The sequence below is a fragment of the Mesoplodon mirus genome, assembly GCF_964341445.2.
Source record: "Mesoplodon mirus genome assembly, chromosome: 6".
NCBI lineage: Eukaryota > Metazoa > Chordata > Mammalia > Artiodactyla > Ziphiidae > Mesoplodon > Mesoplodon mirus.
Window position 1 is genome coordinate 136,296,122 of NC_138982.1, and position 144,179 is coordinate 136,440,300.

General features: G+C 42.0%; 2 protein-coding genes across 7 annotated transcripts; both read left to right on the forward strand.

Annotated features, from left to right (window-relative positions):
* The first annotated feature begins 858 nt into the window (after positions 1-858).
* Positions 859-67,399, forward strand: MRPS6 (mitochondrial ribosomal protein S6). Of its 3 annotated transcripts, XM_082625727.1 has the most exons (4): positions 1,428-1,514; positions 13,298-13,394; positions 50,424-50,563; positions 66,841-67,399. In XM_082625727.1, exons 2-4 carry the CDS (start codon positions 13,323-13,325, stop codon positions 67,028-67,030), a joined length of 402 nt encoding a protein of 133 aa, XP_082481853.1. In that variant the 5' UTR covers positions 1,428-1,514; positions 13,298-13,322; the 3' UTR covers positions 67,031-67,399. The 3 variants fall into 3 exon arrangements, with proteins under 3 accessions (XP_082481854.1, XP_082481852.1, XP_082481853.1); XM_082625728.1 differs by lacking the exons at positions 1,428-1,514; positions 13,298-13,394 and adding an exon at positions 859-1,056; XM_082625726.1 differs by lacking the exon at positions 13,298-13,394 and having other exon boundaries at positions 1,381-1,514.
* SLC5A3 (solute carrier family 5 member 3) lies at positions 1,401-35,182 on the forward strand. Of its 4 annotated transcripts, XM_082625723.1 has the most exons (3): positions 1,426-1,514; positions 22,396-22,478; positions 23,569-35,182. In XM_082625723.1, exon 3 carries the CDS (start codon positions 23,908-23,910, stop codon positions 26,062-26,064), a length of 2,157 nt encoding a protein of 718 aa, XP_082481849.1. In that variant the 5' UTR covers positions 1,426-1,514; positions 22,396-22,478; positions 23,569-23,907; the 3' UTR covers positions 26,065-35,182. The 4 variants fall into 4 exon arrangements, with proteins under 4 accessions (XP_082481848.1, XP_082481849.1, XP_082481851.1 ...); XM_082625722.1 differs by lacking the exon at positions 22,396-22,478 and having other exon boundaries at positions 1,401-1,514; XM_082625725.1 differs by lacking the exons at positions 1,426-1,514; positions 22,396-22,478 and adding an exon at positions 1,716-2,365.
* Positions 67,400-144,179: the final 76,780 nt, after the last annotated feature.

The following is a 144,179-nucleotide window of genomic DNA, read 5'->3' on the forward strand; positions in this document are numbered from 1 at the left end:
TGCCTGTATTCTAAATCCCTAAAGTGGGGTTAATAATAGTTCTTGCCTCATTGCAATGTAAAAATCATAGCGTGGTGCCTGATCCATAGTTAGTGCTCAGTAAGTTTTACCTATTATTAAAGCACTTAAAAGTTGACAACCATTTCGCCTACAGACCATTTTAATGGGGCAAGCATGGGCAGAGGCTACAGTTGCAGGGGACTCCAACTCTAAAGAGTGCAGCTGGAGAAAAATGCATTTAGTCCAACTCCTGCCAGATAGAGTACAGCCAAAGGCTGGAGGGAGGTGAGCTCTGCGTTCGTGCTTGCGCGGGTAAGGGGTACGCAGGATGAGGCTCCACTCCTTCCAGGGCACGCACGATCCCGGACAGTTACTAAGTGGCTTTCCAAGCATTCAGCGGGTTCTCTAAATGAACGCCCAGTAAACATTTGAGCCAAAGTCTTAGCTTATCCTTAGCAACAACACGTGGGTCAGGCCGTTCTCATAGAACAACAAATGCCGGTCTGTGCAGGCATCGTTCTCAGCGGTTTACGAGCATCAACTCACTCACAGGCATCACAGCCCTGGGAAGTAGGTGCCCTTCACATCCCCTTTTTGTAGGAGCCTGCCCAAGGTCAGGCAGCCAGCGAGGGATGGGCACGATCCGAACCCGGCGGCCCACTGCCTGCGCCTGGCGCCCAATTCGCCGCGGAAGGGGCCCCGGGAAGCCGCGCCAGCAGCCGCACTGGAACGGAGAGCTGTGGGCAAGGGCGCGAGGGGTAGCCGGCCCCCCCGCCCCGGTATCCCCCGCGCAGTGCGGGTGGGGGACGCAGACCGAAGCGGGAACGTTCCGAAACCCGGGTGCGCGGCCGGGGGCGGAGAGAGGCCCTGGTCCGGCCGAGATCCCGCACGGAGCAGCGTAGCCACGGAGCAGGCCCCTCACCCCGAGAAGTCGCGGGGTAGGGGCGCGCGCACGGGCTAGACCGCACCGCAGCGCACGCGCACACGGGGGCGCAGGCTCGCCCGCCGCCCAGGATGAGACGGAAGGCATGGAAAGTTCCAGCTGGTTCGAGAACTGTACGTAGCAAGCGCGGCGGCAGCGGCGGCGGCAGGGTCGGAGGGGGCGTGCGGCTGCAGCTGGAGGTTTCCGCCGAACCCGCGGTGCCTCCCCCCGCGCAGCACCTGCGGGGCCAGGGTGGGGGTCCCGGCGGGGACCGCGGGTGGCGGGGAGAGCGGCTGTGCAGGGGGGGGCGGCGCAGCCGCCTTACAGAGGGGGCGTGGCTTGGCCTACGGGGGCGTGCCTCTCTGAGGGGGCGTGGCGGCCCGTCTGCGCAGCTGCCAGAGCCTTTAAGCCCGGGCTCGCTCGGCCGGAGCGTGCTTTCGCCGCCTGGGAGCCTTCCGGCCCAGCTGCCTGTCCGGTCCCCGCGGTCCCCGCCCTCCTGCGATCCGGGAGCCGGCTCGGTTCGGAGCCGAAAGCTGTGCGTTCGGGCATGCCCCGCTACGAGCTGGCTTTGATCCTGAAAGCCATGCAGCGGGTAAGTGACCTTCCCCTCAGAGCCCGCCTTCCCGCGCGGGCGCCCTCGCAGCCGCTAGGCCGCCGCCCCCCGCCCTCCCCGCCCTCCCCGCGCGGCCGGAGGGGGCCGGGGCCGCGGGCGGCGGGCGGCGGGCGTCCGCGCTGAGGGGGCGCGTGGGGCCGGCCGGCCCGGCGAGGCCGCGTGCGCGCGGCCGCGGGAGGGTGTGCCTCGCACGCGGCCGCCGGGCGGTCTGGCGGGCGGGCGGGGGACGGGGGGCGGGGCGGCCCGCGGGAGTCCAGTGGAAGGTCCGCGGGAGGACACGCGCCAGCGCCCGGCCCCGGCCCGGGTCCCGCGCCCGCCGTCGCGAAGCTGCCTCGTCGCCGGCCCCGCCGCTGCCGCCCGCTCCGGCCCAGCTCCGCCGCCCACCCGCCTCCGCCTCGCCTCCGCCGGCCGCCCCGGAACCGTCCGCGCTCAATAAAACCTTCTCCAAAGCGTGTTTGTGCGATTGTCTGGACCACGGTCGCGTAGAACCGGCTCTCACGTCAAAAAAAAAAAAAAAAAAATCTTTGACTTCTCGTTTTCTGACTTCAGCGACAATCCTGCTCCGGGTGCCCTTAGCCCAGTTTCATTCATCCAAGTTGTGGCCTTTTTTGCGCCTTCCGGAAGAAATTTGGCTCCCTCTGCTTTTGATTGCTCTTGAGGTAGAGGATTTCAGGTTTGGAGGGATGTTAAGCGATCCTGCAGTCCGTTCACTCCAGGTAACGCTGTGGCCGAGGACAGGGACCCGCGGCCCGGAGGCAGCTCTTCGTTCTCTGTTCTGGGTCAGGTACTCCTCAAGCCGTCGCCGAAATCCCTATTCTTCCGTGAATTCGGTAACGTAGAGTGTGGTGTGTGCTTTTTTTCCTCCCCCCCTTCCCTTCCAGGTATAATAATAAAAATGATAATAATTCGATGTTCGAACTTTGGGAAGATAGCTTCCTACAGCGCCAGAGGCTTGGGCACATTCCATGTTTTGGGCCAGTTTTGAAACGGAGCTGTTAGGAAGTTAAGCCTGGGGTCTTGGTCCAAGCGCTGTTGAAACGCTGCCAATCACAGAGCATTAGAAAATCGTTCCGTTCTTTGCACACTATAAAGTGGAAAAGACACCAGTGTCTCTCGATCAGGTCTGGAGAGTCTGGTCAGGCATGCCATTGTGTCCCCAAGCTTGTTCTCCCTGAATTTGGGGGAGGGTAAGATTGCATTGTTTAGCCTCCTGAGTATTGCCCCTTTCTTGGACCTCTTCCCTCTATACTGAGATACACTGCTTAAAAAGAATGGGAACAATGAAGAAAAGAAAAGCACGGTATTGAAAAGGAAACATTTAAAATTTTGTGGCAGTTTAAGTCCTCCCTTTAAGTTACGCGTTTTAGGAGCTATCAGAACCTGGGAAATGGAGATACTGACATTTCTTTTGTTTCACCTTGTTTTAGGGAGAAAACAAGTATCATTAAACAGTCAATGTATTTGAGTCAACGTATAGACATAGTATTTGTTCATTCCATAAACCTTTGGAATGAAAATTCAGAACTCTTCTTTGTCTTTAGCATAGCTGCCAAGTACTGTACATTTGTTAACAGAGCTTCAAGTATGTTAGTTAAATGTATTTACTCTGTGTTCCTTTTTTTTTTTTTGGTATCCTGTAACAACCAGGATTCACAGTCTTTGGTGTGGATCGTACATTTTTTACTCCAGTTCAGATAAGCCACGTAGTACAGTTTGGTTAAAATAATAATTCAATTAACCTTCCTTGAAATCCTGGTGAGGTTGGGCAGGGGCCCTTTGCAAATAATCAAGGTGAACTCCTCCCTGGAGGCGGAGGCCTCCATGGCTACAGATAAGGACATTGTAACAATGATGAAGTTGTGTTGAAGAGATCCTTGACCTAAATAAAGTAAGATTAAACGACAAAAAATTTCTCTTTTTCTATTGTTCATAAAACCTGTTTTTGAGTAGGTTGTCAATGGGTAACAAACACAAAGACTTACTGGTTTTGAACAGTTTTGCTTGCTTTCCATTTGGGGAAATAGGATCCTAAAATAAGATCCATACTTCGGGGGAAATGAATGGAAAATGCCACCATGAGCTTGTATATCTCTGACAGGCTTTGGGGAAGCCTTCCTTCTAATATGCAGTGGTTTGCAGTTCCGCTTGCAGGTAGGCTATTCTATGTAACTCCTCAACTTTAAGATGCATATCTTTTATATTTTTAGATTCTGAAAAGTATACCTCTTATGGTGTACCCCTTGATGACTTATTTTCCTTTCCCACCTTCCTCAGATCATTTATGTATCTTGGAATTGAGGAAATATTCTATGTTAGACAACTCTTGTAAGAGATGTGGAAGTTGCAGTCTTTTCTTGGATTCCCAGAGAGGTTTTCCTGTTTCTTTTTTGTGGTACTCTGTAGGCTTGAAGAGCATTCCTCTCTTTAGGGTGAAAACTGAGCATAGAAGAGAGTTAAAATTTTAGATGCAGGTACTGTGTTGAAGCTCTCACAACATTTCTTGTGTTAAAGACCCACTGCATTGTAGCACAGACTCTTGTGGGAGTCCCCATTGGAAGATTTCAGGGTGTAGTATATAGAATGAATCTTTATTGAACTATATACAGTTGTGTGTTAGTCATTTAGAAGTTTCAGTGCTATCTTTCTCTCAGTCTGCAATTGGTAGTCCATTATAATGAATCGCTGCTTGTGTTGCGCTTTCAAGTTTGTGTACTAACGAATGTAGATACCAGCCCTCCCAAGAAGAAATTTATTTGCAGGTACCATTTAGCTTCAATTTTATTAAAACGCGTGTATGTAAAGTTGTCTTTCTGTATTCTCCCTATTTTTAATTTAGCGTGAAAAGTAGATAAATGTGGTTAATTCTGAAAGTTGATGCGGTAAAGTAATGGATGTTGTGAAACCAGACTTTTAAAGGTGATGACTAAAGCCATTTGAAAAGGTGGTTGCTTAGACCAGTTGTAGATCATTAGGTAGAAGTGTCTCCAGAAGAAAAAGGTATTGAAAAGTCTTGTCATAGGTCAGCATCGTAAGAGTTTTATTCCTTTCTGGCAAACACGGTTTTCAAGGCTGCAGTATGGAAGGACATAGCTGTAGAAGAAAGATCACAAGCTGCAGGGTTCCAGGCAGTCTCAATTCAGCATATGGAAAACCTTTTCTAACAACTGAAAAAGTAACGAATTGCCTGTGAGATGGTGAGTTTTCTCTCCCCCTCTACCCTGACCTCTTGCAGTGGGAATGTTTAGGTAGGTAGTGGAGGAGGGGGCATGCATTTGGTAGGTGAGGTATGACACTGACTTTTGAGTTCCCCTGAGAGTTTGAGAAATGGCTTGTCCTTTGATTTCACTTTGAAATTTGATTTCACACATTGGTATTTCATTTCAGCTAGGTAAAAGATAGATTGAATAGACAATTTTTGAATTTTAAAGCCACACACTGTGTTGAAAAGCTGTGTGAACTTTGTAGAAAATTTTTACGTTTGGGATAGGCTCAGGAAGAGGAATTTTGAGGTTCAAAAAAGATGTATGCAGGACATTTATATATTTTGGTTACTTAGTTTAGGAACCCTTTATCATGTCTTAGCACGTTTACCCAGAGGATGATCAAAATTGGCATATTTAGAGTTGTGAAGGCCCTGGGAAAATAGTTTTTCCTGAAGCCTTCTCATTGCTGCTAAGGAATTTTTACATGAAGAATTAAAGGTTAATGGTTTAAATAATAATTAGTTTAATTCTAAGTGAATATAGGTGTGTACCAATAAAATAGCATTTATATATCCTCTTGCATAATTTTTCAAATAGGAATAAAAGTAGATAGCTACTTTGGAAATCAAATTCTTTTTCATTGAAAGAGATTTCACAAGTGATTTTATGTTTAATATCCTTCATTTTTAATTTCATTGAAAATCAGATTATATTTTAAATTTTACGATAACACTGAAATAGTTCTCTGTAAGTAAAGAGTTTTACGATGTACTGAGTTTAATTTATGCCTTGGGTTTTATAAGTTTAGAAATAGGAGTGTAGTGATATTCCTAAAACTGTGCAAAGCAGTAGGTTTTCTGATAATGCAGTGAAGGGTCCCTTCTGTTTCTCCTCAGTCAAGACTTCTTGGTTAGAAAACCTGGCAAAAGTTGTGTACTCTAGAGTTGTATCCCAAGTTTAGGATCTTGTGAAAGTAATTGCTACAAAATGTTTGCATTTTAGATACTTTTTGTAGGCGTAGGGTCTAATAATGAACTCAAGTATGGAACTGGCCAACCTTAGGTCATTGCAGCTTGGCTTGCTTGGCAACATTTGATAACTGGGAGCTAGTGATACTTCTGTTGTCAGTTGGTGGCAGACAGAAGTTCAAATGGAAACATATTTGTTCTAGTTGTCAGATGGCTAAGTTAGTCTCTTTTTCCTTCTGTGAGCCCTCCCTTAACAGCTTAGCTTGTAGCTTGTATCTTTAATAATCACCCTTTGTGTTCTGTCTACTTGAAATCAGACAACTTAAAATAGTTATCCAGTAATGAAAGACTTGAGCCTTGTGGGCAATGTTGTACTTTCACTTGGTACTAAAGTTTTCTTGGGTTACAGCTTATTGCCGCAGCAAGTGATTGAAGAAGGAGTCCTGTTCCTGCCCCTGAGCTTACAGCTAAGGTACAAGGAGTGGCTTGGGGGTAAGGAATCCTTCCTCACCAGACATGGTTTGTATATATGAAGACTGCTTCTCAGAAGTTTGACATTCTGCACTAAATTCTTTTGTTATTTGTGACTCACACATTCAGTACAGCTGTTTGTTGCTTTTTAGAATCTACATGTTTCATATGCAGACTGCTATTGAATCTTCTCACCTTTAGATTATAAACTCACTTTAAAGAAAACTAAGTGTGAAAGCATTGAGGAAATTCTGAAGTAGTGTTTTTCATCAAGTACCTTCACTGTATTTGTAGTTCAGATAGAATTTATCTGTTCAAGATGAGGAATACATCTTTTTAGTGGAAGGCAGTTCTAAACCAACAAGGAGGGTTACCAACACATGTAGTTAATCTCTTAGGGGAATCGAATTTAAGGAATTAGTCAGATTTAAAGAAATCATTCAAATTTAATGAATGTTTGGTAAGTTCTCAACTTATCTAAAGGAAAAACTACCCTCAGAAGTTCGGGAAAAGACAGTTAATCCAGTCCTGTTATCCTTCTTGTACTTAGAGCAGGAGCTGGCAAACTGTATGGTTCACAGGCCAAATCCAGCCTGTCACCTGCATTTGTATGGCCTGTGAGCTTAAGGAAGGATTTTACATTTTTAAATAGTTGGGGAAAAATTAAGAGTATTTTATGAAAGTTATATGAAGTTCAGATATCAGAGTCCGTAAATGTAGGTGTCTTGGAACATAACCCTATTCATTTGCTTATATTTATTATTTGGTACTTTACAAAAAAAAGTTTGTTGACCCCTTATTTACAGACACATAATTTCCTAGGTTCACCATTTCTCTTAGCTTCTTATGGTGCTGTTTTCTGAGATTTCTGCTTTGATTCCTTCCTTTCCCTCCTCTTTATATACTGTACCTTTGCCTTCATGTGGTTTGACCTTCATATGGTTTGCCTTTTTTTTCGTAACAAGTCAAGAACTCTGGCATTTTGTACTCTTCTGTGCTGGTTATAGCCTCCTGGATGTAACCTTGGCTCTGCAAACTCAGTGTGGTTGAAACTTAATGAGTTACCTACCCCAAAACTTGTCTAACTTATTTCTGTTTGTGGCTTCTGTTTTCTGTCACATGTGGCTGAACCAATCCAGCTCTTTGTTCCTTCAGTCTCAATCACATATAGTCTCTTCTCTGCCCTAGCTGAACTACTTATGTTTCTTGCTTGGATTCTTGCAGTTTCTTAGGTGGTCTCTCTAACATATTGCTGGGGGGAGGATAATCAATGCCTGTAAATATGTTTTTTGGAGTGCAAGAATATAGAAAGAATTAAATTGGGATGCATTTTTAAGGAAATAACACAAATCATTGTTACAAAGCATTGTATAATGATGCCTTTTTGATTACATCATTACCATCCCATATCAGTTGATTGTGTCAGCACCATTGCCAAATGACAGCATATTCAGAAATGTGCTCTTTTTCAAAGATATTCCTAATGAAGTCTGGCATCCAAGGCCACCTGTGATATGACTCCAATCTTTTTTTTTAACCTCATCTCTCAATTTCTTCTCCATTTCGTATAGTACTGAGTAAAGAGAACTGCTGTAGATCCCTGTAAATACCATTCCCTTTTATTTCCTTCGGTGCCTGTGTCACACTGCTTTTCTTGGAATGCCCTCCTGTATTACCCCATCATCTCCATGAAAACATGCTTCAAGTTCATTTTAACTCATTTGGTAATGAAACAAATATTGAGGACCTGCACTGTTACGAGTATAATATTGCCTTTGGACTTGCATGGTGTGTTTCCATGTCTTATCACATGGACCACTTTCTATTTAGTATTACAATTAATTGGTGAATGTTGCATACCTCCTTTGGTAGGTTACATGTTGTTGAGGGTCAGGTCTGTTTCATTACTGTCCTCTGCTTTGCACACAAGGTGGATGTTCACTTAGCTGCCTTATGGGGATTCCTCTTCTATGTGTCTAAAACAGTTCTTGAACGTGAGATAGCATGCTGACCTCTTGTGCTAGTAAAGTTGCTTTCAAGGCAGTGCACTTTGCACTGAGAGAGTTGTATGCTTATCAGAAGTTGTGTTGGTTTCCAAGACTATTTCATGGCAGGTAATCTTGCTTTTATAATAATTTAAATATGTAAACTGACGAAATGAGTGCAAACTTTTTTTTTTTTCCTGAAAACCAAATTGGATTCTTTGGAAAAACTTGATAAAGGTGAGTCACTAAAATAACGGCTGTAGAATTAGATATGGCTGTCATAACAAAGTTTTGGAGGAAGAATAACAATAATCCAGGATGATTCTGTATGTAGACTGCTTTACAAGATTTCTTAAAGCTTTCCACTTTAATGAAACTGGAACGGAGATTGTAGATGATGCATTTATAGATACAGTTTAGATCAAGCAGCAGGAACTTCGGTCAGCAAGAAGCTCCACATCATCAATCCCATTCTCCAAGTGTTTGACCCCATGTTAAGATTGGCAAATACATTTATGTGTTAAATGTAGATAAAATGTTGGTTATGTATGTATGATTTTTTGATTTCCTATTTTAGCTTTAATCCCTTTTTTACTTACTACTTTTGTATATGATTGTTTTGGATACAAAGGCTTTTGCTTCAATAAGTGCTCCGATTTTTGTTTTCTAAATGAATGGAAGAAATTAAGATCCGAAATGAAGACCCTGGTTGTGTTATGTTGGAGTAAACAAAGAACTGACACTGGGACAGCAGAAAGAGCTTTAGAAACAATGAACCTGGTTTTGGTTCCTGGCACCTACATCCTAGGAGTCTTAACCCTCTTGGATCCTCATTTCTGTCTGTAAGATGGGAGTGATCCCTCAGTTGGAGAGTCTTTGAAGATAAAGTGGTAACACGACCTTAGAGGTAGTAGGTGTTCAGTATGTCATTAAAGTAGCCTTGTGATCTCAGGCAAGTTATCAAACTTTATTGGGTAGTTTTCCATTATTCCCACTTTTCTTAATGAAGAGACTCCAAAAGATAAATTTTCTTATATGTGTAAGCTACCAGAATCCAAGACTGAATCAAACCTGGGATATAGTACTTGCTTAGAAATTTTTGTATTAGTGAACATGAACCATACTGCATAATAACTTGCATGCTAATTAAGCAAGGTCTAGCTTCTGCATCCGTGAAACGTAGAATGTGTGTGTGAGGGAGCCCATGAAGGAACGCCACTGCTTGGAACAGCCTCTCTGTCAGACAGATGTGCAGCGTTTATTCATCAGCTACTGGCCTTTCCCAGGCTGAGTGCAGTGGGATTCCTCAAGAACTAAACTGTTTGCAACTGGGCTTTATGTTCATCTCTCTCATCTGACCTTGTATAACTAGTACTTAGGTTTAATGTGTTTTTTAAGTGAGAAGGTTGGGAAAAGTGAAGAACAGGGAGAAATCTAAAGAAAAGAATTACTTTAGATAGGCTAAGTGTCAAGGTGATTTGAGGCAGGTGGAGGGAAAACTTAGTATTTTAATCTTCAGTAAATGTTTGATTGCTAATTGCCAATTGCTAAATCTTTAGGGATGACCAGTAAAATCAACACATGGAGCAGATAGATCATAGCCTAATTAATTTCTGCTGCTACGTGATGTCTTCAGTTAGTATTTTACTTTTCATTTTTGATGGAGCAATGTATTATAAAACTACATCTTTCCTTTTAATTGTTGATTTTGAGAGATTTTTTTCCACTCCTATTGGTACAGATTTTTTTCTTATAAAGGAATTAAAATACAACAGTATTATTTTATTTTTTAAACATCATAGCATATGTTGCTGGAATGTATATGTTTCATTAACATTAACATGTTAACATTCATTAACACGCTTGATTGATTTTTAAATAATTGTCTTGTAAGCCAGGGGTACCTCTGATCCAAGTCAAAAACAAGACCATTTACAAGAGAATGCACATTTTGTATTGATGTATACTTAACTGTCAGTTTTTTAAGTTCAACTTCGTTTCAGACTTAATTTATGACTTTTTTTCTACCTGATTATTTTACTCTGAAGCTGCATAATGAAATATTGGGTGATGTAGGGTATTGGGTGCTGTATGAAGCGGGGTTGAGAAATATGTGTGTGTGTGTGAGTGTATAATAGTGGATGAAGAAACAAGAATGTGACCAAGAAGATCGAATAGTAATGCTGCTAACTTTGAAGTCATTTTCATTGTGTTTGGAGATGGCAATGTGAAGTGTAAATATATTCATGAGTTAATGAAAGCTGTTTAACAAAATCGCCTAAGAAATAGAAAGGTTATATGTTGAATTCTTTTGACTACGGTGTTTTAAAAACTGGGTAAGTATGAATCAGCCTTATTTTGTCATAGTTTGGAGTGTTGTAATTCAAGACTGAAAGGGGTTAGGTGGGCCCGTGGTAAAATGGTAGAGCTGCTAGGGGTGGGGGGAAGGTAGGGGTGTGTGTGTGTGTGTGTGTGTGTGTGTGTGTCTGTGTGTGTGTGTGTGCGCGCGCACACGTGCTGGTGCTTACCACTACAGTCTATTATTGCCATGGGGAGTGTGGGCCAGGTTTTGCCAGCTTGTCCTTTTCTATCCTATTCTTAGCTGGAAATCCAGATTTTACAGGAAGTCTGATTTTTAAGGTGTCGCGACTAAAAATATTTAAGCACCATGGACCTAAGGAAATGTATCTGTTGGTCAGGTATGGCTACCATCTTGTAATTTCTGCTTTAGATGATGGGCTTTAGATGTTCTTTAAAGACATCCTTAATTGCCTTTAGAACTCTTAGCATTTAGGTTACAAAAATTGCTGCTCACACATTGACAGAACCCCTCTTGTTAATTGGTCATTGATTTACAGTAGGACTAATACTTAGTAAATGGCAAACATGTTCATGTCTTAAAAGTAGTATCAGTTTCTAGTTCTGGACTCATGGATTATGTACGCCCATTTAGGCTAAGTGTACATACAGACTTCAGAGAGTTGCACAAAGACTGAGGTATTGACTTAGTGTGAACTGTCAGAAATTGGTATTCATAGTCCACTTTTTCTTTAGGTGTCTGGGTGATTGCTTATTTTAAGCATACCTTAGTACAGTTTGGTTTACACCCACTGTACTAAAGCCTTACAGGTTTGAAATACTGCTTCCTGGAAAAGACTGCTTTATCTAGAAAATGACATTTTTTTGCTCAGGATATATCTGTGAAATTCATATTAGCTTATATGACACATGATCCTTGGAATATAGTATTACTATGAAAAAAATCAGGTGCTCTTCTAGTCAGAGGATAGAACAAGAGGATGATACAATATTATAATTTTTGTCCAGGCTTCATGTTTCCATGGAATGGAAGCCAAGTCATTACCTTGACTGACTTGCCCTTTTTGTCTTTGTTACTTCCCCACTCCCACTCCAGATACATAACAGCAAATTGCAAATAAACTCAGGTCCAGTTTGTTCCTCCCTACCTCTCAAGTCCAGGATACACTTGATTTGTTCCCATCCCTCTCCCTCATCATTTTTATTATGATTACAGTGCCCTAGTTAAGGGAATCCTTACCCACTTTGGGAACGTTTCAGTAGAGGCTGATGTGGATGAGAGCTTAAAAATGGAATTGCAAGTGAAGGTAGGGACCTAAAACCTCGACCTGGAGCTCTCAGTGCTCATAAAGTGGCATTTCCCTGCTTCTGTCCTAGCATCAGGAATTCCCGGTTTTGGATTCCCTGGCGGTCCAGTGGTTAGGACTCCGTGCTTTCACTGCTGAGGGCGAGGGTTCGATCCCTGGTCGGGGAACTAAGTAAGATCCCACAAGCCACGTGGCATGGCCAAAAAAAAAAAAAAAAAATTCCTGGTTTTGTCTTTGTTTAGACTTCAGTGTCTCTTTGACACCTACCTTGCCTATTATAATGCTTTAATTTTGTCAGGTGTAGAAACCCAAGTGCAGCTATAACAGCCAGATTGCTGTGGATGTACTTCAGTATGACAACACATTGACTGTGTGGTGGTCAGGTCATAGCTGAGCTTGGATTTCAGGTGCTGGGAAGGTCCTCGTGTGGGAACCCATGTGTAGTCTTTGCTTATATTAGAAGGATGGAAGACCAAAGTCCCAGATACCCGTCCTGTTTTCAGTTGTTCAGGTGTCCTGTGTGCAAATTATGAATATAAGACATTGTTCAGTACTGGTTTTGATTCGGATTCAAGGTGAGTTTCTGCTGCTGAATAAAAAGCGAAATTTTGGGGTAAGATCTTTGCCAGGCGTTTGTTGCAGGGAAGGTGTACTTAAGTGTCCTTTTAAAAAAATTGCTTCAACCATTATTAAGTAAATATATGACCCAGTAGTAGGTTGTTTTGATTGTCATTCTTTTGTGCTGGTATACTGCTTGCCTTCTGTTTTGTTGGCAGTTATATGAGAAAGCAGTTTTGTGAAGTATACTACCTTGAAAACCTTAGACACCGAGTTTCCATCAGGGATGATCTTTAGTCCAGCAGACTCTAGTAGCATGATTGGTCTCAGGAATGCCATTCTTATGTATAGACTGAGGGCCAGGAGTTTGTGCAAATTCAGTTTAAGGAGATTAAAGTGAAGAAAAGAAATTCCTTCTAATATCATTTCTTTTATTAAATATTTCATCTGATTAGGATGAAATAATTGGAAGCTACTTATAATTTCAAGATCTCCTACCTTCTGACATCCAAGGAAAGCACTTCTGATCTTATTTATCTGGATTTTTATACCAGTCTACTAGTTCTACCTTTGAAATGTAAGAGAAACATCCAGCTGCATTTGTAATCTACAAAACCATGCCTCAGTTTTATGTTCACTTCTTAGGTTCAGTTCAGGGCATAATTTCTTCCAGTCCTTCCAAATTCTGTTAAAGTTATCCTGTTTATGGTCCTATTGTTTACTTCTTGAAAATCCTGTATTCCCCAAACCTTGGAGAAGATTAGAAGGTTTTAAAATTTTCTAACCAAAAGTATCTGCCTGAGGAAACATCACAATTTCAGGATCTTCTATTTTATGACTTGGCCTCCTGGGAGAATTAGAATCTGGTCTACTAGGAAGACTCTTGTGTTTACATTTTCTGGCCTCAGTCTCATGGAAAAATGAGAAACTTCTTGGCCTCTGTTCTTCTAGGAACATAAAATTGGAACCAAGTAGGATGAGAACAGAAAACCTGACGGTAAACCACCAAGTTGACCTGGTTGGATGTCCGAGATCTGTATATATTATGGTTTGTAATACCTAATGCTTAGTGGCTGGTTTAAGCAGGGGGGTGGGGTGGGGTGTGTGTGTGTGTGTGTGTGTGTTACATATATGTGTGTGTGTGTATTCCCTCCACCCCTTGAATATTCAGCCATCTTAAGGGTTAGATAGTGTGATCTCCGTTTTACACATGAAAAAGCTGAAGCAGAAAGGTACCCGGGACCACACAGCTCAGTAAGGGGCCAAGTCAGGATCCTAAAGGCAGTCTCAAACTAGAAGCTATACTTTTGATCACTGCATTGGTAGAAAACAGTGTACACTGTACTGGTATTAGAGGTATAAAGTCCCTTTAGACTGAAGGATACCTGTTTTGAGTGCCTAGTAGGTGCCAGCACTACCATGTGTTTGGGGAATAGAGTGGTAAACTGTAGGGCAAAGTTCCAGCTTTCATGGGGCTTACATTCTAATGAGGGAGACAAACCAGCAAATGCTGTGAAGAGAAACAGCAGGATAAGGGGACAAACGTGGCCTTATATTTTCGTTAGTGCTCAGGCAAGGCTGAGACCAGTGAGGGAGTGAGCCATGGCCGTTAACTGGGGGCAGAAGAGCAGGGATGAGTGCAGAGGTCTTGGAGTGGTTGTATTAACATGGCATTCAGTTCAGCAGGCTTTTATTTTATAGGTGGTCCTCAAGCCTTTCCTGAAAGAATTGACAGCATGCGACAGTTTAATGCTTACTTTTTTTCCACAGGACTTTTATCTAGTAATCTATCTTGATGAAGTTGGCTTGAGGTACATGTTTTTCCCATTTTATAGAAGTGAGAATTAAGATGTGGACTCGAGCATACATAAAGGTGACTCGTTTAACGAATCTCCGTATTGTACCCATCACCCAGTTTCAGCAGTTATCACCATTTACCACTCTTGCTTTATCTCCACCACCCCTTCCCGTTATTTATTTTTTTTGCTGGAGTATTTTATATTTTCTTAACTTTATCTTAAAATTTTAAACCTTTAGAAGAGTTACCAGTATAAGAACCATTCAGTTAAAACCTGTATGCTTTTCACCTAGATCACTAATTTGCCATACTGGCTCTTTTTTTTATCATTTGAGAAGAGTTGCAGGCATTGTTGACATGCCTTTCTTAGGAATAAGGACTTTCTTCCTAACCATAGCATGACCATTACACTCAGATTTGACATCAATACAATACAATTATAGAATGTTCAATTTGTGTTCTAATTTACCGTGTTATTCCAGTGTTATCCTTTAGTTCTTCAGTCCGTTATTCAGTCAAGGCTCATGTATTTGGTTGTTGTTTAGTCTTTTTGATCTAGAGCAGTTCTCAAGCCTTTGTCATTAAGGACAGTGTCACTTTGAAGAGTCCAGGCCCTCTGGTCTGGAGAATCCCTCAATTTGAATTTGTCTGGCTGCTTTCTCTTGATTAGAGAGAGGTTAGACATTGTCGGCAGGGATGTTACAAAGGGTTGTCAGTTTGTCCCACTGTTGGGGATGTCAAACAATTATTTGGTTTAGGTGATATCCACCAGATTGCTCCATTATAAATGTACCTTTTTTCCTTTAGTAATTATTAAGTGATTTATGGAGCGACAAACTTGGTTGAGACTCAATATTCTTTTCTCCAGCAGTCTTCCACTGGATTTAGCATTTATTGATGATTCAGAATCAGTTATTGCTGGAGTACTTTAAAGCAAATGCAGATATAAAATTTCTCCTGTAAATATTTATCATGTATCTAAAAGGTAAGAGCTTAAAAAACAAAAACAAAAAACCACAGTGCCTTTATGCCACCTCACTACAATTCCTTAACATGTAATATCCATATTCAAATGCCCTGAATTGTCTCAGTTGTTTCTCTGCAGTTGATTTGCTTGACTCTGAATCCAAGCATCCACAGGTTGTATTTACTTGATGTTTTTGCAAGTGTTCCTGGGTATAGCATTCATGTCTGCCTTTAGAGATAAGATTAATTCTTGATGGGTGTAAATGTTGACAGCTTCATGCATCCATTCTGTAGTTCCCATCAAACTTTCTTTCACCTAAGGGTTCTAGCATCCATTGTAATCATTGCCTAGGGACCTTATTTCATTAGGGATTACGAAAGGTGATTCTCAGATTGCATCATTCCTTCTGTATTGATGAGCAGATTTTTTTCTGACCTGTGTTTATTTCTACTTTTTTATGTATACCTTCCTGGGGAGAGTTGTAAAAGGATACATTCTGCATCTTTACAGAGGATGGTTCTGGACTTCCTTAGTAATTCTGTAATGTGTCCTCAATTTTCTCATATGTAAATTTGGGGGTAATTATGCCTACCTATTGGGGATTTTGTGAGGATTAAATGGTCCGGTACATGTAGCTTAAAAATGGTGCCTGGCACTCACGTTGGGGTAAGCGCTAGTTATTAAAGTAACTTTTTCATTTAATTCTTCAAGTGTAATGGAGAGGCAGAGATGGGAGAGGTGCTTCATGCGTTGACATCAGCAGGATGCTTGAATTTGTATAGAGCGAGCTGAGGGAAGTGCTGCTTGCCCACGCCAGGCTGTCCTTTTTGACTGCATGGAAACAACCATAATACACGAAGCATATGTCACTGCACACTGTGAACTGGATATTGACAATTGAAGAGGTAAAATCTGGAACACATTCTGAAATGGAGTTAGTACAATGAAGGGAAGTAGGTAGGTAGGTAGGTAGGATGAGGTGGTGGCTCCAGGTACAGGTTTTTACTATGTCATGGCCCTTTGGGATTTTTATCTGAACAAAGGGCAGCATGCTTGCCTAGTCTGATTTGTCTTGTTGTCATTCTACACTCAACTAGAGCTGTTTGAGATTGCAAATCACTTTGGTAGGGGAGGAAATGCTTTACTTCTTCTTGGCCTTTTAATCTGCCTTCTCTTTCTGCTTTTAAAAGACCCCACTGTTGATAATTATGTAGAGTGTTGGAAGTTTAACACTCTTTTTTTTTTTTTTTTTTTTTTTTTGCGGTACACGGGCCTCTCACTATTGTGGCCTTTCCCGTTGCGGAGCACAGGCTCCGGACGCACAGGCTCAGCGGCCATGGCTCACAGGCCCAGCCGCTCCGCGGCATGTGGGATCCTCCCGGACCGGGGCACGAATCCGTGTCCCCTGCATCGGCAGGCGGACTCTCAACCACTGCACCACCAGGGAAGCCCAGTTTAACACTCTTGATCAGGTGTTTAGTCATTAATATTTGATTCATTTATTTAAACACTTGAGCACCTGCCGTGTGCAAGATAGTGTTCTAGACACAGACCACATCAGTGAGCATCAGAGACTAGAGTCTCTGCCCTCGTGGAATTCACATTTTAGTAGTGAGGTGACGGTAAGTATGAGGAGGTTGTAGAGTATGTTAGAAGGTCTTGAGTCCTGTGGGAAAAAATAAAGCAGGGTAAGGAGAGATTGAGACGGTTAGGAAGTTACTTTTGAGCAAAGACAATGAGAGGAGAGCAAGTCTTGTGAAAATCTGGGGGTGCAGAGTGTGTCCTGCATAGGGAACAGCCAGTGTCAAGGTCCCGAGGCATGTCTGGTACATTTTGCATTGTGAGTGAAGAGGTGACTGCTTGCTGTGTTCATGCCCTGTAGTGGGCCAAGGACCAGAGCTTGGAGACAGGTTAAGAGGCTAGGGCAGTTAACCGGATGAGATGGAATGGTGATTTGGATCAGGGTGCTAGTGGTTGAGATTCTGAGTGGTCTGATTCTGGATATATTTTTTGAGAGAAAGCTAACAGATTTTGCTAATGGATTGATTATGAGTGGGTTGAGAAAGTGAGCAAGCCTTCAGAGATGACTGATAATTTTGGGCTTGAGCAATAGTAAGGATGGAGTCACCATTTTCTGAGGTGAGGAAGATTGAGGGTGGAACAGCTTTAAGGGGGTGAGCCAAATTATTCATACTCCCAAGGGAAAAGATAGGTGGTTACAGACACTTCATTCAGTAAGGACGGTGGTCCATAGATTTTGCTATGAGAACTCATATCTATAGATCATATAGCCCGTTCTTTTAACCTAATGTCTTAAGGATGTAAGAGTTAGCAGATGAAGGAAGGCTGAGATTCATATAGCCTGTGCTAACAAGGTAAGATGTAGAACAGACTTTGAGACTTAATTTTTTAATTCTAACACTGAAAAAGAGAATGGAGGCAAAAGCCTTGGACTTGGAGAGTGAGAGGCTGGTTGAGCCTTGATCTTCTAGCCGAATTTCCTGCTCTGTGTGTTTTTACTTACCTAAGAAGCCTGTGCCTGGGACTACTTTTTGTTTTGAATCTCTTCGTTTTCTTCATACATATATTCATCACAAATGACCATACGTAAATACTTCAGTTGGATTTTATCCTGTACACTCTTTGCAGTCTCTTTCGTTGACATTTGTTGTATATACATCGCAGTTGTTTTCTCTGCAAACTCAAAATTTTTAAACATGGGTGATATTGAGTGATCTGTTATTAATATTGTTTGTTTCTATTAATAAATGTCCTTTTCATTAAAGATAGTATTGCATAGTGATTAAGGGAAGAAGCAATTTAAACCTAGATGGGAGTGCAAGTCCAGATGTAAACACAAACAGCTGTATCCTGGGGTGTTATACTACCTCATTGGTTTCAGTTTTCTTGTGTGTAAACTGATCATAATAATTGTATTTATCCCATAATTGTTGTGAGCATTAAAGTAATGCATACAGCGCTCTAGGCACACTACCTACAAGGTGTTAGGACTGAGTGCCAGGTATCTATTTTTTATCTCTGTTATTTATAACTCATTTATGATAACTAGTTGTTTGCAAGCAGCTAGTGCTGAGCCTCTTGAATTCTTCCCATTAAAAGTTAACACAAAATGCTTAGTCATTGGAATTACATGATACGGTATCATAGGCGCTTCTACTCTGTTACTTTACACTTTCATTTCTCTAAAAATATATAGGTTATTGGAGTTTGCTCCATACACATGTTCTGGTATCATCCACATAAGGATTGAAACCAGTGGTAGTTTCGAATTTACCCGCATATCCAAAAGGTCTTCATTGCTGAGACTTTCAAAAAATAAAACCAAAAAGACCCCTGGTGAGCCACACTTCTACATTTGTAGAAGCAAATTAAAATGACTATCTCGGGGGATGTGTGTTTATGGATGAAATGATAAATCTGGTGATTTATGAACATTTCTAGGTGAATAAGATTTTATTTGAAGAAATGGATTACTTACATGGGAAACCATCCCTCCTAACCCCCCACCCCCAATAATTTGCTAAAAATAGGGCCATTCTGGTTGGTAGAGGGTTGCTGGAGGGGGGTTTAAATCCCTCTTCACTCTACCTCACCTCCCACCCCTGTGATGGGACACCCCCACGTCCCATCTAGGAACCCTCAGAATACAGTTTGAATGCCATTTTGAGTTCATTCACGGGTTTCATACATTTCTTACATACTTCCAAAAACTTGAATAGCAGGATTGTAGGTATAGTAGAAAAGTTTTGCCAAAGAAATTTAAGGGCAAGCTCCTTAAATGTTTTAGGGACTATTATATGATTACATGTCTTCAGCTCCACTTGTAATTTAAAATTGGCTGGAATTCATATCTGTTGTGTTAGAAACACTCATTTTCCTTTTGGTGTCACTGATAAACTGCTATCATAGCCAAGTTCTACATTTTTAAAGTTAAGCAAGGGTTGAGGAAGGCCCTGTTATGAGTATGTATATACCAAGCGCCAGTAACCTATTCTACTAGAGGAGTTTGCTTTGCTGGACTTTGAATCAAGATAACAAAAGTGAAAATGTGTCTGAAAAGTCCATAAGTAGAATTTTATATAAATTTAGTGAGTTTTTTTGTATTTAACTTGAATGAAGTGATGTAGATAGGAGCTCATAGTTGAGGTGGTTGGGAGCCTGTTTAAAATGTTTGTGAGAGAACTGCATATTTAATACATTATTTAGTTCTTTTTATCTATAAACTTTTATGAGGCTCCTAAAACACCTGGGGTATCGTTGACAGTAATTTGAAAGGCACCGATATCACCACTTCCAGTCTATGCAAGTTGTAGACAGTGAAGTGACGTTTACTGAGCACCTGCCTGTTGCACTGGGCAACACACTTTCTAGGTGTTACTTATTCCTTATTAAACCATTAGGAGCTGCGTGGTGCTTTCATTTTACAGATGAGCCAGTTGAGGCTCATAGAGATTGTTACTTGCCTAAGATCCTGCAGTTAGGAAGTGACAGAGCTTGGACCCCCAGCCCTCCAAAGCTCGTCTGCTTGCTTGCCCATGCCACCTACACATGTAAGTTTTCAGATGTGTCGGTGTATTCTGTACCCCTTAAATTACTAGTTAGTAAAGGGAATATTTTCCATTGGATCAGAAAATGAGCAGGACTTGGCAAGCCTACTGTTGACAGTAGTGGGCTCTGCCGACTCAGATTGTCCTTTTGAATGTGAGGTTTTTAAATCGACCCCAAAGCTAAAAAGGTTGTGGTTGGGTCACTTTGAGGGTCACTTTGTTCTACTCTTTGGTAGTTCACGAGCCTCATTGAGTTTATTATGACTTGCAACTGTGATGGCTTGAAGGTTTGTTTTTCTTGTTCTCTGTTTGGTTTTCATGGCAGATGACTTTCTTTTAAGAGTGACCATACATCCTGGATTTTACAGAATGTCCCAGAATAGCTTCCTAGTTTGGAAGATAAACTATATGTTCTCCCTAGATAATAGAAGAGAGATGTTAGATTTGGTCATAACTAATTATGTTTTGATTATATTACCTGAAGGGGTTTAATAGCTGATTTAAATTTGGTCTTACCTATTTTACTCTTTCTAGTTCAAACACAGCAACTATTTGTGTACACTTGTTTATTTGGATTAATTCTTTAACTGTAATTTAATTCATCCAAGTAAATGAAATAGTACTTTCATGTACCAAGATTTTATTTTAATTTTGTGTGGAACTATCAACAAAACACTGCTTTCTGAGACAGAAGCCCCCTCCTGTTGGGGAGAGTCTCTCTGTTTCACAACACCCTTGTGTTTGATTGACATCAGCTAAATTTCTTACATTGGCCATCATAACTAGGAGACCATTTCTTTATACATTCTACGTGTATTACTCTCATTATAGAAATAATCGTTTTCTTAAAAATGCACTACCAAGGAGCCAACCCACATACTTATCATTACTATACCTACTTTATTACTTGTCCCACATTTCTCACTTACAGGATTTATCTGAACCGTGAACCAGTTTAGTCCTAGAAATATAAAAACATAAATTAAAAAATTGCGTTTTAGCTGGAGAAAAAATTTTTCCATGTATATTCTTTCTAACAATAAAGGAACTCTGGATAGTGTTCGTTATATTTTTGTTGTAGAAATGTTTACTTCTTTAAAAGAGTGAGAAAAAATATGCAAAACTTGTATATTTTATTTGGAACCATTTTTTAAAGATTGCACAGTTTATCTCCTAAAAGGCTGTGACAGTCTCTCTTAATGACTAGAATGTGAAATTTGGCTGCATTGTATTATAGTATTTTATATCTTTCTGTAAACTAATTTGATCTGTTTTTGTTTTTGTTTCCTTTTCCAGTCTTTACTAGGTGCTGGTCTCTGGATGTTTTTTGTTTAAATTGGAAAAATCTTAAAATCTGTCCACAGACTGATATGGTATCCAGTGAGATGGGGACTGTTGGCAGTGGCTTTTGAAGGATCTGAGGGGGCAGAAAGAGTTGAGAACTCAGCCTTGAGCTAGTGTTTGGCGTCATCCTGCTTCCTCTCCTGTGGGCCCAACATCTTTTCTCTCTAGCTTACCTGCCAGCTGTTCTAGGGAAGTTAGGGGTTAGACCAGTCTAAGCATTCATCAGGGAGCAGAATATGGCTTAGATATCTTACTTGCATCATATTTGACAATGGGAAACAGTGTTGTTTATTTTAGCAGTGCTTCCTAGTGCTCGGAGAAGGAAGGGCTTGTTTTGTTTCTGAGCGTTCTGTTTTTTGAACAAATAGGTTGCTGCAGCAGCCACTACAACACATACCCCCTTCCACCTTCCCTCCAAACAAAAAAATAAAAACACTCTGGGTGTTTGTCCCTTCTTGAGGAGACAGATAGTCAAGTATTGCCATTGAGAAGAGAGACACTTGAAATGGGCCTTCTGACCAGTGAGCTAGGCTTATCTGTGTGTAAGTTGGAACAAAATGGCAAGGGTATGGCTTGGATGTTGGATGGCAGTGGGAGCTCTGTTGGAGGCAGGGATCTCCTAATTGCCAACTACAGTTTTCTTTGTAATTGAGGACCTAACCCTTATACTGAAATGTTACAGGTACCCTTTTAAATAATTAATATTTATTAGTCACCTGATTAGATTTTATTAAAAATTTAGGTAATTCTTCCTAAATAATGTCCAAGTATTTTTTTTAATAACTTGAACATTTTGGGGGTCAGAGAAAGTAGTCATAGAAATACAAGCAGCTTCAGGTTTGGGCAAGTATGAAGTGATACAAATACCAACTTTTAGTGTATTTTATGTTTTTGTGTGTGGCAGTTTTACTCATGCCAGTCATTATTGACACTGGCTTTTAGGAGGAAGGATTTTAGTCAGTTTTTTTTTTTGGTGTAATTGTTGTAGTGCTTTATGCTTAAAAAGGCATAAAGATGGGTTTAAGACATTTCTACTCGGCAGCATTATTAATTAGACCTAATAACCTAATTCGGTAGCGTGTTTATCTTTAAGCGTTATTTCCAGCTCTTTTCCTTACCAGTAAGAGGTGTGTTGTTAAGTGTTTAGTACTGTGATCCGTTTGGAAAAGAGGTGGCTTTTAGTATCATTTATAGGACTTAATGATTTTTAAAGGAAAATATCTAGATTCATCAAAAAGCATCTGCTTTGTCAAGCATAAAAAAACATTTCACTCTGAGGTTGCCTTATCTCAAGAGGAGAAATCACTTTAGGAGTTAACATGTGGAAGGCATTAGGTTGAATAACAAAATGTTTTTCATATTGGTCTTTCAGCTCCAATTATAATAACTTTGAAGATTCAGAATTTGTCTCTTTTTCCAGGAGAAAACCCGTCATATTCATAAACTCAATTTTAGGTAAATTTAAATGTCTGTTTTTCAATGATTTTCTTAATCCAGGACTGAAAAAATCTGATTGACTTATTGAAGATAATTTATTAATCTAATGGTTTATAGATGTCTGTTTTGTTTAGGTTTGGAAGATATAATAATAATGATGTTATTTTTCAGTCTTCCAGAAAAATTTTCTCTTTCTTCCTCCTCTCCTTGCTCTGTATACCCTTCAACAAGAAAGCATTAAAAGGAAAATTTATTCAGCAAAATCAAACCTTGAGTCAGTGCCTTTATCATCTCAGAGGTTCTCTTGGAAATAATGCCTGATGAAATGGAAGGGAAGGAAATTTCTTTAACATTAAAAAAATCTTTTTTTCAATGTCTCCCTTCTAGCTAGCAGAGTAAAATTTTTAGGGTTGTTTATAAGTTGTATGTTCCTAGTTTTTTTTGTGTGGAACATCTTGTTTCCCCTTAGGGCAGGAGTCATGTCACAATTTCTAGGTTAATGTATGATGACTAGCACAGATGTACATTTGTAGTAGGAATTTAGGAAAATTTTGTAACAGTAGTCTCCACAGACTAAGCAGTACTTGGTATTGTGTTTGGGGGTAGATGATAATACTTAGTAAATACCTGTTCTGTCCAGGACCCTAACTGGCTATAAAATACATTACTCTTAGGATTCACAGTATTTGAAGATTCATTTTGGTGCCCTTATTTATTATGAATAATTAGTGTCATCCCCCCGCCCCCCCGTCCCCAAGGTGCTTTAAGACCTTGGTGCCTTTCCAATCTGAGACGACCACACTAAGACAAGAAAGGGCAGTGTCATGGTGGGCAGTTCTTAGTTGCCAGAGAAGTTAAGCCACTTAGTTAGGAGGTCAATGAATTTTTGTTCTTAGTTCAAAATGATAAATATTCTCCCTGACTTTAAGTATCAGATGTAATAGTATGGATCGCTCTTTCCTGTGGAACTAAAGTACATATATTTTAAAAGTTTTTTTTCTTTTTATAATGTCTTGTTGCGCCGTTTTGCTAGACTGAAAGTTTCCTCATCGCTTGGTGAGCCCCTCCTCTAATTCAATCTTTGTCTTTTGTCTTTGCTGCCTTGCAGGGTTGGTACAGTAGGCTTCACTAGACTTAGCTGCAACTCAGAATTTCTCCTCCAGCACCTGAGTAAATGCTGATGGTCTTGTGGAGAGTGGATTAAGAGTACGAGCTAAGTTCTCAATCCCAATTAAGAAGCGGAGGAAAATTTAAACTGTCTCCTTCAAAGTTTATCACAACCGCCACCATCAAGACAGCAAACCAAAGGACAAAGACTTTGACCTGCTGTGTTGCTCTGTGTAGTCCAGTTCACGTATGGTTTACAGACTTGGCTGGGGTTACTAATGAGTAAATAAAAAGTTGGACACTTCTGTCATTGGACACTTTTATTCACAAAGTTACCAAAATGAGGGCTGTACTGGAGACAGCAGACATTGCCATAGTGGCCCTGTATTTTATCCTGGTCATGGGCATTGGTTTTTTTGCCATGTGGAAATCTAATAGAAGCACTGTAAGTGGATACTTCCTGGCGGGGCGCTCTATGACCTGGGTAGCAATTGGTGCCTCTCTGTTTGTGAGCAATATTGGGAGTGAGCACTTCATTGGGCTGGCAGGATCTGGAGCTGCAAGTGGATTTGCAGTGGGCGCATGGGAATTCAATGCCTTACTGCTTTTGCAACTTCTGGGATGGGTTTTCATCCCGATTTACATCCGGTCAGGGGTATACACCATGCCTGAATACTTGTCCAAGCGATTTGGTGGCCATAGGATTCAGGTCTATTTCGCAGCGTTGTCTCTGATTCTCTATATCTTCACCAAGCTCTCAGTGGATCTGTATTCGGGTGCCCTCTTTATCCAGGAGTCTTTGGGTTGGAACCTTTATGTGTCTGTCATCCTGCTCATTGGCATGACTGCTTTGCTGACTGTCACCGGAGGCCTTGTTGCAGTGATCTACACAGACACTCTGCAGGCTCTGCTCATGATCGTTGGGGCGCTCACACTCATGATTATTAGCATGATGGAGATTGGCGGGTTTGAGGAAGTTAAGAGAAGGTACATGTTGGCCTCACCCAATGTCACTTCCATCTTGTTGACATACAACCTTTCCAACACAAATTCTTGTAATGTCCACCCTAAGAAAGATGCACTGAAAATGTTGCGGAATCCAACAGATGAAGATGTTCCTTGGCCTGGATTCATTCTTGGGCAGACCCCAGCTTCGGTGTGGTACTGGTGTGCTGACCAAGTCATCGTGCAGAGGGTCCTAGCGGCTAAAAACATTGCTCATGCCAAAGGCTCTACTCTGATGGCTGGCTTCTTGAAGCTTCTGCCAATGTTTATCATAGTTGTTCCAGGAATGATTTCCAGGATACTGTTTGCTGATGATATAGCTTGCATCAACCCAGAGCACTGCATGCAAGTGTGTGGAAGCAGAGCTGGGTGCTCTAATATTGCTTACCCACGCCTGGTGATGAAGCTGGTTCCTGTGGGCCTCCGGGGCTTAATGATGGCAGTGATGATTGCAGCTCTGATGAGTGACTTGGACTCTATCTTTAACAGTGCCAGTACCATATTCACCCTCGATGTGTACAAGCTCATCCGCAAGAGCGCAAGCTCCCGGGAGCTAATGATTGTGGGGAGGATATTTGTGGCCTTTATGGTAGTGATCAGCATTGCATGGGTGCCCATCATCGTGGAGATGCAAGGAGGCCAGATGTACCTTTACATTCAGGAGGTAGCAGATTACCTGACGCCCCCAGTTGCAGCCCTGTTCCTTCTGGCGATTTTCTGGAAGCGCTGCAATGAACAAGGGGCTTTCTATGGTGGAATGGCTGGCTTTGTTCTCGGAGCAGTCCGTTTGACACTGGCCTTTGCCTACCGTGCCCCAGAATGTGACCAACCTGATAACAGGCCAGGCTTCATCAAAGACATCCATTACATGTACGTGGCCACAGCGTTGTTTTGGGTCACAGGACTCATTACTGTAATTGTTAGCCTTCTCACGCCACCTCCTACGAAGGAACAGATTCGTACCACCACCTTTTGGTCTAAGAAGAGCCTGGTGGTAAAGGAGAGCTGCTCCCCAAAAGAAGAACCGTACAAAATGCAAGAGAAGAGCATCCTGAGATGCAGTGAGAATAGTGAGGCCATCAACCACGTCATTCCCAATGGGAAATCTGAAGATAGCATTAAGGGCCTGCAGCCTGAAGATATTAATCTGTTGGTGACCTGCAGAGAGGAGGGCAACCCAGTGGCTTCTTTAGGTCATTCAGAGGCAGAAACACCTGTAGATGCTTATTCCAATGGGCAAGCAGCTCTCATGGGTGAGAAAGAGAGAAAGAAAGAAACAGAGGATGGAGGCCGGTACTGGAAGTTCATAGATTGGTTCTGTGGCTTTAAAAGTAAGAGCCTCAGCAAGAGGAGTCTCAGAGACCTGATGGAGGAGGAGGCTGTTTGTTTACAAATGTTGGAAGAAACTCCACAAGTAAAACTAATACTAAATATTGGACTTTTTGCTGTGTGTTCACTTGGAATTTTCATGTTTGTTTATTTCTCCTTATGAACTTTTAAGGATATGATGAGACACTAACTTAAGAAAATACTGGTCTTTGAAAAAAAAAACAAAAAAACAAAAAACAAAACACTTATGTAACTGTTGCATCTCTCAGGCATTGTTTACGCTGTAGGTTTTAGCCAAATTTTACTTAGCAGAAAAATCATCTATTTGCAAGGCTTTATTTTCCCAGAGATGGATGAAAGTAAAATTTCAATCTAAATGAAGTAAAACTTGTTTAACAGACTGAATTGTGCAAATGTGGTTTAAAATTTTCCATACCAAAGTAAGGAGAGACCAATTATTCTCATAGAGCACTTAGAGCAGAATATATCCTAAGATATCACGAGTAAGATATACTGTCTGCACTGCCAAATCTTGGTAGGCCTTCTTACCCTCAAGTAGAAGACTTGCTCATTTTAAAGTTTTTTCTCTCTGTAATCCCTACTTCCATTTTAAAAAACTGAATTTATAGACATTGTATAATCAATTATGTACTAAAAATCGCTAACATGTGCTTGTTTCAGGGCAAGTTCGTTTGCCAGGTTGGTTTTGTTAGCATGAGCCTATGGATTCTGAATGCTGAAAGAAAGGAAGAAGAATGTTTTCCTATAGCTATTCTTGTACCACCAGTATATGGAATGGGGAAAAAGTTTATTCCAGTTGTTTTTTTCTTTTTTTCCTACTTTGAAGTTTAAGTGAACCGTACTCAAATGACCACCAAGTCTGTCTTTATAAAGTTGTACGTCATGATTGTATTGTAAATGATTATGGGGGAGAAAATGAAGTAGACATTGCTGATGATCCCCAGATTTACTGACCAAATTAAGATCATTTATATAGTTTGGAAATTAACATCCCCTAAGCAGCATTTGATCGACAAAGCTGAACAGGTGATAGTCTAATACTAAATATTGGACTTTTTGCCGTGTGTTCACTTGGAATTTTCATGTTCTCATACCTCATTAATTCTCTAGCTTTGTTCTTGTCATTTGGTAACATTCTTTATTAGCCAGGTACCTTCCCAAGTGGATCCATTTGGAAGATATGTCCGGAAATTTGAAGAAGAATTAACCCTGCCTTTGTGCTGGGTTGCCCTACTTGATTAGATCATGAGATATTGCAGTTGAGTTTTTAGAGTGAAAATTTAATTCTCAGATCATATTGTATCCTTGATAAGTCTTTTTTCCCCGATTTACTTTTTTTTCAGAAGACTTGCCATGTGTACACAGCCTCTACATTTTTGTTTAAAAAGTTGACAGTGACTTAGAGTGTGATGATATTTCGATGCAAACTGACCATCAGTAACAGAAAACTCAAGAGTGCATGCTTTGCCATTGGTGGATTGTCAGTATAGTTTTTCTGTAGAATGGATAGCAGGTTCAAGAGGTGCCATGAACAAGAACTTCTACGGGTTTTGTAGCGTGTCTTGTAGAGGAGATTACAGGACTTCCATTAATTGTAGGACCCTCTATCTTGACATGGCTTCGTACCCAGTTACAGCCTTCCTGGAAGGGAATCCATTTTTCACAGGGTGATTCCCTTCATGAGGACAGGGTACAAAAGACGTTTGAGAAGAGCTCTACAGATTAGGTAGTTCTTTGTGTGTCCTGTCCTTTTTCCTCCATGACAGATGAAGGAAACTAATTGTGTATCTACTTTGACTTTTCTGTAATCTCTGATATTTTTTAAATTGCATGATTTTATTAACCTTTATTCTTCAGGGGAAAATTATTACTTTTTTAGATATTTTTGTAGATTTTGAATCAAAACTCTGTCCTAATGACTTTAAATTTTTTTTGTATTTATAAACTAGTTTCATTATGATGGATTTGATTAGTTCAAAGTTGATTTTAGAAATTGTCAGGTAGCATAATGTCTTCCCATCTCCAGGGGGCTTTCTGAAGGACTGAGTCTGTAGATGAAAAAATAATTCATGTATGAATAGTATGATTTCTGAGAGCTTATTAGAGTGCCTTGTGGAATTTTGTTCTCAATTTCATTCTTAAGGTTTATGAGCTGGGGGCCAAATAAAAATAAGGACCATCCTTTTCTTGTGTGGAGGCTGAGGCTGTGACATGTCCAAGGTTACAAAGTCTGTTGGGAAGAACAGAAAACCAGGTGTCCAAATCTGGATTCATGGTTAGTCCTCTTGTTTTTTCAGAGGAACTGTTCTTCCTTTGAGACAGCCTTTTGATATTTGGGGAAATAGTAGGATCTTAGATTTTTCAAATTGACATTAAGTTGTAGGAACTAAAATTTTTCTTTGACTCTGAACACCTTGCTGTGTAACTCAGCAGTGAGGATTGACATATTGGCTGAGCAGCCTTCTTACCCCTTCTATTAAAAGCATAAATGAATAGGTGGTATTTAAGTGGATTCTTCCCCCCTTTATTTAATGTTGACTCCTAATAGTTTGGGATATTAGCATCCCCCTACCTTCTCTCTGCTGTTGTCTTAGTATGATACATAAAATACATCATCTTGTGTCTATTCATGTGTATATAGCAGTAGGTCAAGTTTAGAGTACTAATGTTTGTAAATAAGGAATTATTATTAGCATATCCATTAGGGTTGTTTACTCTTGCCAGTATAAACATTTTATTTAGACTGAAGTCCCTGAAGCTTGCCCTTCTTATTGCTTCCCAGTAATAGATAATGTGCTTGAGTAAGTATGTGAATTCCTGATTGCAACTTCATTTCAGGGGACCATTCTTCAGTCTGTATTTCATTAGAATGATTGTTCATGGAATGATACATGGTCTGTCTTAAAGCTAGCAACATAGTCATACTTTACACTAACTAAATGGGTCCTAAATGATGACATTGATACCTAGACATTAACATGTATATGTTTTCATATTGGCTCAAGCTGAGGTTCAGAATTGGCTAAGAGTGATTGACTACAGTAGTTAGCTACGAGTCAGAATGAAGCGAGGACACTGGTGTTCAAAGGTGGAGAAAAACGTTGTCTTATCTGCTGTTAATGGTATCCCCAGTTCTTAGATTTTTGTCCTCTCAGGCAGTCTTAGTCTCCAGATCTGATGAGAAGAGCTTATTACCCTGACATGCAGAATGATTATTGGCTCCTTTGTGGTACCTCTAATTTCCCTGTTCATCTAAGAATATTTTGTCCTCCCACCCAAGACAGTAAGCAGCTTTTGAAACAGCTGAGCCAGTCTTTTTCCCCAGCCTTTCTTTCCTGGTGAGGTTATCACTCTTATCTTTTGGTTAGAGAAGCATCAAGCAGTAGCAATGGTGCTGTGTCCTTTGGCCTAAATCCAGCAGATCTGATCTCCCAAGTCTTCTTTTTCACTTGGCTCAAAGGATCCATTGTCTGTTTGCACAAAGAGGCTGGCCTGGGTCACAAAGCCCTAGCTCTTGGGGATGGCAAGTCAAGTAATTAGTGGGGACCCATCACTTCCTGAAACTTCACATTTTAAGAATTGAGTGGGAAGGTTGTTACTCAGTTCTCTAGCCTGAGGCTAAGTGGGGGCTTGAAAGTCTTGTCCAGGGTGATTAGAACCTTTAAGTCTCTGCATTTCTCAGTCCATTGCTGTCTTCCCTATATTGGGTGTATGGGTCTTCCCCCTCTCTTTAGATATCATTCAATGTAGCTATGGGTTATTCTCATTCTTTACCACCCTATAGAGCTGCTATATTATTAGCTATTAAAAGGTTAGACCCATCAATGTTCCCACTTGGCAGTATTCGGCTTACTTGCTTTTCTTATACTTTACTCCCATGTGTCATTTTCATCTGAGGTATGATGGCTGAATATGACCACATGGGTATCTAGTAGTGACACCTCAGCATTTCCTGAGTTTGGGTTGAGAGATGTATAAAGACCATTGTTTTTAAATTACACGAGTACGGAGACTTGCCAGGACAAAATTTTCTTAAGAAGTCAGAAACACTATTAAGTGAGATGCTGAGAAGTACCTGGGTGATGCAGACTTGACAAAAATTAGCTTAAAATGTGTTAGATGTAGAATCATATTCATTGAACTCTAGAACTTGAGGTATCTTTGCTATCAGCTAGTTTAAACCCCTCCGCATGTAGATTAGGGTGCAGTGACTAAGATCAAGCTTGTTAAACCCTGGTTTGATGTTAAATATCGTAAAGTATGAGTTTATTAACATATTTGAGGTTAAAATGACTGATATTTCCTAATGATACTAGTAGAAAAAATGCTTTTAGGTTTCAGTATTCATAAGATTTATCATTAGCTAGGTGTTAAATTGTTTAAGTCATTTTAATGTTGACCTTAGCCTGAGCAGACTTTTACAAATGGGATATATTCCTATTTGTGTGTATGCCTACCTACCATTCAGAGAGACTGGTTTCCCCCTTTGTCTTCCCTCACATTGCTTTAATTATTCACCTATTCTTTCAACACTTAACAGATTCCTATTTTGATCTTTTGTCAGCTTAATTCACTTTCTTTCAGGCTTATTGTCATGGTGTGCAGAAGTGCTGCTTTGCCCGATATTTGAAGGTCTGGATCCAAATAGTGATTCACTAAATATAGTTGTGTTTAAATATACTCAATTTCTATTAGCTTAAGCTGTTCTCAAGAATTATTTTCTTAGACTTCGTGTTCACTAATAATAAAAGCCCTTAGTAATTCATCAGTGTTTTATTCTCGAAACTCATTTTTCAAAAATTAGGAGGCAGGAATAGTTAAATTCACACCAGTCCCTTTGAAATGATGGTATCACAATGTAGAGAGGAATGGAGTTTGTTTTGATGCCGAAAAGCCTTGTTCTTGCAGTAATTAAAGGTAAAAAGTTGGAACTAGTCAGTTGGCATATAGAGAAGCCCTTTTGTACTAGTTAGGTATGAAGCTGGATTACATAAGAAGTAATCTTTTGATCACTACATTTGGTTTTCTTGGTTGACTTAACTCAGGCCCGCAAACCCCGTTTCCTCCATTAAGCTAACTTCTCTTAATTTGGTATGCTTTTTGTCAAACTCTCACCTCTGTTGGAAGAGTAGATACTCAACTACTTTGACTCCACAACAGAATTTAGCTAAGGTTCAAAATAATTGATGGGCTTTGCCAGCACTGAGTCCCACACCATTATTCACGTTGTCCTATAAATGTTTTTATTTAAACTTCTCTCTCCAGGGCTGGGAATAAGGCTTTAAACTACTGATTCACCTTTAAAGGAATGTTAAGAGAATTGATATAATTTATGTTTGTTTCCATCTCAAATCCTTTATAAAAGATAGGATTTAGCTTATTGTTTCGGGTTAAGCACCCCATTTATCTGATAACTAACAGGCTTAATTAACCATTGGCATATAGTCTTTCACTCAGAAGTAAACAAAAAAGGTTTGATGTATCTGTATCATTACTCATCTCGTGCACTTTACTTTTTCGGGGAGGACCATAATCTGAGACTTGACTTAAACCAATAACCTTAATTTATGTAGTGACTTTTAAAAGTTTGATTTGGTTACCTGGATGTATAGCGTGTTTGAAGAGAGGGATGCTAGAATAAATAAGTCAAGACAAAGCACAGTGGTCTCAGATTCTTGTTAGTGTAGGAGCAGTGCTTTGCTCTCCTCAGAGAAGCACTGTATTATAATTGTTGCCCAGGATAATGGAGCCCCCCACCCCAGTTCAAGACAGTTTACAGTAAGTGAACTCTGTCATTGAGGGAAATACATTTTCCAGTGATTTCGGCAACAGCACAAGTTGACAGTAGATAACCACACCTTTGTTGGAGACTTATATTGGAAATTCACCTTGTACCCTAGTGCTGCTGGATAAAGGAGTGTTTACTTTTTTTATTGCCTCTGGACAAACTACTCTGGATAACTTTCCAATATATCAGTGTAGCCTATACCTCTATAAGTGGAACGTTCCTTAATAACTCACTTTTTTGTTACACTAGTTGGAAACTGAAATTAAGCTCATTGCTATCTATATTATTGAAACCCCCAATTGGCAAAGGCCTTTCTGTAGGGTATTCCGTAATATAATCATCTTCTGAAATTTATGTTTTGATTAGTGCCTTCTGGTTGCCAATATTGAATCTGCTAGTTCACACCTTTCCCTTTCTTGATAACTCTTATTTGTTACAATTCCTCTTTTTAAATATTGTTATAGCTAGTGAAGGAAATACATTTATATTTACATACTTTATATGCAGCCTCTGTTTAAGTTCAAGGAACCAGGTAAGTCTGGTTTGTGTTGCAGCTTAAATGTTATTTATTCATCTGTATTTGTTTCTTTTATATCCTTAATTAAAAATGTAAGGTTACTTATTCTGTGAGTATATCTTAACTTTATCATTTACCAGTGTAGGTTGGATAGGCATATCCGAGAACATACATGTAACAACAGTTTCACATTCCATGATAAGGAAAAAGCTGAAAGTGAGTGTCCATAGAAAGCACAAAACCATGTTCCCTCATATTTGTAACTCCACATGTAGAAAGCACAAGACTAACAGTATTCTCATTACCCCACAAGTGCCAGGCATAAAAAGCCCACCATGGGTTTGTCTCGAGTTGTCAGGATGAGGACCGTGGTACTGAAAGCCCTAGACAGTGAGGTACCTAAGATAGGGGTCCTAAATCATAAGGGATTCAGCGTTCTAATCTGAGTGCGTTTGTACTGCTTTGGTGGAGGAGAGAATACCAATGTCAAGAATGCTGCAATTGTATTGGGGGTTACTAGCTAAAATGGGGTCTGTGGGCTCTTTCCTACAATCTGGAACTTGAGAAACAGGGACAGACTTCTAGGTTTTTGGTGGGTGGAACATTTTGACAAACTTCTGCTTTAAGCTGTAGAGCCATTGGATTTTTTTTTTTTAATCATAAATCTTTAGGAAATTTTACCTCCCGTCATTAGTACCCTGAAAACATGGAGAACTCTCACATTTTAATAGGGCAAATACTCATCTTTAATCTTTGCGTAAATTTAATCTAAACTTAATGAAGTTATTTTTTCATATGCTTCACTGCACTTCATTTTAATAGAGCAGAATTTGATCCAAGTGTTACGAGCATCAAACTAACTGAGACAGATCTGCCAAATGAACTGCATTGCTTTTCACAATGGTTGTAAGAGTCTAAAGGATTCTTTTGCCTGTCTCATTACCCGCTTCAAGACTAGATTAGATGAAATCTGTGAATATGCATGCAAAAGAAGAAAGTAATGTGTTTTCTTGAACTCGACATTATCCTTATTTTACTCCTCACTGTCTACACCTGAATAGTCCCTGTTTGTAAACAATGAATAAATACATTTGTGTCTTGGATTTTGCCTGTATGTCAAAAGATGGAAGGACTCTAAGGATGGAGAGAAGTGACTAGCTTTGTTCCCACTCTCCTCTATTTTGTATGTTTATCTTCTTAGGGATAATCGTCTTTAATACTATATGGAATGAAGATTAAAGCTGGGATGGACTAATGGAACATGTTTTAGAAGAATTAACCTGAGCACTTTGAGGGAGAGACTTACCCCCTCTAGCCAAAAGTTGCCAGGTTGTGGACCTACAGCATTTTTTAAGAATGTAAAACCTCAGACTTTGGTGGGGTTACTGGAGAGGGGTACCAGAAATGCAGGAGAAAGGAGAGGTTTGAGGAACATCTTTGGCTTAGCAATATGTGATAAGGCAAAGCAGTAATAACCCGTTAGTCCTGTGTAGAATGTGTTCTGTAACTTTAAGTTTTGTTTTTAAATTTAAAATAGTTTTTAAGAACTTAAAGGATGCTTTTGAAGATTCCTTTGGCAGAATATCTTTCATCTGTAATTCCATGGAAAATTGCTTTAATTAGTCTAGGTGAAAGTAGTCCTAGCGGTGTAAATATGTATAAATAGAATTTTCTAATTTCACTGTGAGATCTCTAACTTTTGAGTGGCAAACAGATCAACAAGTCTTTTGCTCATGGACTTTTCTGTGGGGTTGTTAAAATGCAAAAGCTTTATTTTTTAAATAATGACATATTACATTAGTGTCAGATGATGGTATGGAATCTGTTGCCCTGCTTTCCCCCACCAATATTGCTTCAGTTTATAGATTGCCAACAGAGTTCCAAAATAAAGCGAGGATTTACCCATTCTTTGCTTGGACATCCCATCTTCTGTTGCCTGGACCTATGTTGGCAATCACATATGAACTATGTTATGCTTCTCAGTGCTTCTTCTTCTCCTTTTTTTTTTTTTGATAAGGTGGATATCAAAAATAGTTGCTGTGCAAAAGTTAGTAGTCTTCTTCAAGAAGAAAACCAATTCCTTTTCTAATATCCTGTGAAATTGCTTCATTCATTCCTTTATTTTTAAGCCAAATGTCAGCAGAGTACTGCTGCTTTTATCTAGTAATTTTGATATGTAAGTATTAATGCATTTTTAAAAGATGTCTGCATTGAAAAATGTTTTTCCCAGTGTCCTGCCTCTTAAGCTTTGTTCAAATGTTCTGTGAGAGACCAGTCTGTGCACTGGGGTTGTGTATTGTATACATGGATTGTTTTGTCAGTTATGCATTGTAGACCAAATGTGATTTTAAATGAAGTTGTTGGGTTATTGGTGAGTTTTTTGAATTGTAAACTGATTTCCAGGGTACCTTCATTGTCCACAGCATTTTTTTTTTTAAGGCTTGACTGATCAGGTCCATTTCACTGTACAATGTTTTAGTTGCAAGCAGAAAGTAGAATTTGATATAAACCAGGTTACTTCCATATTGAAAGGAATACAATTAAAATTGTAGATTTAGGATTGTTAACCATACATGACAATTCTAACTTGACTTATTCTAACCTATTGTATACAATCTTATTTTTTAAATTGTAGACATGTATGATCTTGGTTTAATGTGTTTTTAAAAGTGTTAACTGTTTAAAAATGAAAAAAATGAAGCGAATCTGCTAAAGAGCTGTCAGTTTTCATTACTGACTCTGTAAAATACACTGTTCTTTGTGTACTCTGTGTTATTTTGCCAGCTGCTGCATTAGCCTTTAAAAGTATTTGGAAACTTAAGATGAACTGCATTTCTTGCAAAGTATATTCCTTTCTGTGGTATTTTGTCCTGTAACTGAAGTATAGTAATTATTTTATGGAAATGTTAGCACTTCTGTACCAACTTTGAATAAAATGAAAAATTTACACTTCTGTGACTAAGTATTTTCAATATGAACACGTCTACCCTCAAAAGGTTGTATCTCAGTTCCTTTTCTCTTGGCTCATGAAGAGTTCCAGTGGGTTTCCCCCACCAGTTATTGCCATTCTTTACCTTGGTAAACATGGACTTGCAAATACTGACTGAGAATTGAGTTGTATATATAAAACATTGAATAAATAAAAATATTCTTAGTTTTTTCATTTCGCATTTTGAGATAATTCCAAATTATAGGAAAGTTGCAAGAATAGGTTGAAGAACCCAGGAATCATTTTCATCCAGATTCATAGTAGTTAACATTTTGCCACAGTTGCTTTGTCATTCTCTCATCAGACACTTTCCTGAACGGTTTGAAAACATAAGTCGCAGACATCATTCCCCTTTACCTTCTAAGTACTTAGGGATATATTTCTTAAGACAAGGATAATCACAATATAATTATCAAAATCTGGAAAGTAACTGGTACGATATTTTAATCTAAAGTCTTTATTCAAATGTTGCTGTTTCAATAATGTTCTTTTGTAGCAACTTTTTTTTTTTTAAGTTTGGAAACCAGATAATTGCATTTAGCTCTTATGTCTATCTCCTTTAGTCTGAAATAGTTCCTCAGCTGTTCTTTTTGTCTTTTGTGGTATTGATATTTTTGAAGTGTAGAGGCCAGTCATTTTGTGAATGCCACCCCTATTTAGGGTTGTTTCCTCATGATTTGATTCACACTATGCATTTTTGGCAGGACTACAACGTAAGCAATAATATGTCCTCAAAGCCTCACACTGAGAGGCATGTGTTGTGTTGTCTCGTTATTATTAACTTTGATGCTTGATTGGGGTGGTACCTACCAGGTCTCTCCACTGTCTAGTTAATGTTTTCCCCTTTGGTAATAAGTAAATTGTGGGGAGATAATTAGAGTTTATGTAAATAACTTATTCCTCATCAAACTTGAATCGCTAGTTTTAGCATCCATTGATAATTCTTTTTTAAAAAAATAAATTTATTTGTTTATTTTTGGCTATGTTGGGTCTTCGTTGCTGTGCGTGGGCTTTCTCTAGTTGTGGTGAGCAGGGGCTACTCTTCGTTGAGGTGCTCAGGCTTCTCATTGCGGTGGCTTCTCTTGTTGTGGAGCACGGGCTCTAGGCACGTGGGCTTCAGTAGTTGTGGCTCACGGGCTCTAGAGCGCAGGCTCAGTAGTTGTGGTGCACGGGCTTAGTTGCTCTGTGGCATGTGGGATCTTCCCAGACCAGGGCTCGAACCTGTGTCCCCTGCATTGGCAGGAGGATTCTTAACCACTGCGCCACCAGGGAAGCCCCATTGATAATTCTTGCCTGAATAAGTTATTACTGTGGTGGTGTGAAACAGTGATTTTTCTAACTTTTTTTTTTTTTTTACTATACTGAAATCAAGAGTTTCCCCTTTTCCCCATTTATTTATCAGTTTGAACTCATGTATTATTTAGTGGGTTATAATTCATTACTGTCATTATTTTGCTCAGATGTTTCCAGATTTAGCTAGCAGGTCTCCCTTCAGGCTCGTTTGTGTCCTGTGGCACGTTCCATCATTTTTTGAGTTCTTCCTTATTTTCCAGCACAACAAAGTGTTCCAGGCTCATCTTGTACTTTCCCTGACCCATTCAGGATCAGGCATTTAGTAGGGTATGGTATTTAGAAACTAAGATCTGGGTGTGCTCATTCTTACAGAGGTAAACATGGTCAGTGTACAGAACTAGGAAGTTCGCGTACACATCTCCTGATGTCTCCAGTTGTAAACCAGCACCAGAGGTTTCTTTTTAGCCTTCCCTTTCTATGTTTGTATCTCCCTTCTCCAACAGCAAGAAATCTGATAATACTGACACATTTACTTATTTTTTTTCAATTTTACAGTGCCTTAGAATTAAAGTTTTTGCATGTCTAAAAGTGTTTTTATTCTATTCATTTGTCTGAAAGTTTGGCTGAATATAGAATTCTGGATTGGGAAGTAGTTTCCTTCAGAAATGTGTAAACATAAGACCATTCTTTTCTAGCTTCTAATCCCTGTGTTTTAAAATTTCATGATCATGTGCCTTGAAGAAAGCTTTTCTTTCACTTGTACTGGCCCTCAGTGGCCTCTTTCAATTTGTCAACCCCGTGTCCTTCAGTCTGGGGGTAATTTTTCTCCTCTTTTGGAACTTTTGTTCATGTCTTGGATCTTCTGGACGGGTCCACTTGGTTTCATACAGTCTTTTAATTTTCATCTTTGTCTTTTTGGTCTTTCTAGAGGCGTATCTAAACTTTATCTACCAACCCTTATGTTAAAAAATTTCTTTTAAATTTCTGTCAGGTTTTTAATTTTTAAGAGATCCTTTGTTCCCCACATCTTTCTTTTTTATAGCCTTGTTCTTTTTTCACGTATGCTGTATTTTCTCATCTTTGAAGATGCTAAAGTTTTCTCCTTCTGCATTGTTTCCTCCAGTTTTTATTTTGTTTGTGTTGGTCTCACATGTTAAAGGCTTTTCACAAAAGTGTTCTGATCTTTGGTGGTTTGCTTATGTTCAATGGGGTGGACTAAAAAATGCTCTGAGTGTGTGGGTGGAGTTTGTCGGCCTCATTGTTGGGCCTTCAGGGCCTGGCTGTTGGTTGGATGACCCCTGCAGTCTCTTTAGAACAGGTCAGATTCCCCACAGAAGGTTCTTTGAAGGATAAAAGGCCTTGGGCCATCATTCTCGAAGCCAGTCGGGAGGAAGAGCACAGGGGTCTTCAGCATGCAGTGTGCCTTTTTTTCTTAATTCCTTTTTGGTATAATATCTCCTCTTGCAGCTGTGCCTGTGTTCTGCAGTCCATGTACTTCTCTGTTTTACCCACTCCAGAGAATCAACCTCCAAACATGCATCTAGGGGTCCAACCAACTTTCATAAACTTTCAACCAACTTTATTTTAGTCCCCCACTCACCCCCATTTTCAGAGGTGTACTCAGTGTTGCCAATTCCCAGATCTTTTGGGGAACTTACAGTGTAAATATGGTTGACTCTTGGTTTTCCCCATTGCTGCTTTTCTCCACCTGCTTTCTTTTTTTCTAAAATTGAATTGCTGTTTTCCCCTCCTTTCTCCCTCATTCTTGCAGAGTTGTACGTTTAAAAAAACACACACACACAAAAACCACTCCTTTACAGTAGTTCTAGTAGGTTTTCAGGAGGGAGCATAACATGCTTATGTTGAATACTCCAACTTACTGGGAAACCCTGGTATCCACTCTTCACTTAGCATTTGAAGCTTAAAATTTCAGAGCCTGTTGCCAGTTTCTGCCTTATCCTAAAAGAACATGTTGTCAACCAGAAGCACAGTGGGAGTTTAAAAATTCTGCTTATCTTAGGAGTTAGACAACTTTTATATGTGACCTCCAAGTTTGAATGCAGTACTCCAGGGTAGATGCTGCTGATTTTAGACTGGAAGGAGAAATAAACACAACAAAATGACGGCTATCGTTACTTTGGGTTTTACTCTCCTTGCAATTCTAATTTGAAATTTTATTGTCATGCCCTATGGCAGATTCTCTGTAAAATATTATTGTCTCTACATGAGGCTTGCTGACTCAAGTTACCAGAAGTTTTCTTAGGTTTTTGGAGGCTGAGTTTTTTTGTAATATTCTCTGGTATGCTCTAGGAGTCAAATGTCCATAGAAGTTTGGAGGCACCTTTACGTGTCTCCCACTATGTTTTTTTTTTTTTTTAATTTATTTATTTTTGGCTGCATTGGGTCTTCGTTACTGCGTGCGGGCTTTTCTCTAGTTGCGTCGAGCGGGGGCTACTCTTCGTTGCGGTGCGTGGGCTTCTCATTGTGGTGGCTTCTCTTGTTGCAGAGCATGGGCTCTGGGTGCGTGGGCTTCAGCAGCTGTGGCTCATGGGCTCTAGAGTGCAGGCTCAGTAGTTGTGACGCATGGGCTTAGTTGCTCCGCGGCATGTGGGATCTTCCCGGACCAGGGTTCGAACCCGGGTCCCCTGCATTGGCAGGCGGATTCTTAACTACTGCGCCACCAGGGAAGTCCCTCCCACTGTGTCTTTATTTCCACCTTCCACCTGTTTGTTCCTAGTTCCTTGACCATGTACATCTCTGTTTTTGACTAACAGGATATGCTTAACTTTATTATGTATCTCTGCCTTTATATATATATATATATATATATATATATATATATATATATATACATACACACACACACACTATATATACCCATTTTATATATATATGATGTTTTCCTTTTTGCAGTGAAGATCTTATTTCTCCTTGAATTTTATTTCATTTTTTGGTTTAATCCTTTCTTCCTTTCTAGTTGAATTAAGTACAGTTAGTAACTTCCATCTCTCATCTATCTTTCCATTTATTCTTTGATGTACGTATTCATCAAACTTTCATTGAATGCATCCTGTGTGCCAGGTTCTTTGCATCTCCAGCATCTAGTAAAGATGAATAGGAAGCAACCTTGAAGAGGCTTTGTTAGGGAAGGACATGTACTTCTAAATAATTACACTTGCAAGATAGGATTAGGGGAGGAAAGGCACACTTTTCCTAGGAAGTAGCTGAATCTCGAAGGGTGTTTTGATCCCTTCAGATCCTCTGTGCTTTTATGCCCTTTCTCCTCCCTGCTCTTTGGAGCCGTGTAGTCCCGTAAGCACCTTCCTCCCACCACTTGAGTTAATACGCACCACTGCAGTGGCTTAGTTGGTGATGACACTTTTGGTGTGTTGTTCAGCAAGGTATGCAAATCTGACTGTCTTGCCAAAGCCCAAGTTTCTGATTCTTTCGAGGCATATTTTTAAAAAATTTCTCTTAACCCAGTCAGACTGATATTTTTGCTAAACCCATACACTGATGCTTAGAAGATTCACAGAATCTGAATCGGCTTTTCTCATAACCCTTTTGTCTCTACTATCAACATCCTTTGCTGATTCTTACCTCCTTGGTCTCCCTGTCACTCCAGTTCTGTCCCCCTTCTACTCTCTGAACAGGATGAAATATAAGGCGGAGGCAGTGAACTGAATTGTGCATGAAGGCGAGCAATCAACAAGACAGGTACAGCTCCATGATGTCTACCTGATGCCTGCTCTCACTATCAGTTTCATGAGCTGTGGCATTTCATTTACTTGCTGCCATAGGAACCAGGACTCCTGCCAATCTTCTTGTTTCCCATCTTTTATTCATCTGTAAGTGCATCTGGAGGGGAATGAGGAGGAAAGAAATGGAAATCTCCCAGTAAAAGGATTGTGGATTTTGGAATGTTCTCAGAATAGCAAACATGGGTACCTTAATTTTGGCATTTTCCCAGCTGTTCAGGCAGTATTAACCACAAGGAGTCACCTGTTGTGATTGTCCTTTCATATTCAGGGAGAAGAAGAAAAGAGACCATTATTACTGTGAGAAAAGTGGAGCATTTATGTTCCTTAAATTAGAGTTGAAGGAGATCATTGCTGAAAATCCTTTATAAACTACAGTTCAGCCAGAATCGTTCATCGTTGGAGTGGTGAGAAGCTAGCCAGCTTCCTACTAGAATGTGGTTTTCACCTTTGTCCACACCTGGGAAGCTTTGAAAAATCCTAGTGCCCAAGATTTTTGAATCCCCAATAGAATCAAAATATCTGAGGATGAGACATAGGCATCTCATTTTAAAAGCTCCCCAGATGATTCTAATGTGCTCTAGAGGAATGCCTTGGTAATTCTGCCCTTTCCCTTGACTTATGCGAATCACAAAGGGAATGGTTGGTTATATGCAAATGAGCCCCCACTTTTGGCCTTAAATGGCCTCTGAATGACATTGAGTTGAGACCTTGGAAAGAAGTGGGTTTATTAAGGAACAGAACTGCATTATGGTTGAACTACTCATGTTTACTGATAACCTAGGCACATAAGTAATTGACAACTAGTAAATTCACGTGAAGTCGGATCTCATGTAATCATGACTTCCTTCTTGCTCTCTGTGTTAGTTCTTTACATTTATTCATTTATAGCCTTTTGATACCAATGCTGGTATTTATGTCTCTGTGTGGACTAGCTGCAGGGGTCCCTTGGATGCCCATTGCATTTAAGGTAAGTCCAGTTTATGATTTAAAGACATTCTGCCTACCTTGCAGCTGAAGTTACTTTACCGATCATCCTATCATTATTATTACTATTTTTCTGCGGTACGCGGACCTCTCACTGTTGTGGCCTCTCCCGTTGCGTAGCACAGGCTCCGGATGCGCAGTCTCAGCGGCCATGGCTCACGGGCCCAGCCGCTCCGCGGCATGTGGGATCTTCCCGGACCGGGGCACGAACCCGTGTCCCCTGCATCGGCAGGCGGACTCTCAACCACTGCGCCACCAGGGAAGCCCCATCCTATTATTTTTATATTTGCAAATTCAGCCACGCTATGAACTGTGACTCTACTTCGTTTGCACTTTGCTGTTGGCATGGCATTAATCTATGCTGAATCTGGCAGTCGTTGGACCTTTATTCCTCTGATTTTTTTCTTCCATTCTTCCCTGGGTTCTTTTTATTTTCATCATATCGTCCAAAGAATACATTTTTGTGTCAGATTTCCCAGATCTCAAGAATCTGAGTCTTGGCTGCATGGCAATAGAATGGGCAGGCTCCTCTTATTTTTCACATCATCTTGCTTTCATTGGCTGTTGTGTTTTCAGGGCCACAGTTGGCCTTTTCCCATCACATCTCTTTGGTCTGCTCTGATTCTAGAATCAGAGATCAGAGATCTCTGGGCTCCTGACTCCGAGATTCCAGTTTTTCCTCTGATTCCCAAGAGACAGAGCAGCCAGTTGCAAGAGCTCATGATGCTGGAAGTATAGCTTACAAGGCTCCTTCAGTAACCACTGAAAAGCTCTCCATCTATACCTCCCTGATGATTATATGTTTTAAAACGTATATGGATATGGAATCAGTATGGATATGGCATGAGTTCTAAATGTTGAGGCATAGTTTCAGGGCTTTGACACAGAATTCACAAACTGTGGCATCTAGTAAGATAGCAATTGGCATAGACTCAGGGGAAGAAATTCTTCTTAAAACAAAACAAAACTGAATCCGCTCCCACCCCCACCCCAAAAGTTTTTAAATCGCCTTTTCATTGCTCATTGTGAGAGAAATCAGATAATAAAGTGCAGAAAGAAGAGAATAGAATACTCCTCTCATCTTACTACCTAAGGAAAACGTATCGTTTAGCTGTATGTTCATCCAGACTTTTAAAATATATGTATCTTAGTACTTTTTTTCTTTTGGAAAAAACTGGACTGACCCTATATGCTGCGTTTTTTCTTTATTTTATTATTATAATATTTTCATGTCAGTATGTAAGGATCAGCATTCCTGTTGTTTTAATGGCTGCATAGTACTTGTTCAGTCAGTAAAATAATTTATTGAACCAGACTCCTATTTATGAAGAACTACATTTCCATTTATTCACTATCCTAATAATTTTGTGGTATTTTCATAGCTAAATCCTTGTGCGTGGGTATGACAGTTTTCATAGAGCAATTTCCTAGAAGTGGCTGTAGCATTGAAGGCATACATATTTTAAACTAATATATATTGCCAAATTGCCCTCCAGAAAGTTTACATTTTTACCAAAAGTGTGTTTGAAGAAACTAAATCTTAATGTTCTAGGCAAAAAAAAAACACTGCCACGAGTGGAAAAAAGCAATGGCTTCTACCTGTACCGAGTACAGTGTCCACATTGATTCCACCCCAAATATAAATTCCATCAGAACCTCCTTAATCCAGACCTGCTCTGAGAGGACCCTAACGAACGCTCCTTCCACCTCTTGAAGAGGTGTTCTTCAGCCTTTAGAGTCTGGCTGAGGTCCACCATCTCCAAACCACCAGTCAGAAGTGTTTCGCCCTCCCTTTATTAGTTACTTATGTGTGTCTGCATATCTACATCACAGACTTCTAAAGGGCAGGGACTTTGTGTTTCATATCCCCGTGGCTATCCTTTTGGAGGTGGATTTCACAGTGAGCAACTTGGAAATACTTGTCTTGAGGGAGGCACTTTGAGAGGAATGTTTGTGGATAGCTATTAGGTTGAGCCTTAAGAAATGGTCAATATTTGGACTGTTCTTGATCCTCTCAAATGGCAGTTTCGTAAGGTTCAACCTATATTTCTGATACCCACAGAGTTTGGTATATGTATAAGAAATCATCCAGTTTGTTCTCACTCCATTTCCAGATGTGGATGTATACACCTTCTCTTTTACAGCTGATTTATGCCATTAAGATTATTTTAAAATTGTTCTGCAATGGAGAGTTCTAGATGCCCCCCCATAATTGTTTCTCATGAAGATGAGTGTGTCTATTGAATATCACATTCATGAGTGCTTTTCACTTAGTACATGCTTCAGCAACTCTTCGGGATCTGTTGCTTTAACGGTTAAATGACCACTTGATATGTCTGAACTGTGAATTTGCAGTATTTAACATTATTTTAAAATTTTGAGATATTTTCGGTTTGCAGAGTACACAACAGTGGCTTATAAAAAGAAACCGTTTTTCACCTCATTAGAGTATTTGTTACTTTCCCAGTACACTTGATGTGTATTGGTTCCCGTCTCTTCTCCTGTCCTCTCCCCCGCTTCTTAAAGTCTGTTAAGTCTTTGTTCATGGTTATTTTATATTTTTTAAAATAAATGGTTTAATGATTCATGGGCAAAGTAGTAGAGCAGTTAAAAGATCTCAAGTGTTTTCTATCTTTGACCTTTAAAAAATCTTTAAGAGTTACTTTTCTAGTCACTTACCTACAAGTTTTATAGTGTATAATAGTTCATTATAGGTAAGTATAATCATGTTCCAGCATGTATTTATGTATCTTTACTTTTTTTAGTGTTCTAGACTTGCCCTCACTGAATTTTATTCTAATTTTTAAAATAGCTTCTGTGCTTATTAATTTTTATCCTTAATTACTGGGAGGACTGCAGCTCTTGATTCCATAAATTGTGGGGCAAAGAGATTCTACTGAGTCATAAAAATATTTGATAAAACAGTTCCCATGGAATCATTCCCAAAGTTGGGCTCTGTAGATGTTAGGCAGGGCTGGCACCCCACACATTTTGAGGTAGGTGGTGTCCATTCTCTGCTTCCAACTGAGGGGTCTGCTAGTCGCAGAGCTTTCCCTGGAAGCTCGTTCTTCTGTTGAAAGCTGTGCTCACAGATTTTCTTTTTCAAATTGCTGTGAGACTCTCAATGCAGAATTTCCAGGTACATTCTCTCTATTTGGAAATGTAAATTTCAAGGACATTTTCTTAAGGAGATTAACCTTGGAATTAAGATGCAGCGTGGGTTGGGAAAGGCGTTTACATTTGCATTTTCACAGGTCTTGACAGTTTTCTGACCTGGCTCTACCTTCCCTAAATACTGCTTGCTCCTGGGAGTTGCACTCCTCTTCGTAGAGTGAGAAGGGCGAGGTGTAGGTGGATGCTTCACTCCTTTAAATGTTGTGGATTCCATGTGGTTTTCATTTCCTGGTGGGCCATGAGGGTGTTGTAGTGATAGCTGGGTGCACCCTAGGGCCACTGGTTCAAAATGGTCTTTGCCAGAGAATCTAATTTACAAGATAATTTTGTTGAAAAGCTTCTCTTCTGGGATGAAAGTAAGTTTAATTAGATTAAACACTGGTCATTGACCGATGGTGTTTATGATATTCCCATGAATTCTTAGCTTAAATAACCTTACCGAATGGGGATTTTATTTGAGGGGCAAGTAGAGATGCCCTTCCTTTTATTTTCCTCATCTCCTTGCTCCTTATTCTTTTTTACAGAAACTTTGCCCATTAGAATCCCTAGAACTGCAGTTTGCAAAATGTGATCTGAGGAGCCTTGGACTTCCCAGAGACCTTTGCAGGGGATCACTGCAAAAGCAATAGTGGGTAAAACAGCTGGTGCCTTCGTATACATCTAGGCACCACCACCAAACTTTACTAGTAGTCTATTCCTCACCACCATGCAATTGGAATGTTTGTAAAAAGGCGGTTTCATGTCAGAATGTCCTTCAGAATGATGAGTGGTGCCAGAATAGTATTGGAATTTAGTCTCAGCAGGTGCTTTAGAAGCCGAAAAGTCTAACCTCCCACCCGGTGCAAAGACTGATACGATGGTCATCCCATATCTTTGCATTTCGAGTGATGGGAAGGTCAGTTCTGTACAAGGCAGCCTGTTTCACTCGTACAGCTGTAATTTTCAGAAGTGTGTTCTTGTTTATACATCAGTGCTCTGTGTCTCTGTAATTTTTACCTTTTGATTCCAGTTTCTCAGTGTCCAATCAAAATAAAACACACCTATCTTTGACATAGTAGCCCTGCAAATATTTGAAGCTAGCTGGTGGGTTTTCCCTAAGCCTTCTTTTGTAGCCTGAACACCAGTAGGTCCAGTAATTAATAAGATCAAAATTTGGTTTTAATTTTGTCTAGGACGAACTTTCTTTTCTTAAGTATTGTTTCGTGTAAATTCTTGGGATAGTATTATATCTTATCACAGATAATTAGAACAATCCAAGTTTAACATTTATGTTTATGTATGTTTGTACTTTATATTTCTGAAATACATGAAATATTTGGTTTCACTTCTATTAGATGAATCCTGGATTCTTTTAAACTGTAGCATTGGTATTAACAGCGTTTTGGCACTACATGAAATAAACAGAAAAACGCTAGTACTGTCATGTTGCTTCAGTATTACGGTCACTACCCTGATAGTGAGGTACGTTGTATGTGAAAAGTGGCTTCAAATTGTGTTAGACAAACGAGGAAACTTCCAGTCCCTCAGGGGGGAAAATGAGAGTAAGCAAGAGACCCTCTTGGGAAGGGACATTTGATACGCTGATTTATTCAACGACCATTCCTAGCACCCGCTCCGTGATATGGACTCTTGTAGATTTGGGGAGTACAGTTGTGTACAAGATAGACAAAAGTGCTTGCTGTCCTGAAGCTTACATTCCCGTGAGGAAGGGATATTCGTAAATTGCTGTGTAGAAGTAAATGAGAATGACATAAAGAGTCCCTGAGGTGGGTGGGGCACTTTGGGATGATGAGGATATCAGAAGAAAAGAGAGAGACTTTTTCAAAACTTTGTGCCCTCAGGATATTTTGAGAACTGTGACGTAAATGTTGTTTGTGAGAGGCTTATAGAGACAGAACATTTGTTGAAGACCACTAATTTAGCACATGAGGAAACTGAGGCACAACTTTAAAATGGATAAATTTTAATAATTTATTATTAAATTTAATAATTTAAAGAGTGGCATAGCATTAGTGAAGGAGCTGCGACTGGAGTCCAGTTTTCCTAGTTCCCGTTCACATTTCATTCACTCTTCCTCTTCCATACTTTTTTTGTCCAAGTGAACGTTTTTGGCTCTCCAATCTGTGCTGTAACAGAATTGTGTTTCATTGACATATGGTGGGTTGGAGGAAAATCTTCAGGAGCTGCTTTCAGATGGGGTGAGAGAAGCCCGTAAGGAGCACATGCGCACAACCTCTCTTAGAATAGTTGGAATTAAAGGGTTCAGAGACCTTGTAAATGAGAATTACGCCAGCAAGATCGTGTGCTTCCTGTAGACCATATGTTTTTACAAATTGAACATTGTGCTGTGTTGAGCAGAGCTTTTTTTTTTTTCTTTTGGAAGCCTAAAATTTTTATTTTAATAGACTTAGAAGTTTCACCAATGAGGGAAGTTGAAAGGCTGGATTGATTAGATTAGGAGCTTGGTGGGTGGAATGGTGATTTTGTAGAATCCCTTCTGAATCCTGTGGTGATTTGAACAGTCAGGCTGATGTTCCTTATTAGGTTGGCGCCCTGTGTTTCTACCTGAGGACCCATCCCATGGGGAACTCACTGTCTGTAGCTCAGTGACCCAGGCTCATGGTATTATCTGTGGTACATTTTAGGGTGAGTGGATTGAGGCCTTGCCAGCTTCCCTCAATCCATTACAGTGTAGAGCAGAGGTTGGCCAGATAGTAACTAGTTTAGACTTTGAGGGTCATATAGTCTCTGCTGTAATTTCAGGTCTGCTTTTAGCATGAAAGCAGCCATGGACACTATGTAAATGCATGAGCTGGCTGTGTTCCAGTAAAACTTTGTTTGCAGAAGGAGGTAGTGAGCTAGATTTGGCCCACAGGCCCTGGATTGCTGACCCTTGACTTAAGAGTGATGAGGTAGGTATATGGGACAAGTTGAGCAGCTCCCTTAATAAACAGGAAGTCTTTTAACCCCTCCTTCATCTTTTTAAACTGTTGGGTAATTTGAATTACAGTGAAATGAATGTGGCCATTCAAACAGTCTGCAATTTGACCTTGGCATGCCAAAGTTAAAATGTGTTTTGATATTTTCCCAAGTTACATTCTTGTTAGGTAGCCTTTCCCCTTTTTTGGAGAGAAGCAAATCTTTTATTATACAAGCCCTTTCTTCAGAAGAGGATGCTCCATGTTTCATTCTGTAAACTCTTCAGCTGGAATTTAAACAAGAGGCATTGAGATATATTCCTTTTTAATCAGGCAAAACTGAATTAAAATTTATGATTTGGGTAGCTAATCAGAAGACTGTAATCAAAGTGTGTGTGTGTTTGTGTGTGTGTGTGTTCTCCCTTACCCATTCTTTATTTGGATAGACTGTTCATCTACTTATCATAAGTTAATTGATGTAATATCGAGTCAAGAAATAGCATTTTTAATGAAATGAAATATTACCCTGCTGTTAGTAATGAGGTTTCTGCAAAATACTGAAACATCTGTGAACTAATGAAATGTGAGAAGAATTTAGGCTCTGTTTGATTTAGAACTATGTAAAAGTATTTGTTTACCATCGTAAGGAGAAATTGCCATAGACTTTTTACCTAGTTAGTGTTAATGCAAAGAGATTTTGGCCCTTATTTTTGTTTTTAGGAAGTTTCTGTTTATCAAAAGGCTGGTTAAATATATAAATATACATAATTTTCAGTAGGAATTTAAAAAATCCCTAGTGGGCCACAATATGAAATAAAAGTAGAAATTTGATTTCTAAACCTTAAACTAATACTTAGTGCATTCACAGCATTTTAGCAGTATTTGTCAGAAAGAAAATATACAGGTATATAGTGGATTTTCTTCAGGTACTAGAGTGCGCACTTAAAATTGTTCTGCAGTTTTCTTTTCATTTGATCCAAAATGAGCCACTGGAAGGTAGCCTTTTCTTAAGTTCACTCCTGCATTGAAGATTTCTCTGCTTGCATTTCTTCACTTATGTCTGAGGAGAAGTACTCTTTTCCTTGCCAAGGTGTCCTCTGGCCTCCTCCCCCGATTTGACTTTTGTCAGTGTTCCTTTTCTTTGCATCAGGCTCTTCCACTTGTTAACTGCCATGTCATCTCAAAGTCATGACATCTCTCAGAGGCCCAGTTTCCAAATCTATCGACCTTCTTGGCTCCCTTTTTTTGTGTGTGGTGAAGATTAAATATGTACCAATAAAACACTAGGTCTGTGTTGATCACGTAGCAGTTACGCAGCAAATCATGTTGGCCATCGATGATGATGTTTAAAACATCCTACATTTTATCCTTCGACTGGTTCATTCCCCTTTAACTGCTAACTTCCTTGTGTTTTCTCTCTCCTCAAACAGTTTACTCAAATTTGTTTGCCCCTCAGGCTCTAGAGCTTTCTCCTTCTGTCACCTCTACCTTTGCAATCTAGCTTTTAGCCCCATCTTGCTAAGTGACCGTGCAGTCACCGTGCTGTGGCTTTTTCTTCATCTCCATCCTGTCATTCTGGAGGCTGCCTCTTTCCTTAGTTTCTGTGACAAGGCAGGTCTGGTTTTCCTTTTGCTGTTTGCTTCTCTGACTTTGAGTCCTCTTGTCAGCCCCCAGATGTTTGCACTCCCCCCCACCTTCTGTTGTTGGTCTCTTTTCTTCTCACCCCACCCCCTCCCTCAGGGCTCTCACTCCTCCCAGGGTTTCAGATAGCCCTTCTCTGCAGATGACTGTTAAATGTGTAATTCTAGCCTGCCCTGTTGTTTTGAGCTTAAGGTTTACATCTTGAGAGCTCAGCCTGGAGGAACTGTGGGCATCTCAGACTCAGCATGTCCTAAACCAGAGTCATCTTTTGTGTCCCCAGCCAGCTCGTCCAGATTTCCCTTTAGCTGTTAGTAATAACCCCATTCTCCCAGCCACCATGTTTGGTGCCCCTCTTTTGCCACGCCTCTCCCTCATTTTCCACATTCCGTTAGTTGTGTCTTCTCAAGTCTACCCCTATAAAGTGTCTTTTCTTCCAAAAGTTTTTGATGTATACATGTGCATAGAGGGCTATCTGGAAGGAAATTCACCAAAATATTTAAAGTCTTTTATCTCTGGATGATGGGATTTTATATTGTTTCAATTTTGTTTTTTAGTAACAGGTATTGATTGTTTATATACGTGGACCCAACCTACAATCTTAACTTCTCAGTCCTCCTTGTCCTGAACTTCATCGGATGGGACTCCTAGCTGTTTCCTCAATACTTTCTTATCTCTGCTCTTTTACTCAATGCCTGGTTTGTTTGTTCTTTGCATCTCCCGTTGTCATTTTCCAGGGCTCCCCTCGAGACCGTTTTCTTTAATGGAACCCTTCTTCCAACTGAATGTGCTTTCTCTTTTCATGAGCTCTCTGGTCCCTATGTCACTTCCGGTGTTCTGCCTTCTGGTCTTCTTACATGGGTTTTTGAGTTCATGTCTTTATTAGATTGTAAGCTCCATGCGGGCAGAGATTGGGTCTTACTCATCCTTTCTCTCTTTTGGTTACAATCTCTCAGTTTTTCTTTGGGAGACAACCCCTTTTCCCACTGGCTGTCTATGGTTTTGGTGAGATGGTCAAAGTGTCCTGCCAAGAGGATGCTCTTTCCCTGGAATTTGAATTTTGAATCATGGGCTACAAGGACTGAAAGTGATTGGCGCTGATTCATCCTGGCCAAGGTGCTCTGAAGACAACACTCATTAGTTCCTGCCTCCCAGATCCCTGGAGCTGCTCTGGTCCCTGAACTCTCCGAGGCCTGCTGCTTCAGATTTTCCTTCGTATCTGTGAGCTATCTCATATCCTTATGATAAATGTGTCTTTCTCTCTCTCTCTTTTTTTTTTTTAAACTTTAAGTTAGCCAAAAGTAGTTTCTGTTGCTTTTACCCAAAGACCCCTACCAATAGAGCTGTTATGATTGGAACTGACCACACGTAATCATTCTAGTTCTTACGTTAATTCTGATTTTTTTTTTCTTCTTTTTAAAAACAAAAACAAAAAACAGCCAGAGACCGCTGCTGCTTTGAAGCGTACGCTAGAAACCCTGATGGACAGAGGGGCTGTGGTGAGGAACTTGGAGAACCTGGGCGAGCGTGCACTTCCTTATAGGATCTCCGCCCACAGTCAGCAGCACGCCAGGGGAGGGTAAGTCCTTCGTGAATCACTGGACACGTGCCTTTGGTGGGCTCCATAAGGAGCGCTGTGTAATTCATCTCAGGAGTTATCGGACGCTCATAGTCAGATCCCCACTGCGCCAGGTGGCGTGCAGGTACGTGCCCCAGCAATGTTGTGTTGCAGATGGGATGCATTTATGCTGACCCACAATAAGCTAATCAGAGCCCCCAAAGAGGTCATGCCAGCAGGAACACATTTATAAGCTTTTGATTGTGGGAAACTTTTCTCGTCAACTTAAGCACTGTTTTCCCCTGGTATTTCTTTAACTTTTGCCTTTAAAACACCTCATTGAGCAATGTGTCGTCCACCTACTCAGCGCATCCTTTGTAAATATGAAGGTTGCAGATAACAAGCAAAATGTACTTCTTATTACTAATGTGTATAACCAGAGCCTAAAATCCCCAATAGGAAAATGGTTTTACCTATTCCAGCCAATTTTAATCACAATTTTCTGTAGTGGGACTTTTTTCTCACATAGTATATATAGCAAGTTCCTCAAACATGTCAAGGATTTGATTTTATAGTGATACCTATCTTTGTAGAAATTCTTCGAGGTCAGTTTGTTGGGTTGGTTTGCCGCTTCTCTAAACTTATGCCCAAGGTTTCTGGTTTGGAGGAAGAATCTTATTTTGTTGGGTTTCCTAGAAGTAGGTGATAGAGAGACGGGAATCAGTTTTTAGCATAGCAGGGAAAGTCCAGGACTAGAAGACTTGATTCTCCTTCTGGGGCTCCCAGCTGTGTGGCCTAGACCAAGTCACTTAGCTTCCTTGGATACTGAACTCAGGTGGTCGTTCTCCCCTCCACTTTGTCACAGTGGTCAAGTGAAATAACCTCTGAAGATGTGCTCTGCGGACAGTACCGGGTGTTGTATGCTGCTGCTTTTAGTCACGTGGGGCGCACAGCCTCGTGCAGGTTTGCTACATGTGATGGGCCCGAGTAAAGTCACACCTCACGCCAGGCTTTCTTACTGCTTGTAAACCTTCTGCCGAAATGTGGCACAGACTGCACGTTTCTTTTGATCGCTTCACCTTGTTTTGTGCCAGTGTTCAGCTTCTTGGGAGCACCTCTGAAGAGTGTGCCCGAGGTGTTGCTAGGCAACCTGAAATGCTCGGTGGCTTATTCCTCTCCACAATCATAACACCAGTAAACGATGGGGACTGTGTGTATAACATTTTTTTTGAAACTTAAACCAAACAAAGGGGTTTGGTTTTAATAGCAAGGCTATGAATCCTTTTGCCTTTTTTCTTTTCTTTTTTTTTTTTTTAAGAGAAGCATATAAAATTTGGCCAAGAGTTATTAGCCGGGTTCTGTGATGGAAGGCACTGAACAGGGAGAGAAGTCAGTTTCCTCATTATGTGCTTTCAGGGATGAAGAGGAGGAATGCTTTCTCCTGCTCCCTTTCCAAGTAGAGGATTTGACCTTGTTGAGGGCTAGTGTGACCAGCATCCTGGAACTTGCGTTCCTCACAGTGCGTGGGTAGCTTTGCTGCTGCTACTGTGAGGACCAGCACAGTTCTCTGCTTTGAGAACTGCCGCATTAACTCATCTAGTTTTCAGGCCTCTGTGTGCAGTGCTGAGGTAGGGTGATACTCTTTCTCCTTCATGGATAGAATAAACTCAGATGTGGGAAGAGCTCACCTGGAATCAAGCCAGAGCTGCTGACAACATCAGACCTACATTCCAGATTCCTGACAAGGTGCCGGCGCCCCACCAAGGGCTGTGTTGCCGTCACTTAGTTCATTTATAGTTAAGGATCTTACTTCTGGGTGGTTTTTCTGTTTGTTTGTTTTTTTTTACTTTCAGACTCCTCAGAGAAGGAGAAGCAGCATCCTTAAAATATATCATACTGTGTCTATTATACATCAACATAAAAAGGTGGTGCCTAGCCCCAGTGTGGGAGGTTCATGTTTTAAGTTTGCTTTTCTGAGGATAAATCAGTATCTGGTATTCACTTGCTTGAGGTAGTGTTTTCCAAAGTGTGGTCTCTGAAATGCTAGTGATACAGATATGCTCCACCAAAAATGGAGGGTGTGTGTGATCAGTCAGATGTGGGGAGCCTTAAAAAAAAAAAAAAAAAAAAAAGTGAAAGGAAGGGACTTTCCTGGAAGTCCAGTGTTAGGACTCCGAGCTTCCGCTGCAGAGGGCGCGGGTTTGATCCCTGGTCGGGGCACTAAGGTCCCACATGCCGCGCATACCGCGCAGCGCGGCCAAAAAAAAACACAAAACGATGTGGGAAGACTTGCGTGATCTAATCCTGGAAATTCACAACACACCTTAGCGTATAAATGGTGAGAAGCCCTTCCATAAGATGCCCTGGTTTGTCAATTTTACTTGACCATGTTACTTTTGTTTTTGTAACACTCACTAATGTTCTTCACAGTGGCTTTTGGTAAATGAGACGAGGGACTAGTGTAGTTGGGAGTTCCCTGGTTTGGAGATTTAAAATTGAGTGGCGTGTCAGATGGCTGCATTGTGTAGCTTACATTTAGTTTGATATTCCCTTAGCTGCAGCCAGTCCCCCCGTAGTCACTAACCCCAGTGACATTTGTAATAGGCATTTTGTTCACTTGTCAAGTTCTTTTTGTGCCCTGACATAGCCACAGAAGGCATTACAAGCATGTACGAAGGAGACTATGTGCCAGGGTGTGTTAGGTGCTGGGCAGGTTCACTTTTATGAAGTGGTTGAGAAGAAACAAGGTGGGCTTGTGCATTATGCATTTATTAGCATTCAGAAGTTTTTGGCTCTTTTCAAACAGCCCTGGAGGCCATGAAACGTATCTGTAATTTTGGTGGGGCACTGATTTGACTCCTGAGGTTGATATGTTGAGAGCCAGTTTTTTAGCTGGCTAACGAGTGAGCCCTAGATGCCCTCCATGAATCCACATTGCATTGTGGTCCCGCTGGTTTTAAGTGTTTGTTGCTTTTACATTTTGTGGCAAGAAATGGTATATCCTAGTGGTATTCCTAGGTCTCAGGATGGTTCTTATGATCGTTGTGGTTCTTGATCTCAAGGAGTTTTCACTTGAATCAAAGACATGCCTGCATATGGCTAACCTAGGCACCAGCCAAGGGGCTGTAAGCGCAGGGGCCCAGCACAGAACTGTCCCTCTGACCGAGGCTGACAACCAGGCGTCTCTCTTGCAGTTACTTCCATCATGTTGAGTGATTGCCTCCCATCTCACCTCCTTCCCCCAAATCCATACCCCTGCTACACACATGCCAAGTAGGCCTGCCCGAAAGAAGAGTGGACTGAGAGAGTGCTTAGGTAGGAGAGATAGTGCTACCTTAGGGTTATTTGGGAAGCTTTCCAAAAGGAGGAGGTGGTACCGTGAAAGTGGTACCTGGTGTTTATTATTATATCAAGTCTATTACCAGTTTATGCCAAAAAAAATAATCATTATGTTCCAAATATTACGTAGTCAGTCCTGACTTTGGGAACAGGTTACATTCCAGGAATTTGTCTGTAAGTTTATTGTTTATAACGGGGAACCTATTTTCCCATTGGAACAACTTGATGGTTAAGTTCCCAGGCTGATCCACAGAAACTTTAACTTAAACTCATAATCTCTGAGGGTCAATAGAATTGGACGAGTCATTTATGTCCCCTAGGGACAGGGAAGAGTTGACCGGATGCCCTGTTGCTGTTTGGGCCAGGTTGGGATGGTTGGGAAGTTTGGGTCTTCGGACCGTTTTTCCCGATGGAGGCTTCTGGCCTCACTCACCACCCATTTCACGAGGCAGCGTCTGGAAACCACTGGAGCATGATTAGGAGCTGGGGGTAGAGTGGGGGGTTGGGGTGGGATGGTCTTAGAGGGGCTGGGATTTATTCTCAGCTCTGGATTTGCTTTGGTCTCCTGGGCACCCCCCCCCCCCCAGATTATCTTTCCTTTGTGCTTTCACACGCTCACCTTCGAACCCTCATCAACTCTCTGGGAAAGGCAAGGTTGTTGTTGTGGAAAATTCTTTCTGTATTCCTTGGTGTCTAAAAGGGGACAGTGTTACACAGGCAGAAGGGAGTAAGTGCTCATTTAGACCCTTGCTCAGAAGGGGCAGGTTTTTACTGAATCATAGTATCAGTCACCCTCTGCCAGAACTGCCTCAGCATCTTCCTCCAGGGCTGCACAGACTGGTTTAAGGCTCTCTTTCCACTAGATGGGGCTGGACTGAGACTAAGAGGGATTTCTGGTGCAGGAGAGGGAACCTTAGAAGAAACCGTAGTCTATATTGCAGCGATGGGCTTGTGCCTGTTTGTAAAAGGATGCCCCAGATTGCTTTGACTGTTTTCACCACCTCTGCTTTCACTGCAGTGCGATTGGGCTGACTTCAGAATGTGTGTGTATGAGAACTCTTAAGTAGTGAAGGAGGTTTTTCTTGCCTGTTTTGTCCCTCCTTTGTCTGTTCTCATGTGTTTAAAATGTGAATAGGTGCTTATAGCAAAGATCTGCTGGCCTACATGTAAGATGCCCTTCTGTTTACGGGTAAGCAGAATGATAAAAATAACTGGCTCTATGGAGAATCAGTGGAATTTTACTGACTTGCTCTCCAAATGTGTCTGCAGCTAACTCCAAGAGTGCTGGCACCCTCTCTAGAGGAGATTGATTCTCCTCTGTAGTTTTCCCGTTAGCTAACGTTTCTATGTTCTTATGCTTTCCTGCCAGCATCAAGTCCAGGCCAGCATCCTGACCCCATTCTTGTGTGTAGGTGCTTCACGATGGGGTTTCAGGGCAGGGCTGCTGTGGCCTTGGAGGTTTCTTTTTAGTGGCAGTGTCCCAAGATTTGTAAGAGTTCTGCAGCAGGTTTGGTGGTTTTTAAAATGTATGAGACCCAACGGATTTTAAAAAAGGAATGGGGCTTTTCCATGCAGAGGCTGTCTTGGTTTTAAGGAGAATAATTCACTGCTTCGGTGAAGCCTGAATCCAGCAAGGTTTAACCGATACAGTCTAGGAACTGGCATTCAAACGGATCTGTTTCCTATGTTCCAAAAGGCTTGAAGAGGCTTCCTGGCTGCAAATCCCTCTCCTCTCCCTCCCCCACCCCCACTCACGGGGAGCCACTGAGCGCTTCAGTGGAAATTTCCACTCATCTGCGAGGGGGAGGGCGAGGCTGTGAGTGAGTGTGTGACTGAGAGAGACAGACAAAGAAAACTCACATTCAAGCAGGCACTTTCTATGGACCACTTGTAACTGCAGGGTGAAGACGGAAGTGAAATAAAAACCAAATACAACCTTTAGCGTTTAGGCGCGTTGCAAGAAGCCGCTCGGGTGGGTGAGGGCTGGCAGGCCGCAGAGTCTTGTGTCAGGAGGCCACTGAGTGGTTTGCTGGTCTTGTTGCCTAGAGAGGAGGGCAGAAGGGACGCTGAGGGCTGCTGGCACCCTCGTGAAGCTGAGCTGGGGATGGAGTGTGCTTGGTGGCACTGGGCTCAGTCTGTCCTGGGCAAGCCCTTTCTCTGGGTCTTCTCACATCTCGGGGGGGGTTTCAGTCATGTCGTGGAGAGCTTTGTAGTGCGTGTCTTAAGAAATACAGAAAGGGTTAACTGTCACCTTCAAGACCACGTGGGCAGTTCTGCCTACGAGATGGTTCCCTGTTCCTCCAACTTCTGAGCATGGGACTCTGTGATGAGAAACGCACTAGTGTGCCAAACCTTTTTCTGTCCTTTCTCTCCTTGCCGGTATCCACCGTTTCCTTGCTTCTACTTCTGCAGCGTTGGTGCCACCTAAAATCCAAGTGCTTTTCTGTAGAAAAGAGAGAAGCTGTTGTCTACCTCGCGGGTGAAGTGATTCTATAATGAGAACCACATGTGGGGCACTACACCCTGAAATGTCAACACCACCGGGTTTTGCGTTGAAGGCGAGAGCAGTGCGTACCCTGGCTACCTGGCGTGCAGAACCATTTCACTGGTGCTACTGAACCTGTGGTTGAAGGTGCTGGGAATGTAGACTGTAATTAGATTTGAGATTGCTAAACTGGAGTTTTCCAAAATGATTGGTTCATATATTGATTTAACCACTGATTAGGGTAAACGTGGAGAATGGAAAACTGGCTATTTGGAGAACTTGATTTTTATTTTTTCCCCCTTATTGGAATGTCAGCTTTTGGGCATGTCTAGGCAGTTGTAATTATAGTCATAATTGTAAACTACCTTGAGTGAGGAACTTATCCCGAGAATGGAGATACGAGTCTACGTGTTAGACGTGTTACGACGTTTGGTCTCGTGTTTTGATTCTGCGTAGCTAGGTTAGGGGAAGAAACAAACATTGTTATCTCATTGTGGGATAAAGGTGGAGCAGATTCCTCTGGAGACACCGAGCCCCTCTTTTGGCCCCCTTCCTTTGAACAGCAGCTCGTCTGAATTTCAGAATGGCTTCCCCATGGCAGATTTCAGTGGGATGGAGGGAGTTCCGAGGTCGTTTTGTCAACTTAATTCCTATTTTTACAGGTCTGTTATGGACCTGTGCTGTCACGGGAAAGGGATCCTTGCAGGCATCAGAAGCTGCCCAGGCCTGCAGCTCCAAGTAGGCTGTTTCTGGGCTTCACTTCTCATTGTCATTCCTTAGGTCACCTGTGGTTAGAAAAACCCACTAATATGTATAAAATAGATAACTAACAAGAACCCGCTGTATAAAAAATAAAATAAAATGAAATTCAAAAATTCAAAAAAAAAAAAAGAAAAACCCAGTAGCTAGGAGTCAGGTGTCCATGACCGCCGCGTCATTTCCACAGTCTCCTGCGGGACTGGGAGATGTGTGCAGGTCTTGGAAGCCTGGGTTTCTGCTAGCACTGTGGCTCTTGTGACTTCTCTCCCCAGCTGGACTCAATGTTCCAGTGGGTCAAGGCCGTGTGTACCTCATCTTTTTAGTCTCCTGAGGTTTGCCCATAGTAGATGTTCATGGACTGGTTAAGTTTGTCCAAGATAAATCAGTGAGAAGAAGAATATATCCTGGCAATAACCAAGAATTGGTCAGTGCATCGCTGTGTGGGAAAGCCATAAGGGACTATTGACCTCTGTGCTTGGGCTGCTAAGGCAGATAGAGATTGTCCTGGACTCCTGCTTGTTTCCCTCACAGTGGGGAGGGACAGCTTGGTTCCCTGGGAGGGAGATGTGGAGGTAAGAGGTTAGCTATTTTTTAAATTAATTTATTTTATTTTATTTATTTAATTTTTGGCTGCGTTGGATCTTTGTTGCTGCGCCCGGGCTTTTCTCTAGGTGCAGCGAGCAGGGGCTACTCTGCGTTGCGGTGCGCGGGCTTCTCATTGCGGTGGCTTCTCTTGTTGTGGAGCGCAGGCTCTAGGCGTGCGGGCTTCAGTAGTTGTGGTGCGTGGGCTCAGTAGTTGTGGCTCGCGGGCTCAGTAGTTGTGGCTTGTGGGCTCTAGAGCGCAGGCTCGGTAGCTGTGGGCTTAGCTGCTCAGCGGCATGTGGGATCTTCCTGCACCAGGGCTCAAACCCGTGTCCCCTGCATTGGTAGGTGGATTCTTAACCACTGTGCCACCAGGGAAGCCCAAGAGGTTAGCTTTTAACTGTGAATGTAAGGTTAGCTTTCAGCTCTGAATACAGTAAGATCTGCCCATCTCTGAGCCACTCCTAGCCCCTTCTCTGTCTTGGTGGTGTTTTCTTTTTGTGGAAATTTCCACAGTGCAATAAGGAGCATGGGAGTAGAAGCAGTCTTGCCCACATGCGCCCCAGGCGTAGATCAACAGTGTGATAAGCATGAAGTGACTGTCACAGCTGTGGTTGTGGGCACTAACCCATTTGCATCTTGGCCGGTGCTTTTGTTTGGGTTTGGTTGCTGGATGAGTGTCCTGACTGGTAGAGGGAAGGCAGAGTAGCTAAAAGAAGGTAAAGGCTGGAGGGGTTTGGGTAGTAACAGAGCCTCCTGAAGCCAAGCTTAGGGTTTGCAGACCTTTTTCTAGTGCTTTTCTTTATCCTTGAGAAACCTGCAGAATGCCAGTTGCTGGCTAGCAAGAGATGTAGTTGACAGGGTGGGAGCTGAGGGGTCTGGAGTCTGGATCCTGCCTCTCCCTTTGTGACCTGGTGCAGATCAGTTCCCTTGAAAGCAGCGGAAGGGGTTGGACTGCGTCGTCTTCACGGTCCTCTCCCCATTCACTGGGGTTCTGTAACCCAGTGATCCCAAAGTTCTCTGTGGCTTCTTATGTCCTGGAGTCAAAAGACGTACTCTTAGAGTCCTGGCTGAGGCCACTTAGTAGCTGAGTGACCTTGAACTAATGACTTAATCATTATAAAATTCAAAGGAGATAATGTGTAGGAAACCACTTTGAAAACTGCTAGTTGTTGCTGGGGAGAGGGCTGCTGGGCCCACACCAGCACCCAGCACCACTTCCTCTTGCACTTCCTGAGTTGCCACATGGAGTGGAGCTTCCACTTCCTCCTCCTCTTCCTCAGGAACTGTTTAAAAGAAAGTTCTATCTAAGACGCTTGCCTTTTCATTTCTGAAATAATATCTGGCCTCTAGTTTCCATCCTTGGGTATTGTTTTTACCCTTATCACAAAATGGTATCCAAAAAGCTTTGGGTTATTTCTTAGCATTATTTGGTGAATGCCAGTGTATGGAGGATACTGCTCAGGAAGACTGCACGAGAATTGATTTGTGGGCAGATGAGTTGCTTGTTGGCTGTCGTAAACACACTCTCTCTTAGGAATATGTTTAGATTCAGAGGCTAGCCCACAAAAATACCTCTGTGGTGTAGTAGGATGGAAAATGGAAGAAGACAATGCTTGCTGAACCCCAGATATGGTATCTGAGTAACTTGAATACTTGACCGTAAAGAGGGGCAGGCTTATTAACTCACTAGAGCAAGAGACACCTGTGTACTCTCTGGAGGGAGGGGATGTGGAGCATTTACAGGGCTGGCAGTGGTAACTGCCGGGGTGGCTGTGTGCCCAGAGCCTGTCAGGCCCTCGCTAAGCATTTCCCTCCATATATTACCCTGTATAATAGGTTGCATTTCACAGTGCACCACCTCCGGCTATCAGGGCTTTAAGTGGAGTAAAGCAAAAGAGGAAGACACTTCTAGGGAAACTAGACGAAAAAGCAAGGAAAGAGGAAGGAGCTCAGAGAGGATGTATATGTGTTTAAAGAAAAACTGCTGCTATAGAACGAAGTATTGTGGGGTGTTAACAGACAGAGGGTGAGGTCATAACTTGTCCATGGTGGCTAGGCAAGACATTTTGATGTATACTGGATGAAAGAACAAACGGATAAAAAAGGGAAGAGAGATGCTGGAGGCCATGTTGAATGAGAGCGTTCCCAGCCCTGGCCACCAGGCGGCCATAATTATTGGAAGTGGAGGAGTGGGAAAAGTGCTGGGGGTTGGCAAGGAGAAGGTAATTTAAGGTCGATTACACTTATTTTTTTTTTTAACATCTTTATTGGAGTATAATTGCTTTACAATGGTGTGTTAGTTTCTGCTTTATAACAAAGTGAATCAGTTATACATATACATATATGCCCATATCTCTTCCCTCTTGCGTCTCCCTCCCTCCCACCCACCCTCCCTATCCCACCCCTCTAGGTGGTCACAAAGCACCGAGCTGATTGATCTCCCTGTGCTATGCGGCTGCTTCCCGCTAACTATCTGTTTTACGTTTGGTAGTGTGTATATGTCCATGCCACTCTCTCACTTTGTCCCAGCTTACCCTTTCCCCTCCCCGTATCCTCAAGTCCATGCTCTGGTAGGTCTGTGTCTTTATTCTCATCTTACCCCTAGGTACTTCATACACTTATTTTTTAGGGTCTAATTCAGAGCCTTACTCAAGGTAAGTAATCAATAATTAACCATTGAACAAATAAGCAGTTCTTACGTTGGGTGATTGCAACGGTAGTTCCTGCTTTGTGGAGTAGAAATAAACAAGTAGAGTTAAACCTTGGAAGATTTGGCCAGGTTGGTGTGTAATTTTCAGAGTAAGCCCAAATGGTGGTCTCATCATTGAGCACACGTGCAAGTCAGTGATCAAGAAGTTTGCCAGGTCGTGGAGGAATTGGCGTTTTTATTTCATTTCTTTTTTTTTCTTTTTTTTTTTTTTTTTGCGGTACACAGGGCTCTCACTGCTGTGGCCTCTCCCGTTGCGGAGCACAGGCTCTGGACGCGCAGGCTCAGCGGCTATGGCCCACGGGCCTAGCCGCTCCGCGACATATGGGATCGTCCCGGACCGGGGCACAAAACCATGTCCCCTGCACCGGCAGGCAGACCCTCAACCACTTGCGCCACCAGAGAAGCCCTTTATTTCATTTCTTGAAAAACCCTCGGCGTCTTCATCAGCTGTAGTTACTCCTCATCACCACCACTCTATACTGAGGCATTCACCAAGTCCTGCTCATTCAACCTCTACATACCATTTTAAAATCAACAGCTTTGTAGAGGTATAAATGACACACAATAAACTGCACATATATGTAAACCCATGAAGTTACCACAATCAGGATGATAAATTGGTCACCCCTAGTTTCCTCCTGCCTGTTGTGATCCTTCCTTCCACTTATCCGCCATCTCATCTCCTTTCTTTCACTGTAGATTAGCTTATATTTTCTAAAATCTTATTTAGATAGAATCAGACAGTATGTACTCTTTTTTACTCTAGTTTCTTTTACTCAGCGAAATTATTATGAGATTCATCAGTGGTATGTATTAATAGTTTTTTCCTTTTTACTGCTGAGTAGTATGCCATTTTATGGATGTACTACAGTTTGCTTATCAGTTTACATGTTAATGGATATTTGTGTTATTTCCAGTTTCGGGTTGTTACAAGTAAAGCTGCTCTGAACATCGATACAGAAGTTGATCTGTGGGCATATGCTTTAATTTTCTTGGGTAAATCTAGGAATGGAATGGCTTGATCATAATGGCAGGTGTCTTTAACTTTCTGAGAGACTGCCACACTGGTTTCCAAAGTTGGTTGTATCATTTTGCATTCCCACTAGCAGTGTGTGAGAGTGTCAGTTCCTCTACATGCTCACCACACTTGGTATGGTCATTTTTTAGCCATTCTGGTAGGTAACTCTTTGTGGTTTTAGTTTGCATTTCTGTAATGACTAGTGGTATTAAGCATCTTTTCATATGCTTCTTCGCCATGGTATATCTTCAGTGAAATGCCTTTTCAAATTTTATGTCCATTTTAAAAATTGGTTTTTTAATTAAACCTTGAGACTTTTTAATATTCTAGAAATAAGTCCTTTATCAAATATGAGTTTGCAAGTCCCAGTGCATGGCTTGTCTTCTTATTATCTTAAGAGTATCTTTCAAAGAGCAGTTGTTAATTTTGATGAAGTCTAAAATATCAAATATTTCTTTTACGGATTGTGCTTTTGGTGTCATGTCTAAGGAATCTTTGCTTAACCCAAGGTCACAAGGATTTTCTCCTGTGTTTTCTTCTAGTTTTCTAGCTTTGTGTTTTATGTTTAGATTCGTGTTCTAGTTTGAGTTAATTTTTGTATATTGTACAAGCATGGATCAAAGAGCTCATTTTTTTTGCCTATGGATATCAAATTGTTCCAGCACCTTTTGTTGAAAGGACTATCCTTTCTTTACTGAATTGCCTTTGCACCTTTGTCACAAATCAGTTGTGCATTTAGATCTATTTCTGAACTCTCTATTCTATTGATCTATTTGTTTATCTTTATATAAATACCATACTGTCTTGATTACCATAGCTTTATAGTAAGTCTTGAAATCAGGTAGTGTTAGTCCTTCAACTTCATTCTTTATCAAAGTTGTTTTGGCTGTTCTTGGTCTTTTGAATTTCCATATGAACTTAAGAATCAGTTGTCAGGGCTTCCCTGGTGGTGCAGTGGTTGAGAATCTGCCTGCCAATGCAGGGGACACGGATTCGAGCCCTGGCCTGGGAGGATCCCACATGCCGAGGAGCAACTACGCTTGTGAGCCACAACTACTGAGCCTGTGCGTCTGGAGCCTGTGCTTCGCAACAAGAGAGGCCTGCGCACCGCGATGAAGAGTGGCCCCTGCTTGCCACAACTAGAGAAAGCCCTCGCACAGAAACGAAGACCCAACACAGCAAAAATAAATAAATTAATTAATAAACTCCTACCAACAACATCTAAAAAAAAAAAAAAAGAATCAGTTGTCAATTTCTAACAAAAAAGCCTTAGGATTTTGACTGGGATTCTTTTTTTTTTTTTTTTTGCGGTATGCAGGCCTCTCACTGTTGTGGCCTCTCCCATTGCGGAGCATAGGCTCCGGACGCGCAGGCTTAGCAGCCATGGCTCACAGGCCTAGCCGCTCCGTGACACGTGGGATTCTCCTGGACCAGGGCACGAACCCACGCCCCCTGCATCGGCAGGTGGACTCTCAACCACTGCGCCACGAGGGAAGCCCCTGACTGGGATTCTTTTGACTCTTTGCGTCAGTTTGGGAAAACAGACAACTAAACAAGTTGAATCTTCCTACCCATGAAGAAGGTATACCTCTCCATTTATGTATGTTTTCTTTAACTTCTTTGCAATGTTTTATAGTTTTAATTTACAAGTCTTGCACATCTTCTGTCAGATTTATCACTAAATATTTAATATTTAATTTCAAGGTCTGATTATTTGTTGCTAGTATATAGAAATACAGTTGATTTTTGTTTATTTTTATTTATTTATTTATTTTTTTAAATTTATTTATTTATTTTTGGCTGCGCTGGGTCTCCATTGCCGTGGGCAGGCTTTCCCCAGCTGCGGCGAGCAGGGGCCACTCCTGGCCGTGGCGCACGGGCCTCCCATTGCGGTGGCCTCTTTTGCTGCAGAGCACAGGCCCCAGGGCACACAGGCTTCAGTAGCTATGGCACACGGGCTCAACAGTTGTGGCTCGTGGGCCCTAGAGCACAGGCTCAGTAGTTGTGGCGCACGGGGTCAGCTGCTCCATGACATGTGGGACCTTCCCAGACCAGGGATCGAACCCACGTCCCCTGCATTGGCAGGCAGACTCCCAACCACTGCGCCACCAGGGAAGCCCCAATTTTTGTTTATTGATCTTGTATCTTGCTACCTTGTTAAACTTACAGTCTGGTATCTTTTCCATAAGCTTCTTCAGATTTTTCTGTATACACGTTCGTGACATCTGCAAATAAAGACAGTTTTACTTTTTCCTTATCAACCTGGATGTTTTTTACTTCTTTTTTTCTTGCCTTGTTGCACTGGCAAGGTACTTCAGTAAAATGTCAGATAGAAGTAGTGAGAGTAGGCGTTCTTGTTTGTTCCCTCTCTTAGGGGGAAAGCATTCAGACTTTGACCAGTTAGTATGATGTTAGCTGTAGGTTTTTCAAAGATGCTTCTTATAAGGTTGTAGAAGATTCCTTCTTTCCCTAGCTTGCTGAGAGTTTTTATCAGGAATGGATATGGGATTTTGCTACATGCTGTTTTTTGCATCTATTGGAATGATCACATGGTTTTTCTTTTTTAGTTTATTTATATGGTGATTTTGAAATGTTAAGCCAATCTTGCATTCTTGGACTAAATCCTACTTGGTCAGGATATATTGTCCTTTTTATATAGTTTAGTAGTCAATTTGCTAAAATTTTGTTTAGAGTCTTTTCATTTATGTTTATGAGAGATGTTGATCTGTTTTGTTCTTTTCTTTTAGTGTCTTTGTCTGGTCTTGGTACCAGGGTAATGCTGACTTCATAGGACAAGTTCAGAAGTGTTGTCCTACTTTCCAGACCAATTTATATCAGAATTGCTATTTTTTTCTTAAACATTTGGTAGAGTTTGCCAGTGAAGCCATTTGTGCCTATAGTTATCCTTGTGGGAAGGTTTTTAACTACAAATTTAATTTCTTTGATAGATATAGGGCTATTCAGGTCATCTGTTCCTTCTTGAGTGAGTTTTGATAGTTTGTATTTTTCAAGGAATTTCAGTTAGGTTGTCAATTTATTGCAAAAGTTTTTTTAAAATGATATTCCCTTACCATTCTTTTAATATCTGTAACCTTTGTAGTCGTTTCACCTTTCTCATTCCGAAATATCGGTAATTTGTATCTTGTCTCTTTTTACTGATCAATCCAGTTGGAATTGTATCAGTTTTATTGATCTCAGTGAACTAGTATTTGGTTTCACTGATGTTCTCTATTGTTTTTCCTGCTTCAGGGATTTCTGCTCTGATTTTTATTATTTTCTTTTTTGGTCTTACTTTGCATTTAATTTGCTCTTCTCTTCCTAGTTTCTTAAGGTGGGAGCTGAGGTCATTGATTTGAGGCCCTTCTTGTAGTCTTATGTAGATGTTTAGTGCTGTAAGTTTACTGCTAAGTACTGCTTTAGTGGCATTCTCCAAATTTGATGTGTTGTTTTCATTTTCATTCAATTCAAAGTATTTTGTAATTTCCCTTTCGATTTCTTCTTTGACCCATAGGTTATTTAGATGTATGTTTAGTTTCCAAGTATTTGGGGATTTTCTCAAGATTTTTCTGTATGACTCGAATCCCTTTAGATGTATTGAAACTCATTTTATGGCCCAGAATATGGTCGTCCTTGATAAATGTTTTGTATGCCCTTGAGAACCAATATGTATCTTGCTATTGTTGGGTGGAGGGGTCTATAAATGTCAGATCCAGTTGGTTGAGGGTGGTGTTTGCTTCTTCTGTAACCTTGCTGGTTTTCTGTATACTAGGTCTGTTGATTACTGAGAGAAATGTTAAAAGTTTCCACCTATAATTGTGGATTTGTCTCTCTCTCTTTTCAGTTCTGTTAGTTTTTACTTTCTGTATGTTGTAGCTCCGTTATCTGTACGCACACATTTAGGAATTTTGTGTCTTCTTGGTGAACCCATCGTTAAGTATTTTCTCTTTTTTCCCCTGATAATTTTTTTTGCTCAGAAGTCTCCTTTGTCTGATATTACTGTAGCCACTTCAACTCTCTTTTGGTTAGTGTTTTTGCATGATATATATTTTTCTGTGCTTTAACTTTTAATTATTTTTACTTGAATAACTTTCCCACTAGGCTTGTGAATGGTCACATGGGAAGTTGGGAATTTTCCTTACGAGTTTTGAACCCTCTCCCTGTGTAGAATTACACAAAATGCCATACTTTTTCTAATAACGTTCTTACTTGCCGAATTTGTTCATTTTTAATTTGGTCTTTCCTGCTTTCTGTGAGAATCCCACCTTTCATGCCAACACACCACTGTGAAATATTTACTGTGGACCTGATGTTCGTTAGCCTATGCTCAAGGTGCTGGGGATGGAGCAATAAAATCCTTCTTCCCAGGGCAGTTATGTTTCAGTGGAGTGAGACAGACTGTAAACAAATATACACTGCGTTAGTGGTGATAAAGTGCTATGGGGAAAAAAATAAAGCATGAAGAAAGGGAGGTAAGAGGGATGAGGCTGGGTGGGTGGGGGAGAAGGGCTCTCTGACAAGGTGACTTTTGGACAAGACGTGATGGAAGTGAGGGATGAGCTGTGTGGAACCAGGGTGAAGAATATTTCTGGCAGAGGCACAAAGAGTGCAAAGACCTAGGATGGGAATATGCTTGGGAGAAGAGTGTGGCTGGAACCAAATAAGTGGTGTCAAAGGTCGTCTGAACCAGCTGGAATACTGTAGAATTCTGAAATACTGCACTGAAAACTGTCCTTTAACACCGTCGTCCAAACCAAACAGTACAAGCGAGGCTTCAACTTTTGCAACAGAGCACGGGTAGGGTGGGCAGGGAATAGAGACGCTTATTCCTTTGCATCGGCATACAGCCAACTACTGATAAAGTTATTAATACTGAAGACCAGTGAGCTGTATGAGATGTCTGTCCGTATTCGTCTGGTCTGAGTAGATGAATGTTAAATTCTTCCTGCCACCCAAGATTCAAGTAGTTTTCTTTTGTTCTTTGTCAGTTCTTGAATGTGCTGGATAGTCTTAGATGAGTCCCAGGCCTTTCTTAACCTTTTTCTAGTTTGTGAAGTATGGCTGATACTTACCGTATCTCTTAGGTGCGTTAAGTCACTTGTGAAATCCTTTGGAAAATTAGAAGACTCATAGATGTTTTCACAAAAAGCATCAACTAATGGTTTGAAAAATTCAGTGGAGTGTAATGGGAAAGGCCGTAGGAAAAGGGAGGTCAGGCATAGTACTTGCTACACTTTGGTTTAGCTGGTCAGCTGGCAGTTTCTATTTTGATAAAGAGGTGTATGTGTGTTTGTAGGTAGTTGATGTCTGTATGTGGAGAGGAGTAACACGAAAACATTGACCAAAATAGTGAGATTGCTGTATTTCAGAATGCAGCACATTCACAAATTTTTATTTTATTGCAGGTATTTCTTGGTGGATTTTTATGCACCGACAACAACTGTTGAAGGCATAATGGAGCATTTGTCTCGAGACATTGATGTGATTAGACCAAATATTGTAAAACACCCTCTGACCCAGGAAGTGAAAGAGTGTGAAGGAATCGTCCCAGTCCCGCTTGAAGAAAAGCTGTATTCCACCAAGAAGAGGAAGTGAGAAGATTCACCAGATTTTAGCCTCCTATTTAATTCTCTCACTTTTGAGCACCATGGATTAATAACTGACCAGCTTGATCTTTATGTAAGAGGGTGCTTTCAGTGCCCTTTGATGTTTCTAAGGTACTTTTAGTTCTTGATCCCCTTTGCTGTGAGAAGTCGGGGAATGGCCTCCTTAGAGCCACTTTGTAATACATGGCATCAGCGCTCCCTGCTCGATTGCGTTTCACGAGTGTAATTTGTCAGTGAGGGCTTTGCCCTACAGCAGCACTAACGCCGCTTAGGATAGCAAAGATTATAAAAACCACTTTGGATTGCACGCTAGTCATTCAGACTGTATACCACCCTGCAAAATAAAATGTTAAGACCATCGTATTATATGAGTAACTTTTTTTTTTTTTTTTTTTTTTTTTTTTGCGGTACGCGGGCCTCTCACTGTTGTGGCCTCGCCCGTGGCGGAGCACAGGCTCCAGACGCTCAGGCTCAGTGGCCATGGCTCACAGGCCCAGCCGCTCTGCGGCACGTGGGATCCTCCCGGACCGGGGCACGAACCCATGTCCCCTGCATCGGCAGGCGGACTCCCAACCACTGCGCCACCAGGGAAGCCCTATGAGTAACTTTTGATCAGAGTGAGAGTCTGTGATTTTAAAGAACTTTTGCCTCGTCACCTCCCCCAGCACTGTGCCCCATCCGAGGCCTCACAGCTCCAGTCTGCCCAGAATGCTGGCAGTGTGTGGGCGGAGCTCCCAGTTACCAGCGCAGGTTCAAGACTGGGAGAAGCCAGGGTGAGGGCAGGTGGGATGTGTCTGTCCCTTGACTCCTGGGCAGTCACTTTTCCTTTCATCTCACAATTAACTTGTCCTTGTGGTGGGTGCTGCTCTTGGTAGCGGGGCGTGTGTGTTCTGTGGCAGTTGGTGGTGGCACTGCTTCCTGTCATTCCTCTGCCGGTAGCACTGCTTCCTCACTGTCCCTCAGGCCTGCAGACCTCCTTGGGGAAGTGGCCACCTTTGAACTCTGCACCTCCTCCCTTCTCCCCGTTACCCTGATGAGTCGGAAGCCAATTGCTGTTGAGTTGGGGATGCCCAAAGAGCTAGCTGGCGTCATGCCTGTGGCTAGTGGCATGCTGAGCTCTTAAGTTAGGGGGACTTGTAAGAAGATCCATCTTTTTTGTTGTTGTTTTTATTTGATACTCATAGACCTATTTTTAAATACATGTCCTGGAAATAAAAAGACAGGTTTTGCTTTGAGAGACTTTTGTGTTGGCAGGGGAAAAGTTGGGTTTGAAATGTTGTTATACTTGGAGACTAAGAAGCAGCTAGTCTTTGCTTAAAGTTGATTTAATTAGGGTTATCATATTTAGCAAATAAAAATGCAGGATGGCGAATTAAATTTGAATCTCAGATAAATAACGAGTTAGCTTCCACATAAGTATGCTCCAAATATTGCGTGGAATACACTTATAGCAAAAAATGATGCATTGTCTGTTTAACATTCACATTTACCTGGGTGTCCTGTATTTTATGTGGTAACCTTGGTATAACTCACATAAAGGAATAATCAATACCAAGCCAGAGACAGCAAAGCTGAGAAGAAAATAAAGTCAACATCCAGCATCCTGGCTTCAGCTGACTACACTGGCAACGAGGCAAGTTACGGAAGAGAACATGGTGGGTGTGCCTTCATGTGCCCCAAACCCTTATGCCCTCAACCTACCAGAAAACTGATCTAGAAACCAACTGAAATTTCATTTCTGGTCAGTGCCAGATAATCTGTTCTGTGAGCCTGAGTTTACACCACAGTCTGAGAATTCTCCTTTAAAAAGTTCCATATGTGGTCTCTGCCCCAGGCCTGGGACGCTGAGGACCTGGGGTCCCTGGCAGTGGGATGGCTTCCGTGGTGGGTGAGGATGAGGCTTTTTGCTGGAACAGTCACCGGCATCTCCTCCTCAGTCTCCTCAGAGCTGGTGAATTGGAAGAAATTGACCGGCCTTTCCATCTTCCCACAGCGGGACCCTGCACGGGGTGTCCATCGGCAACCCGAACAACGAAGCTTCTGCACACAAGTTGTTGGGGGAAGTGCCAGTTACTAAGTCGAATCTCTGGTTGTACTAATTACACAGTCAGATCGTGTTGAAGCAGGAGGGGGCCCAGAGATCTGGCCTCTGCCTCTTTTTAATGGTGAGACTGAAGCACAGAGAGATGTGCAAGAGAGGTGCCCCAAGAGCCAGGAGGAGCCCAGCTCCAAACTAGTCCAGGGCTTCTTCCCTCCGTGATACTGCCTGTCTGCCCCGGACGATCAGCTTCCGCCCTTTGCTTATTCTTAAGAGCCCGGGCAGCATCCAGCTTCAACTTCCTCCAGAAGCAAAACGCTATTAAAAAGTCTCTTTGAAGAGCAATAGTTCAGTGAAGAGGGTCATTAAGAACTGTACACTGGAAATAAAAGGGATAAAGTGGAGATTATCGGGGAAAATATGCTTCTTCCTGTTCATTAGGAATTTCCTGAAAGCGCAGGCTCTCAGCCAGGGCTCGAGGGAGCACAAACTCTTCCACCAAATGGCTTGTCTCGATGTACTTTCACTCAGGTGCTATCTGAGGTGCGTCTTGCGTTTTCCTTTCAGTGTATTATGTGCGTGCTGCGTGCCATATGCTGTGCTACACACACTTAATCTGTTACCTCATTTAGCCCTTTCAGCAGCTCTGTGAGGGAGTGGTGTTACCCCTGTTTTTTGGATGAGAAAACAGACTCCAAGAGATTTGAGCTTGACCCCACACGTACCAAGTGACAGCTGGGATCTTGAGCTGGGGACCCTGACGCCATGGAGTCTTTTCCATCCGGTAGCACTGAGGTTGTCATTGTCCTCTGGTTAAACAAGGCATCTGGGTGTCAGGGGTGAGTTAGTGTCCCTCAGATGGTAGCAATTGTCCTCGTGTCCTGAGTGTGATGCTGGCACTTTCTTTTCCTGCACTTGCTAGCCCCTAGGAAATCGACGGACTCTGTTGGGCATTCCAGGTCATCGAGTGTTCGGAATCCTGTGGCACAGTTTAGAGCGGCTTAGGAAAGAGGCTGGCTAAGTAGGACAGCGGTGCTGTGTGCCAGTTCCCCTCCAAAATGAAGCTCCAAAATGAAGCCACTGTCCCTTCCCCCTGAGGCGCTGATTCATAGCTGGACCTTCAGCCACTAAGGGGCCCTTGCCCCCTTGCAGCCTGTTGGGATGCCAGGGTTTGAGCAGGGCCTATGTGCAGGTCACCTCCGGGCTGCTGCTTTGCCCTGGGTCCTCTTGCCCAGGTTGGCGGCAGGCAGAGGCACTGTTGGGGTGGTTTTCCCCCTCAGTGGGCGGTTGTCAGTGAAGTGCTGGGAGTAGAACAGTGGAAGAAGACAGTCCTGGGGGGGCTGATAGCCGGGAAGGCAGAGCGGTGTGGGTGTTGCCACTGGGGGGCGCTGCAAAGGGGAAGAGCAGAGGACGTGGTGGGGAGGGGACAGGGAAGCTGAGACCTGCAGGATGCGGAGCCAGTCCCGTGATGGGATGGTGTCGGCAGATGGCACAGCACGTGCAGATGCCTCGAGGTCCTGAGCTGGAGACCAGAGGGTGGAGCGGGCAGGATGAGGAACTGGGGGGCCAGATCTGGGAGACTGGATGGAAACTCCCGAGAATAAACACGAAGGGATAGGAGTCTGCTGAAGTGAAAGGAGACGCAGAAGCACAAGAGGCCAGGTCTCGGGGTGGAGCAGCAACTCCAGGGCGCTCCCTTTGGGGGCCTCTTCCTCAGATTTGTTACCCTATTTGTGGTCCACTTGGAACAGGGTTGAGCTTCCAGAAGTACTTTTTTTTTTTTTTTTTTCCACATAAGGTGGGCTCAGGAAGGTGGAGAAAGATGGAGGCTGTGGACCCAAGAAGCTAGTCCCAGGGGTGCCTTGGAAGCTGCTTCCTGGAGACGCTGTCAGGTCACGGAAGCATCTGAATCCGAGACGATGAAGTCCTGTCCCGTGGAATGTCCACAAGGAAGGACCACTAGGCCCAAGTGAACCTTTTGCTGAAAGACCAGGTTTGTGTTGATTGAGATGAAATACCAGTTAAAAGATAGAGGAGCACTGAAAGCATGAACTGCGTGTCCATGCTTCTGGTTGAGTCTAGAAGAGTAGTTATCCACCCTGACACACCTGACGGATACCACACACATCTTCAGCAAAAGCTCAACGTGGACATTATGCCTCTCCCCTCCTCACAACTCCCTGAGGCCAGTATTATACCCATTTTACAGATGGGGCACCCAAGTGCTAAGAGAAATAAGTGACTCCTCAAAAGCTACCAAGGGAGGAGTTGGGATTGGGGATTTGAATGTCCACTTTGGGCACACTGCACCCTTCTAGAGGTGGCCCCTGCCAGTCCCTGCAGCCCGGGCCCCGCTGACTGGCCTGTTACCCTGTGCCCTTCCTGTCCCACACCTGGACCAAGACCCTGGGCTTCATCGCTATAGGAGGAGAGACAGTGGATCTGGGACTCCCTGGGAGTGTTTTTAATCTCAGGTCTTCAAAGGGAAGTCCTGAGAACACCGGAAGAAAAGTTAGTGTACCCTGGAGATCAGGCCTCCTTTTGTCATGTTTTTCCAAAGTGTTCCATAATTTCCCACAGAGCTTTTTTCTCTCCACATTTCCCCAGGGATGTGTTTATAGGGCACACACATGGCAGGTGCTGCCCTGGGCAGGATACAAAGACGAGTGGGCTGTGTCCCTGACCCCAAGGCTCTCACAGATGGGGGAGGTGGAAATATTCAGCCATCTGAAGACAGGCCGTAATAAAAATAATCACTGAGGTTCACACCAAGTGCTGTGGAAACGGAGAACTGGATTCGTTAGTACTTGGAGTGGGGGGAGGTGGGAAGTTTTCCAGCAGAGATGGCGTTTAAGCTGGCATGGGAGCAACTAGTGTGGAGCATGGGTGGTGGGAGATGGGAGGTGGCTAAGGTGTGTTTTGGAAACACCTGGGAGCGGGCAGGTATGGTGTGATGGCGGGAAAGGGCTTGGGGTGCAGGAGAGCCTGGAAATTCAGGGAGGGCCCAAGTTGCCATCTGTTGGTGAAGAGATATTTTGTGGCTGCTAAGGGTTTCTTGAAGTGAAGGGACCATTTTGAAGAACCAAGAATGAGTGCTATGCATATTAACTTGTTCTGAAAGGTGCCTCCTAATTGGCCAACCTCCCATGCTGCCCACATGTTCGTGAGAAAGAAATGATTATACAGACTCATGGAGAAGTACAAAGAGGGCTGAGGCAAGGTTTTCAGATGTCCCCCAGCAGTAGACAGAGTGGACTAGACAGTGTAGTGCTTGCCCCGTGGCCCCTACCTGACCTGGGGGCGCTCTGAAATGGCGTGAGGGAGCATTTGCAAAGTAGGCACCATCCTCTCCTTGTGGTCTGGAGGGCTCAGCGAGAGACGACTGCACCTGACATCCACCTGGAAGGCCACCTGCCACCCCCTGCCCTGTTTTCTGCACCCAGAAACAGGCCAGTGTGGTGCTGATAGTGGGGAGTTTCCAGGGCAATTTGTGAGATTCTCAGTCACCTTGAAAAAAAAGGTAGTAGTGGGATGAGTGTAGCACTTTGGGTCAGAGACCTCCTCAGTGGACCACAGGATCGTGGACAGTTTCTTATCTTCTCTCAGCCTCCAGTGCACAAGCTGGTCTCAAAGAGCCTTTCCAAGTCTATCAGGCCCTGGACCAGGTCCACTGTCCGCCCAGTTTGCTGCGGTTTTGGGTGGAGGGTTATTCAGTCATCCTGCTGGTTGGCAGGATAGGGAGATGGGGAAGGGTTAAGAGAATTTCTCAGAGGCTTTGCACACTCTTCATCTTCTGGTAAGGATAGCTGTTTCCACAGCCTGCCAGGGGGTTCTGTGAGGCTATCACTCTAACTCTAAACAGAATAGGCGCTGTACTTGATCACAAGAAAACAGCAAAGGGAGCTCCAGAGGCCAGCATGGTCATTTGCTGGGCTTGAATTGCCAGCATTCTTTTTGTTCTGAGAGCAGAGTTTTAAGGCATCTGGACTTAGACCCAAACACAGGCACAAGGCATCCTGTGAGTCCACAGGAGGAAAACAGTGTGGTGACCAGGAAGTTCTTGGGTGGTGGTGAGGTCTGGTTTTTGGAGAGCTGCGCCATGACCCCAAAAATCAGCCCCTAAGTTTATAGTAACAGCAGTAATACCTAGATAACCTTGCACACTCTCAGCTACCTGCAACCCAACAGGGAGATTAACAAAAGTCAAACTCCTGAAGCCAGACCGAGTGTCCAAAGTGCTCAAGACCTTTGGGTTGCTGCAAAGGGGCAGAATTGTCTGCGTACTGCAACTGAACCTTTTCTCCAGAACACCTGGGGATAAGCTGTGTCTCCTCTGGGGAAGGAAATGTGACCTCACTTCATTTCCCAGAGATTTGCCCTGAGATGATTGCATTGTGAGTGAAGACAAGGGTACATTGTTCAGTGGATAATGCCAGAAGTCAGGATTGTGCAAAATGGGCTCTTGACCTCTCCATTCCAAATAAGTGGGTGACTCCATTTTTTCCATAAACTTGTATTGAGCCAAATGATGTGACTTGGATATAGCACTGTTTGTCCATGTGGATCCCAAAATGTGAGCACCTCTTTTTGGAGGATTAGATTTGGCTTTTTGGACAGAGATTAACTGGTACTGTTAACTGGTACAACCAATTCTCATTATTCAAAGATTCTGTTTCTATGAATTTGCCTACTCGCAAAAATTTATCTGTAACCCCCAAATCAATACGGTGTCTCTGTGGTCATTGACAGATACAGTGGCAAAATTTTGAGTCTCCGGTGAATCTGTTCGCAGCCAAGGATGAACAAGGTGACTTCTCGTTTCAAGTCTTAACACTGTAGACAAGTGTCTTTTTTTCGGTCAATTTAGTGTCCTGTTTTTTGCATTTGCGTGCTTTTTGTTGGTGATTTTACTGCTTAAAATGCCCCTACCCGTGTGCACCACCCCCCCGCACTGTGTAATGCTGAAATGCTGTCTATTGTCCCTAAGCACAAAAAGGCTGGGATGTGTCTTACGTAAAAAATACATGTGTTAGGTTAGCTTTGTTTTGGCCCAAGTTATGGTGCTGTAGGCCTTGTTCAATGTTAATGGATCAACAATATATATTAAGTAAGGGGTCATTAGAAAGAAACACACAGATAAAGCAAGATTATGTATTGACAGGTTGACACAGATGTGCCCAGAGGCTCGCAGGAGCCTAACCCTGTATTTCCTCTAGGAGCAGTGGTTTTATTGTTCTCTAAATCAGCATTCGCAGCAACTGTATATGACAGAAGCATCAGGCATGACGAGAACTGACTGTATTTGACGTGGGTTTTGTGCTTTGTTTTTCTGCTGAGCACCTCTTTGACTTCGTCCAATAATTCTCCAACTTTTATTTGCAACAGAGATTTTTATCCCACCACTGTTCTTATTCTGCTTGTCCAGTTTGTCTTTCACCATCCTGCCTACCCCCTGTCATCACTTTCATTCTCCTCCACCAGCTCCCATCCACTCGAGAGCCACATGTCTGCGTGAGCCAGGGGGCTTCTCTTTGAGGAGAGAACAAAGAACCTTGACAGAAAGGTTTGGTGATGTGGCCAGAAAGAGGCTGGACACTGTCCACTTGTCTCCCAGCCTTAGAAGCAGGCGATTCAGTGGGTTTAGTTAAGGGATAATTAGATTAGCAGTGGAGCAACCCCTTCCCAGGACTCTGTGATATCTCAAGGGTTTTCATAACACTCTTCAAATCAAATACTTTTTTTTTTAAGATAGCATTTTAAAAATTATTTACTTATTGGCTATGCGGCATGTGGGATATTTTTTTGTTTTTATAAATTTATTTCTTTATTTTTGGCTTCGTTGGGTCTTCATTGCTGCGCGCAGGCTTTCTCTAGTTGTGGCGAGCAGGGGCTACTCTTCGTTGCGGTGTGCAGGCTTCTCATTGCTGTGGCTTCTCTTGTTGCGGAGCATGGGCTCTAGGCACGCAGGCTTCATTAGTTGTGGCACGCGGGCTCAGTAGTTGTGGCTCACAAGCTCTAGAGTGCAGGCTCAGTAGTTGTGGCGCACGGGCTCAGTTGCTCCGCGGCATGTGGGATCTTCCTGGACCAGGGCCCAAACCCGTGTCCTCTGCGTTGGCAGGCGGATTCTTAACTACTGCACCACCAGGGAAGTCCCTGGCATGTAGGATCTTTGTTCCCTGACCAGGGATCGAACCCGTGCCCCCTGCATTGGAAGCAGAGAGTCTTAACCACTGGACTGCCAGGGAAGTCCCAGTCAAATACATTTTAATCACCTTTAAAACAACAACAAAAAGTTGTTCACAAATCAGAATCACAAGGAATTTTATAGAATTTTAAAGATGCTGATTTTATGAAGTAGGCAGTTATGGCCAATGTTTTGAAAGCTTGTTCCTCTTCCATTTATCTCTTACCAGATCTGAATATAATAATATGGAATAAGTTACTTAGTGTGGTTAAGCAAAATGTTAAAGGCATCTCTGTTTGCTCAATACTCCCTTATCCCTCCTAATCCTGAAATGGTTCTCCATTAAACCTCTATTGTGATGAAATGTGATCGCTCTAACAATTGTGGTCCTCACCTTACAGCACTATTCACACTCTGCTCGCTTTCTTAAAACTTTCACATGGATTGATACACTAGAAACATCCTACTTTAAAAAAAACTCAAACATCCCTAAAAGAACAAAAGATACTATAACAAGCTTGAGGTCGTTATCACTCAGATTGAACAGATATTGTATTTTTGCTGTATTTCTTTCAGTTATTTTATTTTAAAGAAATGAAATGTTAGATATAGTTGAAGTCCTTTTTTTGTATCTCTTCTCATCTATTCCTTCCTTCCCAAGAGGTAGCCATCATTCTCAAGTCAGTGTGCATCATTTATATCCATCTTTTATGTTTTATTATGTACATATTTGGTCATAATTCATGATACTGCTTTGTGGATTTTTTTTTTTTTTTTTTTTTTTTTCCGTACGCGGGCCTCTCACTGTTGTGGCCTCTCCCGTTGCGGAGCACAGGCTCCGGACGCGCAGGCCCAGCGGCCACGGCCCACGGGCCCAGCCGCCCCGCGGCACGTGGGATCCTCCTGGACCAGGGCACGAACCCGCGTCCCCTGCATTGGCAGGCGGACTCTCAACCACTGCGCCACCAGGGAAGCCCTGCTTTGTGGATTTTTAATGAAGTAACTGAATTTTTAATGAACTAACTGGATGTGGAGGCTTCAGCAATGTGCTTTTTTTCATTCAACACTATCATCTTGAGATCTATCATGTATATCTAGTTCATTGATCTCTGCTGTTCTATAAGGTGCCATGTGTGACTTTGGTCACTTTGGTCACTTGCCTCTTTTTTTTTGTTTGTTTTTTGGCTACTTTGGGTCTTCATTGCTGTGTGCGGGCTTTCTCTAGTTATGGCGAGCAGGGGCTACTCTTTGTTTCAGTGCGCAGGCTTCTCATTGTGGTGGCTTCTCTTGTTGCAGAGCATGGACTCTAGGCGTGCAGGCTTCAGTAGTTGCAGCACGCAGACTCAGTAGTTGTGGCTTGTGGGCTTTAAAGCACAGGCTCAGTAGTTGTGGTGCACGGGCTTATTTGCTCTGCTGCATGTGGGATCTTCCCTTACCAGGGATCGAACTCGCATCCCCTGCATCGGCAGGTGGACTCTTAACCACTGCGCCACCAGGGAAGTCCAGCCACTTGCCTCTTAATGGGCATGTCTAAGTTTACAGTGTTTCAAGCAAAGCTCTAGTGAACTTGCTGGCAGATATCTCCTAGGGCATACATGTGAGTATTTCACTAGACATTGAATTGCTGACTCATTGGGTATTTCCATTTTCATCCTTACTAGTTATTGAAAAATTTCTCTCCAAAGTCATTGTACCAGTTGACACACCCAACAGCCAGATTTGAGAGACCCTGTTTTCTAACATCCCCCAACACATGGTATTAATCATGTTATTTAAAAAAAACACAAAAACTAAAAAACTTTACCAATCGAGTGTCGAGAGCTGTCTCTCTTTTAAACTTACATTTTTCCCTATTATTAATAAGCATGAGCTTATTTTCACGCTGATGGTCATTCTGTTTTTTCCCTTGTTAATTGCCTTTTTATATACTTTGTTAATTTCCTTCCTGGATTGTTCGTCATTTTTCTAACCTAAGAAACCAAAGGCAATGCTTTCTATACAAGTGCAGTTCAAAAGAAGGCCTAAGACGCCACCCTGGCTTCACCCCACCACTGGCAGCAATGAAGAAGGCGTCCCAGATCCCAGATTCTACATGCTTCTGTCAACACCGGCATTCATTCTTGACTTCCCCCTCCCTCCCCTCCCCCCAGCCTGGCTCTGCTACTGCCTTGAGAATTGGGGACTAATATTACGATGCCGTTTATTCTGGTTTATGAGAGTCACCACAAGCAGGCTAGGATTTCCAGATCGTCCCTCACTCTCGGCAACCCAATCCACATTTAGCTCAGGACGTACTGTCTTTCACCCGTCTCCCTCTCCACTCTCAAAACTTGTTCTCTGTGCCCCTGGGACTCACAGTCATCAGTCAGATCTCTTACCTCTTCAGCTTGTTCTAAAACATCTCTTTCTTCTTGTTGCCCTGGCTGAAGCTGGGATCGCCCCTGAGCCCCTGCTTCCCCTGGAGCCCTCTCAATTGTGACTGTTTTCTCTCCCATCACGCCTTTCCCACTTGGCCTAGAGGTAGAGCAGCCATCCTCCTTGGCTCTCTGCCCCATCCAACCACTGCCCCTCCTGTCCCAAACTCCCTAGACTTCTGTCATCTGCGGGCCCCAGGCCACACCCTCGGGTTCCGTGACGACTTCAGCTCCTGGCTCACTGTTACTCTTTCCACCCAGTTTCATCTGATTCTGGGTGATTTCAGTATCCACTTAGGTGATCCTCTCTCATACGCTGGCCTTCCATTACCCAATCACCTCCTCTGCGCCAGCGGTCATACCATCCATCTTCCCTTTGTCACCTGCTCCCTGGTTATACCTTAGACCTTGTCATTACCAAGAGCTACATCACCCAACATCTCAATTTCCCTTTCTTACCTTTCTAGGTCACTCCCTCTTGAACCCCAGCTCCCACAATCCATTCTGTCAACCCCACCGGGACCTACCGATCCTACCATCTTTTCTTTGTGTCTCGTCTCCCTCACGCCATCACTTTCCTCCCTACTTCAGCTTCAATTCCATCGCTGTGGTCACCCCTCTACTCTCTAGATCCTCTCTTGCTGATTACAGTCAAATGCTTCACCCATTCTGTGCCTGCACCTGTGTAGCTGAATGTGGCTGGAGAAAAACCCATCTCTGCTGACCGGTCTCAGAGACCACCCGTGGGCCTTTGGTGCCTGGCACAGCGCCACACCCCTAGTCCATTGACTCTGTACCCCCAGGCAAATATTTCCTTCCTTCCCTTGTCAAACTTCCAGTATCCTTTTGGCCCAATTTCACTCTCAGCTGATGACCTCACTCCCTATTTTACTGAAAAAATTAAGGCAGTTAGAAGAAAAGTTCCACAAATGCTCAAACCACACCTACTGTCCTCCCGGCATCTGTAACCACATCCTCCAACCCCTGTCCTGGGTGGACGGCCCGTGATGCTACAGAAGGCTCACGCCTTCCCTGTGCCCAGAGTTCTGTCGCCTCGCACCTGCCGAGGCATCACCCAGCACATTGCCCCCCTCCCGCCTGCATCGTCAGATTTCTCACTCTTCTGGTCATTCCCATCAGCAAAAACATGCTGTTAATTCTCTCTGAAAAACAACCTCTCAAAAGAGTTATCCACGTTCGTCCTTTCTTCTCAGTCTCAATGAAGATAATGGTGAAAGGAGCAAAAAGAAGCCCAGCCTTTTGTATTCAAGTGCATCCCCCCCGCCAACCCCTTGAACTCGCTTTTGCCCCCTGCCTCACTCACTGCTCCCCTCAGCCCTCATTTCACTCTCCCATCAGAGGCACTGGCACAGCTGCTCACTCACTCCCCCTTGAAAAGCCTTCCTCGCTTGGTTTCTAAGGCATCACAGACTCCGCCCGCTTCTCCTGACTCTGGTCTCCTCCGAGGGCACTTTGCTGGTTCCTCCTCAACTTCCCTGACTCAGCATCAGGCTGTTCCAGGTTCAGCCGAGACCTCTCCTCCAGCTGCTCTCACGCCCACACTTCCAGGGTGATCTCACCCACGCTTCTGGTTTTAAATATATATTCATCTCTATACCTTGGAAACATCCTGTACTCCTCACTTTCCTCCACATCCCCTATCCAGTCCCCTTCCTGTTTTCTCACCTTCAAAACGTATCTGGAGTCCAACCAGTTCTCATGTCCTCCACAGCCGCCTCCAGGGTCCAGACCACATCATCTCCCCGCTAGACCATGGCGAGCAATTCCTTTATTCTTTTCCTGGGGCTGCTGTAACAAAGTACCACAATCTGGGAGACTTAAAACAATGGAAATTTAGTCTCTCACAGTTCTGGAGGCTGGAAGTATGAAATCAAGGTTTGCAGCTATTTTATTGACAAGTATACATTTAGCACAAGGAAATAAACACCGATATATGGAAGCCTAATTAATAACCATGTAGCAATATGTAGCATTTTGATGATTACATTATTTAAAAAAAACAAACTGCACTGAAAATGAATGCAATAAAATTCTTGGTCATCATGTTATTAAGAAATAATATTAAGAAATATTGTTAAGAAATTATATATTGGTTTCAATATATAAATTGAAAATATGATTGCTTAAAATGTGACTCCCTCCAAAGGCTCTAGAGGAGGGTCCTTCCTCGATGCTCCCAGCGTCGAGTGGCTCCTGACGTCCCTTGCCTGTAGCTGCATCTCTCCTCCCATCCCTGCCTCTGTCTTCACGGGGCCTCCTTCGCTGTGTGTGTCTGTGTCCCCTCCCCTCCTCTTAGGATACCGGAGTTTGATTTAGAGCCCACCATCTAGTCTAGGGTGATCACACCTAAAGATCCTAACTACATCTGCAAAGACGATTTCCAAATAAGGCCACATTCTGAGGTTCCGGGGGCCATGAATTTGGGGAGACACTGTTCAATCCACTCCACCTCGTCTCAGGTGCCCTCGTCCTACTCAGCACCCCCTGCTCTGACTTGCAGCCCACAGCCTGGGCACATGGCTCCTCGGCTTGAACCCTCCAGAGGCTCCTGTTTCACCGGAGTAAAGGCCAGTGTCCTTCTAATGGTCTAAAACCCGACCTCCTTCTCTTCCCCTCCCCCACTCCACTTTAGCTACACCAGCTTCCAGGCCTTTGCTTCCGGCAGTGCCCTCTGCCTGCCTGGCCCTTCCTCGAATCTTCCTATTTAGCAGACATGCATGTAACATTTATTATAGGCCAGGCCCAGTCGTAAGTATTTTATGAACATTAACTTAGTTAATTCTTCTTGTTCTCTGAACATCCCTCTGCCATGGGGGCTGACACCCCTCATTTTACAGTGGAGGAAACCCAGGTACAGAGGAGTTAAACTGCTCTCTCAAGGCCACACAGCTTGTGTGAATGATCAGAGTGCGTGATCCTGATGGGGGCACAGCACCGCCTCTCTTTGAGGGGTTGGCCAAGTATCACCTTCCCAGCGGGGCCTTTCCTGACCACCCTGCTTTGAAAGGCAACCCACCTCCTTCCTCTGCTGTATGTTTCACCACTGCACGTGTTTTGCCATCTGATACGTGTGTTATTTACTTGTATCTATAGTGTCTGTCTCCTCCCAGGTGGAATGTAAGCTCTGTTGGGGTATGAATTTTATCTGGCTGGTTCATGGATGCATGAATAGTGCCTGAAGTGGTGCCTGGCACATTGCTGTTGGATGAACGAAGAGGAATTTTCCAAGAGAACATGATAGATCTAAAGTTAGTGTCCTAGACTTTGAAACCTCCCGTCCTAAGAGAGCCAATGTCAGTGGCCCTGTCTTCCGTATGTCCCAGGGGCAGAATAGATTGGTCAAAAACTGGATAAAGATGAATAAGGACAAGTACAGCAAAATACCTGTGGATGTAGAATCACAAACTACCAAGAGTAAGTTGGCAGTAGGTAACAAAAACCACCAAAAAATGCATGGCCTGTGGCCCAGCAATTCCACTTGTGGGCATTTGCCTTGAATCATGATTGGCGCACAGAGTTAAGGTATGAGGATGGTCACCACGTTGTTCTTTGATAAAATCAAAAAGTTGAAAATCACCTAAATGTTCTGCAGTAGGCGACTTTTGAAATAAATTGTGTATGGACATACGATGCCACCCTTAAAAAATCAACATATAACAGCATGAGAAAATATTTATGACATATCAATGGGAGTAAAGTGAAATGGTATCTTAGATACATAAACTTAATATGAAAATAAAACAGATTTGCCCCAAAAAAGAGAACCAGATTTACAAAGATAGGAAAAAATACATAGATGGGTCAATATAATATCAATGAGAGCTCACGGATATAGTAGAAAATCGGTGTCTGGTATAATTTTGAGCACAGAAACAGCATTAGGTTGGCAACCAAATTGGAAGAAAAGCAACCAGCATGAGGGTCATCCACAAGGAAGGACTGGATAGGCATTCAGCAAGCTAGTCTAGGACGACAGCCAACCCTTCAGCAGCACGGATCCACTGGTGCTCATGTGAGGCCCCTATGTAGCAGCCCGGTAAACCCACTGTGGGGACCAGAGTGCCCCGGAGAAGGTCCCTCGTGTAAACCTGGGTGACTCAGAAGAGGGAACAAAGGAGAGGTTTCGGTTTGAATAAATATCTCAGCCCAAGTCTTCTTGAGTGCTTGCTGGTGTTTCCCTCCATGTACTGGGCTGGTTCCTCTTCAGGTTAAATAAATCAGTGTTGGTAGATTCATTGTATTTTGCCTCCTAAGCCAATCTGAACTGCTGCTAGGACTGATTCTGAGACTAGGAGCTGCTTTTGTGTTGAAGTGGGTTGTACTGATGGTGACCCAACAGCCGGGAAAGAGTGAGATGGCTCTGAGCAGGGGGACAGCGTGGGACCCCGTCTGTTATTGGATGAAAAAAGGAGCTTGAGAGCAGTCCAGTCCAGTCTGATCTCTTCTTAAAAAAAGAAAAAACTCAGGATAAAAGACTGAAGTGCTGAGTACCACCCTACCAACAGTAGTTGTCTCTGAGAAGTGTCATGATGGCGTTTTTGATTTTCTTTTTTTTGTTGACTATCATTGCTAATTTTTTAAAAAACGATGGCTATGTGCTGAAGAACACAGTAGAAATATTTGCAAGAACAATGAAGAAATACTGAGCAAGCAAAACAGCACGAGAAACAACCTGAAGGGTCATCACAGCAACTTTCCTACTCTGCAAATATGATTCAGAGAAAGCTCATATGGCACGGAGGATAGTAGAACTGGTTTGTGAAGTCATCGTCTCTGGGGGCTTTATTAAGCTCTTCCTGGTCTTAGGAGAGACCCAAGAGGGCTCAGCAAACACAACTGATAATAGAATTAAGAAGATGATCACAGTTTGGATTATTTAGCATAAAAGAAATTGGGGCTTAAAAATTGTGAGTAAAGAGGTTTTAGATGAAGACCCTGATCAATTATGAATCATTTTCACAGAAGACAGAAGAAGAAATGGCCTTAACTTGATTAAGAGAGGGCTTGAAGAAGAGATCCTTGCTAAGGAGGCTGTTGAGAGCCTGGCATGGGCTGACCTGACCGTGGGCTTGCTCAGTCCTGGGAGGACTAAATATAGGAAACACCATCTGTCCTAGAAAATCCAGGGAGACTTTCCAGAAGGTTCCTTAAAGTTCCAATCCTATGATGTCTCAATGAAGGTATAAGCTCACCCAATCCATTCTTGAACATTCTATCCTTCAACTTGACGTGTCTGTGTTCTTGGCTAGGAATGGTCTTGGGAGAGCTGGTGGCGATCTCATCTGTGTGATGAGAAGGCTGCCAGAATACCAGTCCTCCCACTGAGTCATGCTGTCTAAAGTTCTACCAGGTGACAATCATTCTTTGGTCAACAAGAGCCCAATGGCGTGTGAGTGATGCACTTAGGGTTTTATTTTTTTCTATTCTTAGGTTCAAGAAGGAATAAATGTGGAGATTTTGAGATAACTAGTTTAGAATTTCTTTTAGGGATTGTTAAGAAAAATTATCCCAAACTATTTGTCTAGAAATAAGGCAAAAGGGCATGTCCTCTCCATGTCACACAGAGGCATTGTTGAACAGGCTCACCCAAGGATTACTTAATTCTTGAGGAGAATGTACCTGTGTTTGACTTTACTATTCACTAGTTGACAAGCCCAGGCACAGTAAAGTTGCATGTTAACTTGTCAATTTCTGTCCCTTAGAAAAGATAACCACGAAGGTTATGGTTTTATTCTCACATAGGGCATTAACCAGTTTTGTAACTAACAAATGATCCAGCCATCATTCTGACATTCTGTTTTTAAAGGTCAGTAAGTTCCACAAATGCTCTTTGAACCATCTTTCCTGTCCTACTGGTTGGCTCATTTTCACGAGTTAAATAACTCTTGGACACATGTTCATTCTATGTCTTTATGTGGGAGTCATGGGCTTAACTTTTTGAAAATCAATCCTTTGATAGGAAGGAGGAGAGGTGACACTAGGAGAACAGCTTTAAGAGCACGACACTGATTCTCATCTGTTTAGATGTTTCTATGGTCATTCTTGGAAGGAAAAGGATTCGTCAGTTCCGTGTAATCCATGATGAAACAACCCTTGGTGAGCAAGAGGTAACTGGATTTTTTCCAGCGTTAACAGCTAGCTGAGAATGAGGTCTGCAGGATTGGGTGTGGGGAATGTTGCGCAGTAGAACGGTTAGGGTTCTGAAATGAAAACCCTGGTGGATGCAGACGTCAAACTGGAGAATAAGATTTCAAAGGCAGAGGGATTCAGGGGAGGTCAAGGTCTTGATGTGAGTGTGGGAGAAGGTGGCTGAAGTGGGGGCTGAAATTCACCGGAATCAAGGAGTTCAGGCGGAAGGTGGCCCGGAGCCAAAGGAGCCACCTGTGGGGATGTTGCACTCCTCTCTGATGGTGACAGACCTTGGCAGTGGCAACAGGAGCACTGGCCCTGGGATGCTGGAAGGGAGTGGGGTACCTGGAGGAGGGCCAGGCCTCAGCCATGGCCAGAAGGTGGAGGGACTCAGGGGACCCGAGGATGACAAGGAAAGGCCCCTTTAAACAGAATGGGGGCGGGGATGCTGCAGAGCTGTGTAGGGGGATCGAGGGGCCAGTAGAGAACTGGCGACCCGAGGAATAACAATTCGGGCCGTACCAGCAGCTCCCAGGGTGAGGGCAGGAGGGGAGGAAGTCCGCCATGAGCGGCCCAAGCATCGTAAAAACTGTGGGTGACACAGCGGGGCAGAGTGTCCGAGTGAGGTCGCTGCCGGCCCTGCCCCAAGGCACAGATGCAGGTAAACCTCAGACACCACCTTGTACGGTGTTGACATCTCCTTCTAGGCCTTTTTCAGAAAACAGCCTCCTTCGTCTCACAAGGGTCCACGGCTGGGGAAAGCTGAGGAGGCGCTGGCCCACCCTTTCAGGCCTTAGAAGGCAGCACACAGCAGCTGAGAGCTTTGGACCTGCAGGGCTGGGTTTCACTCTGGGCTGGCAGTTACTAGACTCTGTGCCCCGCCCCCCATGCTGGGGCTGCTCATCTTGTCCCTGCCTGAGGCTCAGATACCACATCACACAGCGGGTCTCAACTGTGGAGTGTCTGGGGCCCTGGCTCCAGGGGTCGGAGCCCCTCATAGGCATCTCCCGAATAAAACAAAACACCACACTTCTGCGCATTCATTGTGTGTGGCCTGTTTCACCCCATGGGCGTCTCTCTTCACAGCTGCAAATTCCAGGTTTATCTCTGTCCTGTTTTTGAACCTGTTTGCTTTTGATTACCATTCGGGTTTGAAAGGGAAGAGACACACACTCTCCAGCTCCCTGTTTTCTTTCTTGGATGGAATAACACAGCTTATTTATAGTGGGATTATTTTTTCCATTATGGCATATATACTTTTATTACTGTACCACCTTATGTTTTGAATTGCATGGGGAAAGAACGCATCAAAGAATACTCCATTGTGTGTGTGTGTGTGTTTTTTTTTTCCTCCTGTAGTTGATGGTGGAAAAAAGTGTAGCATCCGATTAGTCATCCTGTACCATGATGGTTTTTTGCCCCGACCAGCAGAATTACATTTTACACTCAAAAGAATTCTCTGTAGGAACCCTTTCGATTTAACATGGGAGGAGATAAGATTCAAAGTGTGGCCAACCCCATGCATCACACCCAAAGTCCATTTCTTCTATGGTTTAAAAACAAACAAAAAAATTTTAATTAATTAATCCATTTGTCTGCCTTGGGTCTTAGTTGTGGCGCACAGGCTTCTCTCTAGTTGTGGCACTTGGGCTCCAGGGGCACAGGCTCAGTACTCATGGTGCACGGACTTAGTCGCCCACGGCATGTGGGATCTGAGTTCCCCGACTAGGGATCGAACCCGCATCCCCTTCATTGGGAGGCAGATTTTTAACCACTGGACCACCAGGGAAGTTCCTCTTCTGTGGCTGATGATGCTCTCCCAGGATGCAGTGCGCTGTAGAGCATGAAGGTTTAGGCTTCTGCACAGAAGTCTGGGCATGCTATTCCTTTTTTCTTTTTTCTATTCAAACCTGTTGAAGACATTACTTAACTAAGCATTTTGCTACTGCCCTTTGCTTATAGCCACCTTGGCTCTCCAGGTCACTTCTCCATCACCCTGGTCTTTGCTTTCTTAGGCCTGGAAGGAGGATAAGAAAAACCTCTCTCCTTGGAATCAAGGAGGTTCCTTCATTGCTCAAGCAGGCTTGCAAAAGATCTGTTTGTATGTCACGTGACGCTTTCTTACATGTTCTAAATCTTAGGTTTCAATCCTACCATGTTTTCTATTTTGGACTAAATAGGTACCTTAATCAGATGCTTCTGCCTCTGTCTTCATTTCTAGAAGAGAAAATGGAATCACAGGGGAGGGTGCTTGCCTTGCCTGGAATCCCCACAATTTAGGAGAAAGACTTTGATTGAACTTTACTATTTCTGTTTCAATTTATACAAATAAAAAGGAAGCAGATATTTACCAACTTGTGATGCTCTCCAGGAAAGAGGTGGGGATGCTGACTATCCCATTTTTCTGTAGTTCATTTGCTCTCTGGTTACTTTAAAAAGCATCCTACTGACATGAAGAAATTGGAACCCTCATATACTGCTGGTGGGAATGTAAACTGGTGCAGCCGCTTTGGAAAACAGTCACAGTTCCTCAGAAAGTTAGACATACAGTTACCATATAACTCAGCAATCCTAGTCATAGGAATCTACCCAAGAGAACTGAAAAACATATCCACACAAACACAGATATTATAGCAGGATTATTCATGATAGCTGAAAAGTAGAAACAACCCAAATGTCCTTCAACTGATGAATGAATAATTAACGTGATATATCCATACAATGGAATATTATTTGGCAATAAAAAAGAATTTTAGCAAGCTATGGAAACCAAATAAAAATAAATCATTGGAGCTTTTTTTTTTTTTTTTTGCGCGGTACGTAGGCCTCTCACTGTTGTGGCCTCTCCCGTTGTGGAGCACAGGCTCCGGACATGCAGGCTCCATGGCCATGGCTCACGGGCCCAGCCGCTCCGCGGCATGCGGGATCTTCCCGGACCGGGGCACGAACCCGTGTCTGCTGCATCGGCAGGCAGACTCTCAACCACTGCGCCACCAGGGGAGCCCCATTTTTTTTTTACTTCAAATCAAGGAACCTATTTATACCTAAACACCTAACAATAATAATGATAGTAAGAATAATACTCACTTATTTACTATAGTTACTATTCTACATATCTCATTTGATTCTCATGATAACCTTCAAAAATACATATTATCATTCCCATTTTCAGACGAGGAAACTGAGGTTCCAAGAATACTTTCTACAGCCCCCAGCACTTTTATCTCCAAAGCCCTGCCCTTCTTAGAGTTTCTGAAACGTCTGTCGCCTGCCACAGAACTGGCACCAATGGTGGCATTTTCAGAAATGTGACATCTCCTGCAGGATGCACTTGACCTCGGGCTGGCAGAGCAGTATGGAGGTAATGATGAAAAGAACCAGTTACAGTGTGGTTTCATGTTTTCCAACAAATATTGCTTGGGGTGAAGAAGCAAGACACATAGACACATGCAGTTTCTGTAGTTCTGATGGGTACAGTTCCAGTTGGTAATTAGGTAAAAGACTCAGGCACCAGGAAGTAGTTTTGCACCTGCACCCCAATAATGAATGTGGGAGCAGTTCTGAATTCATGGACAGGAGGAAACTTTGTAACATATTCATTCATCACTCCAATTACCCATGGGTCACTGTTTTCCCATCCCTGGCTTGGTCTGGCTCTGAGGCAAGCTTCCTGGATCCATGGGTAGAGAGTTCTCTCGTTTGGTTTCTGGAGACAAGTCACTCTTGGTAACTCCTGGCTTCAGGCTGTCGGCTCATTCAGCTCCCCACCTCTCCTGACCCGGCAGCCTGGGCTCCTCTTCCAGTATGGTCCCCCAATCCCAGCCCAGATGTCCAGGCCTATGTTTGACTCTGGGAGACCTTGGACTGTTTTCAGTACTTTTGCTATCTCTCACTGCTTTATGTCACCCCCTTTTTTTCTGGTCTGTCTCTGTTTGGTTTCGAGCTCAGCATTGTAACAAAATTCTGTTATATTTCCATCCATTTGGAGCAGGACATTCTTTCTCATCATCTCAGGCTTCCACATTGAACAGAATGTTTGTATCTATTTTTACCTTTTCCTTTGTGGCCTAATTGTTGTGGACTGAATGTTTGTTTCCCCCCAAAGTTCATATGTTGAAGCCCTAATCCCCAGTGTGATGGTATTAGGAGGTGGGGCCTTTGGGAGGTGATTAGACCATAAGGACAGAGCCTTCTTGAATGGAATTTGTGCCCTTATAAGAAAAGACAAAAGACCTCTGTCTCTCTTTCTCTCTTTCTTCCTCTCCTACAATGAGAAGACAGCCCTCACCAAGAACCTGACTGTCTGGCACTTGGTCTTGGACTTCAGCCTCTAGGACTGTGAGAAATAAATGCTTGTTGTGTAAGCTGCCCAGTTTGTGGTATTCTGTTAGAGCAGCCTGAAATCATTTATGAGTGTTTGAAGAGAATTTGTTTTCTAAATTTAGTCTGAAGTTCTACGCAGATGGCATTTGGCTTATTGGGTACTCAGTGTCTCCATGTCTTCACTTCTTGTTTGACAACTTGATCTGGTAATTTCAAAGAGAGCTGTTACCCTACACGGACTCTGGATTCATCCGTTTCTTTTATCTTGGAAAAGTTTTGCCCTATGTATTTAGAAAGAATGTCATAAGGAATATATAATGGTTCATGACTCTTTCTATTTGGAGGTGTTCCTATTATCATGATAAAATATTGCTTTTTGTTCTATTTAAAGCTGTTGGTCTTAAATTCCACTTTATCTGATCTTCATTGTTGCCTCCATTCTTTTGTTTACTCTTGCCCAGTATATTTTCCCATCTCTTTCTTTTCAAGCTTTCTTTAGAATTTTGTTTGGCTGTTTCTCATAAATAGCATATAACCAATAGTGCTTTAAAACTCTATTTCAGAATATTTTTCATTCAATGGAGGAATTTAATCTAGTCACATTTATTGAGATGTCTAATATCTTTGGTCTTATTTTTTCTTCTTACCTCTTTTTTTAACGATTTATTAAAGTTTCTTCTTGTGTCTTATTTTTACTTTCCTTATTTTTCCTGGATTAGTCAAGGGTTTTGTTTTTATTTTTTAATTCTTCCTACCCATCTTGTCCCCATCCTCATTGGTAATTGGAAGTTCAACTGCGTATCTTCTTTTATGATTTGATTTTTCCTAATCCCATGTACTCCTAGTCTTTTCTTAAAAATGGAACATGGGTAGAAATTTTTTAAGTCCTTGCAAAGTGCCAAAGTGTCTTTCCCTGGCCTCCTGTATGCATGATATTAGCCAGGCAGAGGGATCTTGGACCAGAGCCTTATCTCTCAAAAGCTGTAAGTCTGGCTCCACTGCTTGGGGGCTCTAGCTACTTCCCGTGAGGATCTGGTGCCATTCAAATTTCCTTCCCTATGTAAATATTTGCTTTTGTTCTCTAGCAGCTGGAGTTTGGGAATTCACCAGATTTTGTCCCGGTGTGATGTTTTTTTTTTTTCTTTTCAAATTATTCTTATTTATCTTGCTTGGTGCTTAGAGTGTATTTACATTCGGTCAAAAAATTGGTCTTTATTCAGTTAAGGGGTGTTTTCTTCTATTTACTTTTCAAGTTTGCTTCTTCATATCGTTTTTCTCTCCTTTTCTGAAACTCCCAATATTCAATAGCCAATATTCTCTCAGTGTGCAATATTATTGAAGATGTACTCGCCAGCTCTCATATTTTATTCATGATTTTCATTTTATTGAATTTGTACTCTATGTTCTGGGGTCAATCATATCATTGATCATTCAGAGCAAGTTGTTTACTGGCACCATCATGAGAAAGTGGAAGGCTGAGGGATGGATAGAAACTGTTAGCCCCCTTTTTTTTTTTTTTTTTGCGGTACGTGGGCCTCTCACTGTTGTGGCCTCTCCCGTTGAGGAGCACAGGCTCTGGACGCACAGGCTCAGCGGCCATGGCTCACGGGCCTAGCTGCTCTGTGACATGTGGGATCTTCCCGGACCAGGGCATGAACCCGCATCCCCTGCATCGGCAGGCGGACTCTCAACCACTGCGCCACCAGGGAAGCCCTGTTAGCACTTCTTATACTAATTGCTTGGGGATGGTTTATACCTGGAAGGCAGGAGGATCCAAAACCCCTTGATGGGGAGACTACATCAGCAAGGGGGCAGCTTCAGATTCAGATGTTGTTTTCAGTCTGACCAAACCCAGGATGAATCCAGTTTCTAGAGAAAGTATCAGTGTTGACAGTTTTGAAGTTGAGTTTATCCTTTGATCTTCTTAATTATTTCCTGGAATCAAGTCATTTCTCCCTCTGTGCTCTGTTTATGGGCCCACAAGCTTGCTTATCACCCCACCCTGGGTTCTGAGTATTGTTACCCTTTGTTCCTGGGTCAGCTTCCTCCTGAGCCTATGCCCTCTGTTCACCTCCCACCTGTATTAGTCAGCTCAAGCTGCCACGACAAAGTACCACAAACTGGGTGGCTTAAACAACAGAAATTTATATCTCACAGTTCTGGAGCCTGGAAGTCCAAGGTCAGGTGTTGGCAGGGTTGGGGTTTGGCGGGCCTCTCTCCTTGGCTTGCAGATGGCTATCTTCTTCTTGTGTCCTCACAGGGTCTTTCTTCCTCACATGGTCTTTCCTCTATGTGTGCATGTTCCTGGTGTCTCTTTTTGTTTCCAAATTTCCTCTTTTTTTAAGGAACCAGTCAGATTGGATTAGGGCCCACCCTAATGACCTCATTTCACCTTATTTACCTCTTTAAAGGCCCAAACACAGTCCCATTCTGAGGTATTAAATATTAAGGCTACAACATATAAGTTTGGGGGACACAATTCAGTCCTTAACACACCCCTGGACCTTAGTGCAGGCACGGTCTGTAGTAGATGCTCAGTAAAGTTTCGTTTATTACTTAAATGAAAGTCTCCCAGTGTGTCCTCTTTCCCTATTTTGATTTTCAAGCAGGTTATTATGCATGAGATGGCAAATGCTTTCTTAAGATAAATTAAATGAACTACCTCTTTATTGTCTATTTTATCCTTAGGCAGTCATATTTTATGTAAAAAAAACCTCTATAGTGGCGTGAATATACAGTCCTTTCTTTCTTTTTTTTTTCTTTTCCCCAAAATATCCTGCTGTTGCATGGTAATGAAATGAGCTCTATTCCTGAGGTCAGATTCAGCCCATAGTCTCCGTGGCAAAGCCACTAAATTTCTCACAACAAGGCCTGTGTTTGTCTGTGGGGATTTGCATCTGTGTTATTGCATGCTGGATTTACCTGCCTTGGGAATTTAGTTCCTTTTTTATTTCTTGGCACACTTTCTCTGTTTCATCATATTTATTTCCATTCTCTGCCCCCAGCTCTGACAAATCTGAATTTTTCAAAAAGCACAGAGAAATGTATTATACTGATTGTGTCAGTTATTTGTGGTTGTTTTTCAAGTTTTAATAATGAAAAGATGGAATTTAAATTTTTTCCTTTGGCTATTTTACTCTTTTGCATTCTTAATTTTTGTATTTTGCTTTCAGTCTCCTCACTGAATTTTTGATCTCTGAAAGAGCAATTTAAAATAGCCATCCAATGGTATATGTATCCACAACAGAGGTTGTTGCCAAGCATACAAAATGAATGGATTCCTTATTGAAATGTGAAATGCCTACACAGCAGAGTCTATGTATAGAACTGAGATGGAGATTTGGAATTGGATTCTACCATGGATATCATCAGGATGACAGCTTCCAGTGGGCTTAGAATTTCATTGAATTTAATAGTCTACCAATGCTGTCTAATGAAACAATATGGTTTTCTTCTGCCATGGTCTCAAAAGCCAAGAAGAGTTCATGTCCTGGCCATTCTAAACTACTCGCTATGACCCACACTTTCCACACTCTGGTTCTTTTCTGGCTCATGAGCATGACTTTCCATTTGCTGAGAACACTCTTCCTCCCCTGCTCACTGGGCAGCCTTTCCTGATCCCAAACTAGCCTATATGCTCTGCAAGCAGCTCTCCTAGCCGCTCCTCCTGAGCATATATAATGCTGATTTGAAAGTCGTTGCTGACATGTCTGTCTCTCCCTTTTGACTAAAAATCCTTACTATGCCAGGCACCTCTTTGGAAGCTGATGTGGCCTATGGATCTTACCTCAAAATTATGTTTTAAGTGCATGAAATAAAACACATTGGGTTCTGACTCAGGGCAAGATGGAGTAAGCACGTTCCAACCTGTCTGAAAAGCAAATGGTAGTTTGCAAACTGGTGAAGAAGACAGAATCTGAAGAATCCCCAAACTTGTGGTGAGTTACCATTTTTTCCCCTCCAGAACCCCCCAGCCTAAAGTCAGTACAGCTCTAAACCCAGAAATGCACACTGGTGCCTATAGAGAGAGTCCCACTCAGGTCCTGCCCTAGCGAGCAGGAAGGAGGTCTCCTAATACTGAGAAGTGGTGGAGAAATCCCCTGTTTTGTTTTCCTTTTCTCCATTCTCTTGTGCCCCAGACTCCAAGCCATCCTGTGGTGTCAGGTGCATGAGAGCTCACAGGATCCTAAAACTGAGGGAGGAGAATCATCCCTCTGATCAGAAGAGCTGTGGTCCCAAGAGCATAGGGCAAACTCCCAATGCTTTTTTTTCCCCCCTTTCTGCTACCACTACTATCCCTGGACACAGATGCAGTTGTGGAAAATGCATAGAAGAGCAGGCTAAGTAAAGCCCCAGCTTTTTGGCCAGGGGACCAAAAAGTTGAGCCCCTGGGAATTGGAAAGTACCAGAGGGAAGGAAGAGCTAGGGGAAGCAACCCCAGAAAGTTTTTTATGAACTTCTGGGCTCACCCCTGAGATGCACAAGAATAGACCTGACCTCAAATAGCACACCATAAATTTTGAGAATTGAACTACAAAATAGACCACTGCCTAGGTTTCAGACTGGCTACTGAATAGTGTACACAGGCCCAGATCTGAAATCTTGTAAAACAGGACTTATGTTAGAATCATAACCCACGGAAGACTGATTGGAACTCAACCTGGTAGACTCTGATGAAAAAAAAAAATCAACATTCTCTATAGGATTTAGATAAAATCTAGAGTCTTGTAACATAATCATCCAAATGTCCAGGAAACAATTAAAAATTACTCAGCACATATGAAGAATTGGGAAAATCTCAATTTGTATGGGAAAAGACAGTCAACAGAAGCCAATACTTAGATGACACAGAATTTAAAGCAACTATTGTAAAAACACTCCAACATGTAAGAGCAAACATTCTTAAAGCGAATGAGGAGATTAAAAGTCTCAGAAAAGAAAAAAAGATATAAAGAAGAACCAAAAGGAAACTTTAGGATGGAAAAATACTACAACCAATATAAAAACCTCACTGGATAGGGCTCAATAGCAGAATGGAGATGACAGAAGAAAGAGTCAGTGAACTTTAATGTAAATCAATAGAAATTATAAAATCTGAACAATACAGAGAAAAAAGATTAAAAGTAAAAAAGAACAGAGTATCATCAACTGGTGGGAAAGTATCAAATATTCTAATGATCTTATCCTAGGAGTCCTAGGAAGAAAGGATATGGTGCATAGAAAATGTTTGAAGAAACAATGGCTAAAAACTTGCCAAATTTGTAGAAAGGCATAAATTTACAGACTCAAGAAGTCTAAGAAACCCCAAAGAAGATAAACCTAAAGAAATCCATGCCCAGATATATCATTATCAAACTGTTGAAAACTAAAGAAAAAACAACATGTAAAGCAACCAGAAAAAAACAACACTTCACTTATAGAATAACATGATTCAAATAGCTATAGATTTCTCCAGAAGGAAATGGAACATTTATAAAGAATATTTTAAAAGAACTGTCAACCAATAATTCTATATGCAGTAAAAATATCCTTCAGAAACGAAGATGAAATAAAGACATTCTTAGGTGAAAGACAAACAAGAGAGACTTCATTGTCACCAGCTCTATTGCTTCAGGATGAGAAATGACACCAGATGGAAGCTGGAACATCAAAAATGAAGGAAGAACAACAGAAGTGGCACATACCTGGGTAAGTATGACAGACTATTCTTCTCCTCTTGAGTTGTTTAAATGTGTTTGATGGTTAAAAACCAAAATTATAACATTGTCTAGTAGGATTTCAGTGTATGTTAAGGTAACAAATACAACAATGGCAACATAAAGGAGGGAAGGTAATGGTGCCTACACAGTGGTAATATATCACTTGAAATGGTAAATATTGATTCTACGAAGACTATGAAAAGTTGAGTATGTATATTTTAATCCCTAGAACAGCAGCTTAAAAATTACACAAAAGAGTGGTACATGGCCCCAGCCATATTGAATTGCAGTGTCTCCACAACACTTCCGTGAGCTGAGGTATTGGGCATAGCTTTTTGCTCAAGGATCTTTGGTTTGAAGCTGAGGGCAAAACCTCTGTATGCTGTACGCTATGAGCAAGTGAAACTGGACTAAGCGCAACTGAGAAGAAAAAAAAGGAACTCATGTTCCCTTCTTCCTGCTGGTGCTCCCTTCTTCTGTCTGCGGTACTACAGTATCTGGTGCTACAACAAGTCAGTTGCTGAGCTCTCACTGGCTGCCGGCAGCCAAAGTAACAGGTTATCCATCGGCACTCTGACTCAGCAGGACCTTCAAGATGGCGGAGGAGTAAGACGTGGAGATCACCTTCTTCCCCACAAATACATCAAAAATACATCTAAATGTGGAACAACTCCTACAGAACACCTACTGAATGCTGACAGAAGACCTCAGACATCCCAGAAGTCAAGAAACTCCCCACATACCTGGCCGTGTGGCTGACAGCGTCTTGGTGCTCTGGCCGGGTGTCAGGCCTGAGCCTCTGAGGTGGGAGAGCCGAGTTCAGAACATTGGACCACCAGAGACCTCCAGGACCCACATTATATCAACTGGCAAGAGCTTTCTGAGAGATCTCCATCTCAACGCTAAGACCCAGCTCCACTCAAAAACCAGCAAGCTCCATAAAGACTGAAAATGAAGGGATGGAAAAAGATATTCCATGCAAAAGGAAATAAAAAGAAAGCTGGAGTAGCAATTCTCATATCAGACAAAATAGACTTTAAAATAAAGACTATTACAAGAGACAAAGAAGGATACTACATAATGATCAAGGGATCAATCCAGGAAGAAGATATAACAATAGTAAATATTTATGCACCCAATGTAGGAGCACCTCAATACATAAGGCAAATGCTAACAGCCATAAAAGGGGAAATTGACAGTAACACAATCATAGTAGGGGACTTTAACACCCCACTTTTACCAGTGAACAGATCAACCAAAATGAATATAAATAAGGAAACACAAACTTTATATGATGCATTCAACAAGATGGAATTAACTGATATTTATAGGACATTCCATCCAAAACAACAGAATACATTTTCTTCTCAAGTGCTCATGGAACATTCTCCAGGATAGTTCATATATTGGGGCACAAATCAAGCCTTGGTAAATTTAAGAAAATTAAAATTATATCAATATCTTTTCCTAGCACAACACCAGGAGAATAGATATAAATTACAGGAAAAAAACCAAAAAAGTACAAACACAAGGAGGCTAAACAATACGCTAATAAATAACCAAGATATCACTGAAGAAATCAAAGAGGAAATCAAAAAATACCTGGAAACAAATGACAATGAAAACATGATGTCCCAAAACCTATGGGATGCAGCAAAACCATTTCTAAGAGGGAAGTTTACAGCAATGCAATCCTACCTCAAGAAACAAGAAACATCTCAAATAAACAACCTAACCTTACACCTAAAGCAATTAGAGAAAGAAGAACAAAAAAACCCCAAAGTTAACAGAAGGAAAGAAATCATAAAGATCAGATCAGAGACAAATGAAAAAGAAATGAAGGAAACAATAGCAAAGATCAGTAAAACTAAAATCTGGTTCTTTGAGAAGATAAACAGAAATGATAAACCATTATCCAGACTCATCAAGAAAAAAAGAGAGAAGACTCAAATCAACAGAATTAGAAATGAAAAAGGAGAAGTAACAACGGACACTGCGGAAATACAAAGGATCATGAGAGATTACTACAAGCAACAATATGCCAATGAAATGGACAACCTGGAAGAAATGGACAAATTCTTAGAAAATCACAAACTTCCGAGACTGAACCAGGAAGAAATAGAAAATATAAACAGACCAATCACAAGCACTGAAATTGAGACTGTGATTAAAAATCTTCCAACAAACAAAAGCCCAGGACCAGATGGATTCACAGGTGAATTCTATCAAACATTTAGAGAAAAGCTAACACCTATCCTTCTCAAACTCTTCCAAAATAAAGCAGAGGGATGAACACTCCCAAACTCATTCTATGAGGAAACGATCACCCTGATAACAAAACCAGACAAAGGTGTCACAGAAAAAAGAAAACTACAAGCCAATATCACTGATGACCATAGAGGCAAAAATCCTCAACAAAATACTGGCAAACAGAATCCAACAGCACATTAAAAGGGTCATACACCATGATCAAGTGGGGTTTATCCCACAAATGCAAGGATTTTTCAATATATGCAAATCAATCAATGTGATACACCATATTAACAAATTGAAGGAGCAAAACCATATGATCATCTCAATAGATGCAGAAAAAACTTTTCACAAAATTCAACATCCATTTATGATAAAAAATCTCCAGAAAATAGGCATAGAGGGAACTTACCTCAACACAATAAAGGCCATATATGACAAACCCACAGTCAACATTGTTCTCAATGGTGAAAAACTGAAACCATTTCCACTAAGATAAGGAAAAAGACAAGGTTGTCCACTCTCACCACTATTATTCAACATAATTTTGGAAGTTTTAGCCACAGCAATCAGAGAAGAAAGAGAAGTAAAAGGAATCCAAATCAGAAAAGAAGAAGTAAAACTGTCACTGTTCGCAGATGACATGATACTATACATAAAGAATCCTAAAGATGCTACCAGAAAATGATTAGAGCTAATCAATAAATTTGGTAAAGTAGCAGGATACAAATTTAATGCACAGAAATCTCTTGCATTCCTATATACTAATGATGAAAACTCTGAAAGTGAAATTAAGGGAACACTTCCATTTACCACTGCAACAAAAAGAATAAAATACCTAGGAATAAACATACCTAAGGAGAAAAAAAAAACCTGTATGCAGAAAATTATAAGACACTGATGAAAGAAATTAAAGATGATACAAACAGATGGAGAGATGTACCACATTCTTGGACTGGAAGAATCAAGAGTGTGAAAATGACTATACTACCCAAAGCAATCTACAGATTCAGTGCAATCCCTGTCTAAATACCAATGGCATTTTTCACAGAACTAGAACAAAAACTTTCACAATTTGTATGGAAACACAAAAGATCCCAAATAGCCAAAGCAATCTTGAGGAAGAAAAAGGGATCTGGAGGAATCAGGCTCCCTGACTTCAGACTATACTACAAAGCTACAGTAATCAAGACAATATGGTACTGGCACAAAAACAGAAATATAGATCAATGGAACAGGATAGAAAACCCAGAGATAAACCCATGCACATATGGTCACCTTATCTTTGATAAAGGAGGCAAGAATATACAATGGAGAGAAGACAGCCTCTTCAGAAAGTGGTGCTGGGAAAACTGGACAGCTACACGTAAAAGAATGAAATTAGAACTCCCTAACACCATACACAAAAATAAACTCAAAATGTTTTAAAGACCTAAATGTAAGGCCAGACACTATCAAACTCGTAGAGGAAAACATAGGCAGAACACTCTATGACATAAATCACAGCAAGATCCTTTTCGACCCGCCTCCTAGACAAATGGAAATAAAAACAAGTATAAACAAATGGGACCTAATGAAACTTAAAAGATTTTGCACAGCAAAGGAAACCATAAACAAGATGAAAAGACAACCCTCAGAATGGGAGAAAATATTTGCAAACGAAGCAACTGACAAAGGATTAATCTCCAAAATATACAAACAGCTCATGCAGCTCAATATCAAAAAAACAACCTAATCCAAAAATGGGCAGAAGACCTAAATAGACATTTCTCCAAAGAAGATACACAGATTGCCAACAAACACATGAAAGGATGCTCAACATCACTAATCATTAGAGAAATGCAAATCAAAACTACTATGAGGTATCACCTCACACCGGTCAGAATGGCCATCATCAAAAAATCTACAAACAATAAATGCTGGAGACGGTGTGGAGAAAAGGGAACCCTCTTGAACTCTTGGTGGGAATATAAATTGATACAGCCACTATGGAGAACAGTTTGGAGGTTCCTTAAGAAACTAAAAATAGAACTACCATATGACCCAGCAATCCCACTACTGGGCATATACCCTGAGAAAACCATAATTTAAAAAGAGTCATGTACCACAATGTTCATTGCAGCTCCATTTACAATAGCCAGGACATGGAAGCAACCTAAGTGTCCATCAACAGATGAGTGGATAAAGAAGATGTGGTACATATATACAATGGAATATTACTCAGCCTTCAAAAGAAACGAAATTGAGTTATTTGTAGTGAGATGGATGGAGCTAGATTCTGTCATGCAAGTGAAGTAAGTCAGGAAGAGAAAAACAAATACCATATTCTAACACATATGTATGGATTCTAAAAAAAAATGGCTCTGAAGAAGCTAGGGGCAGGACAGGAATAAAGACACAGATGTAGAGAATGGATTTGAGGACATGGGGAGGGGGAAGGGTAAGCTGGGATGAGGTGAGAGAGTGGCATTGACATATATACACTACCAAATGTAAAATAGATAGCTAGTGGGAAGCAGCTGCATAGCACAGCGGGATCAGGTCAGTGCTTTGTGATCACCTGGAGCAATGGGATAGGGAGGGTGAGAGGGACACAAAAGAGGGAGGGGATATGGGGATATATGTATACGTATAGCTGATTTACTTTGTTATACAGCAGAAACTAACACAACAGTGTAAAGCAATTATACTCCAATAAATATGTTTAAAAAAATAAAAAATATAAAAATGAAAAAAAATTGCACAAAATAGTAAAAATGCAATAGATAAATTAAAATAGAAAACTAAACAATGTTTAAATAACCTAAAAGAAAGGAAGAAAAAGGGAAATACACAAACTAAAAATAGAGAGACGAAGAGGAAACAAATAATAAAATGGTAGACCTAAGTCCTAAATACCAGTAATGACATAAAATGTAAATGAACTGAACACACTAATTAAAAGATTGTTGTCAGAACAGATTTCAAAAATGACTCAATTATATACTGTTTATTAGAAACTCATTTCAAATGTAATGATGTAGGTAGGTTACAAGTAAAAGATGGAAATATATATATATATTTCACTATTCTGAAGAAATCTGGAGTGGCTAGAGTAATATCGGACAAGTCAGATTTCAGAGCAAAGATAATTACCAGGGATAAAAAGGGACAATACATAGTGATAAAGTGGTAAATTCACACGAGGAGAAGTCACGCAATCCTAAATGGATGTGTACCAGGTAAATGAACTTGAAAATGTATGAAACAAAAACTAACCAAGCTGTAACAAGAAACGGACAAACCTACAATAATAACTGGAGACTTCAACATTCCTCTCTGAGTAATCAATGGAACTGGCAGACAGAAAACCAGCAAGGGTATAGTATACAAAACTGAGCAATACTATAAACAACTGGTTCTAATTGACATTTATAGAACACTCCAGCCCAAAACAGCAGAACATACATTCTTCTCAAGTGTACATGGAACCTTTACCAATATAAACCATGTCCTGTGTCATAAGATAATTTTTTAAAAAATTTAAAAAGTTGGAATCATACAAAGTATGTTCTCTGACTATAACGGAATTAGACTAGAAATCAATAACAGAATGACTGGGAAAATTCCAAACCCTTGGAAATTAAACAACACACTTCTAAATAATCCATGAGTCAAAGAGGAAGTCTCAGGGAATCAGAAAAATATTTTGAACTGAATGAATAGCCAAATATAACATATCAAAATTTGTAGGATGCAGGAAAAGCAGTGCTTAGAGGGAAATTTATACAATTAAAATGCTCATATTAGAATAAAGAAAGGTATCAAACCAACAGCCTAAGATGCTACCTTAAGAAATTAGAAAAAGAAGAGTAAAATAAACCCAAAACAAGCAAAAGGAAGGGAATAATAGAAGTAAGAGTATAAAGCAATGAAACTGAATAAAATTTAAAACACAATAGAGAAAAATCAGTGAAATTAAAATTTGGTTCTTTGAGAAGTTCAATTTTATTGATAAATCTATACAGAGACTGCAGAGAAAGAGAATGCAAAAATTACCAGTATTAGGAATGAAAGAGGAGTTATCACTATGGACTCTGGTCATAAACTTGACAATTTAGATAAAATGGACAAATTCTGCCAAAAACACAAACTACCAAAACTCACTCAAGGTGAAATACAGATCAGTTGAATAGCCCTAAAATTATTTTGAAGACTGAATTTGTAATTTAAAACCTTCTGTAAAAGAAATCTCTGGACCCAGACGATTTCACTAGCAAATTCTATCAAATATTTAAAGAGGAAATACAATGCATTCTATACAGTCTCTTCTAGAAAATAGAATAGGAGGGAACACTCCCCAACTCATTTTATGAGGCCAGCATTACTTTGATGCCAAAACCAGACAAAGATGGTACAATAAAAGAAAGCATATGGAACAATTTCTCTCATGAACACAGATGCAACAATTCTCAACAAAATATTGGCAAATATCCAGCAGTACATAAGCACATGAAGAGATGCTCAGTATCACTGACCATTAGAGAATGCAAATTAAACCCTGAAGAGATATAACTACATACCTAGAATGGCAAAATAGAATGGTGACAATTAAAAACTACAGGCAATACCAAGTGCTCAGGATGATGCAAAACAATTGGGACTCTCATATATTGCCAGTTTGGAAGGCCAAATTGCACAACTACTCTGCAAAACCACTTGGCAATTTCTTATAAAGCTAAATACACACTTAGCTTATGACCCAACAATCATACTTCTAAGGAATTACCCAAGTGAATGGAAAATGTATGTTCACACAAAAACCTGTACATGAATGTTTATAGCAGTTCTACTCATAATCATAAATACCTAGAAACAATCCAAACGTCTTTCAATGGATAAATGGGTAAATAAACTGTGGTACATCCTTATGGAATACTACTCAATTTAGCAATAAAAAAGAATGGCCTACTGACACCCAACAACTTGGATGAATCTTGAAGTTGTTATGACGAGTGAAAGAAGCCAATCTCAAAAGTTCTACATACTGGGCTTCCCTGGTGGCTCAGTGGTTGAGAGTCCGCCTGCCGATGCAGGGGACACGGGTTCGTGCCCCGGTCCGGGAAGATCCCACATGCCGTGGAGCAGCTGGGCCCATGAGCCATGGCTGCTGAGTCTGCACATCTGGAGCCTGTGCTCCACAATGGGAGAGGCCACAGCAGTGAGAGGCCCGCGTACCGCCAAAAAAAAAAAAAAAAAAAAAAAAAGTTCTACATACTGCATGATTCCATTTAAATGAAACTCTATGAAGAATTTTATATGAAAAAATAAAATGATAGTGATGGAGACAAATCAGTGTTTTCCAGCAGTGAGAGGTTAGTGAAGACAATGTTGTAAATTTTTTCCCATCCACGTTCATGAACCACTTTGGGAGAGGGTCTATGGGCTCTAGGTTAAAAACCATTCTGTGCTATATACTGTGTAGAAAAGTGTCTCTTTTTTGTTTATCCTTCTATGCCCTGAGCCTAGTAGAGTGGACTGGCATACAGTAGGCATTCAGTTATTTGGAGAATAAAAGAATAAATGAATGAACGAACTATGAAATGACTTATTAAACATAAAACGATGCATTGAGGGACTCTAAAGACTTTAAGAAAAATGGGCACATTTTGTTTAACCCAACATATGCTCACTTTTGATAACTATGCCCTGGACCCTCTCCAATGACTCTGCTGTCTTGTGTTGTGGTACCTGCATTGTTTCTGAGCATCTCCTGCTTCCATCCTGTAGAGGGACCACAGTTAAATATACAAATCCTTTCTCCAGAATTATGCAGCTGTTGTCATCAAAATGGTAAATAACTGTCCAAAAAAGGTACACATGGGAACTTCCCTGGTGGCGCAGTGGTTAAGAATCCGCCTGCCAATGCAGGGGACACGGGTTTGAGCCCTGGTCCAGGAAGATCCCACATGCCACAGAGCACCTAAGCCCATGAGCCACAACTACTGAGCCTGCGCTCTAGAGCCCGCGAGCCACAACTACTGAAGCCCGTGTGCCTAGAGCCCGTGCTCTGCAACAAGAGAAGCCACTGCAATGAGAAGCCCACACACCACAACGAAGAGTAGCCCCCGCTCGCTGCAACTAGAGAAAGCCGACGTGCAGCAATGAAGACCCAACGCCGCCAAAAATAAATAAGTAAATAAATTAGTTAATTTTTTTAAAAGTTCACATGGGAATTGGTGTTTGAGATTTCTCATGTCCTGTAGGGCAAGACTTGGTAAGTGCAGTGTTGAGAAAATAATGCAAATGGGAATCATTCCGGCTTAACAGGGAGTCTCGGGTGAGGGGCAGAACTGAGCAAGCACACATGGTACTTTGCATGAGGAGTTCCAATGGGAAATTTATGGAGACCTGAAAGCTAAGGTTGGAATTGGAACTGGAGAGCCCTTCTGCTCAGCCAGTAGCAGGGGCTGGTAGAGAACTCAATCACCAGAAGGTTCTGGAAAAGTTGTACAGACTGGATGAGTTGCTACACTTCACTGACCCTATCATGTACCAACACTCTCCTTGGTGATCCATAGACCTGAATAAAAGATTGGGAGAGGCTAATACCTCATTTCATTAAGTCAAGTCTAAGATGCCCTTGATTGTAAGCTCTACCATCATTTTATGCACCAAGAGAGGAAAATCGCTTCCAATAGACTATGACAGGTGCCTTTAACAACAGTCCTGAGAGACATATGAATCAATCATATCAGATTCCTTTGAAATTAATCTTCATCTCTTCTGAAGGATTTGGCAATGAAGCAAATATTTTGATAATAGAAAGTAACACAGCTTCCCTGACTTTGTGGGTATCTTCCTTCCTGCGGTTTCTAAGGCACTTGGTTGTTCCTTTACAAGAAAATGTGGACTTATGATCATTCCTCTATGACAAGTACTCTTCATTAATATCACATTGACATCCTACTGCTTGGCTTCTGTGCCTTTCTGAGTACAAAATAGCTTGTCATTTCAATGCTGAATCATAGTGAAAAATTTTTTGACGACATTCTGAATGACAGTTAAGTGCACAAGTTAACAGATGCACATACCTCAGCTGAAGTGAGGACAGTGTAAACAGCTATGACCAAGTGAGTGCATACACAAAGGCCATGGCCTCCATGTCATGACCGCCAGGTGGCTGATGGCTTTTGAAAGGCACCATTGACTCAGATGCACCTGATTCCAGAGATGTTAACTTTTGCAAAACTGTATATCTTAGAATCAGTAGAATACAGAAATTCTGTTAGATTCCATGATTTGGGAGAGGTCTGCCCCTAAGACACGTTTCTTTTTTTAAAATTTATTTTATTGAAGTACAGTTGATTTACAATGTTGTGTTAATTTCTACTGTAAAGCAAAGTGATTCATATATATATATATATATATATATATATATATATATATATATATATATATATTCTTTTTCATATTCTTTTCCATTATGGTTTATCACAGGATATTGAACATAGTTCCCTGTGCTACACAGTAGGACCTTGTTGTTTATCCATTCTGTATATAATAGTTTGCATCTGCTAATCCCAAACTCCCAATCCATCCTTCCCCCACCCTCCCTCCCCCTTGGCAACCACAAGTTTATTCTCTATGTCTGTGAGATTGTTTCTGTTTTGTAGATAAGTTCATTTGTGTCATATTTTAGATTCCACATATAAGTGAGATCATATGATATTTATCTTTCTCTTTCTGACTGACTTAGTAAGATAATGTCTAGGTCCATTCATGTTGATGCAAATGACATTATTTCATTCTTTTTATGGCTGAGTAATATTCCATTATATATATATATATATATATATATATATATATATATATATATATATGGTATATATATATACCACATCTTCTTTATCCATTCATCTGTCGATGGACATTTAGGTTGTTTCCATGTAAGACATATTTCTTGAATGTCCTCTGCCAGGAAATGTTCTAGGGCTACAGTGGAAGACAGGCTAGATGACTCCCTTGACCACATGGAGCTCACAGTAAGTAGGGAGAGCAGACAATAAATGAATAAACAGAAAAATAATCACATTTTTAAAGTGCAGTGAAGGAAATAAACGGGGGTGGGTTGAGATGGAGACTCATGGTGGGGTGTGGGTAGGGTGTATCTTGCATTTGTGATGAGCTCTCTGAGCTCTTGCTGAGTTCCAACTAAGTCAGCATTTGAATTTTGGTCTCTGAGAGTCATTGATAGCCTGCAGGGTGATCACCTGTTTCGAGGTTTGCCTGGGACTGAGTGGTCTCCTGGGATGTGGGAATTTCAGTCCTAGAGCGAGCATTCCCAGGCACACTGGCAAGGCTGCTCACCCAATAGAACACAATAGGGGTTCTAACTCTGTTTCCTTTTAGTTTAATATTTGCATTACTATTTCCATGTCTAAGTTTGATACTAAACCTACAACTGTGGCTTTTACTTTCTTTCACTTCCATCTTTCCTATTTTCATAGAATGAGGTTAATTTGACAAACATCACTTAAATCTTATAGTTACTAAATCCATTCCATTCAGTCACTCAACAATACTGCATAAGTTCCTACTTAAAGCCGTGTAGTGGGCTACAATGATAGGTCAAGGTGGCTGCCAGGGGTGAGAAGACCTGTCCACAAATGGCTAGAGGAAGATAAGGTGGCAGCCTAAGAGAGCATCCACAACAGTCTCCAGAGGTTCAGAGAAGGTGGGTGGCTGGTAAAGCAGAGATGAGGAGGGCAGGGAAAGCTGCTTTCATTTTGTAATTTTATTTTACTTTGGATAAACAATACAAACCAACATCTCTGAAGAAAAGTAATTTTCTTTGCCTTTGAAATGAGTTAATGGCAAAAACAACTCTATTCTTTCATATTAGGAATCATTTAGGTGTAGCTTTCTGTTTTTCAATTAAAAGGCTAGCTGAACTCTGGACTGCAAATGCTTTCATGAGTATTGGAAATATATATATATATTTTTTTTCTTTCTTTATAAAACAATGAAACGTATATTCTTGGCTTTCCCTTCCAGCAAGGGGCCCTCACATGGAGAAATCATTTTCGTGTCTATATACAAATGGGGTGATTAGGTTGTCAGTGATGTTACAATCCTTATTAGTTTTCACAAACCCTCAGTGAACTTTATGTTTGATCTCTGCCTTCAGTTCAGGGTTGACATGTAATGACTCACACACCTGCTGGAATATTCCAAAACTACTGTATGAGTCCTTTGCTTCCCTCTTACCCATCTGCGTCTCGTTTTCCCATCATAGCTCATAAACATAGTCTTTAACAACTCATTGCATCAAGTGCCATGACCAGACTTAGAAGCGTTACAGCCTGAATGAAGCAATCAAACTCTCCACTTGATCGCTCCTGTTTATTGTTATTTTTTTAAAGATGAAAGTTGTCAGATGGAAATGGGGGTGTTAATTCCTTATCCTATTCTAAAACTTTTGCTCAGATATGCCAAGAAAAGAGAATGTAAGTGTGAGAGTGTGTGTGCGCGCTTGAAGCAATAGCTTAGAGGAGACCAAAAAACCTTAAAGTAAAATTTGGAATCAACATTTAAATTAGGTATGCTTTACAGGCTGATGTTATTTGAAATCTGAAAGCTGGTGTCAAAAATAGATTTCCCTTTCCTTCCAGAGTGTGGCAAAAAATAACCACATGCCTTCTTGGACTCCTGACTCTCACCCCAAAGGGTTTTCTTGTATAGGAACCAACAATTCCTTGGATGGAAACGCTGGATAGGCTAGTCATTATTCTGAGATTCAGAAGATTGCAGATTCTTGGCAGACCTCGGTTGTTTTTCTAGTAGTAGGCAAGTGGTTGGACAAAAAGCAAGAAACGGATCCATGTCGCTGGCTTTGGGTTCTTTGAACAAATGAGACAGGTGAGTAGCTGCCTTGCTCATCCCCTCTCTTTGTCTGGCGAGGAAAGGTCGTGGTGGCTCCGATCCTGCCGTGGGATTTTCGTTTCCTGGAAACAATGGGTCCCTTCCCCTTTGCCTTTGGGGTTACCGGCCACTTGAGGAAGACCTAAGCGATGTCTGCCTTTGCCAGCACAGCTCATGGAGGGGTTAGAAATAGTAGGATTGCTTGTGGAGGGAGAACAATCACTCCATTGTCAGATTTTTTTTTTTTCTCACTCTTCATCCAAAAGCTGGGTTGCTTTGTAGCGCAGTTGGAGATACTGTGTTGAGAAGCCTTTGCTCATGGCAACGTTTCCTCTCTTCGTTTTCTGCTGCTTCTTGCATTGGAAAATTCCATGGTTTAACACTGGGATTATATGTCACCATTGCTGAAATCATAGACAGAGTCCACTTAATTGGCTGCAAGCATGAGAGATAGCCAGAGAGAATGGGAGATGCAGAGCGTTCCCTTGCATAAAGAGAGGATTGAACGAGGTCAGTGAACCAAAGAACCAGCAGGTCACAAACCCTCAGGGGGTCATGAAAATCTTCCCGGGTTTCCTGTCTTTAGAAGAAAAAATGATGCCTGTTAAAATTTTTAAAAAAAGAAAACGTATTTAAGGTTGCCCATAATCGAGGTGGGTGAGGTATTTGAGGGCCCATTATTCTAATACTTTCTATATTTTTGAAAATTTCAGTGAGAGGAAGTTTTTAGAAAGTACGTAAATACTTCTATTTTTCATCTCAGAACGATCTCAGAGCCCGCGGGTGGGTATCATGTACACATGCGCGGCGGGGAGGGGGCTCGACTGAGCATGCTCGCTCTGGAGCGGCCTCGGCCTGATTTCACGGGGAGCTGAATCCCCCGCTCCCACCACAAGGCTTCTAACGGAGGTATTGATACGGTTTCCAGTGGCCTTTATTCTTCGCCATATGTTCTTTGGTCCATATCCTGAATGGATCATTTGTTAAAGACCAGAAGCATTAGCAACACAGATGCTGAAATTCATGTTAATAATTCAGTTAATTGCCTGACAATAATATTCTCTTTATCTAAATATGATCTTTTTTGCGTCAAAATCTGTCCCTCTAAAGAGGCCCCTGGACCTCAGCAACAGTGTTACAGAAAGAAAAGACAGTGACAATTATGTCTAAATTTGGTTTTCACTTAATCAAGAACAAACGATCATACAGAAGTGATTATAAATAGCGACTAGTTGATGTTTTAAGCACAAAATATAAGAATTTCAGACATGAGGTCATGAAAGCAAGCTTTGATGCTCCAAACCTATATTTTAATGTGAGTGCCAAGCAGCTTACACAAAGTAACTCTTTTATTGACTTCCTCCTTGTATCTGATGGCCTTGATGTTGGTGATCATAAAACGTACTCTTTAGTCAGTGTTTCCTAGTGCCACTGGGTGCAGAAATGGTACAAGTTTCTAGAAATAGGGCATGTAGGCACACTGGAAGGTTTCTGGGTTTTAGACACACTCCTGAAATCCAGTGTTAATCCTCACATTTAATTAAATGTTTAAATATGCTGAATATTAAAGATTATACTAATATGAGATTTATAATATATGTGGATAAAAAATAAACCATTTTTTTACTCCTAGTTTCTTCTTTTTTTTTTTTTTTTTTTTGCGGTAGGCGGGCCTCTCACTGTTGTGGCCTCTCCTCTTGTGGAGCACAGGCTCCGGACGCGCAGGCTCAGCGGCCATGGCTCATGGGCCTAGCCACTCTGCGGCATGTGGGATCTTCCCAGACCAGGGCACGAACCCATGTCCCCTGCATCGGCAGGTGGACTCTCAACCACTGCGCCACCAGGGAAGCCCTAGTTTCTTCTTTTTGATAGTACACCATCTTGGACATCTTCTGTGCATGTCTCTCACCTTCTGGCCCACCTTTGATGCCAGCTGTTGCTGGGGAACCAGCTTTGTGCAGGCGTAACCAGACGGTGCCTTGTTTCAGCTGCACCCTGTGTCTCCCTTTCAGCCCTGGCCTTCTCTGGGACGGTATCCTGATATACATGTGTGTGCAACCTGGAAGTTGTGAGGGTGTCAGCACTTCATGTGACAACGCTCCGAAAGGGAATAGGAGTCTATGGGTTAATGCTTCTCTTTTTCTTCCATCAGGCTGAAAATTCTGATGTGCATTCTACACAGCTTCTTAGAGGGTCCTTGCCAGAGACGTGATAGACCACATGGCCACCTTATCTCCCCACTTCTCCCCTTGACTCCCTCCTGTCCTTGACTCCTGTCTGCTGGGATCACTCTCCAAAATAACCTTCCTTTACAAAAGCTCTGCTTTCTGTAGGGAACCCAGGGTACAGTAAGATGCTAGGATACACTAGAATGAAGACAGAAGATGAATTGCTAAGGGATTGGTTGGGTTCTCTATGTCTGTGAATGGGGTTCAAAGAGAAGTCTGAGAAACCCTGGACCAGATGGTCATTGGAATCAGGTCATGTAAAATTAGAGTTGTCAGGTCCCCATCCATCTCTAATGGGTTCATGTGTGCCTGAGTCTTACACGAAGAACAGTAGAAGAAGATCCCCAAGCCTTGTCAAGCCTGTTGAACAGCTGTGAGTACGTGTGACATCAAGGAGAAGCCGAGAACAAAACCAAACAGAGCAGAAATGTTCAGAAATCCCACTACCCTGGGAGACTCCTGCACTATTACTAGATCTAATTATAAAACTGCAAGTGATGCTGGCCTATTAGAAGGAAATTGTTGATCTCACTCTAGGCATGGTCCCTGTCTACAAGTGAAAGTAGAGGAGACCCAGTCAGGGAGGGCTTCTTTGCTTCTGCCATGATCCATTCCAGGGAAGCGCGGCCTTTGCATCAGCCAGGTTGTTGGCTGGACACTCGGGATTCTGAAAATCTAGTTACCTCCCTGTACCTGTATGATCTGATACAGTACTTCTGACCCCTGGATGAGACCATCTTTTTCTGAAGGCACATTTCCACACGAGGGAGGTTAAAAATTCCACTTCTTGGATCCCACCCCAGATCTACAGCAATCTGTTCTGATAAGCCTTCCAAGTGATTCTGATGCCGGCTCAAGTTTGAAAACCACGGCCCCGTGTCTTTCCCTTCACACCCTGGCTTTCGAGCTTCGGTGGTCTTCAATGTTGATTTCACACTCCTTCCCAGAGAATGGGTTTAGGGAACAAAAGATGACTTGATTAGCCAAGAGATCAGAAAGGGGCTAGGACTGTGTAGGCAGCTACCCAACTTACAGATTATGTTCTGGACTTTGGAAGTCAGCTGCTTGGAATATGAGGTGTCTTCCTGGGAGTGATAGATATGTTCCCATGCCAGCGTATTTAATCCTGAATCCAGCTGAAATATTGCTGCATCAAAATGAAATAGGGCAGATTGCGATGCACCTGTAGAATTAGAAACCAATCAAAACAGAATAAGGCAATGAATGAAACAGGGATAGTATTTTCTTTAGGCTAATATTGGTGGTGGAAGGAAAGGTTGATTTGGAGGCGGATGAAGAGGTAAATGGGGATTTGTCAAGATGATGACGGAGTGGCTGGCCTTTCTCTTTAGAATGTCGTGAGACTAATTCCTTTCGTTAGATTGGTCTTAAACGTGGTTCTGGGCTGTTAATTTATCTTTTTCTGAAGTCAAATTTCTCACTAGGAGGGAGATAAAGAATGCCGACGGGCTTCCCTGGTGGCGCAGTGGTTGGGAGTCCGCCTGCCGATGCAGGGGACGCGGGTTCGTGCCCCGATCCCGGAAGATCCCACATGCCGCGGAGCGGCTGGGCCCGCGAGCCATGGCCGCGGAGCCTGTGTGTCCGGAGCCTGTGCTCCGCAACGGGAGAGGCCACAACAGTGAGAGGCCCGCGTACAGCAAAAAAAAAAAAAAAAAAAAAAAAGAATGCCGAGACAAGTTGGCAAGAGTTGAAAAGGAGCGGGGAGAGAGTAAGGGAATCAAAGAGAATGTGGGCTTGCTTTTTATTAACACGAGCGTCAACGGAGACCAAATTAACTTGTGAGCGGTGAGAGATGGATGGGCAGAGAGAAGACAGAAAGCAGACAAACTGACCACACAGTTTGGGAGCTCCTGTGCTGGAAGTGTTCCCTCCCGTCATATTGTCCTTAGAATTGGCCCTTACTAGTCACAGTTCATGTCATCTTGTTCCCTCTCTGGCCACAGATGGGCGGCAGACCAGAGACCTTGACAATGACTACTGATATGGTGCAAGAAGCTGAGCTGGACCAATCCGATGTCCCCCTTTTTCCTTCTGGGCATTCGAACTCAGAAATAGCTAGAATGTTTGTCCAATCCTTGATGAAAGGAAGTACATGGCTGGCTGTGAGCACTTTACATGTTCTCAAATCAAATGCTTCTAGCTAGGTTTCCTGTGGTGGCTAACATACGTTCTTTGGGGGTTCAATATCCACTTATTAACCATTCTAGTTTTGTACCATACAAATTATCCTTGCTGATGGTTGAATGGCTGGATTTGGGGAAGTGTAGTAGCCCTAATAGAATTAATTAATTGAATAATATTGCCTGACAAATGGCTCTGTATACCAAAGAGGGATTGAGACTTAATTACTGATGTCATTTATCTCTCTATTTGCACCCCAACAATAAGTGACTCGTTTCTCATTAACGCTGGGTCATCTTCCAAAAGGAAGAAAAGAGGCCAAAATATCAGGGAGGGAAAAAAAAACGATGTCTTTGTTCCCCACCTCATTATCCTGGTAAATCATAACAGACTGTTAATTAAATGGGCAGCTTTAACTGGCTGACTCCTGTCCAGCAATTACCTCAACACCACCGGGAGCGTTTCCTTCCCTTGGGAGGATATGAAAGGAAGTCTGTAACAAAGGAAGGGATGGTCCCCCGGCCATGCTGGGGGGATCACAGGTGTCAAGGCGAATTTCTGGACTGAAGGGCTGGAGCTGTTTCAGGGGTGTCCCATTATGGTGACGGCGGGGTGTCTGATGCTACCCTCCTAATCTAAGGCTCAGGTCATTGTCCCCATTGCCTCCAATCCCCTGGGAAGATTAGAGCCTAATTAAACAGGGGAACAGGTGTAAGAGGGCCTGATTTAATCTGGCCAAATTAATTGCTGAGATTGGGCTTGCATTTGATAACTGGAAACAGTGAATTAACTACAGCTGGAATACAGCTAATCCCTCAGTATTGCTGTGTCTGTGTATAAAACAGACTGGACTTGCTGGGAACACAAACAAAGAGGGATTTGAAGTAAAGGTACAATGCATCCTTGCCTGGGAAGGGCTGGACAATGAGCCTCGCCACAGACGGTGGCCATAAGTCTCAGACTGCATGCCTAGGACAGTCCTGGTTTATGCCTGTTGTCCCTGCAAAATTATTAATGGTACCCCCCTTTTCATTCTTATAAAACATCCCAGTTTGGACTATAAATAAATAGTTACCGTACTTCAATGTCAGTTTAAAGCTGCCTTTTATTTCTCTACCCGAAGAGTGATGTTATAAGTTGAATTGTGTTCCCCCAAAAGATGTTGAAGTCCTAACCCTTGTACCTGTGAAAGTGACCTAACTGGGAAATTAGGGTCTTTGTAGACGACCAGCTTAAGATGAGGTCATCTGGGTGGACACACATCCAATATGACTGGTGTCCTTATAAAAAGGGGAAATTGGGACAGAGACAGACGTGCACACTGGGAGAATGCCATGTGACGATAGAGGCAGAGATTGGGGTGATCTTCTACAAGCAAGGGGTGCCAAAGATGGCTGGCAAACCACCAGAAGCTGAGGGAGAGGCCTGGGGCAGCACCTTCCTTGTGGTCCTCAGAAGGAACCAACCCTGGGGACACCTTGATCTCGGACGTCTGGTCTCCAGAACTGTGAACCAATCCATTTCTGCTGTTCTAAGCCATCCATCTGTGGCATGTTGTTATGGCAGCTCTTGCAAACGAATTCAAGTGGCCACTGGTTTCAACACATCTGAAAACCCTCTCATTGTTCTCAGTGTTTTCAGTTCATAGACATGAGCTGTCTTGGTGGCAAAGGCTGGATGCAGCTCTAGGCTGAGAAGTTGGTCAGTGAACAAGCACCGATTTCTCAGGGCAAGGTGCTGGGGAGACGGTGAGGGAGACAGACCTGGTTCCTGGCCTCTGGGAGCCAGCAGTCTGGTGGGAAGGCAGGCAGGGTGTATGACCTTGTACTTGATTAGTTAACTATGAATATCTATCGAGTGTGCAGAGGTGGGGAGGAGGCGCATCTCTGGGGGCGGCACCCCAACCTGGGCTGGAAAGAAAAAGGCTCCCTGAGAAAGGGACATCTGAGCTTACCTGCGAAGCAAGGTTACTTGGATAAAAACATCGGGGGAGGGGAGCACACGTGAAGGCTCTTGGGCAAGAGGGAGCAAGAAGTGTACCCCGCATGTCCAGAGAAATCCACCAGCAGGAGCAGAGAGAGGACCCGGGGGGAGGGCTAAGCTGTTCTTTTTTTTTTTTTTTTTTTTTTTTTTTTTTTGCGGTATGCGGGCCTCTCACTGTTGTGGCCTCCCCCGTTGCGGAGCACAGGCTCCGGACGCGCAGGCCCAGCGGCCATGGCTCACGGGCCCAGCCGCTCCGCGGCATATGGGATCCTCCCAGACCGGGGCACGAACCCGTATCCCCTGCATCGGCAGGCGGACTCTCAACCACTGCGCCACCAGGGAGGCCCTAAGCTGTTCTTCATCTCAGCAGTCACCACCTCATCCATCACAGATTTAAGGCACACTTAACCTGTACCAGACCCCGAACTAGGGGCTGGGGGGTTCCAATGGCAGAGCCCAACATGTGAACGGCCAACCAAGCAGTGGACGGCCCAGGGCTGGGGAAGAGGTGGGAACAGCCGGAGAGAACAAAGCCATGATGTCGGTCAGGAGAGCTCAGAGCAGTGGAGGAGGCTGCCTCTGAGATGAATCTTCAGGAAAAGCTTCATGCAGTGGCTAGAAGCAGAGATGGGAGAAACCGAAAATGTTAATCCCGGGTTCAGAAGAGGAGGACCCTTTGGTCCTGGATCTCTCTGGCCAGTAGTTTTCAGGTGACTGAACTTGGAGAGGTCACATGTCACATCCAGAAACACTAATTCTTTCTAAGTGTGGAATTTGTGTCGTTGCTTGTCTAGGTTACATTCAGGGACATGGCAGAACATTTCAGAACATTCCACAGAACACCTTTGCGATGGTTCCTTGTCCCTGAGGCCTCATGCCCCACATCCTTGGACCCAGATTCCCAGGATGTATGATGGACGCCATCTTGAATTTAGGTTTTCGTCCCCTTGGCCAGAGTCTGAGGAAATAATTGAATCTATAGACTCAGTCCACACTGTGCCTGTATGTTTGAACTCTTAGCTTTGGCAGTTCTAGTGCAGCCCAATCAAAAGGGGTCATTGAGAGTGCCATTTTCAAGGTGGATTTCTAGATTGGATATTAAAGGCACTGTTTGTCTTCTCTAGTTGACTCCAATTATCTGTTTCTGGTGGGCCCAGGGCAAAAAGTTTTGGTAAGGCAGAACTGGACTCCAATTTTGTAGGCATGGCATTTATTATGTAAGCATACAGGTCTGCATTTAAAATGAAAAAAACAATAATAATTAAAGTTTCTCCAGGCTTCTCGTGTCCAAACCACTCTTGCAAAACCACCTTTGGATGAGCTTTAAGTGTCAAAAATCAGAAACATGTGGATTTAATTTCCTTTGAAATACACCAGGGGGACAAGGGGTGGTGGAGCTTGGCAGCCAGCTTCTTAGGGTTTGCCAAACCCCAAACATCTCACACTCTGTGACAGCCATCCTGCTGGCCCCCAGCAGTCTCATCTGGCTGGTCCAGCCACTGCATTTCTTGCTGTACCATCTAGGTTTTCTCTAACCATTAGGCCGTTCTCTTGGTCCATTTTAGCTGCCAGAAGGATGCTGTTAACACCACCCACATGCTTAACAGGACTTTGGAAGAGGGACCAATCCTGCAATGAGGTGTCAGGTTGGCTCTGGTCTTATCTGGACCAACAGGCCATCTTTGCAGCCATTACTGTGATTTTAAACTCCAAACCAACTGTGAGAGAGGTTTTCCAGCTTGGTTCCTGGATGGGAAAATATTTTGCTTTTATGGAGGATGATGGTATCAGGTCTCAAATGTATTAGGTTTCCCTATCATCCAACACTTACGTATATCATGTAAAACATGTACATACTCTGCAAAGACCACAGCCATCCTAACATTAGGCTCCATGGTAAATATGAGCCCACAAACTTCCTGGGGAAATAAAGAATTTTCCCTTCAGGGAGAGGAGCCCCACAGTCTAGTAGGTCTGATGTCTCCCTGAAACCCCCAGATCCTGGCCTGCTAATTTAACAGTGAAGATGTGCTGACAAGGTCTGTGTTATTTTTCTTTCTTGATATTAATGCCTCTCTTTTTCCTCCTGTATGTTCTATGTCCAACAGTCTCTTTAGCCTAAAATAATAATACACGTTAAATGTAAAAGACAAATCGAACCTTTAAAAAATACCTTTTTGCATCCAAAACAACTAATGCTTTGGTGCCTGCTATGTGTCATGTACGTACATATGCTGACTCTTTCGTTACCCTCATCTTCCCAGAGAGGCATTGGAGGCAGCCCCGGAGAGGCTCGAGTAACCTACAAATCACACAGCCAGCAAGTAACAAAGCTAGAGCTTGGCCTTGGGCTGTTGGGCTCCAGAAACGGGCATTCTTTCAGTACTCATGCTGCCTTTTACTCCATTGTGATGGTTCATTTTATGCGTCAACCTGACTGGCCCACAGGGTGCCCAGATATTTGGTCAAACACTGTTCTGCGTGTTTCTGAGAGGGTGTTTTTGCATGAGATCAACTTTTTTTTTTTTTTTTTTTTTTTTGTGGTACGCGGGCCTCTCACTGTTGTGGCCTCTCCCGTTGCGGAGCACAGGCTCCGGATGCGCAGGCTCAGAGGCCATGGCTCACGGGCCCAGCCGCTCTGCGGCATATGGGATCCTCCCGGACCGGGGCACGAACCCGTATCCCCTGCATCGGCAGGCGGACTCTCAACCACTGCGCCACCAGGGAGGCCCGAGATCAACATTTAAATCGGTAGCCTGAGTAAGAAGATTGCCCTCGCCGGTAGGAATGGGCCTCATCCAATCAGTTGAAGGCCTGAATAGAACAAAGAGGCTGATCCTCCTCTGAGTAAGAGAGAACCCCTCCTGCGCGACTGCTTGAGCTGGGACATCAGCTCTGTCCTGCCTTTGGACTTGAACTGAAACATCAACTCTTCCTGGGTATTGACCCCACCAGTCTTTAGACTGGAACTTCACCACTGGCTCTCCTGGTTCTCAGGCCTTTGGACTTACACTAGAGCTACACCATGGGCATTCTTGGGTCTCCAGCCTGCCAACTCAGCCTGCAGGTCTTGGGACTTGTCAGCCTCTATAATCACAGGAGTCAATTCCTTATAATAAGTCTCTCTCTCCATCTCCATCTCTATCTCTATCTCTATATCATCTTGGTTCTATTTTTCTGGAGGACCCGAATCTACTCATTTCTTATTTGATCTAACAAACAGTCCTGTGAGGTGCGTGGGTCAGGTACTGTCACCTGGAAAGTGAACATGAGTGCATGCAGGTTCACACGTACACGCACACACAGGTACTCAACATACTTCACGTGTACTTTGGGACACAGATCAGAATCCAGGTCTGCTCATGCCTTTTCAGTGCTTCATCCCCAAGGCATCCACCTAGCAGCCATGGATGGCAAAGCTGGGTCACTTAGAGTCATTTATCTCCAGACTTGTGACATCAAGTCCTCTTTTATGCAGAAAGATCTGCCTCTGAGTACCGGCCCTACAAAGGAGCCACTGCAACTTTTTTGCTCTTCAAATTCCACATTGTAAATTCCAGCTACAGAAAACAGTGCAACCAGGGAGGAACCATACTTCCCAGCTTCCCACCTGGACACACACAGTAAATACAGGGAAAGGATTCTGGAGAATAAAATTACTCTCTGAAAAACTGAGTCCCAAGTGGGACACGGATATCTGACTAGTAGTATTTCTGTGTAGGACAGGACAAACTCTCATTGTCTTTGTTAGCGGATGTAATCTCCAAGGCCATTCAATGTATCATAGCCTTGATACCACTGGCCCTTAGTGAGTACTCAGTCCGTTCTCTCTCAAGGCTTTCTGTTTTATCAAGCCACCCTTGTCTCAGAGTGAAGGGGAACTCGGGTTCTGCCTCGCCCCCTCTTGCCTTTACAATGTCCATGCTGGCGGTTGAGCTGTTAAACTTAGAAGATGTATCGTGACTGTTCATTGAAGGGAAGATTGGTGAAGGAGTGTTTACACATCTTCAAATGCTCTTATCAAGTGGTCAAAAGTTCAGGAGGCGGCAGCTGTGGCCTTTGACTGCTGTTTCTAAGTAGCAGAGGGGAATTCTGTTCTGGGCTTCAGCAGCCACAAGATCCCCGCACAGCCCTCTGACCCTCCCCCTTTCTCCAGCCTCCCATCCCAAGCACGTTTGTGTTGACACTTCTGCAGGAAATGGATGGGGGAATGGTGCACCCCCGTGAGGCGTGCAACTCCCCTCACACACCTACCTCTGGGTCTGCTGGAGCCGAGAGGCTGGTGGCAGAGAAGGGTGGCTGGGACCGATACTGCAAAGGTGGGAGAGCAGGTGGGACCTGGTGCCGGCAAGCAGGGAGCTTTGGTTTGAATTCATGACATCTGGCAAGTTCGCACCTGGGGACAATGAATGCAGGAATCCCTGGACTGAATAAGTGGATGGGATTCAGTTTGGCCAAGAGGACAGAAGAAAGCTCTCATCCTTTGAAAACCTCTGTCTCTCCCAACCCGTTAGTCCTAGAACAGTGTCATTTTCTAAAGGTCTTGTTTGGGCTTCATACCGGGAACTAGTTGCTGTGAGCAGCGAAGAAGAAAAGAGCATTTTCCATTTAGAAAATCAGCCTCAAACTCTAGTTCTGCCTGAAGCCCAGAGCTCCTGACTTCCACCAGCTTCCCTCTAATGAATAATGGGTAGTTTTCATACTTTGAAAATCGCTGCTTTTTTCTCTGCCAGTTTAGTAAGCTCTCGTAAGGGGGGTTGAACAAGAAACGCTGTCTCACGGAAGTAATTTTATTTCCATGATACGCACATACAAGCTTGTTTTCAGAGTGACTCAAATGTGCTGGACAAAGTACTCTGAATCGAGGGGGAAATGGAGACGACTGAAACGTTTGCTTTGAGGGAGGAAACCAAGCAAAGAGATCTATTCATTCACATTGACCTTGGAGATGGAGATCAAGTAATGCTGGTGTTCCGCCCTAATTATTTGCTGAGGGGCAAGCAGGGCTCCTGTTCCATGTGCTATAGCTGTGATCCTCTCCCAGGGGGAGCCTCAATGTCAGATGCTGTTCCCAAGCCGGCCGGGATGGTCCTGGCACTGCCTGGTCACATTCCATCTCGGCAGAGTTGTCCTTCAAGCCAGCCAGCCCTGGTGTCATTGGGAACAGCACAGAATAGCATATACCTGGCTGTATAAAACTGGTGGCTTTCTACCTGGTTCCCTTCTGGAATATTTGCAGCCTGCAAAGGGGTCTGATTGCACACTAGATGAACCTAGGTGGCCTTTAAAAACATTGATTCAAATTGAAATCACCTAAAAGAAAATTCAGATGCCTAGCCCCACCTCAGATCAACGGAATAGAATCACCTGGGAATGGGGCCTGGGCATGAGCGTTTCAAAAATCTTCTCAGGTGGAGGCTTGTCAGGTGCCAGGGCCAAGAACTCCTGAGCTTGAGACGTGGAAGCTGTCTCTCGACTGTGTTTCCTGGGATCCTGGGTCTCTTGTCTTTGTAGGTGGTGTTGTGATATTCGTCGGTGTGACATAAGGGCCACTAAAGCGTGCTCATGTCCCTGGGATGGGGCTTCACTGTTTTCAGATCCTGCTGGGGAAACAGGCATTGTGAGGGCTAAGCCCACCTGGCAGGGGACACACACACACACACACACAGAGACACACACTCTTCCCAGGTTGGAAGGTCCTGCATTGGTCACCTGGCTGCAAATGCAGGTCATCCAGTAACCATGGGGACTGCACTCTTATGACCTCAACCTGTAATCTAGGGAATGTTTCTCACTCATATTCTGGTTTCTCATTGATGAAAAGGGTACTTATGTACTCTGCAAACTCAAAGCATACATAGAGAGCTCGTGTGACTATCATAGGATCCAGCAAAGTAGGCTTCAGGATAAGGAGTATAGACAGAGGTAAGGCCCCCAAAAGCTCCCTTCCCATCCCCCTACACCCACCCCACCCCACCCTCACTGCTTTGGCACTGGGTCCTTCAGACCCTGCGGTTCAGCTGCATCCACAGCGACAGGGATCTGGGTAGGGGTGCCTGGGGCCACCCCTCTGACCACGCCCCCCAGGACCTCTGACGTGTCATCGCCTCCCCAGACTCCGCAGCTCCTGCTTGCATGGCCCCGCTGCCCTGGATTCCTTCTTGCGCTTTTTCTCCCTCCTCTCATCCTCCAGGCCCTTGGCATCATCTCATCCAGGGGTTTAGCTTTTACAAAAGCAGGGAAGAATCTTTTCAGCTGGCCCATATCCCCGAAGCCAGGAAGCGTGAAGCTTGGCTACCAGCTGGAAATGGGTGTGGGTGGAGAAGAAGGCAACCAGGCTCAAATTCGTATTTTAACAGCCGATCCTGCCGTAATGTCGTGCCACTATCCCCAGGTGCCCACCAGCGGCGCTCATGGTTTCTGCTGTGGGCTGTTCCAGTCTCTGGGTCTCTGTTTGTTTGGATAAGAACTGCAGAGGTGATTGAGTTTCTTATCCACCCTGCCCCCAGCCCACTCAGACTTTAATCTGTTTAAGGCAGCCCTCACTTTTCCCAGGGACCTCCCAGCTCACTCAGAAACCTCCTGTTGAATTGAGCAGAACTGAGTTATTCCCTCTGCAGCAGTGTATGCGTGTAGATTTGACTTGGGGACCAAATCCCCACTGGAGACGTTTGGTCCTGACCCTTTTCTGCTAAGGGAAGAGAGCTGTTCTTACTCAACAATACAGATGTATTCTGTCTTATGATGCAATTGCAAGGCTGGGGCGACTAGGAACTCACTACTCAAAGTGAGTTCTGTGGACCAACAACACTGCAGCATCTGAGAGCTTCTTAGTGATGCAGATTCTCAGCTGACTCCAATCCTGTCGCATAAGAACCTGCATTTTAATAAGATCCGGGTAATTTGTACACACATTAAAATGTAAGAAGCACTGCTCCAGAGCATTCAGGTCACATTGATAAGAATGGAAACAAGATGCTTCCGTTGTTTAAAAACAGTTTTCACAATTAGCAAAAACAGTCCTGAAGAAATTTTGCTTATGAAAGTAGCAAAGATTCAAAATAGAAAGAAATTATACCAATATCTTTGTTACTTTTGTTACCAATACCTTCACTGGGAAGTTTTAGAACAATCCACAGAATTGTTCTTTAAGGGAACATTTTCATTTCTGTAACTTGATCTTGTTCAAATTTAGGTTGTGATGTAGCTTCAAGGATGTAGCAAAGAGGATTTTCAGACAATGGTTTAGTTGTTGTTCTCATCTTCTTCCTCAGTAACAGGACCCCAGTTTTGGGGAGAGGAGTGAGGTGCTTAGCTAAAAACGTTTTCTGGACTCTTTGCAAATAGAGGTGGACAATGAAAGGTAAGCAGACATCATTCAGAGGCATCTCCAGGAAAGCTCTCTATGAGGGGAATCAACTCAGTTGCCAGCCCCCTTCTGACCTATGACTTCTGCCCCCCTCCCCCCTTTTATCGTGCCTGGAACTCTGATGGGATTTTGGAGACCCATTACCCACTAACCTGATGTCAGCACTTCCTCCTTCCAGATGTGTCGTTATATGAGGAAAAAAATCCTAGTTTTGTTTACGTTGTGGTGTCTCAGGAATGTGATATCTGCATCTGAACACAACTCCTAACTCACATGCAACCTAACTGTCCAAAAAGAGAGCTTTGGTTAATACATGATCATTTATCCACGCAACGAAGTGTCATATGACAGAATCATGTTGAACTGTGGTTTCAAATTATTTCTAGTGGTGGACACCTCCCCCTTTTTATATTCAGTCTTTCATAGGATCCTAGTATACAGAACTGAGAAAAGTAGACTGGGTGAACCGAGGGTGGGAACTCGTATCTTCTCTTCCACCTGCAAAATCTACTCTCCCTTCTGTGCGTCCCTGAAGCACCTTCACTAGTCTCTAGCATTTGAAAACCATTGTTTTAGTTATCTCTTTATCTACATGAAAAAAATACGAGGTCTTGTTAAACAAAGAAAACAGTTTACCAATCAAATCATGGTATGATCCAATTTCATATTTAAAATATACTTTATATTTATATACTATATAAATAAACACACACACACACACACACACACACACACACATATATATATATATATATATATATATATATATATATATATATATATACACACTGATTTTCCCAGGCTTCACCGGTCTTTGGAAAAAATGAAGTCACATCAATCATAATTATTCAGATTCCCCTGGCTGGTGACCTCATTTGCATAATGGTAGCACCTTCCTCCTTGGTCTCCCCCAGTTCTCTCTGAGCGGGCTTAGGGGCGTTTCCTACCTAGTAGGACCATGAGCCCCCAACTTCTCTCTCTGGCCTCTTGGTTTCCATCATGTGCAGCGGTGCACGAGGACAGTCCCAGCCCTCACTCTTGCAGCTGGCGCCTCAGCAAGGTCTGCCACAGGTGCATGCCCCACTCTGCTGCACACACTTGCCTTGGTCCTGTGCAGGGTGGGTCAGCTGCGTCCTGCAGAGAAGGAGGCAGATGAACAGGGACTGTTCCACAGGGCTGAGCTGTGGTTCTGGGCAGGCTGGGGACCAGTGGCCATGCCAGCAGTCGCGCTGGCCTCATTTTCTACGTGCTGGCTGACCCCATGCCCCCATGCATCTAGCACCAAGCTCATAGCTCTCTCCACGCCCAGATGAGCTCATGGGGGCCCCCAAGCTCATGCTTCTCAGTCGGTCCCCCATGAGCGTGAAAGTACATGTACATGCATGCGAGTATTATTAAAGCAATGTAAATTAGAATTTAAAATTTTAATGGTAATAATTCCCGAATGGCAAGAGCAGGGTGCTTAAATGTTTAAAAAATGTTTTTCTTGCTTACTTGTGTTTTTTGAATTTCTACAATAAACATGTATGACTTATATTGAAAAAATTAAGATGCACCTGAAATCAGTTATGACTCCAAATCACTGAATCCACTTAATGGCTTAGTACATTTAACTGTGAGTTTCCTGCCATCCCAGGCAAAGTACTTTCCCTGTGTCAATGTTAGAGGGATGGGGTAGGATTGGGGAGGGAAGGGGGCGTGGCAGGGTGGCGGGAGGGGAGATATACAGTGGGCATAAAAGAATCATGTAGAACTGTGATTTCAAGTTATTCCTAGTAGCAGACACCTCCCCTTTTATACATTCAGTCTTTCATAGGCTCTCAGTGTCTATATACTGTTAACAGTTAACTGTATTGTGTACCTATATCTATATCTTTTTTCTGGCTTTACTGAGATATAATTGACATACAACATCGTTTAAATTTAAGGTGTGCACATGTATTGCATTGATACACTTGTTTTCTCTATCTCTTATCTTTTTATCCATGTGTGGACCAAAAAAAAAAAAAAAAAAGTGCCTACCATTTCAGTAAACAACGACTATTGCCAGCCATCAAGCATCAGCCACTGCAGTCACCCCAGTGGTGCACCCTGAGGGGCATTCAGGTTGGAGAAGAACAGGATACTGGCCCTAGATAGTTAACATGCAGATCAAAGGAATAATTTTGATGAGCCCAGACCCTTGCATCTTCCCATACATAGAAAAGCACCGAAATTATTAACTTGGATGTCTGTTTGTGATTAGCTGTAATCTTTTGATGTTCGACTACTTGTTTTTTCCAAGGATATAAAAACTCCTGTATATCCTGGCTCCTCCCTTACTTCTTCAGAATGGTTCCTCAGAGCCATCTGAGAGGCTGTCTCATGGGTTATAGTTCACAGTAAGCACACCGAATAAACCACAACTCCCAACTTTTAGGTTGTGTGTGTGTGTGTGTGTGTTTTTTTCAGTTGACACATGAAAGGCTGAAGAAAGTCTGAAGACAATGCTTTCCAACAAAACCCAAATGTCACATACTTTGGGGGCTTGGTGACCTGTTTTCTCTGGAGTGCCGGTTCACTGGGTGCCCTGCCCTACGACTGGGAGGAACTTGGCTTTGGGGACACAGGCTGACCACGCTGTATTGCAGGCCAGTGCTTCCTTTGGGGCACCCCTGGATTCTCACACTGACACATCACTGATGGGTGGTCCAGGGCAGGAGGTCTCCAGTTACAGTGAGGGAAGCAGGACATGAGGACCATGGCTGATATTACAGATGCTAAGTCAGGGGCACCATAGAAAACCAAAACATGTTCTAATTCCCATGAAATTCTGCTCCATGCAGCCCTCCCTTTTGCTGCTAAAGGCTGATCTGCAGAAAGATTCACTCTCATGATGAGACTTTCAACTCTGGTGGAAACAAGATGAGGAGTTCAGGGATGCCTGCACGGCGTGACTCTACTGAGTTGAGTTCATTAGTGGTTTTCCTCTGAGAGAGCCCGTTGGGCACAGCTGATTCTGCTTGGAGAGCTGCACTTTCCCAGTGCCCTGTTGCAAGGGACAGAGTTCCAGTCCCCCTCTCACTGTTAAAACAGAATAGCCTGTCCCATGCCCTGTGGAGACGCCTGAATTTCTGTGTCATCCCCACTTCTGACCCGCTCCCACTACTGACAGTTCCTCCTTCCTTAATTTTCAGAATAATCCCTTTGATGGTCGACTTCTCCTCTCCCTTCTTGTCATGGTCCTCTGTTGCCCCATTTCCCCCTACTGCCTTCCACCCGGCAGTGCTGCAAATTGCTTAAAGCAACTTCAAAAACAACTTCAAAACGCCCCCTTTTGCTTTAAGTGCTCAAAGTCACCCCTTGCCTTCCTCATCCCACCAGCCCCCCAAGAGAGCCCACACGCCCAATGTTTCTTGGTCATTACTTACCTTTTCCTTGCTAATATTTGTTGAGCGTATACTCTATTTCCAGCACATGTGTTAATTCGCTGACTTCTGACAGCAGCCCTATGCTGAAGGTACATCAATGAGCCCCACTGTTCAGATGAGGAAACTGACTCTTGGCAAAAGCCTTCCTTAGCTGGGGGTCCCACGCAAGGGCAATGGGAGGACTGGCAGCCCAGGCCACTAGGCTCCCAGCCTCAGTGGTGAGACAGCCCCGGTTCTGTGGTTGTTCCTCTGAGGCACCTGTATGGAAAAGTTTAAAGACTCCAATCCTATCATTCAGCATTCTTGGTGTTTTTTTTGTTTGTTTTTGTATTTGTTTTCTGAAGTATAGTTGTGCTAGTTTCAGGTGTGCAGCAAAGTGATTCAGTTATATATATTCTTTTTCAGGTTCTTTTCCATTATAGGTTATTACAAGATATTGAATATGGTTCCCTGTATATATGCAGTAGGACCTTGTTGATTATTTTATATACAGTAGTGTGTATCTATTAATCACAACTCCTAATTTATCCCTCCCCTCCCTTTCCCCTTTGGTAACCATAAGTTTGTTTTGTCTGTGAGTCTGTTTCTGTTTTGTAAATAATAAGTTCATTTGTATCATTCTTTAGGTTCTACATATAAGTGATATCTTATGATATTTGGTTTTCTCTGTCTGACTTACTTCACTCAGTATGACAATCTCTAGGTCCAACCATGTTGTTGCAAATGGCATTATTTCATTCTTTTTTATGGCTGCATAATATTCCATTGTATATTCCATTGTATATATGCACCACATCCTGTATCCATTCATCTGTCAATGGACATTTAGGTTGCTTCCATGTCTTGGCTATTGTAAATAGTGCTGCTATGAACACTGGGGTGCATGTATCTTATTGAATTATAGTTTTCTGAGTGGGATCACTGGCAACTCTATGTTTAGTTTTTTAAGGAACCTCCATACTGTTCTCCATAGTGGCTGCACCAATTTACATTCCCACCAACAGTGCAGGTTCCCTTTTCTCCACACCCTCTCCAATATTTATCACTTTTTCAGTGGTTTTCATGGTCCCTTGAGGCTTTCCTCCCTGCAGGACAGACCATTGTGGAGCCTCCGGCACTGGGGCTTAGATCAACACCATGAAGCCCCCTGTTCTCATGGATCCACGTGACCCAGGGCATAAGGTAGGGGGAATCAAAGAATAAGGTGTTTAACTTGCTCTAACATCTCTCCATAGATGTCACACTTAATCCTCAGTCAGGTTTTCTTATATTAGCCCCATTACATTTTTGTATCAAAGTGAAATTCATATAACATAAAACTAACCATTTGAAAGTGAACATTTCAGTGGCATTCAGTACATTCACAATGTCGTGAAACTGTCGACTGAAAAAACAAAAAACCCCACACAACCTAAGAGTTGTGAGTTTTGATTTATTCCAGGACCTTCCAAAGAACGGAAGACAGCCTCTCAGATGGCTCTGAGCAACTGTTCTGAAGAGGCAAGGGAGAAGCCAGGATATATAGGAGTTGTTGCTGAAAAAAACCCATGTACTGGAACATCAAAAGATTACTGCTAATGACCAAAACCAGACATCTCAAGTTAATGATTTTAGTGCGTTTCTATATATGGGAAGATGCAAGAGTCTGGGCTCATTGAAATTGCTCCTTTGATATGCATGTTAACTATCTAGGGCCAGTATCCTGTTTTTCTCCAACCTGAATGCCCCTCAGGGTGCACCACTGGGGTGACTGCAATGGCTGATGGCTTGATGGCTGGCATCACTCCTTTACTAGAATAGCAGGCAACATCCTTTGTTTACTGAAATGGCAGGCAACACTTTTTTTTTTTTTGTCCATACAACCACCACATTTATCTAGTTCCAGAACATTTTCATCACCCCCAAAGGAAAATCCCATACTCACATTAAGCAGTTATTCCCTATCCCTTTCTCCCCAGCCCCTGGCAACCACTAACTGCTTTCTGTCTCTGGATTGATCTATTCTTTTTTTTTTTTTTTTTGCGGTACGTGGGCCTCTCACTGTTGTGGCCTCTCCCATTGCGGAGCACAGGCTCCGGAGGCGCAGGCTCAGCGGCCATGGCTCATGGGCCCAGCCGCTCCGCGGCATGTCGGATCTTCCTGGATCGGGGCACGAACCCGTGTCCCCTGCATTGGCAGGCAGACTCTCAACCACTGCGCCACCAGGGAAGCCCGGACTGATCTATTCTGAACATGTCATGTACATGGAATCGTATAGTAGGCGGCCTTCCGTGTCTGTCTTCTTTCACTTAGCATAAAGTTTTCAAGGTTCATCCATGTGGTAGGGTGTATCAGTACTTCACTCCTTTTCATGGCAGGGTACTATTTGTTTGGACAGTCCTCCACATTTTGTTTATCTGTTTCATCCATCGATGGAAACACTTGGGTTGTTTCCACTTTTTGGCCATTGTGTGACTAATACTCCAATAAACATTCTTGTACACGCACCTGTTTTGAGTACCTGTTTTCAATTATTTTCAGTATATACCAAGAAATGGAATAGCTGGGGAAAATGGTATTTCTCTACCTAACTTTTTGAGGAACCTATTAGCACCATTTTAAAAGCAACGAATCTGAGGCTCAAAGAAATTGAGTTGCCTGAGGTCGCACGACTAGTAAATAACACAACCCGCACTAGGACCCAGAAGCTCATACGGCTGTCATTCTAAGGACCAGGACTGCAAGGAACATCATTCATTCACTCACCAAACATCCATTGAGGGCCAGAGCTGGCCTTTGTGGCAGATTTAACAATAACTCTCAGAAAGAAGCTTCCTAATGCCAGACCTCAGGGGAAAACAAGGGGAGTATTTTAATCATAAATCAACACAAGGATCTCACACATAAATCCCATTATGAGAACAATCTATCTGAGCACAGCGACAGTCTCTCAAGTCTTGCTGCACATTTTAATGTCAGTGTGAGGAGTTCATGATGATTCTCCAGCAGACAGAAGGGAGTCACTCACTATTTCTGTCTTAACGCTATCTTCATTTCTTGACTGACCCCCGGGTGGGAGGGCGGACGTTCGTGGAAACTGATTTGGTTCTGAAGTTCTTATTGGATGCGGGAGTCTGTGAAAGTCACTGTCCAAAGAGAATCTCTTGACGGCATTGCTGCTCAAAGGGTTAAAGGCCAGGGCCAGACTGAGACTAAAGAGAGGGGCGGGGGCGAGGGATGGGGGAGGCGTCTGGACTTGGGCATCTGGGCATTTTCCAGTAGTTTCTAAGGGAATTTTACTATGAAGAGGCAAATTCTCATATCTACCCTCGACTGTTCCCGGCTCACTGGAGCATTTTCTGCGTAGAAAGGTGACATCCAAAGGCCGGAGCTTAGCTGGGTTTGAAAACAGACGCGGACTCCTCCCGCCTCCTACCCTCCCCCGGCTCCCCTCCCTGGCCCCGCCGACCTGATTAATCAGAACCCTGCCAAGCCCACTGAGGAGGACTCCCAGGCTAATCTAATCTCCGTCCCCTTGCGGGGACAGACACCCCCGCTCGGCCAATGAGACGCAATTGTGCAAGCTCGGCTGGGCGGTGGAAAATTCCACGCGCCGAGCGGGCGGCTGCGGCGGCCCCTGGCGGCGGCGCGCGCTCAGCATCCTGCAGCTCCGGGTCCCCAGGTCCCCGGGCCCGGCCTGCTGCTGTGGGAGCTCCCCCCCACCCCCGCCCCAAGCCGCCGCGTTTCGGGGCGCTGTCACACGAGTCACCGTCCAGGAGCTGTTTTTTCTCTTGTTCTCCCCACCTCCCTGCGAGAGATGCTTTCAGCACATCAAAGAAAGTCTGGCGATGCCGGAATCATTGCGGGGTTAGGGGGGAGGGGGGCTCTGATGGTATTTTCCCCTCCTGTGATGTGTGTGTGTGTGTGTGTGTGCGCGCGCGCGCGCGCGCGCGCGTGTGTTATAAACCACCGCCCCCAGCACCCTCCTCGCCCACCCAAGCAGTGAGTCCTGTCCGCACTTGTCCCCCACCCCCACCCCGCCAGGCTTTGCAACCCAATAAGTGTGCGGAGAATGAAAGAGCGGGGCTCCTTTCTAGATCTCTCCACCCGTGAACTACGGTGCCCTTTTAGATGTGGCCGGTGGGTCCTAGAGAGCGAGGGTTAGGAGTCTGCAAAGGTGTGTATTTAATGAAGGTGCGGACGGAGCCCAGTACAACAGGATCAGTGCCCTGATCCAGGGACGCACAGAAAATTGCAGGGCCACAAAGGAGGGACATCTTGCTCAGTCTGCCATTGCGGGGGGAGGAAGGGATGCAGGTCGGAGCTGGAAGGAGAGAAGTCAGCCAGACAGAGAAGGGGGAGGCGCCGGGAGCCTGTGTTCCAGCCCCCCGGAGTGAGGCTGCTGGACTGGCCTCTGCGTTTCCATGCAGCTGGGCTGTGTTACGAGATCCCTTCCTTAACTCCACGTGAATTATTGCAATAAATCCCCATGATTTCAGGGGATCCAGGCCTCTTTCGGCTCCTTGCAATGTAAAAGAACCTCGTGAACAGAGTCCAAAAATTAGAAGGCAACCTTGCCCAAGAGCGCCTCTGCCAGAAGACAATCACAAAGCCTTCTTCTGGGATTGGAAGCGGGGAGGGGGATAATGGGCCCCAGCGATCTGGGAGGGGGAAAAGAGAAGGAAAGGAGAAAATGCAGGGTTTTCTTCTTAAAGGAGAGTATGAAGCTTTAGGAAGAACCCACAGAACAGAGAGGTAAGAAGGAGGCATCCTGGGTCCAAAAGCCTGAGGTAGGTGAGCCGAGCTGAGCTTCAGGAGATGGGAAACCGGACACCCCAGTTCTGCTAGTGACCAGCTGACGGTCCTGGAAAATCTCCTAACTTCCCTGAGTCTTAGTTTGTACCTCTGCAAAATCTGGATAATAATCACTGACACTAAAAGAAAATGAAATGATGTCTATAAAACCGTCAAGAAATCTATGCAAGTGTTTTTTATCCACATGCATAAACAATACGTATGTTTATCTAGTTGAATTAACTTTGATCAAGAGTCATGGTTAAATCAATCAATACATGTATTAATATAGTCGGTAAATACTTACTGAACACCTACTATGTGCCCGGGGATACAGTACTGAAGAAAACACAACTAACCTGCTCTTGGGAAGCTCCTATTGTCATGGGGGAGACAGGTAAGAAAATAAATAAGAAAACAAAAGAGTATTTTTGGTGCTGATAAGTGATATGGAGAAAACTGCTGCAGGTAAGAGGGATAGGGGGGTGATTTTGAATAGGGTGAGGGGGAAAGGCCTCACTGAGAAGGTGGTATATAAGCAGAGACCTGACAGGGAGGTGAGGGGGTGATTTCTATGGATTTCTGGGGGAAGAACGTTCCAGGTTTGGGGGTGCCAGAGAGTGCAAAGGGCCTGAGATGGGACTGTGGTCCTCCCTGTTGGAGGAACAGGCATGGTCCCCAGAGGGGAGTGAATGATGGGACTGAGGTCAGGGGCTGGCCGGGTGGAGGTGGGGTTAAGAAAGGCTCCTAGGGCTTTGAAGGTGGCCCTGGCTTTCACCATGAGTGTTCTGGGCAGTCATTGGACAGCACTTCTGAGGAGCCACCTTGGGTCTTAACTGACTGCAATGCAACTTGATTTCTTTTTTTAAAGTTTTAAAAAATTAATTAATTAATTTACTATTTATTTATTTTGGCTGCGCTGGGTCTTTGTTGCGGCACACGGGACCTTCGTTGTGGCATGCAGGATCTTTAGTTGCAGCATGAGGACTTCTAAGTTGCAGCATGCATGCAGGATCTAGTTCCCCGATCAGGGCTTGAACCCAGGCCCCCTGCATTGGGAGTGCAGAGTCTTACCCACTGGACCACCAGGGAAGTCCTGCAACTTTATTTCTAATTTGGACACTGAGAAGCCACCAGCAAGCATTTATCAAAAGCTTTGCTGTGTTTGAGCGTGCTCTGGGGGTCCGGAGAACAGGAAGTAGAGAACAGGAAGTAGAATGCCGAGGCATGCTTTAAGGAGGCCACAGTCCTGTCGGCAATATAGTTTAGCTGCAAAAAAAACCCAATTAGTGATCAATACAAGGCAGTTTCTCATACTTGCTAAATTGTGTGGAAGGACCCTGAAAACAGGAGGAAACTGGGAGCTTTGGGAACCCCAGGGGCACCCAGGGATTGTGCTGGGATCATAGTAGGTGCCCAATGATGGTTTGTGAACAGAGGGAGTGCCTGAAGTTGAGAAACAGAGAGGTCTCCTCCTCTCCCACGTCAGGATGGCCGGCAGCCCCTGGCAGCCCCTCACACGTGGGCCAGTGTTGCCAGCCCACAGTCGAGGCTGCTTGGATGGTCTTCCAGCTACAGGGTGAGAACAGGCCTCGAGAAGAAGTAAATGACCATGCTGGTAACTGGATGGAATCCCCCCAGGGAAATTACAAAATGGAATCAGGTGTCCAGGCTGCAGCCTCCCGTGTTTAACTAGGCCAGTCCCGAGTCCTGGGCCAGGGGCCTGGGGGCAGCTGCATTCTGCTGACAGGCCTGTCTGCATTGCAGGTCTCTGACCCTCCTTGCTTTTGAGATTTTGTCCAAGGCCTCTTACCAGGCGGGGAGGGTGATCAGGGATAGAGAAATTTGATGAGGCCAGTTCAGAAAATCCCACAATGCCTTGCCACTCTTTGCAGAACCGGCCAACTGGCCCAGTGCCCCCTCCCAGCAGTGGTGGTGGCCCCTCACGGGCGCTGGCCTCCTCGCCTGGGGGTCAGGGGCTCCATTCTGAAGTCACAAGATTCATCACTGCAGAGTGCCCCCCACCGGGGCTTCTAACTCTAGCATCACCCTTGACCTCCCTGGACAGGCCTGAGCAAGTCCTACGTATAACCTTCAGAGACTCAGCTGCGTCCTCCGGGGCTGGCTTTGTGAAACCAAGACAAACATGCGTATGCTCACTCCTCAGCTCAGCGGCAGCCCAGCTGCTCTGGGGTGGCAAGAGGAAGAGAGGGGGGCTATTGTCCTCTATCTCCTCATAGCTAAACGTTTTATTTATTTAACGTTTTGAATAAGTAATATAACATATGGTTCAGAAAATCAACAGTTATAAAACATTACACAGTGGAAAGTGTACTTTCCCGTCTGCTCAGTTCTTATCTCTCCCACCCCCCCACAAAGGTAGCCACTGTTATTAATTTGTTGTGTACCTTTCTAGAGATCCTCCCCCTCCCCCTCCCCTCCCCCTCCCCTCCCCATCCCCTCCCCCTCCCCTCCCCCCTCCGCCCCTCCTCTCTTCCTTTTGCATACACAAGCAAATTGAATACATAGTCTTCCCCAACTCTCAACTCTTTTCCCACTTGCTTGGTAGTTCACAATCCAGCATCCCGTACCTTGTTGTTTTTGGTTAACTGTATGTCTTAGACATCTTTCCATCATGGTACGTAAAGCGTGTCATCATTCCTCTTTACTGATGATTACTATCCAAAGTGTGCCAAAACAATCCCCTATAGATGGACTTTTAAAGTTGTTGCAGTGTTTTGCTTTCAAACAGTGTTGCCATGGATAACTTCGTAGTTCTTCATGCAGCACATGATTATGTTTATGCAGAAGGTAAATTCCTAAAAGTGAAATTGCAGAGTCAAAGGGTAAATGCATCTCTGATGTGGACAGATGTTGCCAAATTACTCTCTGCAGGGGGTATGCCAATTTCTGCTTCCAGTAGCAATGTAGGAGGGAGAATGCCTGTGTCTCCCAGCCCACCAAGAGAGTTTGTTTTCAAACTTTTGGATTTTTGCCCTTTCTAATAAATTTTTAAAAATCAATGTGTTTTTATTTTGTATATTTCTTAGTATGATTGACATCGAGCATGTTTTCATATGTTTAAAAAAACAGGTATATTTCCTGTTAACTGTCCTTACCCATGCCCATCATTCTATTGGTTTTTTGGTCTTTTGTCTCATCATCTCATCAATTTGCAGGAGCTCTTTATGTAGTATTGGGGAAATTAGCCCTTTGTGATATGAGTTACATATAGCTCTCATTTTGTCATTTACTTATTGACTTTGCTTTGGGTGTTTTAAAAAATTAGCTTGGTTCCTGCCATGCAGAAGTTTTTGATTTCCATGTAGTCAAAATTGTCAACCATTTATTTTGTGGCTTCTAGATTTTGAGTCATAGCAAGACTTTCCTCATCTCCCATTTCTGTTTTAGTATTGTTATGTTTTTTTCTGGTTATATTTAAATCTTTGATATAACTGAAAGCTATTCTACTGTAGATGTAAAGTCTATCTAAAAAATGTTTGATATCACCACCACTTATTGAATAGTCCATCTTTTCCCCATGTATTTGAGATGCCACCTTTATCTTAAACATAATTTCCATACGTATTTGGGTATTTTTCAGGATTTTTCAATTCTGTGCCATTTGTTAGTCTGGCAAATCATATTCTACTAGTACAAAGTTTTAATTAATGAAGATTTTAATTATATTTTAATGTATGGTATAGCTATTCCTTCTCCTTTTCTTTTTCAGAATTACCCAGGTTATCGTTTGTTTTTCCATGTGAAAGTTAGAATCACCTTGTATAGATAAAAATTTCTTTTCTTATTTTTATTGGGATAATATTTATTAGTTAACATTTTATGTTAAGGAAATTGACAAAAAGCTAAGTTTTCCTATCCAAGAATATGGTATGTCTTTTCATTTATTCATCTCTCTCTTTTTGTTTATGAATGTTTAAAAGATTATGTAGGTCCTGTGTGTATCTTTTAAGCTTATTTTAATGATTTTATATTTTTTTTATTGTAAATGAGGTATTTTCTTCCATTATATTGCCTAACTGGGTTTTTTTTTTGTATAAACAAATCTATGGATTTCTGTATATTAATTTTACATATCCTCTTAAATTCTGTTACTGATTGTAGTATTTTTCACACATTCTTGGGGTTTCAAACTATAAAACAAATCACCTGCAAATAGTGATAATTTTACCTCTTTTGCTCAATTTTTATTTTGTTCTTTTTCTGGTACAAAATCAAATGATGTAATAGTGAGCAAACATTTGTCTCATTTCTGGCTTAAGGGTAGAAGCCTCTAGTATTTCTTAACTAAGCACACATTTGGTTTTGAGGTTCTATATATGGTTTAAATGTATCTGTCTATTCCTGTGTTATTGGCTTTGAAAAATCAAGAATAAATTGTCAAATATTGTCAAATACTGTTTGAACATGTATTGAGGTGACTGCATAATTTTCTCCTTAGAATTAAGTGGATTTCCTAATGCTGAATCATCTTTGCATTCTTGGAACAAGCCCCACTTGTTCATGATGTACATTATTATTTTTACCTGCTGACAAATTCTGTCTGCTAATATATTTGTTAGCATTTTTGTTGATAGTAAAAGTGCACAAAATTTATGTGTACACAAATGCACAAATCTAAAATGTATAAGTAGATGAATTTATATATGTATGTATATGCAATATATACATTACAATCTGCATGCAAAAAAATATACAATTAAAAAGCTAACTGGTGAGAAAATTGGAATAGAAGAATGAATGATTAATCCTCAAAAAGGCAGAAAATGGAAAACGAAGGAATAGAACAGATGGAACAAATAGAAAATAAATAGCAGCATGGTAGAATTTAATGTAACTATATCAGTATATATAGTATATATATAGTATATATATATGTATATGAAGTATAAATATGAAACACACAAAAAAGAATAAAGTAGTCAGACTAAATCAAAAGAATTGAGACCCAAGGGTATACTTTTACAGTGAGCATATATGAAATATAAGGATAAGGTTAAGGGGCTTCCCTGGTGGTGCAGTGGTTAAGAATCTGCCTGCCAATGCAGGGGACACAGGTTCAAGCCCTGGTCTGGGAAGATCCCACATGCTGCAGAGCAACTAAGCCCACGTGCCACACTACTGAGCCTGTGCTCTAGAGCCCGTGAGCCACAACTACTGAGCCCACGAGCCACAACTACTGAGCCCGTGTGCCACAACTACTGAAGTCCACATGCCTAGAGCCCATGCTCCATGACAAGAGAAGCCACCGCAATGAGAAGCCCTCACACTGCAGCAAAGAGTAACCCCCAGTCGCCGCAACTACAGAAAGCCCGCGTGCAGTGGTGAAGACCCAATGCAGCCAAAAATAAATAAATAAAATAAATAAAAGTTTTAAAAAATAAAAAAAAAATAAAAAGGATAAGGTTAGGATGAAAGCAAAAAGATGAAATGAGTTATACCATGCAATACTAGCAAAAAGAAATTTGGCTGGCTACCTTAATATCAGACTACACTTTAAGACAAGAAATATTACTAGAGGGAAAAGGACGTTTTATTGAGATTATGATAACAGTGTCAATTCAACAAGAAAACCCAAGAATTTGAAATTTTATGCACCTAATAACATTGTTTAAAAATGGAAATTAACTGAATTAAAAGAAGAAATAAATTAACAATCATAGCTGAGAATCATGTATTTTCCTATTCCATTTTCTCAGCTATTAGCTTTTTACTTACACATTTTTTGTGTGTGATTGCCCTAAAGATTTCATTATGCATCTCTCACTTATTGCCTTCAACCTTCAATTGGTACTTTTCCCTTTTAAATAATAATGCAATAACCTTAAAACAGTTTAAGTCCATCTACACTATCCCACACTTTAGGATATTGTTGTATAGTTTTACTTCTATGTGTGTTATCAAGTTCACAAGGCATTATTATTTTGGCTTCAAACAGATAATATTCTCTTCTCTTTTCCCCCATATTTATTCTTTTCAGTGCCTTTTTTTCCTTCCTGAAGTTCTGTACTTTCATCTGGGAACATTCCCTTTACTTGAAAAAATGCGCTTTAGTATTTCATGTAGTGCTTCTCCACTGGGGATGAATTATTTCAGGTTTTGTTTGTTTTGCCTGAAAAATTTTTATTTTGCCTTCATAGTTGAAGGACCTTTTGCTGGATATAGAATTCTAGTTTGATAGTGTGCTTTTTTTTTCTTTCAGAATTTTAATATATCACTCTATTGTCTTCTGGCTTTCACACATTTTTTTTCCTTGACAAGAAAATCCATAATCAGTTTTACTATTGTTCCATTGAAGATTGTGTACATTTTAAGAAAGATGGCCTTTAAGATTTTCTCTTTGTCTTTGATCTTCAACTGTTTCAATAAGTTGTGCCTTGATGCATTTTTCTTTTTATTTATTTTCCTTGAGGTTCACTGAGACGCTGGATTAAAGGGTTGATATCTTTCATAAGTATTGGAAAATTCTTGCCCATTATCTCTTGAAATATTGCTTCCACTCTTATCTCTTTGTCCTCTCTTTCTTGACTCCAATTATAAATATTTTAAATCTTTTGGCTGTGTCCAATATATCACTTATGCTCTATTCTGTTCTTTCCATTAATTTTTCTCTCTATGCTTTGTATTGAATATTTCTATTGATCTATTTTTGAGTTTACTAATCCAGTCCCCTGCTGTATAGTCTTCTTTTAAAACTGATAAGTTCTTTTTTCTTTTATTGAGTTTATTGAGATATTGAGATATAAGTGATACACAGCACTGTATAAGTTTAAGGCGTGCATAATAATTTGACTTACATACATCATGAAATGATTATAACAGTAAGTTTAGTGAACATCCATCATCTCATATAGATGCAAAATTAAAGAAATAGAAAAAAGCATTTTCCCTTGTGATGAGAACTCTGAGGATTTACTCTCTTAACAGCTTCCGTATGTAACATACAGCAATGTTCAATTTACTTACCATGTTGTACATCACATCCCTAGGACTTATTTATCTTATAGCTAGAAGTTTGTACCTTTTGACTACCTCCATCCAATTCCCCCACCCACTGCTTCTGGTAACCACAAATCTGACCTCTTTTTCTTTGAATTTGTTTGTTTCTTTGTTTTTGAACTATAATTGCCCTGCAACACTATGTTAGTTCTTGTAACACACATAGTGATTCAAAATTTCTATACATTTCAAAATGATCACATGATAAGTCTAGTTACAATCTATCACTGTACAAAGAGTTTACATAGTTGCAGACTATATTCCCCACACTCTGCATTTCACACCCATGACTTGTTTAATTTGTAATTGAAAGTTTGTACCTCTTAATCGTCCTCATGTATTTCTCTCCTCTCCTCTCATCTGGCAACCGTCTGTTTGTTCTCTGTGTCTATGACTCTGATTCTTTTTTGTTATTTTTGTTCATTTGTCTTGTTTTTTAGTTTCCACATGTAAGTGAAATTATACAGTATGTGTCTTAATCTGTCTAACTTATTTCACTTAGCATAATACCTTCCAAGTCCATCCATATTGTCACAAATGGCAAGATTTCATTCTTTTTGTGACTAAGAAGAAAATATAGGTAAAGTAGGTATAGATAGATAGATAGAGAGATAGATAGATATCTACCTATAGACTCAGAAGAAGATATATATCTTTTTTAAACATTCATCTCTTAATGGACCCTTAGGTTGCTTCCACATTTTGGCTATTATAAATAATGCTGCAGTGAACATGGGGGTGCATATATCTTTCTGAATTAGTGCTTTTGTTTTCTTTGGATAAATATCCAGGAGTGAAATTGCTGGGTCATATGGTAGTTCTATTTTTAAGTTTTTGAGGAATCTCCATAGTGTTTTCCGTAGTGCCTGCACAAATTTAGATTTCTACCAACAGTTCATGAAGGTTCTCTTCTCTTCACATCCTCGCCAACACTTGAATTTGTTGTCCTGTTTTTTTGTTTTTTTTGTTTTTTTTTTGCTGTACGCAGGCCTCTCACTGTTGTGGCCTCTCCTGTTGTGGAGCACAGGCTCCGGACGCGCAGGCTCAGCGGCCGTGGCTCACAGGCCCAGCCACTCCACGGCATGTGGGATCTTCCCGGACCGGGGCACAAACCTGTGTCCCCTGGATCGGCAGGCAGACTCTTAACCACTGCGCCACCAGGGAAGCCCTTTGTTGTCTTTTTGATAATAGCCATTCTGACAGTTGTGAGGTAATATCTCATTGCGGTTTTGATTTTGATTTGCATTTCCCTGATGATTACTGACATTGAGCATCTTTTCATGTGCTTATTGCCCACTTGTATGGCTTCTTTGGAAAAATGTCTACTTAGACCCTCTGCCCATTTTTTAACTGGGTTGTTTGTTTGTTTTTTGATGTTGAGTTATATGAGTTCTTTGTATATTTTGGCTATTAACTCCTTTTTGGATAAATCTTTGCAAATATCTTTGCCCATCCAGTAGGCAGCCTTTTCTTTTTGTCGATGGTTTTCTTGGCTGTGCAAAAGTTCTTAAGTTTTATTAGGTCCCATTTGTTTATTTTTGTTTTGTTTCTTTTGCCTTAGGAGACAAACCCAAAAAATATTTTTACGATTTATGTCAAAGGGTGTTCTGCCTATGTTTTCCCCTATGAGTTTTATGGTATCCGGTCTTACATTTAAAGTCTATTTGGAGTTTATTTTTGTGTGTGGTGTTAGAGAATGTTCTAATTTCATTCTTTTATATGTAGCTGTCCAGTTTTCCCAGCACACTTATTAAAGATACTGTCTTTTCTCCATTGTATATTCTTGCCTCTTTTGTTAGAGATTAATTGCTCATATAAGTGTGGGTTTACTTCTGGGCTCTCTATTCTGTTCCATGATCTATGTGTCTATATTTGTGCCAGTGTCATACTATTTTGATTACTGTAGTATTGTAGTCTAAAGTTAGGGAGTGTGATACCTCCAGCTCTGTTCTTTCTCAAGATTGTTTTGGCTGTTTGAGTTCTTTTGTGTTTCCATACAAAATTATAAATTATTTGTTCTAGTTCTGTGAAAAATGCCATGGGTATTGATAAGGATTGTGTTGAATCTGTAGATTGCTTTGGGTTATATGGTCATTTTAACAATATTAATTCTTCCAATCCATACACATGGTATATCTTCTATATGTTTGTGTCTTCTTCAGTTTCTTTCATCAGTGTCTTATAGTTTTCCAGGTATAGGTCTATGACCTTCTTAGTTAGATTTATTCCTAGGTATTTTATTCTTTTTGATGCAATTGTAAGTGGGGTTGTTTTCCTAATTTCTCTTTTGGATAGTTCATTGTTAGTGTATAGAAATAGAACAGATTTCTGTATATTAATTTTGTATCCTTCAACTTTACCAAATTCATTGATGAGTTCTGGTAGTTTTTTGGTAACATCTTTAGGATTTTCTATGTATAGTATCATGTCATCTGCAAGCAGAGAATTTTACTTCTTTCCTTCCAATTTGGGTTCCTTTTATTTCTTTTTCTTATCTGATTGCTGTGGTTAGGACTTCCAATACTATGTTGAATAAAAGTGGAAAGATTGGGCATCCTCACTTTGCTCCTGATCTTAGAGGAAATCCTTTCAGCTTTTCACCATTGAATATCATGTTATCTGTGGGCTTATCATATATGGCCTTTATTATGTTGAAGTATGTTCCCTCTATACCCACTTTTTTTGAGAGATTTTATCATAAGTGGATGTTGAATTTTGTCAAAAACTTTCTCTGTATCTATTGAGATGATCAATTTGTTAATGTGGTGTATCATATTGATTGGTTTGTTTATACTGAACCACTTTTTTTAATCTCCGGGATAAATCCCATTTGATCATGGTGTATGATCCTTTTAATGCATTGTTGAATTCAGTTTGTTAATATTTTATTGAGGATTTTTGCATCTATGTTCACCGTTGATATTGGCCTGTAATTTTCTTTTTTTGTGATAACTTTGTCTGGCTTTGGTACCTCATAGAATGAGTTTGGATGTTTTCCTTTCTCTGCAAATTTTTGAAATAGTTTGAGAAGGATAGGTGTTGACTCTTTTTTAAGTGTTTGGTAGAATTCACCTATGAAGCTTTCTAGTCCTGGACTTTTGTTGGTTGAGTTTTTAAATTACCAATTCAATTTTATTACTGATAATCGTTCTGTTCATATTTTCTATTTCTTCCTCATTCAGTCTTGGGAAATTGTGCCCTTCTAAGAATTTGTCCATTTCTTCTAGGTTGTCCCTTTTATTGGCATACAGTTGTTTATAGTAGTCTCTTATGATATTTTGTATTTCTGTGGTGTTGATGATAACTTCTCCTTCTTCATTTCTGATTTTGTTGATTTGGGCCCTCTCTCTTTTCTTCTGGATGAGTCTGACTTAAATGTTTATCAATTTTGTTGATCTTTTCAAAGAACAAATCTTAATCTTCATTGATCTTTTCTTTTTTGGGGGGGTCTCTATTTCATTTATTTCTATCTGTTCTTTATGATTTCTTTCCTTCTACTAACTTTGGGTTTTGTGTGTTCTTCTCTTTCTAATTCCTTTAAGTATAAGGTTAGGTTGCTTATTTGAGATTTTTCTTGTTTCCTGAGTTAGGCTTATGTCACTGTAAACTTCCCTCAGAACTGCTTTTGCTGCATCCCATAAATTTTAGATCATTGTGTTTTTGTTTTTATTTGTTTCCAGGTATTTTCTAGAATTCCATCTTTGATTTCTTCAGTACCCATTTGTTGTTTAGTAGCATATTGTTTAGCCTCCACATGATTGTAGTTTTTTTGCCTGTAGTTGATTTTCTAGCCTAATAACATTGTAGATGGAAAAGATGCTTGATATGATTTCAATCTTCTTAAATTTACTGAGACTTGTTTTGTGGCCTAGCCTGTGATCTATTCTGGAGAGCATTCCTTGTACAGTTGAAAAGAATGTGTATTCTGCTGCTTTTAGGTGGAATGTTTTATATATATATATATTAAGTCCATTTGGTCTAATGTATTCATTAAGCCAGTGTTTTCTTATTAATTTTCTGTTTGAATGATCTGTCCATTGATGTAAGTGGGGTGTTAAAGTTCCCTATTATTATTGTGTTACTGTTAATTTATCCCTTTATATCTGTCAATATTTGCTTTGTGTATTTGATGCTCCTTTGTTGGGTGCATATATATTTACAATTGTTATAAATCCTTGTTGGATTGATTCCTTGATCTTTATGTAATGTCCTTCTTTGTCTTTTGTTACAGTCTTTATTTTAAAGTTTATTTTGTTTGATATAAGTATTGTGGACTCTTGCTCCTTGGGGAGAACCACTGCAATTGTAAATATCTTCCTGTTTTTTGGTCACCCACATGGGAGTATGGGTCCTCATTATACTGCTTCTCTGCCTCTCCCACCCATCTTGTTGTGGTTCCTTCTTTAGATCTTTAGTTGTAGAAGATCTTTCTGCTAGGCTTCAGGTTGTTGTCATTAATAGTTGCTCTGTAAATAGTTGTAATTTTGGTGTGTCCGTGGGAGGAGGTGAGCTCAGGGTCTTCTTACTCCACCATCTCGACCATTCCCTCAAAACCAATAAGTTCTTAATTTCAGGTATTGTATTTTCAGTAGTAGAATGTCCACTTGATTATCTTCATAGATACTAATTATTTTCTTTAACACATTTATCATATTTTTTAAGACTCATGGAGTCTCCAGATGATATCTTCTTACCAGTGAAGGTTGCCTTTCCCTTCTATTTGGCAGATAAGTTGAAGAGCAGATTGCTTCAGTCGACTCAGGGACTGAGTTGTGTTGGGGCTGCATTCTAGTTTAGCCAAATGCATTCCACCTCTGGTTTGCCCTGAAAGTCCTTCTTTTTTGACTGAGCTAAGCAACCACACCAAGCAAGTTAAAATTTGGCAAATATCTTGAGGGGAAGACTGGTCATGTGTTTTGCAGGCCTCTGCTTCTGACGAGTCTTTGTTTCTGAAGCACCTAAAAGACTGCAGAATATTCCACTCTGCCTTTCTACCCAGGCCACCAAGCTTCTGGACCACCCTGGAACTTAGCAAATGACTCATGAGGAAAATTAGCCTTGTGTTTTGGGTTCTTTCAATTTCCAATCCCTTGTGTTTTTGGTTCTTTCAATTTCCAATCCTTTAACCAAAAGCTCTGCTGGTTTCTCTTTGCATAGAGTCCTTCTGTTTGAGCCAAGCTGACATTAGCCCACATCCAGCTGGTGATTACCAACTCATCCAGGATGAGCCCTTCTTCCTCTGGAATTTTGGTCTATCTAGTCCTTGTTGTTCTCATGGTGTTCCACTGTCTTTAAAATACAAATATTTCAAATTTATCTAGTTGTTGTTATTGTTGAGAGAACATTGCTCTTTCTGGTCCATTGTATTCTACCTGGAAGGTCAAGTACCCTGTTTGTCAATATTTTATTTAGTTTTTGTTGTTGTTATCATCATCCTTTGCTTGTTGCTTCAAAATCCATGAGTGAATTTAATATGTGAGTTTCTGTGTAAAATCCTTCTCAGGTTTTGGTATTATGGTTATTTCATGAAGAACATTTGAAAATTGTTTTCTTAAATATGCTTAGGTACAGTTTAAATAATGTTGGAATTACTGCTCTTTAATGGGGAATCATCTTGGTCTGGAGCGTTTATTGACAGAGGTGGAAGGGAGTTTTTGCACACATTTCTTTGCTCCACTGCAGGTATCAGTTTATTAAATTTCTATCTCTTCTGGAATCAGTTTTAACAAATTATATTTTCTTTTACAGTACTGTCCAATACAAATATAACACAAGCCACGTATATAATCTAAAATTTTCTAGTAGCCATATTTAAAAAGTTTAAAAAAACAGGTGAAATTATTTGAAATATTTTGTTTGACCATATATAACTAAAATATTACCATTATCAATATTATCAAGCGATCAGTTAAAAATATTAGTAAAATACTCTTTTTTTGCTCTATATCTTCAAAGTCTAGTGTGCATTTTACACTTATAACACATCTAAGTTTAGACTAACCACGCTTTATTTTATTTTTTAACCTTTTTATTGGAGTATAAATGCTTTACAATTGTGTGTTAGTTTCTGCTTTATAACAAAGTGAATCAGTTATACATATACATATATCCCCATATCTCTTCCCTCTTGCGTCTCCCTCCCTCCCACCCTTCCTATCCCACCCTTCTAGCTGGTCACAAAACACTGAGTTGATCTCCCTGTGCTATGCGACTGCTTCCCACTAGCTATCTGTTTTACATTAGGTAGTGTATATATGTCCATATATACACTACCACTCTTTCACTTTGTCCCAGCTTACCCTTCCCCCTCCCCGTGTCCTCAAGTCCATCCTCTAGTAGGTCTGTGTCTTTATTCCTGTCTTGCCCCTAGGTTCTTCATGACTTTTTAATTTTTTTTTTAGATTCCATATTTATGTGCTAGCATATGGTATTTGTTTTTCTCTTTCTGGACTAGCCACACTTTAAATGCTCAATTTCCACATGTGGCTAGTAGCTACTGTATTGAAGAGATCAGTTCTAGAACGCTGTCCTTTTCATCCATGCTTTCAAACGTATTTGAAAATTTAGTTTTATAACATTGAACAAACTACTCTGAATATGATTTGTTTAATTTCCATGGTTTCTCCAGCTGTTTGGATTCATTTAATCTCATTTTATATATTTGCCCTTCTTTCCTCTTGATTTTATTAGCCATAAGTTTATACATTTTATTGTTATTTTGTTTTTCAAAGAAACAGCTTTTGAATTTGTTAAATAGTTCTATTGTCTTGTTTTATGATCATTGTAGTCTAACTTCATTATTTTAGTCCTTCAGCTAGTGTATCCTTCAGTTTATTTGATTTTTTCTAACTTGTTTATTATGTTGCTTCAGCCATATACTTTTTTTTCCCTGTATACTAGTAAAAGTATATAAGACTATGCTTTTTCATCAAGCACTGCTTTACCTATGTTGCCATAAATACAGTTTATGGTGTGTCTTCCTTATTACCACCTTCTGTTATTCTTTGATATCAGTTTGTATATTTTCTTTGACTCAACATTTGTTTGAAAGAGTGTTTAAAGTTTTCCAACTAGTTAGGGCTTTTTGCTTTTGGATTTTTGACATTAATTTCTACATTGTCATTAAAGAATGTTTTCTGTTCTGTTTTTGTTTTTTGGAAATTCGGGGGTTGGTTCTGTGGTCACTTGAAAAGAAGATGCTCTCTATTTTAAAAATTTATTATATAATTTTAGTTCTCCTTTAGCCTTGTTAAATTTTTTTCTCACTTGCCCTGTAAACCTTTGAAGATTTATTTTTCTGTCTTTGGTATTCTGTATTCTCTTTGTCTCTTGTATTCACTATGATGTATCTGGGTATGCATCCATTTTAATTATCCTTTTGAGGTTTTGGTATACTTCTTTAACTGTGGGTTCATATCTTACTTTGTTATTGAAGAATTCTCAGCCATTACCTCTTTGAATATCGCCCAATTTTTCTTTTTTTTTTTAATTGGAACTCATTTTAGATATATGTTGGGTTTTCCCATTCAAATGTTCATGATTCTTAACTTCTCTCTCATATTTTCCATACCTTTATTTTTGGAGGTGTGTTGGGTAATTTCCTCTAATCTCCCAGTTCACTAATACTCTCCTCATCTATGGCAACTATAGTTACCTCAACTGCATTTTCCTATGGAAAGTTTATATGTTTCCATTCTTAAACTTCTATTTGGTCCTTTGGCAATATCCCTGTTCTATTTTCATTCTGTTCCTACAGTTTATGTTCCTTCCTTTATATTTTTAAATGTGTTAAATATCTCTTTTGTACCGTCCTATTATCTTTGGTTCTTGATACGCAATTTTTCCCATTGATTGCATCTGTGACTCTCCATCATAGCGATTCATTTCCTCATGCAGTTTTTTATTTCTATTTATCTTCAGTGTGGTTCATATTTTTATGGTAAGGTCCCAGTTCCCTGGATTTGAAGACCACCTCTACAGAACAGTTTTATTTTTTGCTCTACCAGGGCCCTTATGAATTTCTTGAATGCTGAACTACTTTTTACATTGATGTGGCTTGAAGCCATTGTGCTAGATAGTATGAATTTACTTTCTGTAACAACACTGGCCTGGATTTCTGATTTCTAGTTTTTTTCTCTTTTTCTTCCCCAAAGTCCAAGCAGATGAACAGCTTCCTTGTCACTTCTCAGACTGGTGTAGAATGTTTCCAATCCTTTTCTTATTTCAAGTCTGGAGCAGTGTTTGCAAATCCCAGCCCAGTGTTTTCGATCAGTTCTGACTCTGTGGGCACTAGAGTCAGGCCCAGACTTTTTCTTCCACATGAACGTTAGATTTTGCAACTCCCAGCCTCTATCAAGTCCTAATTTTCCATAAGTCCCTCATCTTGAGTTCCCATCACCATTTTCACTTTTCTTGCCTTACAGCTTATGAATAAACATTTTTCTTGTTAAATTTTATCTAGAATTTTTATCCATTTAAAATGGAAGTGAGGGATTTATAAATATAGTGACCAGAATTCCACAAATATGATTTGAGGAGAAAATTATGTTTTACAAAAAGTCGAAGATGATTCTATTGTGGAGTAAAAATATCAAAATTAGCTTGAAATTTTAAGATAGTCTGAGCCCTAAAGAAATTTTGCTTGAGGCAGAGGTTTGGGCCAATTTCCTTCATCCCTTGAGGTTATGTGTTCATTCTATTTTGTCATCGGGGGGTACTTCTGTGGAAAAGTTTGAGAAGCACTGCCCTGAAATGACCTTTACTGCTAAAATGGAAATCACTCTGTGGGCAAGTCCCTGACATGGAAATTAATGCCCCAAACTTGAGAGCACTTGGCTGGCTCAATGGTCTGTATCTATTGTTTTATTTAGGCCTGCCTTAAAATGTCAGGAGGCAGATCTTTAAAAATTATTATTACTCATGACAAAAAGTGAAAACCTTACCAAAGTCTGTAGAGTGGAAGGAAAAAGAGCCCCAACCAACCACCCCTCCCTCCCTGATTCCCATAAGTCGCACTTCTCATAGACTTTTCCAGAAATGTCATATGTGCAGACACTGATTTTTTTCCTTTTAACACAAACAAGATCAAGCATACTTGTTTTGCAGATTTAAATTTTTATTTATCGATAAAGCTTGGATATATTTTCCTATCTGCCCATGTAGTTTTACCTCATGTTTTCAGCAACTGTAGTAGGTTTCCCATATATTAATGATGCTCTATTAATAGGCATCAAGTTTATTTCCCATACTTTT

Coding starts and splice junctions, on each gene's coding strand:
- SLC5A3 (XM_082625722.1), top strand. CDS start 23,908: ATGAGGGCTGTACTGGAGACAGCAGACATTGCCATAGTGGCCCTGTAT.
- MRPS6 (XM_082625727.1), top strand. CDS start 13,323: ATGAGAACAGAAAACCTGACGGTAAACCACCAAGTTGACCTGGTTGGA. Junction 13,395..50,423: donor CGAGATCTGTATATATTATG/GTTTGTAATACC, acceptor AACAAAAAACAG/CCAGAGACCGCTGCTGCTTT. Junction 50,564..66,840: donor CAGCAGCACGCCAGGGGAGG/GTAAGTCCTTCG, acceptor ATTTTATTGCAG/GTATTTCTTGGTGGATTTTT.